The 109407-nt window shown below is 35.7% G+C and overlaps 9 protein-coding genes and 1 pseudogene across 9 annotated transcripts; 6 read left to right on the forward strand and 4 right to left on the reverse strand.

The window, feature by feature from the left end:
* Positions 1 to 2692: 2692 nt before the first annotated feature.
* Positions 2693 to 4997, forward strand: LOC110712231. The gene has a single exon (XM_021890694.1). It carries the CDS (start codon positions 2835 to 2837, stop codon positions 4899 to 4901), a length of 2067 nt encoding a protein of 688 aa, XP_021746386.1. The 5' UTR covers positions 2693 to 2834; the 3' UTR covers positions 4902 to 4997.
* A 9941-nt stretch (positions 4998 to 14938) lies between these two features.
* Positions 14939 to 34322, forward strand: LOC110712218 (protein SIEVE ELEMENT OCCLUSION B-like). Its single transcript, XM_021890678.1, has 6 exons — positions 14939 to 15154; positions 15973 to 16071; positions 30631 to 31082; positions 32195 to 32372; positions 32518 to 33009; positions 33549 to 34322. Exons 1-6 carry the CDS (start codon positions 14972 to 14974, stop codon positions 34029 to 34031), a joined length of 1887 nt encoding a protein of 628 aa, XP_021746370.1. The 5' UTR covers positions 14939 to 14971; the 3' UTR covers positions 34032 to 34322.
* A 251-nt stretch (positions 34323 to 34573) lies between these two features.
* Positions 34574 to 37314, forward strand: LOC110712219 (annotated as a pseudogene).
* A 377-nt stretch (positions 37315 to 37691) lies between these two features.
* LOC110712193 (salicylate carboxymethyltransferase-like) lies at positions 37692 to 42448 on the reverse strand. The gene is made up of 4 exons (XM_021890647.1): positions 42224 to 42448; positions 39359 to 39760; positions 38524 to 38778; positions 37692 to 38160 (listed from the first exon to the last, which is right to left on the reverse strand). Exons 1-4 carry the CDS (start codon positions 42308 to 42310, stop codon positions 37804 to 37806), a joined length of 1101 nt encoding a protein of 366 aa, XP_021746339.1. The 5' UTR covers positions 42311 to 42448; the 3' UTR covers positions 37692 to 37803.
* A 3489-nt stretch (positions 42449 to 45937) lies between these two features.
* On the reverse strand, positions 45938 to 48860 carry LOC110712199 (salicylate carboxymethyltransferase-like). Its single transcript, XM_021890658.1, has 4 exons — positions 48682 to 48860; positions 47976 to 48377; positions 47281 to 47535; positions 45938 to 46609 (listed from the first exon to the last, which is right to left on the reverse strand). The coding sequence occupies exons 1-4, from the start codon at positions 48766 to 48768 to the stop codon at positions 46259 to 46261; spliced, it is 1095 nt and encodes a 364-aa protein (XP_021746350.1). The 5' UTR covers positions 48769 to 48860; the 3' UTR covers positions 45938 to 46258.
* Positions 48861 to 57505: 8645 nt separating this feature from the next.
* LOC110712232 (phospholipase D Z-like) lies at positions 57506 to 63844 on the reverse strand. Its single transcript, XM_021890695.1, has 7 exons — positions 62968 to 63844; positions 61413 to 61617; positions 61115 to 61316; positions 60492 to 60685; positions 60157 to 60316; positions 59060 to 59224; positions 57506 to 58276 (listed from the first exon to the last, which is right to left on the reverse strand). The coding sequence occupies exons 1-7, from the start codon at positions 63149 to 63151 to the stop codon at positions 57815 to 57817; spliced, it is 1572 nt and encodes a 523-aa protein (XP_021746387.1). The 5' UTR covers positions 63152 to 63844; the 3' UTR covers positions 57506 to 57814.
* Positions 63845 to 65259: 1415 nt separating this feature from the next.
* On the reverse strand, positions 65260 to 71739 carry LOC110712272 (BTB/POZ domain-containing protein NPY1-like). The gene is made up of 4 exons (XM_021890737.1): positions 70816 to 71739; positions 67938 to 68007; positions 66276 to 67439; positions 65260 to 66073 (listed from the first exon to the last, which is right to left on the reverse strand). The coding sequence occupies exons 1-4, from the start codon at positions 70875 to 70877 to the stop codon at positions 65522 to 65524; spliced, it is 1848 nt and encodes a 615-aa protein (XP_021746429.1). The 5' UTR covers positions 70878 to 71739; the 3' UTR covers positions 65260 to 65521.
* Positions 71740 to 94217: 22478 nt separating this feature from the next.
* On the forward strand, positions 94218 to 98657 carry LOC110712139 (transmembrane 9 superfamily member 8). Its single transcript, XM_021890566.1, has 7 exons — positions 94218 to 94412; positions 96034 to 96198; positions 96304 to 96413; positions 96499 to 96607; positions 96725 to 96837; positions 96929 to 97079; positions 97218 to 98657. The coding sequence occupies exons 1-7, from the start codon at positions 94305 to 94307 to the stop codon at positions 98373 to 98375; spliced, it is 1914 nt and encodes a 637-aa protein (XP_021746258.1). The 5' UTR covers positions 94218 to 94304; the 3' UTR covers positions 98376 to 98657.
* Positions 98658 to 100906: 2249 nt separating this feature from the next.
* LOC110712189 (polygalacturonase inhibitor 2-like) lies at positions 100907 to 102267 on the forward strand. Its single transcript, XM_021890643.1, has one exon. It carries the CDS (start codon positions 100959 to 100961, stop codon positions 102102 to 102104), a length of 1146 nt encoding a protein of 381 aa, XP_021746335.1. The 5' UTR covers positions 100907 to 100958; the 3' UTR covers positions 102105 to 102267.
* LOC110712257 (transmembrane 9 superfamily member 10-like) lies at positions 102115 to 106054 on the forward strand. The gene is made up of 8 exons (XM_021890718.1): positions 102115 to 102132; positions 102850 to 103029; positions 103420 to 103581; positions 103685 to 103794; positions 103866 to 103986; positions 104058 to 104170; positions 104271 to 104403; positions 104741 to 106054. Exons 1-8 carry the CDS (start codon positions 102115 to 102117, stop codon positions 105884 to 105886), a joined length of 1983 nt encoding a protein of 660 aa, XP_021746410.1. The 3' UTR covers positions 105887 to 106054.
* Positions 106055 to 109407: the final 3353 nt, after the last annotated feature.

The following is a 109407-nucleotide window of genomic DNA, read 5'->3' on the forward strand; positions in this document are numbered from 1 at the left end:
ATTTATAGTAGCCAATTTTAGATAAACGCTGTAAAGTCATCCTTACAAAAACAGAGAGAATTATCCAAGGAGCAAAGGCAGTATTAATCATACATTTAATGCATGTTCTTTTCACCTTGTAAAAAAAAGTTTCAAAGTCTAATAACTATTACTAATAATAAGGTCTAATAAGTTCTACTCCTTTAAAGTTTTATTAAAATCTAATTAATTTTAATTAGTTCAATCGGGTATTTAATGTTAAATAAGTTCAATAAGATTCAATATGTTTAATAAAGTCAAATAATTCAGAGTAATTTCAGTTAAGTTCAAGTCCAATAAGTTGAAGAGGATATATCCTTAGTTGTATTTGTTAGATACAATCATATTTTCTTGTTGCGTACGAAATGAGTAATTCTTTAATGTTGTCATTTGTATAAAATTAGTACTATTTCCCTTCTCCTTTTCTTTATTACAATATAATCCTTATTTACTTATTTTGCACATGCAAATGGTCAAACAAAAAATTACTTATTAATGAAGCTAAGAATAAAACTTAGGTTCAAGTACATTCTCAAAAACAATAACTTGAAACACACAAAAACAAATTGCCTTTCTTTTGCAACATAAAGTTAAGGTTATCATCACTCAACAACTAGAGTAAAGTGGACTGTTCAATATGAGCAGCTTTCGCATAAACCTTTTTTGTTTATTTTACAGCAAATTAGTATTAGTTCTTGAAGTACGAAGTCAGCAATGAAACATTCTGTAATAACTTGCAGTAGTCATCTTTGCAAGGTATAACCGATAGAGGTGGACAGGTGGTTAAGGCCTTGTTTAGTTCACCTTATATTTACTTATTTCAGAAAAAATAAGTTTAGATCAGAAAAAATAAGTTCAGATCAGATCAGATCGGAAAAAATAAGTTTAAATCAGAAAAAATAAGTTCAGATAGATCGTTTTATGTGTAGTTTTTTATTGCTAAATATCTTTAATTTCGTAATGAAAAAAAATTATGAAATCACATGCTCCCTCCGTTTTTAAATACTTGCTCCATTTCTCCATGTGCGGAGTTTTAGGAGAAATTTGGAAAAATAATAAAATATGAAGGTAGTGGGGTAGGTGGAAGAATAAAAAAATTGTAAAAAAAAAAAGTAGTGGAGAGAATGGGAGGAGAGAGAATATGAAATTTATTAAATATGATTTATGGTGGGTCCACTACGTGAGAGAAATTAATTAAATATTGTAAAAGCTTTCCAAATAAGGAAATAGAGCAAGTATTTAAAAACGGCCGAAAATGAAAAGTGGAGTACGTATCTAAAAACGGAGGGGGTATTAATAAAATATACATTATTACGAATCTAACAAGACCCCACTTGATATATTTTTTCTGTGTAGATTATCGTATATTTAAGGTCAAAGTTTGGTCAAATCTGACATTCAGTTCAGATCAAATTAGAGCATATCAAATCAATTCAAATAAGCAAAAATAAGATAAACTAAACAAGCCCTAAGAATAATTATAAATGCAACACGATGAAATGGGGAAAAAAGAGTACAAGGTTACTCTTTTTTTTATGCAATGATTAAAGGATCATAGATTGGAGGAACGGTTTGTCTTTCCTTCATCCGCAAGAGTGGCCTGGGTTTGATCCTTACCCCACCCTTTCTATGATAGCCTGATAGGAGGGACACTTCCTTATCTTACCGCGTAAAAAAAAATTATGCAACGAATAATAGATTAATTAATTATCTAGGCTTTTTTTTTTTATAATTTTTCTTTTCTTTTTTAATGAAAAGAAATTAATATAAGCACTACTAGGAGCCTTCAGCCTTTCCTTAAAAAAAATATTAAAAAAGAAGGAGCCTTAAGCCTTAAGAGGTCCTTATTGATAGAGTACAAAACATATTATCGGGCCTCAACTGTCAGCTTAACTTTTTGGTTGCGTTGGTCCTATAACATGGTAACGAAACCAGCGTGACACAAAGGTCACGGGTTCGAATCTCATCCACCCCTCGTTAGTTAAACTTTTTTTTTTTTTACTATTCAAGTTATATACAAGTATTAACTTTGACTATAGTTTTTTACTAACATAATAAAAAAAAAAAAAATGTTGTTAGGTAGATAATAATTTAAGTATAAAGAATTATAATATAATTTTGTAAAATTTTAATTAATATTTATTTTATAAAAATAAGGTCAAATTAGTATATCGACATGTGTATAAAGTTTGACAATATTAATTATTTTGTAACAGAGGAATAATAAAAAAAAACAAAGTAACATACCATACTCATAGATATTGTAGATACGAATTGCCTTGTCTCTCATCTCTATTTTTTTTTGTCACATTGCCAATATTTAGGTTAAATATCTCTATTTTTTTTTTTTGACTATAAATTTTTGTAAATGTATAAGATATAATATAATCACGTCAGATCTTGTTGAATCTGCCTCACTATATTTTTTTTATAAATATATCAAGAAAAATTATACGTATGAAATTAAATGAAGATATATACGTTTTAAGACGTATTTTAAAGACCAGAATAGTGTATGGGGGTGTTTTAAAAAATAGCTAAGGAACTAAGGAGTTTAAGCTATTAATAATAGCTTAATTTAGGATTTCATTTCTACAAAGCACCCAAAAATACTATATACTACAACTTGATCAAGAACATCCTTTAAAGCATTCATCCCAGTATCCCACACACATAAAACGCTTTCACTCAATTAGTACCACGTATATTATACACAACAACTTGATCAGAACTTGTACTCTGAGTACTTAACAACTACATATAGAACGTACGTAGTATACACCTTAAGTGGTGACAACTTTGGCAAATCGAAGAAGATGAAGCAAACATGGACATGGCAAACGTTGGAAGTCCCGACGTTGATGCTTATAAGCTTGGTTATCCAAGCGCTGCTTGCATTACTTGCACCCCTAAGAAAAAACAGCGCAAATGGATATCTATTGGCTTTCCTTTGGCTGCTTTACTTGTCTGCTGATTCGGTCGCGCTCTTAGTCATTGGTTTGATCAGTCGTAGCCACCAAAGTGATGATAATCCGAGTGCAGACATCGTAGCATTTTGGGCACCCTTTCTTCTGCTGCATCTTGGCGGTCCAGACACAATCACTGCTCTGGCTTTCGAAGACAACGAGCTATGGCATCGCCACGCACTTCAACTGATCACCCAAACGATGGTCACCCTTTACGTCTTTGTCTTGTCTATGGTTAGAGGTAGACATAACCGTCTATGGCTTCCCATGGCCTTGATGTTCATTGACGGGTTTATCAAATATGTTGAGCGAACTTTTGCTTTATATTTTGCTAGTAGGGAAGGTATTCGAGCCTCTCTTGGGGAAGAACCAATATCTTCCTTCAATAGATGGGCTGATGAGTACTACTCTGCTGAAACTTCTAATATTCCGTCTAGATTTGAGGTTGTATACATTCGTAGCAACGTTGATGACACTAATGATGATTCCGATCTCAATAAGGCCAATGTTGAGGAGAATGTCAATCATGCTTACACCCTTTATAATAGCTTTAGAGGCATTCTAGCAGACGATGTCTCGACCTTAACGGATGAACACATGCTTGTTGAGATGCTCTTCCTCAAACAACATGTACTTAAAGGTATCGAGATCATACTAACTGAGCTCAATTTGTTTTATGATGTCTTGCATACGAAGGTGTTTTTGGCTAGCAAGAAACGAGGTTTTTTGCGCCTTGTTTGCTTCCTTTCATTAATTACGGCATCCTTATTGTTCTTTTTCGCTATTCGTAGTAATACAAAATACTACTCCTTGGATGTTGGGGTGTCCTTTACCCTGCTCGGGGGTGCCATAGTTCTAGACATAGTCTCCTTTCTTAGGTTCTTACATTCCGATTGGTTTGTTATCACGGTGACCAAGGTGACGGCAGCCAATCCATCTAGACTACTACCATTCCAAAATGTTTTGTCAGTGTTGCTTAAATGGTCAATTCGGTGGAAAGACCCTTATGCTAAAAGGTGGTGTCAATCCACCTCAAGCTACAATTTGTTGAATTGCAGCTTCAAGCGGAAAGCATTCAATTTCCTTGATTTTATCTATATAAAGCGGATCAAAGATTGCTTGATCGATTGGCTATATGTGGAAAGAAATCCAATTAAGCTTTCTTATCTTGAATTCATCTTCACAGAGCTACAACTGAAGGCCAAGCTAGTAAGAGGAGATAAAGAGGGTATGGAACAAGTATCTTCAGCTAGAGGTAATTTGGTATTGGAAGAGGATTTCTTCCTCGTTTCCGAGTACTTGCAACCTTGGACTATAGATGTTGAAGATTACAGTGAAAGCGTGCTAACGTGGCACCTAGCTACTGATATCTGCTACTGGATAGAGTCTAACACTACGTGTGAGCCACATCGTGAAGTTAGCAAGCAACTCTCTGACTACGTGGTTTATCTTATACTAAGACGCCAGGACTTGGTGCCCCAGCTGGTGAGCAAATCTGATGTTCATTTTAAAAGCACAGAAAAAGATATCATTCTTGCATATGATAAAGCAAGTAAAAATACTAGAGATCCAGTGAAAAGTTTTTGTGAATATGTGGTTTATCATAAATTAGATGATAGAATTGCAGCTCAAGTATCCAAGTCCAACGACAGCCAATCTGTGTTCGATGAGGCATGTTGCTTAGCTAAGCAACTGGTGATGTTTGGAGACAATAAATGGGAGATAATAAGCAAAGTTTGGGTGGAAATGTTGTGCTACGCTGCCATACGATCCTCGCCTAGATACAACTTTGCCAATTTGAGCAAAGGCGGAGAGCTCATAACATTGGTGTGGCTCTTCATGAGTCATCTTGGTTATCGTCTTCCTCTTCCTGAAAATCGAGGTCTACGCTCTGCTAAACTGATTATTGGCAAGTGAGATTGGTGCTCCAGCCACATATATTTGAAGCAAATTCTAGTGTCCGTGTTAATTGCGGCGGTTATTATCTATTGCTAAATAAAACTGTCATCTCTAGTACATAGGCTATATTGTTCCTTTGATTATATTGCAGTTTCTGATTCAATACTTGTTTATCCTATATATTAGGCTTGTAGCAACAATAATTTGTTAATTAGATTGTCGGGAGTGATATTTTATGAAAAATGCTATGCATAATCCCAAGGCCAATGTATAAGAATTTAAAAGATTTATATATGTGAAATATATTGATTGATACACTGATTGCGTGCGATTTTGTCATGTATCTATAACCCAAAATCCATCATGAAAACTCATCCACGAGAAACACCCCCACGAAACCACCACCCACCAAAACCCCATCCACGAAAAACCCTTCACGAAACCACCACCCACTAAAACCCCACCTAAGAAACCCCAACCCACAAAAGCCACCACCCACATGAAGAAGAGTGATTAAATTCGTGAGGAAGAAATGTTGTTAAATTTATCCGCGGTGGATTTAATAGTAGGTTTTATTAAATGCTGGGGTAAAATCTTTGACCACGGTTTAAGTTAACGATATATATTAAATGGTTTTAGCCTTAGTAAGGTCACAAATGTAATTTTCTAATAAATAAAGGGCTGCCATTGATGAGCTAAAGAAAAATTGACTACCATTGAAACTAAGCAAAAATAAAGACCTACCTGTGAAAATTTCCCAAATTATAATATAAAATACAATTATTTAATACTACGTATAATGAAAAAACCAAAGAGTGAAACATAATGTCACTGAAGCATAAGAAAAAGTTTAAGGCCAAGTAGTACAGTGGCAAAAGCTACGGAACACACAAAAAGTATTGTCCAAATTTGGATACTTTGCCTACATTTAGCTTGAAGTAAAGGTAATAATCACTCAATAAGTCAATAGCTATAATATAACTGACTCTACTTTTAACTTGATGAACAGCTTTCCTAAGCTTTGCAACTTTAAATTAAACTATTAGTTCTGAAGTACGTGGTAAGCAATGAATTGAATGAACCATGAAGTAATCAATAACTTGCCCAAGTTATATTTGCAAAAATGCTTTTCAAGAAGGAAATATTCACTTTCATAAATCCAATTTCAGGCGATATATTTTTGATTTTTTGAATAATTCCAACTTTAGATTATTTTCTAATAATTTCACTTTTGTTATCACTTTGTCTCTAATTGCCTCATTGGTCAATGATTTGTTGTAAAATGTACCATGACACGCGTGTAACCCTTACCAGCCACCGCGCCCCCTCCCTTTCTCTCACTACGCGCATAACCCTAGGCCATCCCTAGCCCCTTACCGCAAACCGGTTGACCACCCCCCTTAACCACCGAAAACCAGTCGGCCGCCCCTCCCAACCCCCTAAACCACCCATTCGACCCACCTCCTATCTCTTAAACCACTCCCTCCCTTCCCTCCCCCATTGCCGGTAAACAACCACTCCACTGACACATCTTATGATGATAATAATAGAGTTACAATATTTAAAAAGAGTTATTCACATTCATTAATTTTAATTTGTCAACTTATATATTTTATGTGTATATTTTAACACTAATACGATTGGCTATTTTAACATTAAAAAGTGTTATTCGGATTCATTAATTTTGATGTTCAATAATATTTGCAAAAATTAATAAATGATATTTTTTGAGGATAAATTGTAAACAAACACCCCACAAAATACCATATTTAGAAGTAACCACCCTTTCTTACAAAAATATACTTCGTAAAATACAACCCCTTAAGATCAAAAGTTTTATATTTTACCACCTCTTAAAAAATAGTTCTATTTGAAAAACTAAAAACATTGAATTTTGTGCCAAAACTACTCTATTAAAGTCGTGGGGGTCATTTTGGTCCTTTGAATGTGATTGGAGGTCACAATTTGAAAAAGTTATTGAAAATGGCTCATTTTGTATGTGACGCGTAAGAAGAGGTAATTATTAGCACACAAAGCAAGTAATTTCCGACAACTTTTTCCAATTCCGACCATAAATTGATTGCAAAGGACCAAAATGACCCGAAAGCTTAATAGATCAAGTTTTGACACAAAAAAACGATGTTTTTATTTTTAAAAATGGAACTTTTTGTTAAAATGTGGTGAAATCTAACACTTTTGATTTTAAGTGGGGGTATTTTATAACTTCCTATAAAAGGGTTAGTTAGTTCTAAATACAGTGTTTTCAGGGGTGGTATTTTATAATCTAGATTGTAAGCTTAAAGCATGTATACAATATCTATACGAAGTATTTTGTTATTGATCACTTCTTTACTTCCATATAATATGATAACTGTTTTTTTTTTTTTTTTTTTTTTTTGTTTTTGTTTTTTTAATAAGTAACTTCTCTTTTATGAAAAAAAAAAGAAAAAAAATTTACTCCTTCTGTATTTAAATAAGTGAAATGTTTCTCTTATACACGTATGTCAATGCAAAACTATGTAACGGATAATGTCTTTAATTATCAATAAGTAAAATTTATAAAAATTGAATATCAATAACTGCCCACAAAAATATATTTATTCTTATGTATAAATTACAAACATTAGTCAAAGTGAATTAGATAAATTCATAAATAGTACAAAAGTCAAATTGTATCCGCTAAATACCAAGGGAATACAATACAAAAGAATAAAAATAACATGAATCAATAATTTAAACAATACATATAGGTACATGACAAGGAAAATTAAATCTTAATTAGCCAAAGTACAGGACAACAAAATCCTTAATTAGTCACTGATTTTTGCTACTACTTCTCTAAATATATTATTGATTTATTGAGAGAAATTACTGATCATCGAAAAGAATAAACAAACATTTGGATATTATTATGGAATGTACCTTAATTAGATGACTCCAACTGAATCCACTCACCATTTTCATCACATGGGAAGTAGATAAGTTTGGGACATTCAGCTATATGAAGGTAACTCAAGTTCGGAAATGAAAGCCGAAAATCATGCCATGTCATATGAAGTTGATGCAAATGTCGAAGACGCAAGATCTTAACATGACGGAAGCAATGGTGTTCTGAAAACAGCATCTGGAGATTACCTCCTCTGATGTAGAGCTTTTCGAGGCTACGGTAACAGCTTCTCTTACTAATTAGGCCTAGCAGTCGCGAAACTGTGGTGTCAGGAGGAGCCTGGAGCTCTAGTTTCTGTAAGGTCTTAGGGAGTCCATGGGTGTACAAATGTATCTCGTTTTGCGTGTTTGAAACGAAGCTTTTCACCCAAGCGACTTTCAATTTCCTGAGCTCCTGCATCGAGTTAAGAGTCTGGAGATCTTCGTTTGTGGGAAACATCATTCTTCTAGTGCGAATAGTCAATTTGATGAGCTTTGTCAGGCGTTTTAAATCGTCGAATTCAGCAAAATGATGATTTGAATCTTTAGGCAGCGGCAGATTGTCATTAACAACTATGAACCCCAGGAGCAATCTTAGGTTGATCAATTGGGTGATTCCCTTGGGGATGTGATCCAACTGATAACACTCCGATAAGTCCAAGCATACCAGATTGATTAACCTCCCAATATTATTGGGAAGAGACTTCAAGTCTTGACATGATCTGAGATCCAATACCCTCAGTTCGCTTAGCTCGCAAACCGAGTGTGGCAGCTCCTGAATTCTCGATATCCCTTGAAGGCTCAGAAACCCAATATGTTTCTCCACCTTCAATAATTTATCGAATTCCTTCAAAAAGGTATCTTCCACCACAACATGACCCATGCCACGGTGAAAATTACCGAGGTGTACTGCCAAAAGCACCTCGTCTTCACTAGATACGTTACTTTCTATGGCCAATTTGGTCACGGCCTTGTCGTCGTTCAGCTTACATGTGCTGCTATTGAGATTGATTAATAACGAAGAGCTATATACATCTGGTGGTGGTAGTGATGCTAAGCTCTTGACGAAGTCTGCGCTTACAATAATTCTGCTGCTGCTGTAAGCGGCGCGCATCAAGTAGAAAGAGGGCTCTGCTGCAAGCGTAGCAAGAAATTGTTCTCCCATCAAAGGATCATCTATAACACCTATCCCCATCAACCAATTAACCAACACCCCTTTGCTTATACCAACATTATTCTTAGGGATGAAGTCATCAACAATGCACTGTTTCGCGAATGGGATGCAACATAATAACTGCTTTCTCTCTGCTTCAGAAAGCTCTTTAAACGCTTCCACAAAACAATTATTATCGACATCAAAAGGCAAAAATTGAGAAGAAGACGACAACTCATTGATAGTGCCACCATAGACATGCTGCTTTTGAGATTCGCGATTAAGACGGCGATCTTCCTTCATCTCGTCGAGCTCTTCAAGCAGCTCCTTGTAGCGTCCCTCATTTGTTTCATCAACAGAAATCAATTCTTGCACAATGCCTTTAAGTTTTTCAATGACTTTATCCCCACCCCTCTTATCCAAGGAGTAAGACGGTGGTACTAGGCTTTGTTTCGCAGCTTTTAATTCTTCCTTCAATCTCTTTATTTCTTCAACCGTGTTCATTGGATCCGTTTCTTTAAGCTTCTCAGGATTTTTATCCTTCAGCTTACTGCGTAAGGCTGATAGGCTTGAACCATATTCGACTAGGAACTTCAGACGACGAGTCGGTAGGTTTGGTGATGACTTCGACGATGAAGACATGGCCCGTTTTTTTTATTTTGGGTGTGTGTGCACAAATGCAAACAAAAAGACCATTAAAATGTTGCAGAATTCGAAATTGGAGCAACAAGCCTATTTAGTAGCATTGGTTGTGAAAATATATAATTTGACTGGCACCTAATTTTTGGCAAATTTATCAGAAATAAAAAAGGCGAAGGGAATAAAAGCAAGAGAGCAACGAATTTCTTTATTTTGATAAAGGAAACAAGAAAAACACAATTAACAATCTCTTTTATCTTTACATAAAGATAAAGATGTATGATGTCGTGGTTCTCGTCAAATAGTTGCCAAAAAGATGCTCCATAGCTTTGCACATACTCTCTTTGTGATTTAATTTGTTGTTCTACGGCTTCTACCTTCTTTTCAATTTAACACAAATTCTTCAAAAAGGTGCGTGTACGTTAATTTATTGTAAATCGGGTTAAATTTATCATAACAGTATTTAAAGTTACCCTTTATACTATAAAATTTATTATTATTCTAATAATAAATTTTATCTTACAAAAAAATTTATAATAAATTAGATTAATCATATTAGCCTTTATATTTAATTATGAATTTATAAAAATTTACACATTAAAATAAAAATTCAAACCAACGACAAATTCAAAGTTACCTTTTAAGTGGTTAAAGTTACCATACAAATAGTTAAAGTTACCCTCAAACTAACCGTCTTACCATAATATTAACGTACACTTGCCTTACACAAGACTTTTTGTCAATTTAATCCTTTCTTTTACATTAACTTAATCCTTTACACTTCCCTCAAAAAAAAAAAAAATTAATAATAAATAATTAAAAAAAAAAATCTTTACCACCGTTTTTCCTTTCAACCCTATATTAATTAACTAATACCCATTTTCAAACTCACTCTCTTACTTTATTCGACTTTTTCTTACACAAATGCACAATTTTATATTCTCTTTGTTGTTTTGTGTTACAATATTTACATACACTTCCCACAATTTATGAATCAAAAAATAAAGTGACTGTTTGTAAGAAAAAAAAAATGGCGTAATCTTCACGACACTGATAAAGTAACCTCTATTATACTGACAAATTAATCCCTTATTATACTTATGAGTAAACATTAAATAACATAGCAAACCCAACAACACTAATAGAGTAACTCCTACATTACTAACTAACCCTTGTAACATATATAAGACTAATTAAGGAACCTCATCGTCCCCATGGTGGTTGACTACACTATTATTTTAATGAATAAATTGATAAGCACCCAAAAAAAACATTTAATTGTGAAAAAATTAATAGGGAAAATAGCAATGCGTGGTTCCTACAACCAGGTGTACCATGCGCATGGTACACCTGTTTTAAAATGCAACTAAAAGAACATGAAACGCAAGCCTCAAAACAAGTAAAAAAGGCAGAAAGAACATTAGTTTATAAGATAAAGAACATTGCCTTATAACTGAAAGAACAAGAGAATGTATAAGTAATTTTCTTTAAACTAGGAAAATTAGTTATTAAATGATATTTATCCCGCTTTTATTGTCTTATCTTTTTACAAAAATTCAGTTTCTAAGAATAATTTTCTTTCTCTAAAATTATTTTTTCCCAAAACAATTCAAGATATATTTTTTGATAATTTCAAATTTGATTTCCAAAATTTTATTATCCAAAATACTACAGCATATTTCATTCCCTCTGTTTAAAATTTTTTCTAAAAGCATCATTCATATTTTTTTCACCAAATTTTAAAAATATTTGTGTTTGAAAGAACATGTGTAACCACCTGAGTAACCATGAATATATAATATACTTGTATTTTTGTGTAATTATGGTCATTTGCCATTATTGTTTTCTTTACATATTTTATAATGTTCTTTATTAGAATGCATGATATACTTTACATTTGTTTGTAACATACAATAAATTATTAATACTATTTTTATTCCATATGTCTACCTTTATATCATATAATAATCTTTATTAGATCTTTTAATAAAATATTGTAAATGTCCATGTTTTTTATTGTAATTGTAATGTACTTTCATTGTCATAAAGTGTTCATTGCTTATAATGAAAACTTTAAATTTAGTCCTTACGTCATACTAGTTAAATTTAAACGGGATAATTCATCAAACAATGTTATTATAGTTAGTTTCTTCATGTTCTTTATTAATATTGTGAATGTTCTTTGGATCTAAAAATCAATCATCAATAGATGATGTCCAAAAAGAATGTCGTCATCAATCTTCATGATCCTGAATTAAAAAATACACAATTATTAAATGTTAATTAATAAAGAAAAACATAGAACTAATAAATATTTAAGATCTAATAATTAAAAATGACTTTACAAACTAATTTTAAAATGACATATGCTATACCAAAAAATGTGCATCACTCAATACCTCAAAGAACATATGAACCAAAGAACATTAGGGATAAAATAAAGAACATAAGTGATGTAACAACAAAACATATATTTAAGGAGTAAAACATCTTAGAAATTAAAACCCAAAAGAACATAAGAGTTAAAACAAAGAACATGAACATAGAAGAACATATTATTCAAATAAAAAAAACATTATACTTTCTTTTTTGTTTTTTTTTTTTGTATTTTTTTTTTTACAATAGGAAATTATATTAATAAAATCAGAGTTTACAACATACGAAATAAAAACTAAAGCTTACTACTACATGGCTTTTAACATTTAAGCCTTTACAACTTTCGACACTAAAAACCAAAATATATAATTGGAGTTGGCCGGATAAGTTGCGAATCAAGACCTCTTTATAGGCCAAAGAGCGGATACCTACTTCAAAACATCAAGAGAGCAGAGAGAATCGAAATTGTTCGATCATGTCTAGTTCAACTTTACCTAGTGGGATCAACTTATCACCACGTAAGGCCTTCAAACCGATCACATGGACATGTGACCTTTCATTCATAAGCTGTTCTTGTTGACAAGAAAGCTTTGACAACGTCGAGGCTCGAGAAACCCCAAAACAAAGTTTGGGCGCCTGCTTCGGATAGAAAAATTCAAGAGTAATGATCTCAATGATCACTACAATGAAGGGAGCAGAATGACAACCATAATCATTCCACCATAACACACACTTCACCCTAGCCATGGTCAACTTCTTGTTCGTCCCCCACACAACGGCAATACATGTTAACTCTCCCCAGGCCAACACAACAACAAAACCAAATCCCTTGACAAAGGATCCAAACTCCCTCCGCACACAACCATCCAATAAATTATAGCCAAAACAACCACAAAAACAGGATAACAACCAAGAAAGGCTAAAATAAACCTACATAGCTTTGAAAAATAAAGCAAACTCTGAATAACAAGAACAAAATACATAATTAGGTAAGACGACCAAACCAGAGAGCCCTTTCGGAACCAAAATCCGAAACCATAATAGCAAAGAACCTCAAAACCATAACCTTAACTTCACCGTTTCCGTCACGAACCACTCCTGACGACGGCGTTAGGCCTGGCCCTCCAGCGCAAGGACCCATGAAACTCTAACCCTAACTTTACCGTTTTCGTCGCTGTTAAAATTACCAATGAACTTTATGATGGCGGCGTTAGGCTTAGTCCTTAGGCATCTTGTTTCGCCGGCGAAATCCTTTGACCGTAAACCTCCCTCTCAAAGGTGGGTAACACGGGGCTTCTCTAAATCGTCTTAGCCGCGGAAAGGGTCACAACAACACCTTCAAGACTGAAATTAAAAGGGGTTAAGAGAAGATAAGAGGGTGACGACTCAGAATCTGAGATCGTCTCAGAGCAGATCGAGAAGGGGAAAGAAGATGGGAGAAGAGAAGAAAGAGAAAAGGAGGAGGGCGGAGTCTTGAGTCTCGCCGGCGATCTTCACCGACTAGAAGAAAGGGAAGCAGAGGAGGGCGGAGACTCAACTCACTGGCTTAGAAGAAGCGAAAAAGGAGGAAACTCGCCGGAGAAACGGTTGCGCGCCGGATCTCCAGCGAGCACCTAGGTTTACGGGGAGGTGGTTCTTCTGTTTAGAGGAGAGAGAAGAGAGCGTTTTTAGAAGGGGCGATACTTTTTAAGATTCTAATTTAGAACATTATACCTTAAAGAACATATAATTTAGATTCAAAGAACATATTAATCAGATTTAAAGAGCATATTCCATTATAATTAACAAAATGAATATAGATCAAATAAATGATAAAAAGAACATTCATCATCATTAGAAGAACATCATCTTCAGCCTCAGAAAATAATACAAAAATATTTTTTTTTTAAAAAAAAAAAAACTCCTTTTATTAAAATATCCATAAATTATGAAATTTAATAATAAAAAATATAATCTCTTTTGATTATAAAAACCTACAACTTATGAAATTAAATAATTTAAAAGTGCATTATCATTATCATCAACATCATAACTATAATGATAAAATTTATATAATAAAAAAAAAGTAAAAAGTACCTTCCTGTCATTTGATTACAAAATCCTCAAATTCACCATCAACATAATCAAAATCTTCATTGTCATATGTATTATCAACAAATCTACAATTCGAATCATGTAGAAATTCAAATTACGCTACCAAGCCATTGTAATTTCTCTCTATAATTCTCTCTGTATTTCAAAATTGTAATTATATCTCACCAAAAATATAAAATCTAATTCTGAAAACTATTAATGTGGAAAATAACTAACAGATCCCATAAATTATGGAGAGAATTATTTTGATTTTTTTTTTTATCTATTAAAGTCAAAAAATACTGTTATTTTCAGCAGGCATGGTACATCCTGGTGTACTATGTAAATTTCAAAAAATAGTTAGCAAAGCTTGAATAGATATTTTCAAAAGTAGGCCGGGGATGATTTTTAATGTTAAGGAATCTAATAAAAGAAATAAATAAAACATGTTAGGACGTCCAAATGAATGAAAAAATAAATAAATAAATAAATAAATAAATAAATAATTATGTTATGAGATGGAGTGAGTTAATTTCAAAACATAAAGAGTCCTAGATTTCTCAACCATTAGAGTATAGCCCTTAAAAAAACAAAAATAAAAATAAAAAAGGAGGCCATAAAGAGTCCAAGCAGTAAAAGTACCAAATTAAAACCAATCGAGTTTCCTAGCATAAAATCAAAATCTTAAGACTATCTTTATTCAAAGTAGTAACAACTTACAAAGGAAGTCAAGTTCCTTCTCTTAAACTTCTTAACCCTGTAAGTTGATCAAAAGTTTTGACCCTAATACAAGTAAGGTAGTAGATTCATTTGACCTTTATTCCAATATCTAACCATCGGATGAAACTATATAAGCTATAGAACGAAGGAGATCCATAAATTCAGCAGCTTATATACTAAATTATACATTTAAACAAATGCAATGGCAAGTTCTAATAGGGGTATTCAACATTTGTTATCGGCTTCTAAAGACATGACATTATTGTTGAACCGACTTCGAGCCATACATGCCCCTGATGAGCGTGACATCGATTTGAAGCCTCTACTTCATATCTTTGAGGTCATTTTTCAACGCGCTGCACCCACCGTCCCTGGCTCTACTAAGGTATATACAGAATTCCCTATTAAGCAACCCATAAGTTATTGTATTAATGATTAATCAAATAATTATTGATTATCTAATAGGAAATTTTGTAAGAAACTACCTAATAAAACCTAGATGTTGTGAGAAACTATCAAATAGAAAAAATATTTTACGAAACTACCTACTAAAAGGTAAAATGTTGTAAAAAACTACCTCTACCGGATTTCCATCGTTTACCCACCTCAAAGCACCCTCGAAACCATCACTTTCATTCGCAAAACCAACACAATTCAAACTGCTTGAAATTGCCTCTATCACGCTGAAACCACCCTCCAACCCCAAAAACAACACCTCTAAACCCCAAAAGCCATGAGTATATACATCCGGGTGCACTGTACACCCATTATTATTTTGTTCTCATTTTGGTGCTTGTTTTTCATTTAATCATCAAATGTAGAGCAAAACTAACCTTGAGTGAGTTAGGTGTACGGTACACCCGGGTGCGTGTAACAAATTTCAAAAAGCCACCATCCCGAAACACAAAACTACCCTCACCAACTTAGAATATCATCTAACCACCTCGAAAATAACCTTACCACTTAGAAAACTAACCCCCGCGGTGGTTTTGGGGGTGTATTGAGCAGGTAAACGTCATAAATTTAGATCAACGGTGGAAATTTAGCCATAGGTAATGCAATATCTTACAACTTTTTACCTTTTATTAAGTACTTTTTTACAATTGTTTTTTTTTTTGTATTAGGTAATTTCTTATAAATGAGGTTTTATTAAGTAATTTTTCACAAAAAGTCTAATCTAATATTACTATTGAATTGTAACAGAAAGCTCACATGGATGCTCAAAATGATAAGGCATTTCAAGCCGAACATGGAGAACTAATAGAACAGCATGCGTTCACCATAAGAAAAATCTCAAACGAGGTAATTAAAATCCCAAAAGTTTGAAGCTAGAAACAAGAACATCTCATAAACTACCTACTATCTCCAATTTTTAAGTTGCTACACTTTATGATATAATCAGCATTTTTTAATTGCAACATTACTCTAACAAAATTACTCCACATTGGTTTATTACATCTCTGACCTCATATAGTCCCACGCTTATCACACTCACACTGAAGGAAATAATTGATAAATTGGAATAACGTATCTCGTTGTCGGATCGATTGAAGTGCCGTGACGAGTCATTGCGCTAAGTCAGATAAACCCCTACGATGCGGCTGGACTACGGGTTCTGACCGAGGGTTAACACCTCCTCCGTCGGCAAAGACACACTCCAATGGACGGAGTGAGAACCGTCTTTGTTGGTTGTGATCTTGGAACAATTTTAGACAAGATACAATAAAGAGGGAAAAAGTACACTGTACTATGGTATTTTAGAAACTAGATTAGTGTCCGTGCAATGCACGATAAAAAAAATCTTTTTTTCTTATAATTAATTTGTGTTATAATATAAAAATGAGGCAATTCATGTGGAATAAAAATTGCAACACATATAAGAAAGATGAAATAATAAGGTAAAAATTATTAAAACTACAATAAATTGAGAAAAAAAGATAATTTTTTTTATTAGTTGTATTGAAAATATTTAAAAATAGCATACATTATATTACATTAATTATGCATGTTATTCACAATAAAACTATACAATGTAATGTCGTATGACTTTTTATTAATGAAATAATTTAGTTCAAAAAAAAAAAAATATATATATATACAATGTACTTCTAAAAAATAAGCTAAGTAGATTATTTTTTTAAGAAAAAAAAAATATTGAGCTAACATCATATATTGTATTGGCGGGAATTTTTCTTAATGATAGCTTGACATATGTAAAAAATGATCGATGTAAACATGACCTTTTTTAGTAATAGTTAATAGATTTTTTGAAGGTCAAAAAAATTATAAGTTAGTAAACCTCTTACAATAACTCAAATATTATTATTTCATAAGATTTCAAATCAACACCATACAATTGTTGTTTTTTTCCACTATTGTACAACTATATAATGGTAATTTATTAAAGGTTAACATTGTATTTTTTGGCTCCGTTAATTAATACTCTCTACCATATTTTAACCAAATTATAGCTTATTCACCCTTAAATTAAAAGGACTCAAAATCTTGTGTACCTATTTTAACTCAATATAACAAGAATAAAAAGTAATACAATAATTATAAAGATAATATATAAAATTAGAAATGATCATAGTTGTATTATACAAATATTCCAAAAATAAAAGATTTTTGCTAAAAATAGAGGGAAAATTTTAGAGGGAAAAAACAGCACCGTCAGGAAGTAACACACTAACACTTGTCATTCTTGGTATCTGTTTTAGTGTTATGTTATGATAGTAGAAGACCCTTTTCTCACTTTCTTGAAAGGAAGAACTTGATTTTTGTTTAAAATTAATAAGAAATCAAGTGTTTTTTAACTGAAAAATTATTTGGCGATAAACTCTTAATTTTAACGGCTCGCATATTATTAATGAGCTTAAAACTGATAAAATCTTACTATTAAATGTGGTAACTAATTAGGGTAAAAATACCCTAGCCTCGTGGTCCAATCAAATAGTGACACGTGTCACCATAGGAGACGCCCAAAATGGGCCAACCAGTATAAGACACGGGCACGCCCATCATAAGGGGAAATGGCGGCCTTCAAGGGCCCTATTCCCAAGGCGCCGAAAAACGGCGCAGTCTAGTTACCAAGGCTTAATGACCCAAGGAAAGGCATATTTCCCAATGCCCTATAAATAGGGACATTTACCCCATTTTGGGGACATGTGCAATTATTACATCTTACCTAATTATTACATCAATTACTATTCTCTTACATCATATAAATCACCTGATCTCGGGATTCAAGAAGACTCACTTTACTTTCCGCATTTCACTCAACTTCGACACGTACTAACTTGATCATCGGAGGCGAAACTCCGAACAACCAGAGCTTCAGTTTGTTGTAGGTACAAGCGAACGAGGATCTAGTCTTGGTGACGTAACTCTCCCGTAGGCCATGGACACATCAGAAGACTCCAAAGAAACATTTAGTGTCGTCCGTTGGGAGAGTACCTCTAAGATGGCTTCTCAAGAACCTGTACTGTCTCCTAAGGACAAGCGTCCAAAAGCAGAGGTCCATTCGGACCATGATATTGAGTCTGAGGATTAATTAGAGGTCGAAGTACATACGGCCGAAAATAGTTCCCTCATCACGAAACGCATCCGTCAAAAGGAAAGAAAAGAATGGAATGTTAACCAAGCTGGTGTGAGTAAGTCAAACGGCATGCCTCAGGCTGAAGAGCCGACTGCTTACATCACCTGTTTCGAATTCTTGAAGTCCATGAACGGCTTTAAGGGAGAGATGAAAACTTTCATCAAAAGTCAGACGAATGGTCCTAGCAAGGGTCAGTCAGCCAAGAAGCCTTCTTACTTTGAAAAGGCCACAACAGTCAAATATAGGCAGCTCACTCCGCATCCTAAGTAGAAAGGGAGGGCCTGACCTTTAATTAACTAGACCAAATTTTTTCTCCAAGAGATGACGATGAGAAAGCCCATCCGGCTCTACTGGCAGCAATAAGACTTACACTGATGCTCGGCAGATCATCGAGCACAAGAGGAATAGCCAACTATCTGACACGGCATCAACGCCAACAATTCCAGACATCTTTAGGGATACCTCACTAAGGAATTCCTAATCGGCTCAGGAGCACCTGTCGGGCGGCCAGTCCGTCCACACAGGTCTCAATGTGATAGGCTCAGCGTCGTATGTGCCTCACCAAACATACGGGCCGTTTGCCCAACCTTATCAGCAACCTGCCCTATTCGGGGGTCGGCGGCATATCAAGTCCAACCCTTGGACTGGCAGCTCCGTCTGCTTAAACTTGGAGAACAACCCTCGACTTTCTCTAGGGACATTACCGAGGCGGCACAACCGGCCAAGGTTAAGAATGTTCTGGTTGGTGCCTATGATGGCACCACCAACCCAGAATACTACCTAATGGCATATACCAACCTGATATACTTATAGAGGTTAGATGATGCTGGATGGCGCAGATGCTTCCCAGCCACACTAAAAGGCATTGCACAATAGTGGTTCGCCAACCTACCGTCTGGGTGCATCAACAATTTCAAAACGTTTGCGTTCTTGTCACTACAAGAATCAGGTCAATTTTCGACGAATAGGTCCAACGGACACATTATTCCATCGGAAAAATCAGAAATTCCAACGAATTTTGTTTCCGTCGAAAATTTCCAACAGAAAATAATGAATTTATGTACCTTCCAAGTACCTTTTCCGACGAATTTTTATTCCGTCAGAAATTTCCGACAGAATTTCTGTTGGAATATAATTTAAAAAAAAAAAAAAAAGCTTTTTATAGAAAACCCTAACAATACCCCCTTGCTTTCCACCTCTTTTCTTTCCTTTCCCCCTTTTCTTTCTCTATCCCTTTCCCCTTCTCCTTCTCTGTCTTTCTCCTTCTCTCTCCGCTCCTTGTTCTCTTTCTCGCCTATTTCTTCTCTCCATTTCCTTCTCTAATCTTCTTTACCCCATCTTTCAAACTACCACCGCCAGCCACTAACCACCACAACAACAACACCAATACCGATATGAACAACGAACACCACCAACACAGACATCAACGGTGAAAAACGAAGTTTTTAGGACAAATTCCACCATGAATACTCTAGATCTAGAGTTTTCATGGTCGAAATTGGCCTCATAAACCCAATTTCAGGATTTTGGAGGTGGAATAAGGTATGTATCTCCCTTTTTTTTAAAATTTTGGTAGTTGTTTTTTTCGATTTTTTTTAAATATTTACGGTGGTTGAGGTGTTTTGGCGCCATGGTGGGTGGTTCACTTAGGATAGGTGATTTTAGATCAGGGTTTAGGTGGGCCGTGGTGGGTGGTTTTAGATCTAGGTTTAGTTTGGAGTAGGTCAGGGTTAAGGTTAGGTGGGGTGGGTTAAGGTGGTGGGGTCTTCGAATAGGGTTAAGAGGTAGGTCTGGATCGGTTAGGGTAAGTGGTTGGGTGGTTCAGATAAGGTGGGTGGAGGGGTGGTTCGATTAGAGTAGTGGTGGTGTTTCGGGCAGTTAGGTGGGGTGGGGTAGACAATGGGTTTTCGTGTGGTTAGAGGTGGTGAATGGTGATATGCCGTGACGGTGGTGGGGCGGCGTATTTTTTTTTTAATTTGATTATAGCCTTTTTGACGGAGTTTTTGTCTAAAATTTCCGGCAGAATTGTATCCGTCGGAAATTTCCGGCAGAATTGTGTCCGTCGGAAGTTTTCGACGGACTTTTCTCGGGCTGGCAAATCTCTTCCGACAACTTAATTCCGTTGAAAATTCCGCCTGAAAAGTGTTTCCGTCTAAAAAGGTCGTTTTATATTACCATAAAAAACCTATTCCGACAACCGGTTTCGACGGAAAACAGGGTGTTTTCTGACGGATTTTTTCTGTTGGAAATGGCCTATTTTCTATTAGTGTGTTTGCCTCAAACTTCTCAATGAACATACTGGCCAAAAAGACAAGTATTGACTTGGGGGCGATTGTTCAAGGAGATCGTGAACGGTTCCGTTTGGATTCAAGGGCTGCCTGACAAAGTTGTTTTCACACACTTCTTCAAGGGTTTGAAGGACAGGTCGGCCTTTAAGTTCGACCTCGTTCGGAAGAGAATCTTCACTCTTACAGACGCATTGAGGGAGGCTATAGCCTATATACAGGCAAATGAACTCTGCTCTTCCAGCAAGCAGTCGGACTCAAAGAGGTCTGACATAAGGGAGTCGGCAAGATCAACCGGCTTAGAAAAATGAGAAACTAAGAAGAGAAAAGAAGTATGGGCAGTTGGCAATTCTAGTCAGTCGTTCAATAAGAAGAAAACATAGGTTAAATCGTACGTCCTAAAGTACAAGTTAACAAAGACTGTTACTTCATCCTCATGGATATTAAAGATCGAGTGAGCTATGAAAATCCCTTGGCAATGAAAGGTCCGGGCCAAGTATCGTGACAAGAGCAAGTATTGTCATTTCCATGAGGATTAGGCCATGATACCAATAACTACTACAGTCTTAAACGGCTATTAGACAAATTAGCTGAGAAAGGATTAGAGAAGTCCTGTATTCTTAAGTCTAAGGTGACTCTGAAGACGGACCCCAAACAACCGTCCAAAAAAGGCAGCCAAAGCGGACAGCGGTTCGGACACAGATCCGGACATGATATGTACAATAGCTGGCGGCTTCGCTTCAGGCTGCCAAACAATCAAAGGCACTAATTAAGGATCAAGTTCGAAAAAAGGTCAACTCAGTTGACGAAGGCCAGACGTCTGCCGGCACATTTCCTGAGGTCGTCATCTCTGAAAAGGACCGGGGCAAGGTCCGTCGACCGTATGACGACCCCATTGTTACTAAATGCAAGGTAACCAACAAAAGATAGGTCGGATCCTTATTGACACTAGTAGTTTGTCTGATATAATCATTGGGCAATGTCTGTTAAATCTGAAGTTCAACCCAAGCAGCATGCATCAGGTCCCTCACCCCTTAGTTGGTTTTGAGGGTGGAGTCGTACACCTAGTCGACCGAATTGATCTACCCATTCGGATGGGAGAAAAGGGAAAGGGGCGGAATATGGTTGTTCGGTTCTTGGTGGTAGAATAGCAGACCGTCTATAATCTCATTTTAGGATGTCCGACTCTAAATGAATCTAAGGCCGTTATAATCCCCTCCCTCATGCTGTTGAGACTTGAAAAGATGATGGCAGCAGCGGCTTCTTAAATGGAGATCAGAAGGTGGCACGAGAGTGTTACCTCTCAGATGTCAAGCCTACAACAGTCGCCCAGGATATGGAGTCGATAGATCTTGACGACGTCAAGGAACAGAGTTTGTCCCACCAAAAGGCGACAAGAAGAGAAAGGCTAACCAGGTGGTAACTGTCAAGAAAGAAAAGCAATAGCAATCACTGACCTGGGAACGCTCAGATGACCTCCGTCCCCAGCCGGCTGGAGAGCACATTGACATCATTTTGGACGACACACGTCCAGAAAGAACTGTTAAGGTTGACGGTTGCTTTTGCCAAATTGGGAGCAGAGTTACATAATTTATTGAAGGAATTCAACGATGTTTTTGCTTTTGATGTGGAAGAGATGTCCGACATTAGTCTAGATCTAGTTGTCCACAAACTCGTCGTTGACCCAAAGAAAAAGCCTATCAGGCAAAAGAGGAGGACTCATGGCGAGGAAAGATGGCAGGCGGCATCCGCCGAGGTCAAGAAGTTATTAAATGTCGGGTTGATTCGATAATGTCACTACCCAGATTGGGTGGCTAATGTTGTCCTTGTCAAAAAGCCGAATGGGACCTGGCGTATGTGTGTTGACTATACAGATCTGAACAAGGCATGTCCGAAGGACAGTTACCCGCTTCTAAAGATGGACAGCCTGGTCGATTCTATAACCGGGTATGCCATGATGAGTTTTATGGATGTCTATTTAAGCTTTCACCAGATACCCTTATGGAAAAAAAAATCAAGAAAAGACGTCTTTCGTCAATGATCAGGGGTTATTCTGCTATATGGTAATGCCGTTTGCTTGACAAATGGGCTTGTTACATTCCAACGTATAATTAATACAATCATCATCAACCAAATTGGTAGGAATGTAGAGGCGTACACTGATAACATGATAGTCAAATCCAAGCTATAGCCGGATCACCTTGCTGACCTCCGAGAAACCTTCACCACACTCAGGCGGCACAAGGTCATGCCCTATCCCAAGAATTATGTCTTTGGTGTTGAGTCTGGGAAGTTTCTCAGATTTTTAATTGATCAAAGGAGGATAGAGGCGAACCTACAAAAGGTTAAGGCGGTCATTGATATGAAGTCATCTCGCCAGTTAGAGAAGTACAGAAGTTAACTGGTTGTCTGGCAGCATTGGGGAGATTTCTCATCCGGTCAGGTGACAAATGCCTCTATTTTTTCCAAGCAATCAGAAAGAAAACTATGTTCGAATGGGGAGATGATGCTGAGGCAGCTTTTCATAAATTGAAAGAGCATTTGCACTCCTTGCCAAGGCTTATTAGCCCTTTGCCTAAGGAGGCACTTTATATGTATTTGGTCGTCTCAGATCATGCTCTTAGTGTTGTTCCCTTGCTAAAAGAGACGGCAATCAGCTCCCAGTCTATTTCGTTAGTGTAGGCGTCATTCGAAGCGCGCCTAGTTAAGCATATGTTAATATGCTTAGCAATCATAGGAAATAGGAATTGACAATGTACAATTAGGGACAAGAAAAGTAGGGGAGCCGCCAACAAGTTCCTAAGAAACTTGTAAACAATTCACGGATCATTAAAAGGCAACCACGAATAAGGGACAACGATAGGCAACAACGATTAACCCGTGAAGGTTACACCCCATTCATAATCCATGAGATTACTAACTCCATATGGTTAGGAACCACGAAAGGAAGATCAGGGATGATGGACGAAGTGAATCATGGAGTCACATTCACTCGTTTTGGCCTCTACTCGGTTCTTATAGCGAAAAGTATTCCTACGATCTCAAATGCATACAAATAAAGATTCAATTTGCTCCAAACTAGATTAGGCTAAATTGGTTTAATATTAATGGACACATAATTCTAAAATATTGGTGATCACTTGATTAAACAACAAGATTAAAAAGGAACCTAAACCGATTGTCCAAATTATCTTATTAGGCGTTATATTCAATTACATATTCCCTTTAATTTAAACATGCAATATGGTGATCAACAATAACAATAAAATAAACAATAATATTGGAAGCAATTTTATCATAACATCGCTAGTCAAATAATCAAGCATATAATAATAAACCTAAACATGATACTAGCAATACTAAAATAAGAGTAAGTAATTAAATTAATTAATTACTCACGTTACGCGCGCTCTTTTAAACTGCTACATCATGAATAAAACGTTAGTAACTTCAATAAAAATAAAAATTTAATTGAAATTAAATTAAGTAAAAGTAGAGTTGATTTGGTCCAAACCCTCAATCGGTTCTACCTTTCACTCCTTGTTTTAAGTATGGAACTTCGGGTGTTGTATGGACACCTTTGAGTGCGTAGGGAAGGAATGTTGTAGTTAAGAGAATAGGGAAGGAAAGTATCTAGGCTAGAGCATAAGAGAGAAAGATAGAATTATTTAATTTGGCACCTGAAAATATGAAATCAGTTTCGTATTTATTGAGAAAATGCGAAGAGTGAGGTACGGAACCCTAAGAACAAGGCACCATAATTTAAAGGATTAAATTGTTGTGATATGGTAAATATCTGCCGTGGCACGCCAGATAATTCTATCATTTTTGAAGGTCAAAACGCGTGGAAAGATAAAATAAGGTCAAAAAAATTGTCGTTGTACAGCATTGTTAGCCATCTAACGGCAATGGCTACCGTGTCACGGTAGTTTTACCGTGGCACGGTACTTTCTATTTTTTTGCGTTTTTAAAACTTCGATAAATTTTTATCCGCAACTCGGAATAAGGCATATAATATATCGTTGAAAAGATATTCAATTCTACTTTCCAACCCAATTAGAATCAACTCAAAATATAATGCAGATTTTAATATTTGGCCATTTCAGTGCAAGGGTGTCGGTTTTGGGCCAAGTTTTAGCATTTTGCTCATATCTTCTTCGTTTTAAATCGAAATTGGGCTTATGATAATATGTTGAAAAGCTTATTTCAAGGCCTATCCAGCCAAATAATATTTGGATCAAAATTTTAGGACCAAGACTGTTTAGCTCAGTTTTTTTATGTGGACAAGAAAAAAGGAAAATAAGTTATGGTTTGGGAAAATGGGCTAAGAATTGGGTTGGTTCGTTTATGAAATGTATTGGATTCATATGGATTTAAGCACTCCAAAGATTAAATACTCAACCCGACCAAAAATGGCGGTGAAAGGTTGTTCATCATCGGGTTTGGTTTTGGGGAGACATTTTTAGATGTCTACAGTTAGCCACACCCTATGAAATGCAGAGCTCCGGTACTCGACGGTTGAAAATTGTGGCCTAGATCTATTCATAGCCGCTAAGAAGCTGAGACCCTACTTTTTGGAACATCCGGTGGTAGTCTACACAAACCAACCGCTTAAGCGGCTAATGACAACCTTAGAGTCATCCGGCTGAATGATCAAATGGGCTATCAAAATCCAAAGTTATGAAATCACCTTCGAACCAAGGAAGGCGGTGAAAGGTCAGACGTTGGCTAACTTCATCGTTGAGATGACACGTCAGGTAGAGCCAAAAAACATGGATCAGGTTTGGAACGTGTATGTAGACGAAATCTCAACTATGAACGTTTGTGGTGCAAGGATTATGTGTCTGTCTACTGAAGGGGATAAGTATGCATATGTACTACGGCTCAAGTTTCAAGCTTCAAATTATGAAGCTGAGTATGAGGCCCTATTAGCCGACATTCGCATGTGTAAGGCACCATGGGCAAGGAAAATTGACAACTACTCTAATTCGCAATTGGTTGTTAGCCAATACCATGGTGACGACTATGAAGCCACCCATATATCCGGTTATGATCAAATATTTTCAGGCGGTCAAAGATAAGGCTGGGACACTTGATGAGTTTCATCTAAGTCAAGTGCCCTAGTCAGGCGGATGCCTTTTCATAATTGGCATCATCCGCCTCCTGTGATACACCCTAGTCAGTCTTTTGGGAAGTGATGGAAAAACGAAGTATTTAAGAGGATCCCATTAATGTTCTAGATCGGAGCTCAACTTGGATGGATGGCATCCGAGCTTACCTGCTAGACCGAACTCTGCCGGATACATATCCAGGGATGGTCTCCATGAAAAATCATGCGGCCAAATTTGAAATCCACACAGGAGAGATAATCAAGAAGGGTTTCTTAAAGACGCTTTTGAAATGCATCACCCTAGAATGAGGGCATGAAATTCTGGAGGACTTACGTTCAGGTAACTGTGCCTCACATATAGGCGGCAAAACCCTAGAAGGTCCGGCCACCCGGCAAGGCTACTTTTGGCCTACCATGGAAGAAGATGCCATGGAAATGATGAAGAAGTCTGACTAGTGTCAAAGGTTTGGCAAGCTCATACACCGTCCGGCAACTGATCTAACGACAATTCATAGCCCAGTGCCATTCGCCAAACGGAGCATGCACATCTTGTGTTCGTATACGCCTGCGTTAGGCAAAAGGCGGTACATTCTAGTAGCTGTCAACTACTTCACCAAATGGGTTGAGGCAGAGGCGGTCATTTCTATGTCATTTCTTTCATTTGGAAGAACATCATAACCCAGTATGGGGTTCCTATGTCTATGGTATTTGACAATGGCCCTCAATTTGAGACGCCCACTCTCAAGAACTGGCTGGGGGAGCAAGGAATTTCCCACTGCTTTGCATCCGTCAGCTGGCCTCAAGCAAATGGTCAGGTTGAAGTTTTCAACAAAGTCATCTCAGACGGCATTAAAAAGAAAATTGAGAGAGTCGGCGGTCTGTGCGCTGAGGAATTGATTCATGTACTTTGGTCCATCAGAACAACGATAAAAGGAGCAACCGGTGAAACCCCATTCTTCATGGTATACGGCGCGGAGGTCGTCTTACCCATTGAGCTTTATGAGCCGACTCTTCGAGTCATATTGTATGATGAAGATGCCAATTGGGAAGCCATGAGGCTAGCATTGGACTTCCTACCAAAACGCCGGGCAAATGCCACCTTACGCCATGTAATCTTTCTTCTGATAATGACAAGAGCCTACAACAAACGAGTACACAAACAGCCCTTGAAAGTGGCGGACTTTGTGCTACGCAACATGGAGGCAACCAGTAGGGCCAATGAGCAAGGCAAGTTAACACCCAATTGGGAAGGTCCTTACCGAATTTATGAAGAAGTAAGAGGCGACACCTACCACCTGGAAACACCAGATGGCAGGTAGCTAGCCAAAACTTGGAATGTAGATAACTTGAAAAAGTATTATTTCTGAGCTATGTAAATATTGTAAATGAAAGGCTTAAGTAAAATAATGAAAATAGCTTTGTTGTTTCAATTTTGTACTTACCTTATTTGTATTACTATTAGATACGTCTCCTGATGGGAGAAGTACCATCTGTGATATGTACGTACAAATGGAAAATCTAATCCAACTGTCTACTTTGATAAAGTAAACCACATTTGATGACATCTATTCGGGTGACTTCGCTTATAGAGAGCATCTCCCATTCGGGTGGCACATTGCTTTATATTATAAACACGCTCCTCAAGGGACCTATCCAATTTTCCTATATAGAATAGTCGACGGACGTTTGTAATTGTCAAAACTACCCAACTGGTAAAAGGAGTCGTTTGTCCTATGGGATATCAGACGGCCTTCTACTGTTGGTATACTTAGCTTACGTAAATTAACTTGGTTTGATTTCATAATAATTGAACTAAGTCAAGTGGCACTCAAGTGAGCCAATTAGTATAGACAACGGGACCATACAACCTGCCCTAAGTGGCAGAGGCGGCCCAAAGTCGCCTGCACTTATTTTTTCTTTGACCAATTGGTCTTGCAAAAGCACTTTCAAAAGGCTAAGTCTAAAGACTTAGCAATCACAAGCAATCTTACAACCCTTAGTGGTTGTTTGTTTTATTAAATACGAGTCCGTCCTATGGATTGGATGCGGCAGATGGCCGTCTAATAACTAAAACATTTACCCTCTGCTTGATGGACGATTGTCCACTGGGTTTGGGGCAATCACCATAGCGATTGATTAACTTTGAAATTAGTCATACTCTTCAAGTATCAAAAATTTTGAAGTCAATCAACCCACTTTTCAAACCAATTGTACAGCCGTCCACGGGCAAGAACATCCCGGTATACAAGGACCGCATGTATGGATTGTGACAAAGATAGTTAAATTCATGCATAGCGAAAATTCCAAAAACTTGAATAAATACAAAACAGTGAAACAAAATCGACCACAGTCGGCGGATTCATAGATATTAACACCGATACTACGGTCGGCAAAAGTTGAAATTGTTAACCGGTATACCAACTGGCAGAAAGAAACTGTTAAACCCGACTCAGTGAAGTTACATAAATACACAACACGCAGGCCGGAGAAGTTAAATTTTAAGCCATCCCTTCAATGAAAGATAAAAAGCTTAATTTGTTGGAGGGGGGAGCTGCTCTTCATTGCCATCCGGCTTCTCACCTTCAATAGTCGAATGCTCTTCATCATGCTCAAGCTATTCATCCTTGGTCGAGTCTACATCCTCGGCCGCCTCCTCCATCCCTTGCGGCTGCTGCTGGGCGTCAAGCTCGTCTATGGCCACTACATACTGATATGACCGGGAGTAGTCGCCCTCCGAAAAAAGAGACTTGAAGGTCATGTTCATGCGTGTTTCCCAGTCCGCCTTCACTTGCTGATTTGGCGGTGGGTGGCAGGTAGGCTTTTTGCTGGAAAAGACGTGTTCTATAGGTTGTCTCAAAGAATAAGCCAAACTGTTAGTAAAAAAAAAAAAAAAACACAACAACAAAACATCAAGACTTGGGAAAATTGCTAAGTGTAGTTGCACATTTGGCCGTCTACCTCTAGGCTTCTAGGTATTAAGGCCACAAGCGGTCAAATAGGTGTCGTCTGCCAACCACTCAAACTTGGGAATGTAGCTATGGGGAATTATCTCCTTTTCTTTCTTCCCCTTTATAGTTCTTGTGGTGACTTTGAAGAAGCCAAGCGTAAGGATCTAGTCCCAGCCTTTGCCAGGGACAAGCGATAAAGTTGTCTTCTGCCATAGGAGATAGGGCTTCTAGTTCCAGGAGTTAAACTTTCGGTTCATCCAGGTGTCTAATATAGAAATAATAAAAAATACTTGTTCCGCCAGTCCTTCCACTTAGACTCCTTGCCAACGGACGCCATATACCCCTTGTGGGGGGTCAGGATATACCAACTGCCTGCCTTAGGCACTTTTCTGAGATAGTGCATGTGGGCGAATGCCTCGAAGCCTGGCTCCACGCTGAGCATTTCAAAGGTAGGAATATACCCCAGTATGTTTTATCCAAGTGGGGTGAGTTGCCAGATACCCATGCGATATCCATCAAGGATCTTCTCCAAAGTCGGGTGGAGGAAAATCGGAGGCCAGCTTGAATGACCGCTTCATAACAACCGAAGCACATATCATTAATAATATATGCACAATCTTTACAAGAATAATGAACTTTTAGTGAAATAATTATTCATATGAGATAAGTTGGTTCATTGACAGGAACACACTAATTTGAGTTAGTTATTAATCAAATGCGTGTTCATAGATTCGACTTATTTCACCCTAGAAACTCCCATATCAATTTTGATCTAAAATTAAAATAAAAGTAAAGATTAATTTGATTTTGGAATTTGTGATTGAATTTACCAACTTGTAAAAATTTCCTTCAACAATACTTGAATTAATTAAAAAACAATTCACTCAAAAGTCCAAAGGTTTGAGGGAAGGGACGGGATTTTCGACGGGAGTAAGAAAGACTAGAGAGAGAGAGAAAAAAAAAGGTGGGAAAAAGATGACATGGGTTGGAGGAGATAGACGTTGGATCTGCATTTGATCTGAGAATAAGAAAATAGGGAAGTTTGATGAATATGGAGGAAAGAGAAGGGGAAATATATGGGAAAGAAAAAGGAATTCGGGAAAAGAATGAAGCTTTTCATATTATTTACACTTTTGCCATTAATGAAGCATGTAATTAGAGCCATTAGATCTTTTTATTTGAACATTTGAGATTCCTTCTCATTCTTCTCATTATAAAGTCCTTCTCGTTTAACCCTAAGAAATGAGAAAATCACTAATCCATTGACACATCATCTTGGTTTAAAATTCAAATTCCTTCCTCTTTTCATTCTTAAGTTTCTCAAATTTTTACAATGACCTGTGTTAGGATATTATTAGCTTTCTCATTTTCTTATTTCTCATTCTAGCAATTGGGGAATGATGTTAGAATAAGAAATGAGAAAATGAGAAAACCACTGATCCATTCACACATTAAACAAACATTTATTACACTGATTTACTCATGAATTGTCGATAAATTTTCAACTTAATATTAGAAAAAGAAGTATATTAACTGCTTATGTGCAACCCTAAAGCTTCTATGTATATGTATAGTGTTACACTTAAAAAAAACAAAATGGGTAAATAGATCTTTACTTTGACTAATTATTTTAATTCGGCTTCAAAGATGAAACTTGCAATGATATATCAATCAGTTTTGCTCACATCAACTAATAAGGATTAGTCTAATATATATGGAGTAAACACCTTATTGCTAGTGGTGTCAATTCGGATGATCGGATCTGGTCTGATGAGGTCGGGTCGGGTTGGGTCAATTTTTAAAGTTGAGTCATGCTAAAATATTATGTGCACGCAAGTCCAAAACTGAATCAGATATTTTTCAAGTCGATTTCGGATCGGGTCAGGTTGGGTGTGGTTTTGACACCTCTACTTATTACAGATAGTTTGTAGGTGTTCCAGAAGTGGAGATGCACATACAACAACTCTTTCTATATTAACCATGGTCTCAGAATACACTTGGGAAGCAAAAGTGGCCCTCACTCTTACAGCCTTCACTGCGTATTATGGTGATTTCTGGTTAATTGCCCAACTCTATGCAGCAGACCCATCGGCAAAGCCTGTTGCAATCCTTAACCAACTTCCCGAGTCAATGGAGCACCCATTTTCCTACAAACCTAAATTTGAAGCAATTGACAATCTACTCAGAGCCATAGTAAATGTTAGCAAATTGGTCGCGGAATTCAAGGAAACCCTACGCGGTTTGCACAGCACTAAAGATACACCGGCATATAAAAGTGCTAATGCTGTGATCCCGAGAGCTGCTTACTGGATCATCAGGAGTATGGTAGCTTGTGCATCACAATTTGCAGGTCTAATAAGCATAAGTAATGAGTAAGTTATCTAGTCTATATATATATAAACCTCATGATTTACATATTCTTTAATCATTTATTAGAATTAACATACATAAAGGACCAACTCAACTAAAAGTTTAATCTAATGGTTGTACTACAGGAATATGTTATACTATCTTTGTTTTTGTTTTTCTAGCTTTTTTCTGCATCACTTTCCTAAAATGGAACTTTTAAATTAGTTGCATTACTTTCTCTTTTAGTTAATAAACTCTATCTATACCTCTCCTCTTATATGGGCTAATTTTTTTTTATTTCTCTATCTCACGCCCCTAGCATTAGAGCTCGTTGGGCTTAAAACGAATGGTGGATGAGATTCAAATCTATGACTTATGTGTCACTTTGGCTCTAATACCATGTTGAAAAATCATCTCAACCAAAAGATTAAGCTAATGGTTGAAGCCTAGGATCGATTTATATATTTTATAATGGCCCCTCTTATGAGAAATCAAAAGCTTAATCTGATGGTTGATGCCTAGGAATTTGTTATTATATACTCTATCAATTTCTACCTATAGATTGAGTTTGAGGAAACCTAACTCATATTATTACCTCTAACACAAGACATCTGAGTTCATAACATTAGCCATGATGTTGATGAGTCATCAATGAGAAATCTATTAAGAGAACTACTCCCTCCGTTTTTAAATACTTGTTTTATTTCTCCATGCACGGAGTTTTAGGAGAAATTGGAGAAAGTAATAAAATATGAAAGTAGTGGGGTAGGTAAAAAAATAAAAAAAAATTGTAAAAAGCAAAAGTAGTTGAGAGTATTGAAAGAGAGATAATATGAAATTAAAATATGATTATTTTGGGTCTACTAGTTGAGAGCAATGAATTAAATATTGTAAAAACTTTCCAAAGAAGGAAATGGAGCAAGTATTTAAAAACGGCCAAAAATATAAAGTGAAACAAGTATTTAAAAACGGAGGGAGTACTATTAACTGGACAAGATATAAGAAGTAATAGCAACATTTTGTTGTTTGAAAGCATACTTTACTATTTATTTGTTTTTATTTATTATTGCTTCCCATCTTAGAATGAAATATCACTAGCTGTTAACAAGCAAAAGTGATGATTGTATACGATCAGGTATATACCGTCAACAACAGAGGCTTGGGAGCTAGATAACCTACAAATGGACCTATACAAGTTGCTGATTAATCATACATTTGATACTCCCCAAGTTGACAACATGAAAATCCTCCAGCTTCTGACTTATTCCAAGGAATATCAATTGCTCCTTTGGGATTGTTCTGCAAAACAAAGGGTCGGTTCGCATGCGTAGACTCTTTACTTGTCTCTTACGTCGTCGTTGCCCAAACTTAACTTCGTTTACTTTAAAGATTGAGCAGTTTATAGCTACAAAAGTACAAATAGATTAACTTAAAACTGACCTCAAACATTTCGTGCAGAAAAGCATAGATGTATTGAGGAGAAGATTAGTTCTACTACTCATTTCAGATCTCGACTTATCCCTAGAAGAACTTTCGATTCTTGAACAAATGTACCAAGAATCAAGGCAACACCCAGCAAGGATGGAAAGTCAATATGAAATATTGTGGCTCCCGGTGATCGATAGCTCTGCCCCTTGGAATGATGAAAAAAAAAGACAGTTTGAAGCTCTACAATCAATGATGCCTTGGTACACTGTTCATCACCTTTCACTAATTGACCCTGTAGTTCTTAACTACATAAAGGAGGTGTGGCACTTCGACAAGAAGCCTATGCTTGTTGTCTTGGATCCTCAAGGCCGAATCACAAACCCCAATGCTCTTCACATGATGTGGATTTGGGGGTCTATGGCATTTCCTTTCACTAGAGCAAGAGAAGAAGCTCTTTGGAGAGAAGAGTATTGGAGGCTCGATTTATTAGCAGATGCCATTGAACCAATGATGTTCCAATGGGTATGACAATCCGATCCGTCCTTTTCTTAGACCCTCACTTTGTCATTGTTCATATATGTGCACGTTTTATAGTTCTATAATGTGACGTGCCAAGAAAACATCAATTTACAAACGGGGATGTTCCGGTTTCTCGTAGTGAGAAACAAAATTTGTTTCTTATATGGCATTTTTGTAAATGAACCAATAACTTTATTAAACTTTATTCAATTGTGGATCCCACAATAATAATAAAGTTGTTGATTTATTCACGAGAATGCCCCATAAGAAACAAATTTCGTTTCTCACTATAAGTAACAGGAAATTTCCCTTTACAAATATATGACATGACTAACTAGCATCAATTTACAATTGCATCATATATCAAACAGATAGATAAGTTAAATAAAAGTGTAACATATGGTTAGTCATCATGCAACCAGAAAAGATAGTTTTTAGTTTAATGCGACGATACCAAAAGCAAAACAATTGCTGTAAGAGCATGAAGTCTTTTTATTCTTTATCTTTTTTAATATTCAGCTCATGATTCTACTTTGTAACAGATACAGGAGGAAAAATTTATTTGCTTGTATGGAGGAGAAGACTTGGACTGGATACAGAAATTTACCGCCAAATTACATGATACTGCCAGAGCTGCTCCAATCGAACTTGAGATGTTGTATGTTGGTAGAAGCAACCCTAAGGAAAAAATTCGTAAGAATAATGACGTGATTGCTACTCAGGGCTTGGGCCATGTACTTCCTGATCTAACTTTAGTTTGGTACTTCTGGGAACGGCTAAAGAGCATGAGGGACTCCAAGATACAACTAGGAAAGACTGTACAGGATGACCCCATATTGCGAGAGGTAGAAACAATGATGAGCTTCGATGGATGCAGTCCAGGGTGGGCTTTGATTAGTAAAGGGCCATCAGATATGGTCAAAGCCAATGGTGATACCTTCGTGATGTGTTTGGATAAGTTCGACCAATGGAAAGAAGATGTCCCGGTGAAAGGCTTTGTGCAAGCAATTATCGATCATCTATAATATTATCCCCTTCATTTACTCCTTGATTTACACAATTAGGTTGATTGTCAAAGATTTCCCTAACTATTGTCTTTTTTTTTTTTTTTTGAGGGAACCCTAACTATTGTCTAATGTACCTAGACATATACTCTAATGTATCTAGTCATAGTCCAATGCTTACTTATGTACTATAAATACTTTTGTATACCTCTTCAATAAAATTAAGGTTTCCAACATTTTCTTTCTCATACTCTATGAGCTTGAAATGTTATTCTTTTCTTTACTCAGTTTAACAATTTCTTTTAAGGCATTACTCACTTCAACATCAAATCAACTCAACTAACATTACATATTTTTCTACAAAAATTTCCCATTCTTATACATTAAGAGTACTGTATTAACACGTACAAGTTGTACTTTTTTTTAACAATGTGAAAAAAGGAGACTAGCTCACAACCATTTCATGTATGCATACTTACGAAAGAATACATGTAACTGTATACATACTTACAAAAGAATATATATTTTTCTTCATTAAAGACGAGCACGTAAAAAACATACAAGTTGCAACATCGTGCCGTGACAAATACAAGTTGCAACATCGTGCCGTGACAAATACAAGGACTTTAGTTAATTAGTTTAATACAAGGCTTATTAAAAATTCATTTACTTTTAATAAAATGACTTAAAACTCCATTAATCTAATTTTGTCAAGTATTACTCTCTTCTTGAACTCAACAAACAGCAGTACATATGGCTGATTCCTCTCCTCTTCATCAAAAACCAAAATCAATGAAGTCTTACTAGCTTCCGACAACGACGTTATGACTATTACTAATGATAATGATGACCAAGAAGCTGAAGACTTTGTGCAAGCCATACAACTTGTGCAATCAGGCGTATTGCCTTGGGTGTTGCACACGGCAATGGAGCTCGATCTCATTGGCATCATTGCAAGATCAGGTCACCGGCTATCTGCGACCGATATTTCAGCTCAACTCGCAACCACTACGAAGAACCATGATGCCCCGTTGATGTTGGATCGTATGCTTCGACTCCTTGCTACTTATTCTATCATCAGTTGCTCGGTTGTGCGCTCCACAGACGTCAATGGTGAGTCGTCCGAGAGGCGGTATGGACTAGGGCGGCTTTCTAAGTTCTTTCTTCCCGATCAAGGTGGGGCGAGCCTTGGCCCGCTTCTCGCCTTGTTTATGGACAAGGTCGTACAAGCCACATGATTCGTCTTTTTTACCCTTTTATATACGTAGTATTACTGCCTCCAATTCTTTAAGATCGTTCTATCATTGCCCTCTTTTGTAAATCTGCTTGCAACCCCACTTGCACTCTCCTTCTCTTTTCACGATTACATATCTAAGTATCAAACCCACTTATACTCTATCTCTTTTTAGTAGTCACGTTTTTTTAGTCACATTTGTCAATGCACAAATTCAATCATTAATATTTTTATTTACTAATAATTAAACAAAAATTATAAAACATTTATTATAATTTAAAAATATATATCGTGACAAATCTATAAGATCTCATATGACGATATTTTTTGTCACGTATAAGTCACAAAAGACGGTCAAAATAAAGTGTGTGAATAGTGCTAAAATCACAACGTATCAACTAAGAAAACGGAAAGTGTGTGAATAGTGCCAAAATCACAACGTATCAACTAAGAAAACGGAGGTAATACACTAAGTCACTAATACTATATACTCCATATTAGTTACCCGTGTATTTTATAACGAATTGTACCTAATATTTTACATCGACCCTTACAACATCATCTTGGTTAAAAAGGTATCATTATCTTAAAATTCACGGAATTTAATGGTACTATGGTAGTAGAGGGATTGTCAATTGTGTATGTTGACTTTTTCGAGATCACAATTAAGAGCTCTGCAAAGCCGCCAAGCACGTTATCTAGCAAAATGCACATTGTGTTTTCTTGAATGGATTACTATATCTCATGATTTACATCACCATGTATTTTCCTATATTTTAATGTCAACACAAAAGAAACAAAATGAAGGAAAGTAATCTCGAATCTAACATATCACCATACTTTTACAGGACTAAGTTGAAAGATGCAATTTTAGAAGGAGGAATCCCCTTTAATATGGTTCATGGAGTTCATGCATTTGAATACCAATGTTTAGACCCGAGGTTTAACGAAGTTTTCAACAAAGCATTGTCCAACTGTCCAAACATCATCATCAAGAACATCCTTCAAAAATATAATGGTTTTGAAGGTGTCAAACTACTTGTCGACACGTTGGTGGTGGCTTTGGACACACTCTTCATGCTATTATATCTAAACATCCCTCCATAAGAGGCATCAATTTTGATCTGCCACACGTCATACTTAATGCCCCTTCTTACCATGGTATATCTATTTACATTTTGGCGACCTTCACAGTCTCCAATGCACATATTAACGTATGCTAATAATTATTTTATTGAAGGTGTGGAGCATGTTAGTGGAGACATGTTTGAAAGTGTTCCTAAAGGAGATGCCATTCTTATAAAGGTAAATTACGCATTTAATTTTCTTATAGTTATTTTTTTTTTCTTTTTGTTAATGTGGTCTAATACTCTAATACATGCAATGTAAACTTCGTCCCAATTCGATCAACTCCCATAGTTAGTTAACATTATGAAAGAAACTCTACTAAAAATGCTACATCATTTCACGTACAATCAACTCATGTTATACGTACCATTACATATACGACAGTGGGTTCTTCAAGATTGGAGCGATGAACAATGCTTAAAACTGTTGAAGAATTGCTACAAAGCGATACCAGACACCGGGAAGCTGATAATCCTGGAATCAATTGTCGAAGAAGAGGCTGAAACTACAGTGGTAGCAAAGGCAATTAGCCAAATGGATGTCTACATGATGATCAAGAATCCAGGAGGTAGGGAAAAGACGCACAATGAGTTTTTGGCTTTGGCTAAAGCAGCTGGTTTTGCAGGCATTAGAATTGATTGCCAAGTTGGTCAAATTTGGGTCATGGAATTTTATAAATGATGACTCTTTTATAAATCAAATTACGTATGGGAATTATATGAATAATTTATGTACCGAGTGTTACAATATTTGCTTCAGATTGTTAGTCGTTAGGCCACTTAATAATGTATAGGACTATTTTACTAGTAAGTAAGAGTTTAATTTATGATTAATTTGTTTTAGTGGAGTCATAAGAGTAATGGGTCTAAGTTGTTGGTGGTATAGCGTATGATCATGGGATAATGTTCCTACCTTTTAGCTTTAATTAATTTGTTTTATCTTTCCCCAATATTATTTTGAAAAAAACACCATTGATTACTTTTTAGTACAAATCGTTGTATGTAGTAGAAAATGAAATTTGTATAGTACATGGTACACCCATGGTACACCCGAAAGAACATTACCCATAAATAAAAGAACATAACGTATAAATAAAAGAACATAACTTATAAATAAAAGAACATTACATATAAATATATTCTTTGAATTTATAAAATAATGGGCATATAAAAAATTCTTAGTTATAGTAATTTATTATACATTACAAACGAACATAAAATACATCATGTTTTCTGAAAAGGAACATTACATATAAAATAAAGAACATTATATATAAATAAAATAACATTAAATTTATCTCGATGTCATTTTATTTATATGTATGTACTTTTGGGTGTACCATGCGCATAGTACACCCGCCTTTACCAATTGACGATTGAGTAGAAAATCCTTGATCGAAACAACAACAAATTAAGTTTCCTCCATGAATAATCAACCCTTTCGCGTCAGCCACAACGTGATGTTGATGAAAACACTCTTTTCCTTGGCCATCGAGACTCGAACAAGTTCAGTATACCGTAAGAACAACTCTTCAATGATGGATTCTCCAAAATGATTTATGAGTAAAGGCTCAGTCACAGATCTCATGCACTTGACAAAGTCATAATGAGATGAAGCCGCCTTAGAAGAATTTTCACAATTATCATCTGCTTCCCAGTTAACTTCGGAAATATGAATTTGATTTACAACAAATGATCCTTCTTTCTCCACCAAAAAGCGTAGCTCCGCCTCTGATGGCGTGTAATTAGGGATGTTAGATGTATTTAGCTTATCTTCATCTATGAAACCCTGTATAATTATTACTTTTACAAAAGTATAATGTATAATATTAATGTTCTAAATTTGGTTAACTTAATCCATGCTTGAATAAAGGAGAAAACTATATATTGTGTATTTTACTTCACTTTTTATGGACTTTAGTTCATGTTCACTTCACCTTATAATGAGAATATTCAGTAAAAATAATTTCAATTCAATTATAATAATTTCAATTCACCAAAAATAAGGTGAGGTAAACAGACCTCAAATAGCTTTTAATAGAAAGTTAATTACGAAAATTCAGCCATATACAAATTTTAGTGATGGATCATTAACCAATTTATAAAGTCCCACACATTTCGAATTGATTTTGATAGGGATAGTATTAAATACCTCAGAAACCATATCTTTAAGCGCAGTAGCAAGAAGATCAAACATATGACTTGATTCCTTACTATATAGTTCACTACTTTTTCTTCCCAATATAGTAAGCACCATTATACCTCCTTCAACTACTTCTTCGGACCGACATTGTAGAAACATTGAAAAGTCCTTTTGAAACTGCTTATAGTAAGCTTCAAGCACATTAGATGGGCTTGTCTTTGCTATGTAAATGTTCCCCTTGTTGTCCATTATATCTTCCGGTACCTTAAATATCATGACAAAATGGCATATGTACAATTATGACAATATAACTACGTATACAATTTACTATACAAATTAAATTTAACATAAGAGCATCCACGTTGATAGGCAACCCTAACGATCTCTTCATTTGTTTATTCTAATAAGGTTATGAACATCTCTATTTTATCAATATATCACAATAATCACTAAAGAGTATATGAATCAATCTTGAACTTCAACCATCAGCTTAACTTTTTGGTTCTGATGAATTTTTAACATAGTATCGGAATTAACGTGACACAAAAATCACAGGTTCAAATCTCATTTCCCCCCCCCCCCCCACACACACACACACTTTTAAATGGAATATTTTGCACTGCGCATGTAGGGTCCATGTTGCATCCACACTTCAACCCTAACAAACTCGTGATAAAGTATATAATTAAATCAATTTCGGGCTTCAACTATTAGCATAAATTCTTGTTTGAATTGGTCCTTTAACAATATAATCACACCTATTAATCTTAATTATCATACATTAATTGAAAACTAGTCTTAATCAAAAGACTAAAAATCTTACAAAGATAGACAGAGATATAACCTGAGATAGCCACTGGAGGCTATATGAAGAATGGACAAATTGTAAATGATTTTCAGGGAAAAGCCTGCCATAGAAAGTTCCAGGGACCCCATTTATATAACATCTACCAAAATCATCTCCTAAGTGTTGCTTAAGCATATCTTTAAAGCTTCCTAGTGACCTAAAGATGGTGTTGAAATCGTTCCCCGGGAGATCATTTAGGTAAATTTGATAGTCTTGGGGTCCTTTTCCTAGTTCTCGACGAGCTTTGTCAACGATGACTATGAGATCGAACACGACATTCAAGCTGTTTGCCGAGGAACACCCCATGTCTGCAATGCATAAGGTTGCTGGTTGATTCTTGCAATAGAACTCTTTCATAGCTTTCTCTTTTATGTGTTTTGTCAATGATAGCACTTGTTTCTGTTGCCAAAAAAAAAAAACAATCTTTCTGATAACTATTATTAGTTGATTAAAGTAAAATTTAGTGCATGTATGTATTTAAGTGCTCGCTCGAATTGAATCAATTAACCGTTTCCATTTCTAAATGGTTAGCATGAATGTTAGGGTAACACACACATGGTAACAAAATTAGCTTTTGCCTTAGACAATGTCATGGTTCGTTATGATATAACATTAAAATCATCATTAAGAATTTAATAACTCTATCGTAATTCGTAAACATATAATTATGATGGTATTAAAAAATAAAGGTAGTTAGGTAAGAAATAATAATTATATTTTTATTACAAAAAAGTAAGTTAGGTAAGAAAAAAAAACAATTATAAGAATACATATACAACTATACAGGTAAATATTATTGTCGATCGGTTGTGCCGATAAAGATGGTCTAAAATTTTGACCTAGTCAAAGGTGTTTTTGAGCTTTGCCATAAAAAGAAAGGTGTTTTTGAGTTTTGCCATAAATTGTTGTCGATCGGGTTTTTTTCATACATAATTTCCCTCTACCCACTTCTGTTGCATGCGTTTCAAAAATATAGTCTCAGTTTCTATTTTAAGTCCTTATTATTATTAAAACTTCCTCTATCCTTTTATTAGATGCATATTTCTAACATTTATTACTCACATAATAAAGAGAAATAGGCTTTTAATTTAGAGACGGAGGGAGTACATCTTTTTTATTTTCCTATATTACCTTTATTTTAATATATATTTTCAATATAATAATTTTCTATAATACTTTAACCTGTTAGGGTATTTATACATGTAAAGGACGAAACAGTATTTTGATTGTATTAGGTCTTATGTATATATATATATATATATATATATATATATATATATATATATATATATATATATATATATATATATTGACAAGGCTCTCTATGGAGGGTGAGCCGTATTTTCCCAAATACTCGTACATGGTATCAAGAGCTCTAGGGTTCTAAAAAGAAAAAGAAATTAAAATCAGTTTCTAGGACTCGATTATATACAAAAATTAATGGTCAAAGATGTGTCTTGATTATGTATAGTAAAACAGAGGTATTATTTTTCAAATGCAATAAAAATTTGGATTATAAGCTAAGATATACAAAATATTTTGCATCAAATATACAAATTTTCATCAAAATCACCTAATTTAAGGGATTGAGAGGAGTAGGGGAGCAGAAAATCTTGCATGAACCTGGTCCACAATAATAATATTATTGTGGACCTAAAGTTTATATACACGCAACTAACTCTATATTGAACATAGTGACTTTAATTTTAACATAGTAATCTTATTTTTAACATATTAACTTTTCTTAAAACTTGTGTGACCTTGATTGTTACTCCCTTCGTGTTTTAATAAGTGTTACAGTTTGACCAAACACGCATGCGGAGACACTACTTTGACCATTAATTTATCTAATTATATGTTAGTAAAATCATAGGAAATTATACATTATAACAAATCCAACAATATATTATATAATAACATTTGTTTTTTATATATTGGTAAATTAATCAAATCAAAACCATTATGTGAATAGTGAAAAAAGTCAAACTGTAACACTTATTAAAACACGGAGGGAGTATTGTGAACTTAAAGTACGATGCTATATTTAATAGTGACCTAATTTTAACATAGTGATATTTATTCTTTATTATTATTCGTATTGACCATTATTTTTTAAAAAAAAAAAATCATTAAAAAAATTAACCTCTTATACCTTTTATAATGTCACAATGACTTTTATTTCAACATAATAACCTTTATTTCTAATATAATGACCCTTTTTTTTTGTTAATAAAACAATCATAATGTCTCTGTTTTTATAATATAATGACCCTTACTATATTATAATGTTATCATGTGAATCTTTCTTTGGTTATACTTATTCATTTTATTTAAATTTAAAGGGAATAAATTCAATTACGTAACAAATATAGCAATGATGTATCAAAACTTGGAGCTAAAATTTCTCATTACTTTATTTTTTTTAGTACGTATTCCTTCTATCCTTTTTTTTTAAACTCCATTTAATTTTTTATAGTCTCCAATAGGTGTCTTAAAACGTATAAATCATCATTTCCATAAACGTAAAAATTATAAAAACGTGATACTAAAAAATATACAATGTAACGAATCTAACAAGACCCCCACATAACTATATTATCTCTTGTGTAATATATGATCAAAGTTTTGAAAGTTTAACCCAAACAATGGCAATGAGACAAAAAGAAAAGGACAGATGATGAGACGAATCTAGCATGATTATACGTGATTATATATTTGTTTTTCTGAAGTAAAATTACAAAAAGGTAGAAATTCAAGAGAGAATATGTATATAGTGCAAAATTCTGACCAAAAAATAGTTTACTCCGCAGTTAGTATAAAATATTAAAGAGCAGAAGAAGTAAATGTCATTAAAGAAAATACCTGAATATAGGATGTTTTTGCATAACTGGTTTCGTCAGTCCCTTCCTTCATGTGTATCACCTGCTTTATATCAATTGTCGTCACCATTTTCAAATAATGAGCAAGTAAGATACTTATGCAAAAAACAATGATCTTGTTATTGAGTTCTATAACGTCTATAATAGTACCATTTATAATAATGAAATTTGTGGGTACAAATGTGTTGTAAGAAAAACTATATATATATATCCAATCAAAATAAAACAAAACACGTATATATAAGACAATGTTTTGTAGTCCGTATGACACGCAAACTTCACGCATGTCACGCGAATTTCTCAATTTAATTTTTACTTTAATCTTTTACGCTTGTTAAACCATAAATACCTTTTTACGATTTATTCAAGCTAAGGCCTCAACCTCCAAGGAGCCGACACGTGATAATTCAGTGTTCAACGTCTAATTTCTATAGGTCAATAAATGTCTTATTCACCCTTAATTAATTATATGAAAATCACAAATGTCCAATTTAAAGAGAGTAGAAAATTAAATTGTCATTTCCTTACCTACTGTACACCTTTAATAAAATTGCATGTCAAATTGTCAATTGCCAATTTGAAGGAATAGCAGCTCTTAATAAACGTAATTAGGAAGTACATTTATTGGTGAAAAAACGTGAAACAAATTATTCCATAAAACAAAAACATCAGCATTAAATTCTAATAAAATCGTCATCAAAAATGAAAAAAATATGCAAATAAATAAGTCACACCACTTTCAGAGGGCCGAATGCAACATGGTCCTCAGTACATGACCCCAAAGATATGTGGCCTTAAATATCTGGGCCTTATATGATTGAACCGACTAATTCCATACCTTTTCAGTCACTTTTATCATTCATGTACGTAGAATGATGTTACGAGTATATTAATGCCCGTCAAAAAATGTTATATTAATGCCATACCTTAAATATCTGGGCCTTATATGATTGTACATTTGTACCAACTAATTCCATACCTTTTCAAAGTATTTTCTGAAATATATTAATGCCACAAAAGTGAGTAATGAAAGATTTATAAAAGCAACTATCACAAAAAAAAAAAAATGCTATTAAAAAATCATCAAATAAAAATGAATAAACTAAATAAGAGTTTTGGAGCAAAGTATGTAAAAAAATAACTTTGTGTTTAAAGGGAAGATTAAATCCCAAAATAAAATTAATTAAAATGCAAATCGCACGATCGAGTTCAAATTCAATAGTATGAATTCAAAGCTTCTTATGATCTCTAATAATATTTATAAAAAATAAAAATGTAATTAAAACCTTCAAGTGTACTCCCTCCTTTCTTACTTGTTTATCTCACTAATATTTTGATCAAACTTTAAAGGGTAATGATATATGTAGCCTTAGTGCTATATATAAGCATTTAATATATTTTTGTAAATGGAATTAAGTTGGAAATTCATGACAAAATCACACGTAGATCGGTATATTTAATGTTATTTTATCTTTAATATTTCCTCTTTAAGCTTCTTATACATAGCCCTAAGAGCTATGTTTATCATTTTCCAACTTTTAAAAGATTTGACCAATAATTATTGTTAATTCATAAGAGATAATATAGTCATGTAAAATCTTGTTGGATTTTTCTTATTATTGTACTTTATATTTATGTCAAGCTTTAATTTATATACTGTAAAACCTTTGACCAATAATTTAGGTTCATATAAAGGGGCATCAATTTATATCCTTCTTATTTTTTGGAATCATCATATTATTTGATATCCCTTTTACATAAACAGAATTAAGGATCACTAAATATTCCATTCTACACCTTTATTTGGATAGTATCAATGTATAGAATACAATTTATATATGATGATAGGTAATTAGATATAATAACTCGATTTATTAAAGGCATGATTTTTAAAATTGACATATTGTGACATTTGTAACATAAGTTTGGCCTGGCAATCTTTTGTCAAATATTAAAAGGCATTTAGACTTCAATTGTTAAGTTCACCATACACATAATTGTTGATTAGTTATTTTTTTGGAAAACAATATTATAGTATTACTTTTTTAATTTGCAAAAATCTTGCTAGTGACATGCCAGATTAAATAAATAATTTATATTTTATAGGTCATTGTTCGTTGATATTTAATTAGTTGAATCACATTTCTAAATAAATACTTCATGACATAAGCTTGGCATATATCGTTTTGTAATGTAATGATCGACCTATATTGTATACGGTCATAACCTTCTGTTAATAATAAACATGTTAAAGTCTTCAATGTAATTCAGATAAATTATTAATAGTCAAATTAAATTTGCATTGATAATCTAATGAAATTAAAATTGTTTAATGATAACATATAAAAATATAATCACAAAAGTCATAATCATAGATTCATAGCATTCAATATGATTACAAAACTCTTTATGGTTGTAGATGAATAAACAATAAAACTGCTTGTTATAGGTAATGTCCTATTAGCATATTACCTAAAACAAAAACAAGATTTAAACGTTAATCTTCGTTTTTTTTTTTTTTTTATATCAAACAAGGTTTTGAAGAAAATTTTATAGTTTCTTCCAAGTTTGCTTCACAAACACATATAATAGCCGATTTTGCATCCCTTGATTGAGATTGTCCAATCAAATGTATTATTCTAGGATTAATAAACAACCCAGATTTGCACAAACCCCGATTTTCGAAAACAAAAAAAATTCGCAGATGGTGTGTAGATCGGGGCATATGTTCATTCTCCGTCAATGCGTGAGTGAATTTAAGGGATAAAGATCATGAATTGGTGGTTAATTTCATCCATGGATGTAGAATCTTGAAATGAAGAACATTAAAAAACAATGAAAAACAATTTTTATATTTTAATTTAATCTTATTTTTGGATTTTATTAAAAAGTGATTTTAATAAAATAATTGTGAAAATAAAAAAATATTTTCAAAAAGTCAGAAATTATTTTTCAAAAAAAAATGAATTAAAAAAATTAAAAAAAAAAAAAAAAAAAAAAAAAAAAAAAAAAAGAGAGAGAGATATGACCAAGCATTTAAAATAAATGAAAAATCAACCAATAGGATTTAAGAATAGTGATGGTCATTTTAAGTTTGACATAGTAGAATTTTTAAAAATTATTATATTCAAATTTTTTTTTTATTTTGATCACTTAAGTCATAATTCTTAGAATATATCAAAGGTAGTATTCCCTCCATCCCTAAATTAGAAGCCTATTTCTTTATTATGTGAGTAATAAATATTAGAAATAGGCTTCTAATAAAGGGACAGAGGGAATACATTACTTGAAGTCATTGCTCTAAGGTCGATAATTCCTTTATGAAAATACTTCATCCGCTTCTTAAATAATGCAACACTTTGACTTTTTACACTGTTTATATTATAATTTTGACCACTATTATTTTTTGATGTACAATGATAATTAATGTCATAATTTTAACTATTATTGGGTTGATCTCAATATATTGAATTATCAAACTTTTTAATTGTTGCTAATATAGAATTATAAATCAAAGATATAGATTATATGATCAAAGTAAGTTTATAAAGTATAGATGTAAAAAGTCAAAGTGATTATTCTATTGAGAAACGAAGAAACAAGTGATTTACGAGCACTATATAGTGCTAATGACTTTTTTTTAACCAAAAGATCGATTATCTATTTCCATATCCTATTATGACATGGTAGTGGCATGGGTAGCGTAGTGGCATCTATCTATATAGTACCAAGAATAATAGCAAAAGCTTGAAACACAGTACAAGATGTATAAGATTCAAAACATATTTATAAACAATTTCACCATCTCATTAAATTTGTCGATAATAAAAAAATTAAACAGAAAACATTAGAAAATTCCAAGAATTACTTCCTGAAGTTTTTGGACCTCTAAAGAACACAACAAACAAAGAAGAACGTAACAAAGCTTAGATGAGCTTATTTTTTAGTACCATTTAAATTGTTGTAGAAAATCCTTGTTCAAATAAACAACAAGTAATTGAGTTTCCTTCATGAATAATCAACCCTTTCGCGTTAGCGACACCGTGACATTGATGAATACACTCTTTTCCTTAGCCACCGAGACTTGAACAAGTTCGGTATACCTTAAGAAAATTTCTTCAATGATAGTTTCTCCGAAATGAAGTATGAGAAAGGGTTCCGCCACTGATCTTACACATTTGACAAAGTCATAATGTACGGCCGTAGAAGAGTTTTTGTTAAGATCATTTGCTTCCCAACTTACTTCAGAAACATGATCTTCATTTAGAGTAAATGATCCTTCTTTCTCCACCAAAAATCTTAGCTCTGTTGCTGATGGAGTGTAAATAGGGATATTGAATTTATTAAGCTTCTCTTCCTCAATGAAACCCTACATAAGTTTACAAATTATAATTATACGAACTGTACTGTTTCCTTTCAACAAAAAATATTTCCTTCGTTCTTTTATGTTCTACTTAGTTACTGCAAATAAGTAATAATACTCATAATAATTACTACGAGTAATTTTCCACCATGTTATACCATCACTCACTTTTTTTCCTTTGTTAACCTTTTTTTATTTTTTATTTATTTTTAATCATCGCATCTTGGTTCTAATTTTGTGGTTCCCTATTCCTAATTTTAAAATGTTTGCACATATCTATATATTAAAATCTCGCTTACATCATTTACCTTGTGTAACTCTCTCTATCTACACCAAAATCAAACAATAATCAGTCTTTGGTAAGAACCATATATCATCATCATTGAGCGTGGTAGTTAAAACTGTAAAGGATAATGATAACTATATCATCTTTATCATTATTAGTTATTGTTTATAGTTTTGTGTTAATCCCTTGGTTTAGTCATTTAGGTTGATAGTCAAAGTTCTTCCTAACTCTTAACTAATTTATCCAGACAAATGTACCTAGTCATATTTTATTAATTTCTCATGCACATTAAGCTTTCCACCATTCTCTTTTTCATAACTCTATAAACATGTATCGAAGAAGGTGCACTAAGATGATAGAGAATTAGAGATTGATGGTATGTAGTATTTACCTCAATAACCATGTCATTAATCGCGGTAGCAAGAAGATCAAACATGTTACAAGACTCCTTACTATAAATTTCACTGCTTTTCCTTCCTAATATAGTAAGCACCATCATCCCTCCTTCTATTACTTCTTCGGATCGACACCTTAGAAACATTGAAAAATCCTTTTCAAATTGTTTATAGTAAGCTTCAAGCACATTAGATGGACTTGTTCTTGCTAAGAATATGTTCCCTTTGTTGTCCTCTATCTCATCTGGCACCTGATTCAATCATGTTCAAATTCTACAACTTTAATATTACAAAATAACAATAAATAATAATACTACACTTATTGTTGTGTATTTTATTGCACAAAGTTTAATTATCATATACAAGTACTTATTTTAACTCATTACTCATTATGTACTTTATAGTTTATAATTTGTATGATTCCAAGAAAGAGAGAAATGTCGTATGAATTATTAGCCCATTTTTGTCAACGGTTAGGAAAAGAATCTTTATCAAATCTTAACTCTAGCAATTTCTCCATCTATTGAGTTGCTTCCTTAGTACTTCCTCGTTTCACTTTAGTCGATATATGAAGTATTTATTTAGGCACGTTTTTCAATACATTCAATTATTAATCAATGAGCAGAAAATATACGAAGTAAAAGTATCTTACGTACGCTACGAAGAATCGAAGATAGCTTAGAGATTTTACCTGAGATAGCCAATGTAGGCTATATGAAGAATGGACAAATTGCAAGTGGTTAGTTGGAAAAAGCCTACCATAAAAAGAGCCAGGAACACCATTCACAAAACAATACCCAAAATCATTTCCTAATTGTTGTTTAAGCTTATCTTCAAAGCATCCCAATGACCTAAAGATGGCGTTAAAATCGTTCCTTGGGAGATCATTCAAGTAAACTTGATACTCTTGGGGGCCATTTTCGAGCCCTCGACGAGCCTTATCGATGGTTGCTAGGAGATCGGACACCACAGTCAAGCTATTAGCCATGGAACACCCCAAGTCTGCTATGCGTAAGGTTGCTGGTTGTTTCTTGCAATACAACTCTTTTATTGCTTTCTCTTTTATATGTTTCGTTAACGATATCACTTGTTTCTGTTGCAAAGAAATAAAAGAATATATTAATTTTCTATTGATAAGTATTAGCTGATAAAGTTATGAAATTAAATGTTTGTGTATTGTACAATACAAAGTATTAATGAATTAGTTGGTCTAAATATGTATTACTACTTATGTTTTATTTGATCATCTACTAGCTAATATGTATATAAAACATTTTTGTGTCTACCATTTACGAAGTATTTTTCTAAAAATAATTTGACAAGTAAACGTCGAAAAAAAAAAGGGAAAAGTACACGATTGGTAAATGGTAAGACGTAAAAATAGTTAACGACCTTACCTGCATATAGGATGCATTAGCGTAACTGGTATCATCTTGCCCATCTTTCATGTGAAGAACTTGCTCTATCTCGACTTCCATCACCATCTTACCACTCTCTTTCTTTCTTTCTTGTTTTGATATTGTATTTCTATACTTTTAGGCTCTTAAGCTTGTAGCTTGCTTAATTTTATGGGTTCACTATTTGTACAATTGCACTTATATAATAGTGTCAATATTGTATACGCTACATTATGACAACATTTTTAATACTCGTAGTAGTTAGCAACTTAGCATTAATGTTAAATTCAAATATTAAACTGGTTTTTGTCTGCTGCTTTGCATCTTCTTTTGGTAATAATATTCTCTATTTACCAAAAAAAAAAAATATTAAACTGGCCATACGTGTTGAAATACTTAATTTATTTGGGTTGACATTTAGCAATTTTTATTTAATATCAATTATAAAACATCTAGAAAATAAACTATTTTTGCGGAAATTGTAGTATATGTTTTATAAAACATCTGGAAAATAAAACATCTACAATTTCCGCAAAAATAGTTTATTTTCTAGATGTTTTATAAAATATATACTTCATATTAAATAAAAATCGCTAAATGTGAACAAAAATAAATTAAGTATTTCAACGTGTATGGCCAGTTTAATATTTGAATTTAACATTAATGCTAAGTTGCTAACTACTACAAGTACTAAAAATGTTGTCATAATTTAGCGTATACAATATTGATACTATTATATAAGTGCAATTGTACAAATAGTGAACCCATAAAATTATATAAGAGCAATTTAGTCATGTTCTTCAGCAGATTTATTATCCGCATATGAAGTATATGTTTTATAAAACATCCAGAAAATAAAACATCTACAATTTCCGCAAAAATAGTTTTTTTTCTAGATGTTTTATATAATATATACTTCATATTAAATAAAAATTGCTAAATGTGAACACAAATAAATTAAGTATTTCAACGCGTATGGCCAGTTTAATATTTGAATTTAACATTAATGCTAAGTTGCTAACTACTACGAGTACTAAAAATGTTGTCATAATTTAGCGTATACAATATTGACACCATTTTATAAGTGCAATTGTACAAATAGTGAACACATAAAATTATATAAGAGCAAATTGGTCATGTTCTTCAGCAGATTTATTATCCGCACATGAAGTATATGTTTTATAAAACATCTACAATTTCCGCAAAAATAGTTTTTTTTCTAGATGTTTTATATAATATATACTTCATATTAAATAAAAATTGCTAAATGTGAACACAAATAAATTAAGTATTTCAACGCGTATGGCCAGTTTAATATTTGAATTTAACATTAATGCTAAGTTGCTAACTACTACGAGTACTAAAAATGTTGTCATAATTTAGCGTATACAATATTGACACCATTTTATAAGTGCAATTGTACAAATAGTGAACACATAAAATTATATAAGAGCAAATTGGTCATGTTCTTCAGCAGATTTATTATCCGCACATGAAGTATATGTTTTATAAAACATCTACAATTTCCGCAAAAATAGTTTTTTTTCTAGATGTTTTATATAATATATACTTCATATTAAATAAAAATTGCTAAATGTGAACACAAATAAATTAAGTATTTCAACGCGTATGGCCAGTTTAATATTTGAATTTAACATTAATGCTAAGTTGCTAACTACTACGAGTACTAAAAATGTTGTCATAATTTAGCGTATACAATATTGACACCATTTTATAAGTGCAATTGTACAAATAGTGAACACATAAAATTATATAAGAGCAAATTGGTCATGTTCTTCAGCAGATTTATTATCCGCATATGAAGTAATGTTGTCATAAATTGTGAACACATAAAATGTTGTCATAAATTGCTCTCAACAAAAACCCTCAAAAACTCCGATGCGGATAATAAATCTGCTGAAGAACATGACCAAATTGCTCAATCAGATAAGAAACCAAAACGAAAGATTAATCATTTAATATTTAACAATCAAATTGATGAAGAAATGTCTGAAGCTGAAGCTGTGGGGGATGGAAACAATGCTGAAAATTGCAATGAAAGTCCAATCCCCAGGACCATTGATGGATCGCATTCCTTCAAAGATATGCTTCGAGGTGATTCTCGTAATCCAACAAGAACTCATGTTGTCCATGATTTAATTGACATTGATGTGGAGGATATCTTTGATGATGAAATGGCACCAGAGGGAATCCTTATGTATGATCGTTGTCCTGTGATTTAATTGACAAAGGAGGAAAAGAGGAGACTTAGGCAACCATGGATGAATTCCCTAATCATAAAACTCTTTAGTGGAAAACTAGGCCACATGGGGTTAATGAGAAGATTAAAGAAGAAATGGAATATTAAGGGGGAATTAGCTCTGACTAACATTGGATGAAGCTACTATATATATTGCCAGATTTTCAAATCAAGCATATTATAATTATGTGCTCACACAAGGTCCACGGATGCTTGATGATAATTACCTTACAATTCGTAAATGGGTACCCAACTTTGTGCCTGATGAATCCCCCATTAAAGTTCTCGAAGCCTGAGTTCGTATTCCTAATCTACCAGTGGAATATTTTGACATCAATTTTATTTCTCAACAAAATTGGGTCTAAGATTGGCAAAGTCTTGCGAGTTGACAAAACCACAGCACAAGTTGAGTGTGGACAATTCACTTCTTAGTGTAGAGATTGATCTCTCTAAATCACTCTTATCAAAATTCTGGCTATAGGGCAGGATTTGGAGAATACAATATGAAGGCATTAAAATGGTATGCTTTAAATGTGGTAAACTAGGCCATATTGCTGATAATTGTGATCCAAAAGTTACTGAGGAACAAGCAATGATGACATGGTTATTTATGACAATCCCCTGCATGAACAAAATCAGAAATCAGAGGAGGTGGAAGACTTGGGATCATGGATGCTTGTCAAAAAACCGACTCGTAAGAAGAACCTGAAAGTAACTAACAACTTAGAGGTGGCTGCCAACACCACTACTAGTGGACCAAAAGGCCCAGATAAGAGTGGTACTAGGCTAGAACAACCTAGGGTTGAAAAAGAAAATAATTTTCAAAAAAAAAATTGACTAGCGGCAATCAAGGAATTGGGTCAAGATTTTCAGCTTTGGAGATAGAAACTAATGACCAAGATGAGGAACAAAATAAGGAATTGGAAGATTTAGAAAATAATTCTCATGATAAGGAGGGATTTAGTTTCCCACCACTCAATTTAGGGGATAATTCTCAGAAAAATAAATCAAAAGATAATATTGTTCCCAAATTAAGAGTAAAAAATATCTCTTCTAGTCAACAAAATCCAAAACCGAAAAAATCTACTTCCAAAAGTTATCAAGAGAAGAATAAAAATCCAATTTCTCAAGATACTGAGAAGCCAAGCCAAGCTAGTCCGGAGCAAATTTCATCTGTTAGTCATGTTCCCAACACCGACCTTAACCGACCACTGAAAACTCTGTTCGTTGGACACCCAATGGAGCAGCCTTACCTGATGACCACAACCCCCATGACTCATGTTTTGTAGGTGAATCTAGACTCGTTCCTACCGCCAATCTCGAATCCCAAGGAGTTAATTGCTATGCTGAAATTTCCAGTTGAGTTGCAACGTTTGTTAACACTCATTAGCCAAGCTTATGTATCAACCCTTCCTTCAATCCCTGTTTCTATGGAAGAAAGTTTACCAAATTTGGCTCCGGATACTCTACTAATTACTTATATGGTGTGGAACGTACAAAGTGCATGAAGTTTGAACTTTATTAGTTCCTTGGAAGACCTAGTTCATACTCACAATCCTAATGTTTTGACTCTTGTAGGAACCCATATGGGTGGAGAACAAGCAGTAAAGATTGCAAACATCATTCGATATGATGGACATGAAAGAGTGGACGCTATGGGTTTTAGTGGAGGAATTTGGGTATACTGGAAGACAGATTTTGTTACAATTAGCCCTATTCTCAAGCATAATCAGCACATTACCATGAAAATTACTAGAGTTGGTGCAGTGCCATGGTATTTCTCTACAGTTTATGCAAGCCCTGATCCCATGAAAAGAAAAGAATTATGGGATGAACTAAGGAATTTTTCTAATCAGCATAATAAACCTTGGTTGATTGCGGGAGATTTTAATGACATAAGATTTCCCTCAGAAAGAAACACCTCATGTAAGGAGACGAATCGAAGGTCAGCTTTGTTCAACAATTGGGTTGAAGAGATGGATCTTATTGAGGTTGAGTTTTCAAGTGCTGCTCATACTTGGGCTCGTGGGCGTTCCTTGGAAACGAGATAAAGTGGTAGACTTGATAGAGCTTTGTGCAATGAGGAATGGGCTCTCCATTTTGAGAAGGCTTCTACGAAGCATTTGACTGCTATTCATTCCGACCACTACCCCATATTTATATATCTTAATGGCTTTGTCCCCTTGCAAGCATTACATAGGCCATTTCGATTTCAAGCAACGTGGATGTCTCATGAAAATTTCCGTGATTTTGTTGCGCAAAAGAGGGATAGCAGTAGCCCCTTGATGCCGGCTCTATCAAAACTCTCAACGTACCTTCAAGCATGGAATAGAGATACATTTGGCAACATTTTTGAGCAAAAAAGAACCCTTGTAGCACGAATAGGTGGCATTCAAAGAATCCTCTCCACTCGTCAAGATAGGGGATTATTAAGCTGGAAAGCAAACTTAGTCGTGAGCTTGATGATGTGTTATCTAGAGAAGAGACCTTATGGTACCAAAAGTCCCGGATTGATTGGTTAAAAGTTGGAGACAGAAATACGACCTTTTTCCATCTTAGCACCATTGTTCGTAGGTGGAAAAATCGTATTGCATGTTGCTATAAAAGGAAGTGATGGTGAATGGATTCAAGACAAAAACTTGATTAAAGAAAATATTGTGGGATACTTTTCAAAGTTATTCACAGAAGAAGGTGAGCCTAATCGGTTTAATGTGCCTCAAGATGTTTTCCCTGAGCTTTCTTTAGAAGATTGGAGACATCTTACCCGTTCTTATTCACGAGCTGAGATTAATATTGTGGTAAAATACATGGTTGCTCTTAAGGCGCCGGGCCTCGATGAATACCAAGCATTATTTTATCAAAAAAAAAAAAAAACTGGGACCTTGTAGCAAAAAATGTTTATGAAGCTATAATCTCGATTCTTGAAGGAAAGGGCATGCCTGAGAATTTCAACGCCACCTTTCTTGCTCTCATCCCGAAGTTGGAGAACCAGAACAAGAAAGGTGGTTTGCAACATTGCAAAGCCCTATAGGACAAAAACATAGTGATTATGCAAGAAGTCCTCCACACAATGAAAAGAAAACAAGGCAAGAAGGGGTATATGGCGATTAAAATTGACTTTGAAAAAGCCTATGATAGGCTTAGATGGTCATTTATCCGAGATACTCTAGTGCATGCAAATGAACCTTCCTATCACCATGATCGAGGTAATAATGGAATGTATCACTACTGCATCACTTCAAGTCTTATGGAATGGATAGCCTTCTAATAGCTTCAAGCCAAATTGAGGTGTTCGGCAAGGAGACCCTTTGTCCACTTACATTTTTGTGATGTGTATGGAACGCTTTTATCAAGTTATAAAGGCGGCTATTGTGAATGGATATTGGAAACCAATTCGGGCAAGCAGAGATGGCCCTCTTCTCTCAAATCTTTTTTTCGCAGATGATATTGTTCTTTTTGCGGAAGCTTCAGTGGATCAAGCAATTTTAATTCAAGCTTGCTTGGAACGATTTTGTCAAGCGTCTGGTCAAAAGGTGAGCTTGCCGAAATCTCATGTCTTCTTCTCCAATAATGTCGAACTTGAGCTGCAATATGAGATAGCAACAACCTTGGGAATGGAGGCAACCACGGACCTTGGCTTATATTTAGGCATGCCGACGCTTACAAGCAGGGTTACAAAGGACACTTACAGCCATCTTTGCGAAAAAATCGATAGAAGATTGGCAGGATAGAAGTCCAAATATTTGTCTCTAATTGCTGGTCGAATCACTTTGGCCAAATCCACTTTGTTTACCATGTCTCTATACTCAATGCAAACGGCCAAAATACCTTGTGCAACTTGTGATGAAATTGAAAAGAAGACATGGCGATTTATCTGGGGTGGTAATGAAGATAAGCGTAAAGTTCATCTCCTTGCTTGGGAGACTCTCCAAAAACCGAAAGAGTATGGAGGCATAGGCAAACATTTGGCAAAACAAGCTAATGCAGCTTTTCTCACAAAGCTAGGTTGGAGGGTGCTCACTAAACCTCATTCCTTGTGGTCAAGAGTGTGCGTGTCAAATATTGCAAAGGGAGGTGCGATATAGATATGTTTGAACCTAAAATAGGTATGTTAAACGTATGGAGTGGGATCACTGAAAACGCGAAGCTTCTTCAAGAGTGTATGCAAATAGCACTTGGGAATGGTCATAACACCCTCTTTTGGGACCATAAATGGGTGGGGGATAAGCTCCTAAGTGACTTGGCTACCCAACCAATTCCCCTTGAACTAGCTGGTACAACGGTTGCCGAAATGTGGGAGGAAAATAGTGGATGGAGATGGAATGTGTTTGCTCTGTTTCTTTCACATGACACCCTCAAAATCATTTAAAGTCATGAACTCAGAGTCGATCCAAGTATAGGAGACCTGGTATATTGGAAAGGTGACTCGAAGGGAAGGTCTACAATTAAATCTGCAAATCGAATTATGAGGCGTGAAACTGACATTCTTGATGAACATTGCTGGGATTTTTTTGGAAAGCTCCAGTGCAGCAAAGGGTGTGAGCCTTTCTTTGGTTAGCTTGTCATGATCGAGTGCTTAACAATCTGAATTTATTCAAGCTCAACCTCACTGACTCTCCAAGATGTTATATCTGTGGTGCTCAGGAAGAATCTACCCTTCACATTCTTCGTGAGTGCCCTTCTACAAAACTGGTATGGCGCAAACTTATACACCCCACACGCTTTTTCCAATTCTTTCAAGGTTCACTTAAAGAATGGCTTAAAGTAAATCTTGCTGGTTCAAAAAGTCACATGGCTGATGATTGGCCTACTATCTTTAGATTAGCTACTCGGTGGATATGGCGTTGGCGCAATTGCCATGTCTTTAATAGGAAGGAGGAAATACCAGTGGATATAGGTGTTTTTCTTCGTATAAGGGTCGAGGAAACAAAGCGCAGCCTCTCACAAAGCAATCATAATCCAGATCAAGCACCAAAACAACGAGTCACATCAAATATCTCTTGGTATCCCCCTGACATTGATGGGTATGTTCTTAATTGCGATGGAGCAGCTAAAGGGTGTCCTGGCCCCGCAGGAGGTGGAGATATCATTCGCAACTATGAGGGGAGATTTTCCTCTGGATTCATAGCCAATTTTGGCAGCTGCACATCCATTCGAGCTAAAATACTAGCACTTGTTAAGGGGATTCAACTTGCACAAAACTTACAAATTAAACAGCTAGAGTTGCAACTAGATAACCTGGCTTGTGTCCAAATTCTGAAGAAAGGCAAAGCTATTGGAGGGAAGAATGTTCATGAGATCAATGAGTGTTTGCGTATGCTTCGAAATGACAATTGGAGAGTAAAAGTGGCCCACATCTATAAGGAAATCGCGCGGTGGATTGGTTGGCCAACCGCGGAGTCTCTCAAAACACTAATTTTTGTATTGTCAATTTCATTCCTTTAGAACTTGATAGGATCTTAGAGGAGGATGCAAGGGGAGTGTCTAGGCCTCGTCGTCTTGTACCTCCGTAGTTTTGTTTTGCTTTTGTTTCTTTTTTAGTTTCCGTTGCTTTTCGTTTTTTTGTTTGTAATTTCTCTTTTCTTTGGAATTTTTCCTCCTTTGAATCAAATATAAAAAAATAAATAAATAAATAAATAAACATTTAGAACGTTTCTTGTGCTTGCCTTCAAAATTGAAAGAATTATTATACGAATTATACAAGTATATTTAATTTTGTCTGTCCTTATTAAAAAATTTCATGTTTAATTTGTTGGTTTGTATTCGGATCCTCCACTCAAATAATGATTTAATATATTCAGTTTTTTCTCCCAAATTACGTGATAGTTAAATCGAAACAAACACTTATTAAAAAACAAAGGGAGTATGATCTAATAATAAGGATGATTCTCACAAATCACAATTATGAAATTATAGTTACAATCTCTATCTCAAAGGCAACTTGAGGGTGAGAATTTCCTTATCGTTTTTCCCTCGGTTCCAAAAGGACCTTGCTTGCGTATTCAGACCAGGTTGACCAGAAGATAATATACTATAATTTCCTCTTAGAAAGAAAAATAATGTTAGTTAATCTCAGCGGTGGATCCACGTTAGGACTTAGTTAGGAATATGGGTCACTGGACAAGTTGACAGTGCTAACACCCTTTCGCAAAATAATATCGCATGCAACATGTATACTAATAATTTAGTCTAGTAAATTTTATTATAGAGAATATCGCATGCAACATGTATACTAATAATGTAAATAAATATGAATATTCATATGCATATGTTTTATACATAACTTTAAATAATAATATCTTAATAATGTAATACCAAAAATTATAAAATTTGATATTTGGAAAATTGACATTGAAATTAATCATATAAAAATGGCCCTAGTCGACTAATGTTTTTTATTAGAATTGAATCATTTAATAAAGTCAAAGTACCTTATGTGAATAGTGGCAAAAGTCACGATATGTCTTGACTTTGTTTAACCTGAACTGCATTCTTAAGAGGTTAAAAAAAAAGTCAGTATTTCATTATCTTGACTAATTGTTTTACCTGAACTGCGCTCTTAAGGAAAAAAAACATTTTAACTTCCTGCAATTGTTAAACAAGTAAACGAGCAACGAAGTCAAGGTACAATAATGCGCAACTTATCTTGCAAAATTGCTTCTGAAAAAGAATAGGAAAGAAAAGTAAGTACATTAACTGCTTCCTGTCTTTTTCGTTCTGCATCAAGACAGAACCCTTATCGAATGTGAGGAACTAAGCTCTAAGTAGCCAATCGATTAGGGTGGATTCTTAAGCTGATTGAATGTCAAAAACTTTGAGCATCCCTTTATCTGCCTCCTCAATTTTCTGTCCTCGTTCCTGCTGGGATAAACTTCACCAGCTTGAATACGAAGTAACTTCTTGCAGTGGTTTGACAGAAACAGCATATGGGGAGTTCCAATCAGCATCAAAGATTTGTTGAAGTTGGGAAACAATGACGGGGTTGTATGTGCCAAAACTGACACCGGCAGTTGCATAGAAATAATCCCATACGAGGTTGCTTGTCCCAATGTGAGCTCTCACATCGCTGACAGCATATTTCCCATGATTCACCCTCGTGTAACCAGGGTACAGGTTCCCTGTTCTAGTGCCATTGCTAATAGCTGGCCCTGTTGAATTGTAACCAGGCACCTCGTAGTATTTGATTTCCACTTTGCCCGAGCAGTGATTATATGGTGATGAATGGCACAAGACATTAGTGTATAGTAGAGCTTTCAAATATTGATCAGTGTTGTTAATGAAATGTGCCCATCGTGCCACAAGGAGCTGGACTGTTGCCCTCTTCGAGAATACAACCTATCCAATGGAATTAGGAAAACTAAGTACTTAACAAATAGACTAATGAAAAAGGGAGCAAAGTCTGCTTTAGGAGAATTTCATGTAAATGAGCTCAATTTCTAAAAGCATTAAGACCCAAAAGTAGTTGTAATGTTTTTTCAAGCTTATCCGTGTACCTATTTATTTCATGGTGACAGACCTCATCATTAGACCTTGTTACTCCTCCTGTACCTAGATAGTATGCCATGTTTGATAGGAAATACTTCTAAGAAATTTAGTTGATATTTTAATTACCAATCATTACCCAAAAGTTGAAAATATACATCTCCACCACCACTGTTTTGTTTGAAACTCTTTGTTATGGATATAGCTAAGAATATTATGAGAAAAATCAAAATTAAAGATAATAGTGGCCTTATTAAATAAAAACGTGGCCAATTATTTAGGCATGGAGGGAGTAGTGTATTTTCCATTAATTGCTCAGTACCCTTCCCCAAAGAGCCAAGATGAAAACCAAAAACTTCTTATATAGCTTTACACCTATTAGGAGGACACTCAAAATTGAGAAGCAACAATAATTCATAACCCTTCACCCAAAAAAAAATCTCTCAAGGGTTATGAAGGATAGCTAAAAACATGATACAGCAGCAGATGATGTTTTCCTAAGAATCCTACAGCTCTGATTTGAGGTAAGATATAAAGACGTGGTGGGTGTTATGAAATCAAAGTGAGTGTAAGACCCAGAGACAAAAGATAAACCATGAACTTCTACAATATTCAAGCATCAACGTGAGGAAATACCTCTGATATAGCAGATGAAACAGCAGACCAGTAAACAGTTTGTTCTGTATATTGAGACTGACCAAGCCAATCCATCGTACTGATCCTAACAACAGCTCCAGTTCCTACAGATTTTATGGTATCTAACCATGCTTGTTCATCTGTCTGGAATCTTCCAAAAGAGAGCTACAGCACAGAAAAATCAATCACCTAGAGATGAGATTCATGAGAAGCATTCAAATACAGCAGAAGAAAGTACAATAAATGACAATGGAGAAAGATAACAAAGGTAAAGATAATGATAGAAATTGGCTTCGTTCTTTTCACCTTAAAATATCTTATTTGAACTTGTCTAAAATTAAAATTTAGTTGTAAAATGAAAATGGTAACCCTTTCCCCTTATGTGAACTTAACCAATTGAACCTTCATTTCTGGATTATATTAGCCCTTGTCTAAACTTATTTTTCTGTATTCTTGAGTTGGAATTCATTAACTAAGGAGAAAATAAGTAAAACTAAAGAGAAGGTGCACCAGGTAAGGTAGTTACCCTCATTTCTAGGGAAATATATACTCAAGGGCCAAGGGGGAGGCCGGGTGGGCTGGTGGGGAACTATTACCCTTATTTGGAGGGTAGCCATTCCCCCATCCCTTCCTCCTCCCTTAATTACATCACGTCCACAAAACGTTCTTTTAATTTTCACTAATCTCCCTAATTATTTAACCTCAACTCAAGCATGCCCCAATACTTGTTTCTCAATGTGAAAAGCAAAGCCTAATTAAACTTCCATGTAAGTACTTAATTTTACTAGTTTCAACTTTTTTTAACGGGTAGTATGGACCCCACCAGAGTGGGGGAGAGGCAACTTCGTGTGTGTGAGCCTTAATCTCTCAAACCTCAGGCTAATAGATGGAGAGCACACCAGTGCTACCTCACCCCTTGCTCTTGGTTATTCCAGCTTAGCAAGAAAAAATAATTTCTATATTCCAAAGTTATCAGAGTCAGAGGAGTACAAAAAAAGGATGACTGAAATCCAGAATCTCTGATGACAGGCAAAAAACATTCGGAGCAAGTCTGCTTAACTAACAAGAAACAAAGAGTTTCAACTTGAACACCCTACCTCGGGAGGAGCAAAAGAGAGATAGCTAGAAGAATGCTGGGGCGTTGAACTGTTGCTGTATCCAGGAGTCTGAATAGGTAGCTGAAACATATATGGATCTGAGAGCAAAGGGTATCCAGATACATGCTTGGTATTAACATAATCATGAGGAAGAGGAGATCTGCAACATTAATATACTTGGATGTTAAATTCAACCCCTAAAAAGAAAGCATTGATAAAGCAAAGTTTGTACAAATCCTAAATGAACAAGAAGTGCATCAATCTGAAGCAAAGTATATAAAATTTGCATTTCTAACAATCTGTGTTAAACAGAAATTTTGTTTCCAAAACCATACTTGCATCTTTCTTCTTTAACAACAAAATGTGACCAGCAAGGGACTGTTCTATTAATCTGCCATTGTTGATCCCATGTTGTTGTCGTATGTGCTGATGGATTCAGTGAACCAAGCATCCACAAGTTGTTATAGTAAATCTCAACATTCTTGGCGATTTTCGGACAGTCAGCAATATAGATACCAGCTTCTTTAACCTATTAAGATTCAGATACAATGCAACAATAGCATGTCATATGTGACATATATGCAAAAGTTGGAACAGTTTGACAAGTCGGAAGGTTTAAATAAGCCAAACGATTTATAAAGAGAATACTATTATGAATTGGCATTTCGGAAGAGCATAATAGGAAGTACAATATACTTATGCTAGTATTGTATCTTGAGGAGGAAGAAAAGTGAGTGAGTCAGAGGAGTAATGCTATTAAATAAGAGAAAATTAGGACGAGATTGTTATGGAGAATATTGTGTGGAGTTTAGTAAGCTCTTGGGAGTGATCAAGCCTTTCGAATGCTTAAAATCTATCATCTATTTTCTGTAACTCCCTTAATATCAATCAAAATCTTTCTTTCTTTATTTCTTTATATTCAGCCACAGTTATGTTAATTCATACGAGTAACAAACACCTGTGTGAGCGATTTCCAGTCATTATTGGCAGATCCAATGTATACATCACGTTCATCTGATATCCAAACTTTAGCATGGACTATGCCAGACCCCCACCAATTGCCAAGCATTAGTGTAACATTCTCGACATTTGGTCTTCCTGCCGCAAGATCAGATGGCTCTTTGGTATAATCAGGATACACACCTGAGTGCTGCAAAAGCCTATAATGGATTACATATAGCAAGGTACCCAAAAAACAGTTCACTAAAAATGTAATTTGCATTGTTCTACAAGAACAAGGTAAATCAAATCTATACCTGACTTTGACATTGCGTTCAGCAGCATTTTCAATGGCTTTATATATACTTAAACCTTCTTTAGCACCAAATCTATCCATTTCTTCTTCTGAGTACCCATAATCCCCTGAAAGAGGATTATCTGGTCCAGCAACCAATTGCCAGTATTGTGCCATTATATCCAGCTTTTTAGTTGAATTACCAGCCAGCCACTGGAAGACATCAGCTGACAAGTGCATAAAATTTGTTGTTGTAAGCAAAATCAAAGGTCAAAAGTCAAAATTGATCTGGATTCTGGACATCCCTAGATCATTGCAAAATTAGAGACTGGATATGGGTGCTACACAGCTCACAATTACTTGTGCTTCATAAAGAGAAAGTGGAATACAATGTGCTACACTGAGCACTGATCATGCATTGCTAACAGTAAGCAATATACTTTATGAAATGCAGTAATCCATACCAAATGTCAATCAACTAAATCAAAGGAAAAATCATCAAGACGTTACTACTGCTCAAGCTCACCTCCAAAGCTTCACAATAACAACTAAACTTCGGAGAATCAAAAACGTGTACAGAGAGAACAAATAAACAAAATAGGATACTTCTATCTGGTAGTCAGCCTAAAAACAAAGTCCTAAAACATAACTGACAGCTGAAAATTCGATACTGAGCAACAGTGATACCCAATTCACTCACCCCCTTCCCTCCTCCGAAAAACAACAATAATTTGGAAATTGGTATGTAATACATGGTAAACTAGTGGACTAACCGAACAAAACAAGGTAGCAAATCACATTCCTGTACCCGTTTTATGTTACAGAACATACTGCGTTCCAACACTAAACACTGATAAGCACCCTTGCAAAAAAAGAGCATTTTTCCAAATTCACAAGCTAGCTGCGCTTGGCAATTAGTCCAAATCAACTTCATTACACACAAAACTCCAATAATAAGCTTAACACTGCCTAAAAAATGCTTTTTTGTCTAATTTCTTTGTTTTTGGTCCAATGCAAAAGGCTTAAGTTGATATAGGCAAATGCCTCCTCCATTGATCAGACTACTAATAAAATGTAGTTCGTATAAAGTATAAACCTTCATTTTTAAGTAATAAGATTGACATTTATCACATCAGCAATCAACTGGGCTTTTCCCTTTGGCAGCAACATACTTTTACACATTCTCATTGGTAACAAATTATATTCAGAAATCTCTTAATTAGCATTAGCTTTATACTTGTTCTCCAATCTAGCAATATGTGCAATAGTATATTGCTACCAAAGTGAAAAAAATTGCCAATGAGAATGTGCAAAACTAATGCTATAGGCATAATTTCCAAATCAACAAAGACAAAAACAGTGGGATTAATGTTATTTATGACAAAATCAGAAGAAACACAATAAACTAGACCAAGTAAAAGGTTTTGCTATCTATAGTCTCAATATTTCGGAATTCATGACAAAATCATGTGTCAATCAGTATTTCAAATTTTATACTTAGCCCTTAACGCTACATATATCATTATCCGGGGAGAACATTAACGCATTTAGAAATAATAGAATGATAAGATATATACCAGTAGAAAGAACACCAGGAACGAGAGATAGATGAGGCATGTCAGTGGGAATTGATTGAACCAGCCAAGCCTTACACTCTTCCTTCGCCATAGCAGTTGATGAGGAGAGATAAAATAGGGCAAACAAGAAAACCCCAACTGAAATTAACGCTGAAAACTTCATCTTTTTCAAAATTGAATTCATACCCACTTCAATTCAATGGGTTTTCTCTTCTGGGTTAAGCTCAGATTAACTGGAAGTCTGGAAATCGAGTTGAAAGCTTGAAAATTGGATTTTGATTGATAAGAGAGAGAATGGGGGAATTTTTTGGGAGAAAATCCAAATATAATTTGGATATTCGTTTGAAATTGATGACGAAGGTCCTGAGAAAATTCAATCTACTATTTGACGTGCAGTTGTAGATTCCAATTTTCCCGGGTTTTTATGAGTTGAATAAAAAGAAATGGAGTAAAAATAGGAGGAAAATGAACTAGGTTTTTTTTTTTTTTTTTTTTTTAAGGAAGATATGTATAAAGGATGGTGTTGTTGACAATGTTGAGCATGACCCTAAAGTTTACGGATCCACTTTGTTAGGCTTAACCCAATAATAAGCGTGGGTTAATAGATGATCAAGTGCTTATCCACGATGAGAGTGGAAGATTATTTGTGATTAAAAATTAGGAAAGTGAGAAAATAGGACGCTATGGATCGTGAATTCGTGATGAAGTCATTAGAATGACCAAAATCAAAGTTATGCTATGGAATAAAGAATTGCCACGTGAAACATGTATGAGAAATTAGTAAAAAAAAATAGTATGTCATTAGTAAAAGACAAACAAAAGCTTGGTGTTGCAATAACCATATTATTTTTGAGTTATATATATTTAATATGCTGTAAGATGGTGTAAAAAAGATGGAAAAAATAATATGTACATGATAAAGGAAGAAAAAATAATGACCAAAGTTTCTTGGTAACAGGGGAGGATACAGCTTGTACTAAGGGTATGCCTTTGTAGCCTTTTAACAATAAATTAAGTGTAGTTTGTTGGTTATCCAAGTGCTTTTAAGCTTTCTTGAAATTTAACTCTAGTCTAGAGTTCAAATCCCATCGTTACACAAACGCATTGAAACTTTAAAAGCACTCATTTTCAAGGCATACAATTATAAAAGAAGTTTTGGAGATAGGATTCAAAATCCGTTGATGAAAGCTTTCATAAAATAGCTCGTAATTTAGACATGTCATCACACTATTGCTCAAATGAATCATAAAAGAAAATATCTATAAATGTCAACCATTTTAATTGGTTAAACTCTTATGGTGATATTGAAAACATGAAAATAACTCTCTTCTAAAATATCGGCACATCGACATTGCAATCATTAGGAGCCACATGCCCACCACCATCTTACCAAAGAGCCATAACAAATTCCAAATCTTTTTCAAGTTAAGTGTAAAATCTCTTAGACCTAAAAAATTAACCTTGTGTTTACATTGTAAGGTTGGCCTAGACTTAGAACAAGGAATCTAGATACGGATTAATTTGCCTTGTGGAATGAAGACATGCAAGTCTATGACACAATCTACAATTGATTCATGTTCAACTAGGATTCTTTCCAACCAAATTAAAGTTATAATCACTATATAAAAATGCTACACATGCATTATTAAAGCTATGCATTATTACATTGTACCAAATCTAAAATTCTACAACATAAAAAAGAAAAACTTGTGGGACCACCATGTATCCTCATTCCTCTACATATATTGGTGTCCACATGTACATTAATCAAAACTCCTCTCTTTTAATCTCCGTAACTAGTGTGTACCCCGGGCGATGCCCTGAATTGCTAGTTTGTGTATTTCTTTAATTTAATAATTATGTTCGACTATTTATAGTTAGTGTGTGTAGTGGTTCGGGCATTGCCTCGAGTGTCACTTTTATTTTTACATCATATGCACTTATTCTAATTTACTTAATAAATGAAAGAAATATATAATATTATGTGAAATTTGAAACATTAATAAAAGATGGTTGAGATGATAAATGTATTACCTATATGTATTGGGGGTTATGTGTTCAAATTTTGTTCAAAGCATATTTTATTTTACTTAAATGAAGTAGCTAGCTTGCGTAGCGCATATACTTTGGACAGTAGCGTGGCATTATGACATGGCACATATACTTTGAAGAGTGTCACGTGACACCGTTCCTTTAAAAGGAACGCCTTTTAATATATAGTATAGATATGGCTAGCTTCTTATTAATCATACAAAACCCTAAAATCACTTCTTAGCCCATTTTTCTATGATTTAAGAGAAAATATTAGATTAAACAATAATTAATTAGGACCTAAGTTGGTCGAGTAGCATGAAGGACACTTACAAAAGGAACTGGTTACATTTTCTGCACTTAATTAGCGCCTTTTTGTTAGCAGATAAATCACATCAACTTCCCTAATTACTTAAACACTACACCCATAACCTACTAAGTACAACAACAGAAAAAAGAAGTTAATTCTACCACATTTTATACACTAATAGACCATCAAATCTAATAGCTCTCCTCGCTTCCTTTAAGAGACAGAATGCCTCCTGTGTCGTGAACTTGAACCAGACGACTTTGTATCACCAGGAACCAATGAAGTAGTTGGTGACTGAGAACTTCCGCTTGTCTCTGAGCTCTTGCTCTCCCCATTCCCCTTACCCATACCCCATAACTTATCGAATATCCTCCTTGATCGAGAAGGAACAAGCTGTGCCCCACTCCGGCTGTTTTTACTACTGTTTTTCTTGGCCATCATTTTCCCATTTCTTTGTACTTCTTCATTGTCCTCGATCTTCACTTTGTCAATCTGTTTCCTCAGCGATTTACAGCTTTCTAGGGTTCTCTGATCCCAATCTTCTTCTTCATTTGGTGTGGAAGATGAAGTGATGTTGGAAGTTCTGTTTAGGGATTGAGTTGTACTCGCTGACCTCATCTGCTCGAAGTACAAAACTTGGACTACAACTCGAAGAGGAAGCCGGTCGTTTTGAGCAGCATGAGTTGATGCATCCATGGTAAACTTCTTAACATCCATTAGCCCGCATATTTGCTTCTTCTCCGCTTTAGTCAAGTCTGGATGCTCCTGAAAACATCATGAACATAACAAATTATATCAGCTAAGATACTAACAATTTAACTTAACAAAACCTTTTAGTAAGACGTGATATAAAATAAGGACAAGCCCAAAGTTTGCTAGTGAACAAAATTGACATGATAACAGCAATATTGATATGATACAAGCCAATTGCAGTTAAAAAAAAATAAAAAATAAAAATTATACTTACCTTTAAGTACATATCAATAGCCCTGTACAATCCATCATGGATTGGTCTTGCAGACTCAGGTATCAATCTCGCCAGTTCAATGAAGCTTGAAGGGGCCAAACATGGATCTGAAGCAATTTCAGCAAGATAAGCATCAACCAGTCCACCAACATTTAACAAGGATCCACGGTCTAGAGCTAACTCTGACTCGCCCTTCTCATTGTTCTCGTAAATATTCAGTTCCCAACAGCTTTTTTCTTGCAGCACGAATCTTTTCACAATGCACAAAACCAGTTCGACATCATAAACTGTAGGTTGGGGAGGCCTTGCTGGGATTAAGAGGTCCTTTACTGTTGCCTGATCAAGTTTCAGGCTAATTTTTCTCACCAAGTCTTCCCTAGCGGCAACCTCTGCTTCAACTAGAACGGCAACTTTTAACAGCTTAAACAAGAAGCTACAAGAACAACCCAATGATCTATCAGGTGGTAACAAGCATATGATTGTTTCCACCAACGACTTGTTTCTTTGGATATGATCATCGGAAACCAAAGCATCAAGAGAATCTGGCAACCATCTGATGGCATACATCTTTAGAGCTTCTCCGATCACAGAACCATCCATTCTTCCCTTTGACTTTATAGCAATCAAAACTCGCTTATACAGATTGATATCTAATTCACATAAATCCTCAACCCACCAGTCTTTGGGAACTGATTCAACTGCCTCATGCTCGATGATTCTGTCTTGCATTGCTAATTTTCTGTTATGTGTGTAAGACCAAGTGATTTTCGAAGGGTCCACTGAGGTCTTGGATGCAATAGAGTCTATGCATCTCCCAATAATCTTCAAATCTTCAGACCATGGTAAAAGAGGTTTAGAGTTTTGAAGCACAATGATTGAATCTTTCCAAGTACGAAAGATACTGGAATTGAGAAAAACCTCTATCTTGTATATAAGATTTCCTCGATCAACATCTTCAGTCATCTCAAGGTACTCCGCAGCACAACGTGCAGCAACAACATTATAAGCATTGAGAGTAACAGTCATCCCATAGCAGAATTTGGCACATATATCAAAAGCTTTTGGCCCTCCAGGAAAGTCGGGCAAATGAATTTCATCGCTCTTTTCTTCATCTGCTCTCACTATAAGCTTTTGCAGGCGGCTGCTCTTTGATAGAAGAGGAAACTGTAGAAATCCATGGTGGAGCATAAAAATAATATACAGATGAGCTTGATTATATATAAGTCAAAAGTCCTATTTGGAAAAATAATTTCAATGAATAGAATGATGGAAAAGACTTTTCAGTATCCAATATAGTGGCTGGGAAATGACAAGGCTACGAACACTCATTTCAAGTTGAACATTCATCAGAATAGGCAAATTGGAAAGGAAGGGCATCCGTCCCCAATCATGAATTTATTCAAAAAACGAAGCATCATATAAAGCAACCTCTCAAACGCACACACACAAAGAAATGGAGTTGGCTTGGATGACTGATTACACAGTAGGGCGTTTTAAGTCCGAAATAAAGGAAAAGGTGTCTAATTAATCAATTTAATTCAAAGTTTTGAAAGCCTAAGAGAAATCATGGTTTTCTGAAACAGAACAAAGAGAAGAGCAAAAGAAAAAAGATCACACATGTATATGAACCCAAACTAATAAAGAATAATGTAGAGTTCATACCTTGTGAAGGTAAAACTTCACCTCACCCACAGTTACAGCAACATCAGTGGCAAGGTCAGAGGAGACATATCTGCAAAGATGGATAATGAATAAAAGTTAGCGCAGAAATTTCAATCTACTAAGAGTTTTAGACCACCACACTTTACACAAAGCCAATTAATAAAGAAATCCCATACTAACTTTTATTTCCCATCCAACTAAGTCACATTAGTTTGAGGCAAGAGTTGCAAGACTGCTAATTTAATGAAATATAGAAATCAAAATAACAAAATATTATTTGCGCTCAATTACTCCCTGTCCTAAAATGAACATCACACTTGAGATTGGCATGAAAAAAAGGAAAGGTTGTTAAGTACGGAATGTGGTGTATAGAGAACTTAGAGAAGTAAATAGGTAAAGTTCAGAATAGCAGAGAAATGGTAATAGTGAGTGTAAGAAAATTGTACAGTTGTTTTCGGGACCTCTATTGTAAATGTCCTAGTACTTAAAAAAAGAATTATTTAGTAGATAGTCCAAAATGAAAAATGTGAAGTTCATGTGGGTACCAAAAGAGTAATAATCAAGGCATTAATCCATAAACATTCAAATACACAACATTATAAGACTATGTGTATCGTCAAACACTTCCCAAAATAAAAAAAAAAAAGAAAAAGTACATCGACAAACAAATTACTGCACCCAAAAACTAAAGTTGCAGTCATACTTGGGCAATCCATCCAGAAGACAAAATACCAGGACATCCCAAAAACATTATTTGAGCAACAAAACAACCAACATTAAGTTTTGAACCAGCAAGGTTGTGGTTATCCATACCAAACGTCCCACCACCAATGACAAAACCATTTACCATACCCCATAATGTTCAAGAATCCGCAATGTATTGGCTGAAAGACAACTTTATGACAAGGGAAACTAGAAGGGACCGCCCCAGGGTATGTGAAAGCACCTAAATTTAAATCTCTTTACAAGTCTTACAAGAGTTGGTCACTAATTTTCGGACTTCCTCCATTCCTTATTGATGAGCCATAAGGTCAAACCTTGCCAACTTTGACCATCATTATCCAATATATCTAAAGTATTGGATTAAAATAAAATAATCAAAATAAATAAATAAATAAAAATTCGTAATCTAAATGATAAATCCGTAAGATGATTCTAGCAATTCGATTTCACATTAGAAACATTACGTATATGTTACAGTACAATCCTTAGGTTGGTGAAATTTGACCATTAAAGTGGAATTAGGCCCATAATATAGAAGGATAAAAATAAAAAGTTTGTAATCTAATTGATAAATCCGTAAGATGATTCTAGCAATTCGATTTCACATTAGAAACATTACGTATATGTTACAGTGCAATCCTTAGGTTGGTGAAATTTGACCATTAAAGTCAAATTAGGCCCATAATATAGAAGGATAGGTAGCACGTTATACAGTTACATCACATTACAACCATCTACAGGCACACCACCATCCCAAATGTGTGGAATGTAGAACCAGGCCACCTTCATCATTGTTGAGCACTCAGGCTCTCTGCTCTCATATACCCAACCTCAACATCCTCGAGAAAGTGCTAAAGAAAATCCAACTTACTATCATTAGAAAAACAGCTGGTTTACAAAAGTCGCACTCAAAAGAAAATCATCATACATAGTACTAAGCAACATTTCATCTTTTGGTGGAAAGGTGGAAGAAGCAAAGGTCTTAACAACTATTCTTTATCTTTGTGCCAAATTACACCGAGTTGAGATCTTCCATTCGCAACAACTGATGAAGATTATAGATATCTAGAATCAACACTCGCGATGCTACAAGCCACACAGACACACACACACACACAATATGAAAGAAATTAACTAAATCCCCACATTAAACCTGATCTAGTAGCAAAAACAACTAACAAATACAAGATCATATTAACAATCTCTGTTCCAATTTAATCGTTACATAGCTAGTTTGAATCACACTATCAACCCGAAACTAATATCAGGGTGGAGGGGGTCCATTTATGTCCATAAATGCAGCTTTCTTGAAGATAAAGAGTTACATAATCCACAAAAATCAAGAGTAATTATCAAAAAACAACAATTCTATGTCAGCAAATATAAAGAAGTGGGTCTGAAAAATCCAGCCAAATGACAATACAATTGCTTTTGTTTATGGACCACCCATCAACATTCAACACCAACATTCAAGAAAATGTATCAATGACTGGACCACTTCCACAAATTTCACTAAATAAACCAAAAACTAAACTCATGCCTTGATTCACCTGACTCTCTAAAACTCTTTTTCACTCACTTTACTGTCAAATTTTTTTATAATAAGAAAAAGAGTATAATCTGACATTTTACCAAAACAATTCACTAAAATTTCAATGAAAAAAAAAACTAATTTACTGAAATTTATCCCCACAAAATTTTATATACTGGCACTCTAACCAAAACAATTCTCCCCAACATGAAGTTTCTCTATCAGAAGAATATAACAATGCACAAGAAAACACCAACAGTTTATATACAAAAGTTACATATTAGGAAATTACTAGAAACATTGCTTTAATATGAAAACAAGAATTAAATCAACAAAATTGCAATTAACATTGTAATTACCCAAAGGAATGGTAGAAGACTTAGAACATTATTAGAAACATTGCTTTTATATGAAAAAAAACTAGACAGACCGGATATTTCTTCTAAACACGTAACCAAATGTTTTTCTAATAGTTTATCATCGATCCTCTACAGATGTAACAACCGTGTTACACGATATAACAATTGCGATACAAAATCAAACATCAATCATCTAACTTATGATGTTCTAAGATGTAACAAGAAAAATAAGGGGGGAAAAATGTTAGATGATACAAAAACTAACCTGATAGTGCTACCATCAAATTGAAAAGCATCAGGCTTTGAACCCAATTTCATGAACTTCATCTTCACAATCTCAAAAAAATGTCTGTTTTAGCTACCCTTAAAATCAATGAACAAATTTACCCAGAAAATTGTTCACATAAACCCTCTTTCACAAGCAAATCCCCTGCTTTTTTCCCCTGTTTTTTTCCCCTGTTTATTTCTCTCTCTTAACAAGGCTTAAGTTCAACTTCAACCCTTTTTCTTTTCCCCTGTCTTTTTTACTTTCTCTCTCTAAAAACTTCAACCCAGTAAACAAAAACAAAAAACCCAGCTCAATATCTCTCTTTAAAATTATCCAAACCCCAAAAAAAACCTATTCTTTTCTCACCCAAAAAAAGTAATTTATGAAATTAAATTAAATTTTTTGCTACTAACTTTTAACATATGGTGTAATAAATAACATGTCCCCTCAAAACCCATCTCACTATCAGAACCACAACACCACGTATTTAACTCTTAGCCGCCTTTACCATTAATCTTCTCTGCAAATTTCAGAACTTTGGAGAAAAATTTTCTTCTGACCCAGATTTCAAGATCAAATAAAAATCTGATCTTTTTTAGTAAATAAATATTTTTCTGTAATTATAATAATAATGGCTATGAAAATGAAAATTGATCAGTTGTAGTTTGGGTGATGCAAAAAATGGGGTGAATTTTTGTTTTAATTTTTCCCTCCTAAATACTTATATTTACACACGTTTTCCAGAAATGTAGAGAGAGAAAATGTATGGGGAAGAGGAGAGAGAAAGGAAGGAAGGAAGAGTAGGGGGAGAGGTACAGTGTGTGTATATTTACAGTGTGTTTCAGAGGAGAGAGAGAGAGAGATGGGCTTTTTTAGGGAGCTTTTCCTGCAGTTAAAGCACGCCAGTTGTGGTTGTACTATTTTGCCCTTTACTCCTTGATGCAATTTTGGTTGCAAAGAGTAATCCGTAATCTAGAGTCTATTAGACTCCGACTAACATAGTTATGACTTATGATTCGATACAAACTTGAGTTAAGTATTGGTGTGTTGCTTCATTTTGTGGTTTCGGAAATTAGAATTCTACTCCTTATTCTTTACTCCATAATGAAGCTGATCCGAGCACTTGTTGGTATTTTCACATCAATTTTGTTGTGGAGGGTATATGGTATTTCGAAGCATGTTAGTGTAGCTAATCCAAATACAAAGTAAACAATTTGACCTCTTTTACAATATACGCAAAATTCACTAAAAATAACAAAGAAAATAGTTTTAATTAAAGTACATTAAAAACATAAATTGTCTAAGATATGTACTAACATATGTGTCGATTAAGTTATTACATTTAGCAGAAAATTTATAAAGCGCGGAACAAGTGTTGTTACTTTTAAAAGGAACATGACCAAACAACAAACCTATAACAAAAAGGTTGTTCTAATTAAAATGGAACAATTAAGTACAAGGTGATTCAATCGCTTGTTAGTATGTTGATGCCAATTTAGTTTAACCCGTTGGTTTTGGATGTGAAGCTTATCAACATCCCATGTGTTGTTTGACCCGATTTAGGGAGCTGTCTTTCTTCTTTTTTTGACTTTAAATTTTAAGGAATATGAAGGAGTTCATATTTAATACGGAGTAAATTTTAGCGTTGTTAATTTAATATGTTTAATTGCATTATATTTGACTTATGACCTAATTAGCGTCTTGCGTTGACTTTGGGTATCTAGCATAATTTTGTAGTGCCATTATTTGTGAGGTCTTTATGCAAGAATAATTAGCGAAAAAGGAGACAGGTTTTTGGTGAGATGTATATGTGAAATTGTGAAATTGTGAAATAGGGCGTTGTTCTCTTTTACTAAAACACTTCAATATTCCATTCCATTAAATCTTGTCTTTATTTTTTGGTAAAAATAAATTAAAATAAAATAAAAACATTAGTCAGTAATCACTCTTCAATTCAATGACCACTTTTGATTTTCACATTTTAATAAACTTGAGTAATTTTTAGAGTTTTGTGTTGTCAAGATGGTAATATTATCAAATGCATTATGTAAGTTAGATGTTGATATGAATTATCTTAAATTAGTTATAGTATTAGTAATTGTAATAAAGAATTGAGATCGAATAAAGTCTACATTTTGTCGGCTCTATATACTTATAAGTGAAATATATGTACTACGTAGTTAAATACTTATATGGTTTAGACCGTTTAGCAAAAACAACCATGATATGCTGAGTTCACTTCCACCAACTAAATTAATGTTAAGCTAGTCGAAAATCTACTTGCAAAACTTTTTGTCTATACCAAATACTCACATGTTTTACTAGTTGAATCGAATAAACTTATTTTCATTAGCCGTTAAATTTTATAAATAAAGCTAACTAAAGTCAACCAAAAAGATAAATTACCAATAAAGGCCAAAAAACTTTGGTGTATGTAATGGAAAATTTCCTTAAACAAAAAATATACTCCTACTAGCACTAGTTTAGAGGTGGGAAACATTGATGTCATGAAACGTTATTTCTCATCAGAACACACACTTTTCTCTCTCTTGTAGCTAATGGCTATTCTGGGATTGAAAGGAGAGGACAATCGGCGAAAGCAGCTTTCTTCATCAAGTGTTGTAAATGTAAGTGTAAGTGTAAATGTAAATGTAAGGGTGATGCCATTAAATACGTTTAGCAAGTAACCCAACCAACCCTACTTTGAATTATTTCTACACTATACTACCCTTGATTAATTGAATTCTTTGTTTTATTTTTGGCTTTTTTTTTTTGGTTTGGCCTTTACGTTTTTTGCATGGTCCCAATGTAACATTAATTGGCCAAATTTGATGTAGAGGTCTCATTAATTAATTAGCTTTTAGGTTTGTACCGTTGCTAGTACACTATATCTAGGGGCTAGGGCACTAATGTAAATATGTAATGTGATGTCTTACCTTGCGCTAGCTGTGTAGATAAAGCATATTGGCTAACTAAAAACAAAGTCGATGATGGTTACTTGGTTAGATTGGGTCGGGTCGAATTCAAATGGATAAGTCAAATTATGGGTGTGAACAGGGTTAGTATAATTTATTGCAATTTAGGTTTTGTTCTTCAACTTAATTTTGTTGAACTTTTATTTAATTAGATTGAGTTCAAAGCATATTTTATGCTTCTATTCATTTATTTAAAATTATTCGAACTTGTCTTAATTTATGCAAACTTCTATTCATTTCTTATACCTAGATGCCAATCAACTAATATGAGATATTCTAGAGTTGGGGCTTGTTTACATTTACTGAACTGAGCTGAACTGAACTTGATTAGGGGATTTTTATCCACCAAGCGCCGTTTGACAAGTGGACCAACCAGGTTCCGCCACGCGTCCTCCACGGACCACTTAAGACACGCCACGTGTCCACCCATGCCAAATGGGACAACCGGCCATCAAGGCCCATTTCAGTCTAGAAGCCCGATCGGCCCTAGGTTTACCTTAAACCTAGAGAGTTGCACGCTTCCCAAGGCTATAAATACTCGATTAATCCTCATTAATCAAGGACCGAATACATTACGGAACACACTAATAACCGGCTGATCTCGCTAGCAAAGCAGATTACCTACATTAAATACTCTCACCTAGAGAGACCTTATTACTTTAATTTCTGTATTAATTACTCCTTAATCAGGTACTAACTTGACCGTTGGAGGCGGAGCTCTCAGGAGTCTCCGTTATTTTGCAGGTACAGGCGTCCGGTTCCAGTCTCGGAATTGTAGCTCTCCCGCAGGACATCAGAAAACCCCGAAACATTTGGCGCCGTCTGTGGGGAGAGTACTTCAGAGATGGCATCCAAGTCTGTACCGACCCCAGAAGAGAGGCGTCCCCTAGACGACCCTCAAGTTCAGTCGGACCATGATACCGAGAGTGAATTTGAAGTTGAAACTCATACAGCTCCAGACGGGACCCTAAGGGCCCGCCGTACCCGTCATACTGAAATAAGGGAACGGGAGTATCTTCAAACAGGAAGCGAGCCAGCAGGCGCACCGCTTGCTCGGCAACAGCCGACTGATGGGTCTGCTCCCATCACAAGGAACGAACTCATGACCTTCATGAGGGGATTCAAGGGAGAGATCCAAGAGTTGATCAACAAAAAACCGCCTGCTTCAGTCAAAGAGCAGGCGGCCAAAAAACCTTCCACTTCACTGAAGAGGAAGCCAGTTCAAGGGCGAGAGGCGACTCCCCATCCTAAATCTAAGAAGCGGGAGCCGTCTGCTCTTGATTTCACAAAACTCCGTTATCCTACGGGAAATAGGAAACCGGTTCGTCATATTCAGGCGGATGGGTCAAAGCAAACGTTCACAGATGCTCGGCACCTGCTAGAGCAGAAGAAGAGTGACCGATTATCAGAGTCGGCTTCTACTTCAAATTTTCAGGACAGTTTGCGAAATGCCTCGATGAGGCCAACTCAGTCGTACCATGAGAGTCAGTCAGGCGGCACCTCCCGACAGTCTGGCTTTCATAGTGCGCAGGCGGTACCAAATTTGCCATTTGTGCCGCAACAACAATATTTTATGCAGCCACCTCCATTTGGTGGACCTGCAGCAAAAAACGTCCAACCTATGGACTGGCAGCTACGGCTGCTTAGACTTGGTGAACAGCCGTCGGCCTTCTCCAAGGAAATTACTGAAGCCGCTCAGCCGGCCAAAGTAAAAAATGTTTTAGTAGGCGCCTATGATGGCACTACTAACCCGGAAGACCATCTGATGGCATTCACCAACCTGATGTACCTTCAAGGGTTGGATGATCCCACTTGGTGCAAGTGTTTCCCAGCAACTCTCAAGGGAATTGCACAGCAATGGTTCGGCAACCTGCCGACTGGTTGTGTAAACAGTTTCAGGACGCTTGCTTACTTATTTGCCTCCAACTTTGCAATGAACATCCCTGCGAAGAAAACGACCCTTGATTTGGGAACAATTCAGCAGGGTGAAAAGGAGGGGCTTCGTTCCTACATCAGGCGGTTCAACCTGATGAGAATACAGATTCAAGGGTTACCGGATGAGGTAGCTTATACTGACTTTTTTAGAGGTCTCAAAGACGGGTCTACCTTCAAATTTGATTTAGTTCGAAAAAGGGTGGCGACTCTTCAAGAGGCCTTGATTGAAGCAGAAGCCTATATACAGGCGACTGATCTGTGTACAATGAAACAGTCGGACGGGAAGAGGTTCGACAATAGAGAAGGACGACAGAAACAGTCGTCCAACAAAGATGAAAAAAGAAAAGGGGTCTGGGCGGCTGATTCCTCTAAACAGCCGGCCAAGAAGAAAAAGGAATTCAAACCATACTCCCCAAAGTATGTGTTTAACAAGGATAACCAGTTTATCCTAAAAGAAATAAAGGGACGGCTCTCAATTGAGAAACCGCTCCCCATGAAGGGTTCTGCGAGCAACCGGAACCAAGACAAAATCTGTGCTTATCATGATGACATTGGTCATCACACCAACGACTGCATTAGTCTCATGCGGTACCTAGACCGCTTGGCTGATCAAGGTGATCTTGACACTTATGTCAAGAAATCTACGGGGAATACTTCCTCAAAAAAGCAGTCGGCCAAAAAGAATCAACAGGCCGACAGTTCCGATACAGATGATGCAGTCGTCTACACCATTGCAGGCGGCTTCTCAGGAGGCGGCCCCACTATTAGGGGCAACAAAGATAATATAAGGCGGTTAGATGTAAATTCCGTTCACCAAGAACGACCGTCCAAATATACATTTCCTGAGATTGTCATCACTGAAGAGGATCTAGGAGGAATAAGGGGGCCGCATGACGACCCTCTCGTTATTGAATGTAAAGTGGCCAACCAGAGAGTTGGTCGAATCCTCATAGATACTGGGAGCTCTTCAGATCTCATCAGCAGCAAATGTCTGTCAAAACTGAAATATCAGACGGACTGCATACATCCGGCCTCCCACCCTTTAATAGGGTTTGGAGGAGGAGTCGTCCACCCACTGGGACGAGTTGATCTACCCGTCCGCCTGGGCGAAAAAGGGGAAGGACGACACATGGTAGTCCGATTCCTAGTTGTAGAGGAACTCTCTGCCTACAACATGATTCTGGGTCGCCCAACCCTGAATAGTGCCAAGGCTGTTATAATCCCGTCACTTATGCTGCTTAAGTTTGAAAGGGACAATGGAACAGTCGGCTCCCTAAGGGGAGATCAGAGGATGGCCCGAGAGTGCTATCTCTCGGATGTCAAACCCACTGCTAAGGCCACTGGGTCAAGTGGAGAAAAAACAGACCTTGACAATGTCAAGGAAAGTGCGCCTGTTCAAGAAACAGGCGACAGAAAAAGAAAGGCGTCCCAGACAGAGTCCGCCAGAAAGGCAAGAAAATAGCAATCATTGGCAGAGGACCGGCCGGATGAGTTCCGCCCTCAGCCGGCTGGTGAGCATACGGACCTGATATTAGACGACTCCCGCCCTGACCGAACAGTCAAAGTTGGGACGACTGCTCTGAGAAACCTTGGTGATGACTTTCGCAACCTGTTGAAAGAATACAAGGACATCTTTGCATTTGAAGTCCATGAAATGCCAGGCATTAGTCCTGATCTGGCAGTACACAAACTCGCTGTGGATCCGAAAAAGAAGCCGGTACGGCAAAAGAAGCGGAACCATGGTGAAGAAAGAGGTCAGGCGGCCGCCGCCGAAGTCAAAAAATTACTTGATGCAGGGTTCATTCGGCAATGTTACTTCCCAGATTGGGTTGCAAATGTGGTACTTGTTAAAAAGCCGAATGGCACCTGGCGAATGTGTGTAGACTACACAGACTTGAACAAGGCGTGCCCCAAAGACAGTTACCCTCTGCCCAAAATTGATAACCTGGTCGACTCAACAGCCGGCCATGCCTTGATGAGTTTTATGGACGCCTATTCTGGTTTTCATCAAATTCCTTTGTGGAAGAAAGATCAGGAGAAGACGGCCTTCGTCACTGATCAGGGATTATACTGTTATACGGTCATGCCGTTTGGTCTTAAGAATGCCCCGGCTACATTCCAACGAATGATAAACACAGTGTTCTTTGATCAGATTGGGAGAAACGTCGAGGCATACATTGATGATATGATTGTTAAGACTAAACTTCAGAAAGATCATCTGACGGACCTCCGAGAAACTTTCGCCACACTCAGGCGGCACCATGTCATGCTCAATCCCAAGAAATGTGTATTTGGAGTTGATTCTGGGAAATTTCTCGGATTCCTTATCAACCAAAGAGGAATAGAGGCGAACCCTGAGAAGGTACAGGCGGTCATTGACATGCAGTCGCCTCGTACCGTCCGAGAGGTTCAGAAGTTAACAGGTTGTCTGGCGGCCTTGGGAAGATTTCTAAGCCGATCAGGCGACAAATGCCTATACTTTTTCCAGGCAATTAAGAAAAAGGCAAGGTTTGAATGGGGGCCGGATGCTGAGGCCGCCTTCCAGAAATTAAAGGTTCACTTGCATTCCTGGCCAAGGCTGGTCAGCCCTTTGCCCAAAGAAAATCTCTACATGTACCTGGCCGTCTCTGATCATGCGTTAAGCGCGGTTCTCCTTGCTGAAAGGGACGGCTGTCAACTTCCGGTCTACTTTGTCAGTCACGTACTGAAAAATGCCGAGTTGAGGTATCCCCTAGTGGAGAAATTTGGTCTTGCACTCTTCATGGCTGTTAAAAAATTGAAGCCCTACTTTCTGGCACATGCAGTCGTCGTGTATACCGACCACCCGATCAAACGGCCCCTTACCACCATGGAGTCCTCCGGACGAATGATCAAATGGGCCATAGAAATGCAGAGTCTCGAAGTTACTTTCGAGCCTAGAAAAGCAGTGAAGGGGCAAGCCTTTGCTGACTTTATTGTGGAGATGACTCGTCCTCCTGACTCTCAAGTTCCAGACCAAGTCTGGAAGGTATATGTGGACGGAAGCTCTACTATTCAATTTTGTATTACGAGGGGCATGCCGTCTGTACCTTTACAGTCGGCTACTCTCCATTGAGTTTCACTCTTTATCTTTACAGGGGCACGCCGTCTGTTCCATTACAGTCGGCTACTCTCCCTCGAGTATTTTACTCACAATACTTAGCTAAAAAGTTTAGGGCCTGGCCGATCCTGTAACTAACAGGCGGCTACCCTTCTTTTACTTAGCACATACGTTCACCAAGAACGTACCAAGGCCACTGGCCGAATGATCAGACCAGGCGCCTAGTCAACTGATCTAACTTTTAAAAACTAATCCGACCTGTCCCAACATTATAGCAGGCGTCCGGCGGCATCCATTCGGATGAAATTCGTCGCAGAGAGCAGCTCCCTTTTGGGTGGAACATTGTTCTATAAACTAATTACACGGCACCTATACGACTGTCCCAAAGGGCAACCACGTAGCCGTTTTTGAGACAAGGATAACTCTATCACTAACCAAACCAGTGGTAGCAGTTGACATCTGAGTCAGATAACCGCCTGTATTACTTGGGATAAATGCAGGGGGTACCTATTGAGTTAATAGCCAACAAACATTGGCGAATCAAGGGGTCTAGCCGGCCTACGCCGCCTGGTACCTCTACTTCTCAAACAAAAGTGACGGCGACTGAGTAACTCCAAAGTTAACTCATAGTCACTCCTTCAAATTTGGTATGGAACCTAAAAAGTTTGAGTCGTCCGCCTGTTTAATACAAACAAGGGCACTCGAACCCCTATTCCTACTGGATAACCTATTGAGTAAATAGCCAACAAACATTGGTAAATCAAGGGGTCTAGCCGGCCTACGCCGCCTGATACCTTTACTACTCAATCAAGATTGTGACGAAGACTAAGTAACTTCTATGTTAACTTAATAGTCACTCAAACTTAGTACTGAGCCTAAAAGGTACGAGTCGTCCACTTGTTTTTAATAAACAAAGGCTCTCAACCAATACTCTTGCTAGGTTAACAAATAACAAATTAGAGGCCAACATTGGCAATAAAGGGAAACAACCGGTACCCGCCGCTTGTTTTCCTACTTAAATTCCTTGGCTACTTGGTAATTCTATTTACTTGGTCAAATTGAATAAAGAGTTCGAATACCGATTGATTAAATGGCCGACTGATCATCTATCCTGGAAACAGACAACCAGTCGTCCAGGGGCATAGGCGGCATACTTACTATTTGTACCTGTCTTAACGTTCGGCCATACACAACAGTCTGTCTAGTGAGCAAATTTCAAATACTTAGACAAATTTGAACAAAAACAAAAAATTTGATTAAAATGAGCCGGCCATAAAAGACCAGCAGAATATTCAAAACCCCGGCCCCCTGGCCGGGTAATTACAAAGCAAACGGCACGCAGGCCGTGAAAAGAAAAAATATACTTAAAGCTTAAGAAGGGGGCAGTTCAGTATCAGCAGCAGCCGCCTGGTCAGCACTCTTCTTGCTGGACTCGGCCTTCGCTGCATCATCTTTTGATGCCTTTCCCCCAAGTGGCACAAGCGCCACAACAGGCTCTTCCTCCTCCAACGCAACGTCCATCGCCTCTTCTTCAGCAGCCGCCAGGATCTGTTGATTATATATTTCCGAACACTGGCGGTACGTTCTTTCCCATGAGGCAAAGTCGGCACTGGGGAACAGTCGTTCCCAGGTCATGCGTTGGATTTGGGCGGAGTCTTCCACCATCTCCCGGACGAGCTCTTGTTTTTCTTGCTCGGCCTTGTCCGAGAGCTCTTGGGTAAGACTCTTCTCCTGGTTCACCAGGCGTTCTTTTACGTTAGCCAAAGATTTCTCCATGGCTTCGTAAGAGTGCATTTTCTGGCGAAGGGGTTTCAGCTCGGCTTTAAATTTGGTGACGGTCCCCTCCAGCTCGTCAACCTTCTTTTGGGCCGCCTCTAGCTGAGCCCGAACAGCGGCGGTCGCCTGCGCCTGATAATAAAGAAGATCAATGGTCAGTACTTCATTTTGGGCAATTTGAAACATTGCTTTATCACAGCTGGAGGCGGCCATAGCCTTTGCGGCCTTTACCTCTTTGTTTTTCCGATCAATCGGCTTGCGAAGGCTGTTGACTCGGAGCAGGGCCTAAGTACAAAGAAAAACAGGCGTCAGTTTCCAATCATAAGGGTTAACAGGCGTCCTGGAACTTCAAAAGGGTATACCTCAGCTAGGATCCCCGAAATTCCATCGAGGTCAAGGGTGCCGGCACCCTTGACCGCCTCCCTGTCAGAGGGAGGAACTACTTTAACCATTGACTTGGCTACCTCAACCAAGTCAAGTCCCTGGGGGCCGGCTGCATTAAGCAGAAGGAAAAACAAGTTAGACCTGATCAAGAAGGAATCAAGAGTGAGTTTTTACAAGCAAGTGTCCATACATCTAGGCGGCCCCGCCTGGGTTTTTGAAGAAGTGGCCGGCTGCTTCTCAGCCGCCACTGTTTTCCTGGAAGACCCAGGAGAGCTTGCAACAGTCGTTCTCCGGGCCTTGGGGTCCGGCTGTTGCGAGGAAGAAGCCCTTGGAGTGCCAGACTGAAAACAAAAAGAGTTAGTATATGCATAATACAACTTAAAGGGGAAGAGTTTTCAAAGCTTACCAAGGGTGCCTCCTTGCTGGGGGAGTCGGCGTACGACTGCTTCATTAGCGAAACCCGCAGCATGGCCGCCGCAGTCTTAGATGCTGTTATTTTACTCATGGCGTCGGCTGAAAGAAATAAACAGCAAAGTTAGTAAAAATCCCAAGTAAACAAGGTGTGAAAAAACAGAGTATTCGTCAGGCCGGCTACCTCTAGAGCACCGACTGCCGAGGCCACAGGCGGCCAAGAAGTACTCATCATAGAGCCACTTGAAGCTCGGGACGCAGTGTAGGGGTACTTGCTCTCGTACCCCTGAAGTAGAGTTCACCCTAGTCTCTACTTTGAAGAGTCCTTTGTCTAGGATCTCTCTTTTAGCCTTTGGGGGAACAGGCGGCATGCTGCGGCCGCCTGCAAGAAGAGGCGGATCCCTGTTCCACTTGTTAAAACGTTTGTTCAGCTCCGTGTCTGAACTCTCGATAATAAGGAAGGTGTTCCGCCAATCCTTCCATTTGTTTGCCTTACCTCTCGTCATGAGGTAACCCCTGTGGCTTGTTAGTTGATACCAGCCGGTACCTCCCGACTTAGGGGTCCGGCTGAGATAGTTCATGTGGGCGAAAGCCTCAAAACTTGGCTCCACCCCGTTCAGTTCGCACCCGGCCACATAGCCGAGTACGTTTACCCAAGAGTTGGGGGCTAACTGCCATAACCCCAGATCATACCCATCTAAAATCCGCTGAACAGCCGGATGTAATGGGAAGCGCAGACCAGCTTTGATGGTCGCCACATAGCAGCCAAAACAGCCGTCACCATAGCTGGTACCAGCCGGCCAGACGACAGTATCTTCTGGATCCGGCACAAACAGTAAATACTCCGGGCCCATTTTGTGGTTAGCAATAAAGCTCGCCACGTTGTCTCGCATGGTTGCGATCCGGCCCCGGGGCACCCTGCAGTAGTAGGGGGTGTTTTCCTCTCTGTAAGAGGCGGACGGCTCTGCCCAATTATCCCCCTTCTCCACTGCATGGGAACTTCTCGCCTCTTGTAGGCGGTTATGTTTTTCTTCTGAGTCAGAAGAACTATGGTCAGAAGAACTATGGTCAGAAGAGCTGGAATCGGACTCGTCCCCTGACGAGTCCGAAGAGGACGACGCCTCCCCTCTCCTAGAGGGGCCCGCCTCCTCTCCCTTAGAAGGAGCAGAAGGTAAATTAGACATGTCCACGGTTAGATGAGAAGGGAACACCTTGGTCCCTCTCTCAGAACTGTCAGCTTGACAGTCGCCTCGTTCCACATCTGGCGCCTGGTCAGATGTTTCGCTAAGGAGTACCCTTTGGGAGGAGCCGTCTGAGTTTGATATTCTAGCAGTCTTTTTTGTTCTGGCCATCACGTTCTGCATAGACACAGATTCAGTCGGACTTTGTATAAAGGGCAAAGATGGGTCCAGAAAAGGGCAGGCGGCACTCCTAGTCCTAGATTCAGCCGTCCCCGGTGACCGGCTGATCACTAACTTAGGGCGTGTCGTGTGCTTCCATGGTGCCATTTCAAAAAATAAAAAGAAAATTAAGAGTAAGAGAACTGAGTTACCTGAACGGATGACAGTTGATGAAGTCCTGAAAGTTCGGGTCAGTCGGCTTGTCAGAACAGGCGGTAGGCAGAAAAAGTCCGAAAATGTCAGATCAAGTTCAGGGGTCCGAATGTTCTCGCAAAAATTCTCAAATGTGAAAATGACCGAAGTCAGCACTTCCTTTTATAGGCAAAATGAGAAGGCGAAGGGTCGCTTCCGAATTCAAATTTGGGCGGGAGAGTCTCCCGGCCGTCTGCAAGGTGACACCTGTAACGGGCCGTCGCCTGTCACCGTGCGACGCCTGTCACAGGCGACACGTGACCAGTCGCGTGCCACCTGTGAGGGGCAAATGATTAGGGGATTTTTATCCACCAAGCGCCGTTTGACAAGTGGACCAACCAGGTTCCGCCACGCGTCCTCCACGGACCACTTAAGACACGCCACGTGTCCACCCATGCCAAATGGGACAACCGGCCATCAAGGCCCATTTCAGTCTAGAAGCCCGATCGGCCCTAGGTTTACCTTAAACCTAGAGAGTTGCACGCTTCCCAAGGCTATAAATACTCGATTAATCCTCATTAATCAAGGACCGAATACATTACGGAACACACTAATAACCGGCTGATCTCGCTAGCAAAGCAGATTACCTACATTAAATACTCTCACCTAGAGAGACCTTATTACTTTAATTTCTGTATTAATTACTCCTTAATCAGGTACTAACTTGACCGTTGGAGGCGGAGCTCTCAGGAGTCTCCGTTATTTTGCAGGTACAGGCGTCCGGTTCCAGTCTCGGAATTGTAGCTCTCCCGCAGGACATCAGAAAACCCCGAAACAGAACTGATTGGAGCTGAATTGAAGTTAACTAAATTGAATAGAGCTAAAATGAATATTTTATGAAATTAGAAGCTGAACTGAATTGAACTGAAATTAAGTTGAATTGAACAGACCCTTGATGTCTTTAAATTATATTCAAGTAGCACCAATTGGCAAGCTATGTTTCATCAAGGTTGGCAGTCGAAAGTCAGGAGATAGAACCTATTTGATTGTTAAATTGAAGGAAATGCTCTCCTCAAGAGCTAATTGCTTTTTCCATTGAATCAATCTAATGTGGAAATGTCATTAATGTGTGTTAAAATTCATTGGAAAAACTCGTGTTTTTTTATGTATTGTACGTTGTCTATCTCGTCCTAATGAGGTCCGGAAGAATGCTCATCCTTATGCCCCTTGATCTTAGTCTACTTTGGTCACAACTTGATTTGCGGAGCGATCAGACCAAGTGCGAGATTGGATTAAGATCAAGTGGGAAGTTTAGCCTTAGATTGTTAGATGTATAACGATTTTTTTTTTTTTTTTTTTTTTGGGTGTAAAGAGAGTTAAAAGGACAAATGATGCAAACGAGATTAAATCTCGAATCTTGAGTATCAACCCTCACGATGACTCTAACCAACTAATATAGCTAGTTAATCATCCATTATATATAGTTAACAACATCTTAAATGCATAAGTTGGACTCGGGTAGCTCTTCTTAACACTGATTTGAGTTTTTTTTTTTTTTTTTCCCCTCAAACTTTCACATTATTATGTAAATATATTAGTCGGTTTAAAAAAAAAATGTAAATATATTGGCCCATGAAATGTACCTATCATTATTATTATTATCATTATTATTATTATTATTATTATTATTATTATTTATAGATAATAGAAATTAAGGTGATGAATTAAATGTTGGATTAAAGAGATTAAAAACCATGTTTTTTGGTAGTTGATCAGTTTACTCCAAAACAAGGTTGTGACCTACAACATTTGCCTACAAGTGAGTTGTGGAGTAGACATTTTATATCTATTTTATAAAAAAAAAAATCAACTTACTCCACAAGTAGGTTGTGGCCAACAACGATTGCCCACAAATGGATTGTGGAGTAGCCTTTTGACATTCTTCTTTCATCTCTTCGATTCTCTTGTAACCTCCACTTAAAGTGGATGTTTCTTGTGATTTAATCGCCCTTTGATGTCTAGATTCATCCTCTTGAAACTCCATCCTAGCTTATAAATTTGGCTTCATTATCTTCTTCTTGAATGTACATCATACACAAAATTAGCTAAACACATTTGTTCTTTGGGCATAAGTTTACTTTGACTCCACCTCTTACTTTAAAGTGCCTTAGAGTGAGAGTGGTGTGTAACCGTAGGGAACGTATGTACCGGCGATACAATATGCATCCCGATTACGCCAGAATTCGTTTTCAAAGCCAGTGACGAAGTCACGCCACACCATCTTCCTTTTGATCAAACAATTACATTATTCATTCTATTATTCTATAGCCTTTGAAACACTTATTTTTACAACATTTATCAAGGCCTATTTTTTTTAAACTAAAATCTTATTTCTTGCTGATATTTACTCGTGTATAAATAACTTCAAAATAATAGAGAGCAATACTACTGCATTAGTGAGGTAAGGTATTTTTTGAAAGAAAAAAAAATTATCTAAAATTGTAACATGAAATTCGGCTATGGTATTTGAGTTATATCCTATAACTTGCCTTAAGATTGGAATTCATGCCGACTTAAAAAAACAAATATATGTTCTCTACGAGTCTATGACTATTACATAACCAACATCCACATTCGCTCCACAATAGTAATGTATACAAATCTAAATCCACACCTTCCTCGTCCACCCAAGTGAGTACCATATTAACACTTTTGTTTGTAAATTATTGCATTCTCTAATTGGAAGTTTGTTAGAGTTAGTCAAAACATTGTAAAATCAATACAATAACTCAAATCTCATGTATAACTAACACAGTCATGCAACTTTGCACATATGTCGATACACTAGTTTGACTTTATTTTTAATAAAATCAAATATTAATAAAAATTATTATATTATGAAACTTTAAATTAATACCTATCTAAAACATATTTTATGATAAAATGTATTCTTATTATGTTAGTAAAAAAATTATGATCAAATCTAATACATGAATAGTGAAAAAAATTCAACGTCTCAGCTATGCAAGATCTACTGACTACTGCTAATACATGACCATATTGTCCACAAATATCCATTTTAGCAAGTCTTGACCGTCCAAGACCCAACTCTATCAATGAGCAAAGATGAAAATCAAAGTGGGTTCACTGATTAATTTGGTCACATTGTATGATGAAAGTTGTCGATATTTGTTATAAAATTCCTTAAGCAATCTTAATTTAGTGATCACAGTAGTCAAATTCTTATTTGATCTCTCCTTGATGACGAAAGTTGCTTATTAACCATCAGTCTCTATACTACGCGTGATGGTTAGTGCCAGAGAATGAATAGATTGATCAACGACATAAATTCCCAAGCATTCTGTCTTTTTCTAATTTTTTATTTATTTATTTTTTTCATACGAAGTATTTTCAAAACATTCTTATTGGGTTTGATTGATATTTGTAGAGGAATGTCCCATTTATTTAATTTAATTTACTTTACCTTGAAAAAGATAAGTAGATTTTTATACGTAGTATGTTTTTGAAAGATATTTCGTCTAAAGCCATCATTTCAATACAGCATGAAAAAGATATGTAGATTTTTGTCACTTAATTAGCTTAATGAAAGATTTTTCGACTAAAGTCAACATTTCATTACAACAAAGCTGTGTAACTTGATCTTAATGACTCCACAAAATAATTAAAATAAAATAAAATAAAATTGTTCATAGATATAGAACAAGTTGTCTTTTAATAAGTGTAAGAGTTGACTTGAATATAAGTATAAATAAAAATAAGTTAAATCAAATATAGCTTAATGGTTCAATGTTACTCATTTCTCCCTCTTTATCTAAAATCAAATAAAACTCATCAACTCATGATGTAATCTTATTAGAAAATCAGATATCTAGAAATATTTGACTAAATATCTTTTTAAATGGTGTAGTTGAAAATAATGTTTCTTATAATATAAATAAGCAATCGAACTAATTCAGGTAGAATTTGATAATAAATACGATCATTGAAAATCATACACCGAATTAAATAAATAGTTAATTAATGAATAGCTACACCATAATCCACAATTCTTTATCACCATCATTAATCCCATTTTTAGATTAAATCCTTATAACAAATCTTTTATGCTAACTAACAATATAATGATGGTGTTGATGACCTTTTTGGCTAGAAAAAAAAAAGGGATTCTATGTGCATATTCATGAAATGATATGAACCCATGTGTGTGGCTCTAAGGAGGTAATTATTGTTATTTGGAAAAAATATATATATGAACCAATATTTTAGGCGTGCGCATGCAAAAACCCAAAAACCAATCATGATTATATATATCATCAAAAAATTATATGATATGATTAATATTTGCAATATATTCAAAATCAATGGGCTCCATTTTATATGATGACTTTGGTTGGCTAACTAATTGAGCCCCTTTTGGCTGCCTAACTTAGCCCTCAAATGTAGGGGACCATGTATATGTATATATGCACATCATATTTGCATAGTAGAGTAGCTTTTTTGCATGATCTCTTGTGTTTGCTAGCTTTTAGTTGGCTTCTACTCTCTTTTTCTCTATGCATGAAAGTTGGCAACTCTTTGCTATTATCTGTCCTATACTTGCAAGTGTTGCAACAAAGTTGCAAGTAGTCTATAGTGTTAAAGAAATGGACACGATTTAACCTCATTAAAGTTTCAATCGATTACTCTTCGATGGATCTCAAGTCACTCTATAGATCGATGCACTTAGAGAGAAGATAAGATGTTAGTTAGTTGATTTTATGGCCAATTACGAGTATCATTGAAGTGATCGATTTTCCTTTTGTACTTATTTTTAACGGACCAACTCAACCAAAAGTTTAAGTTGATGGTTGAGACACATGAATATGTTTTTATACTCTATCACTTATGGCTTGATTTTAGCAATGTGTAGTCCCCTTCTATTAGCTAGTTAGTTGTAAGAATGGGTTAAATAGGGATTTTAACCTAAATTTCTATTTCCAAATATAAGATGAAAAAAGAATAGATGAAAACATATTTTAATTTTATACACAGAGTATATCTTTCATCATTAACTGATAAGGAGGATCGATGTAATGACAAAGAATGTTTGAAGTACAAGTATTCCTATGAAAAGTTTTGTTTGAGACAAGAGTAGTGATTCTTATTTGAAGTGTCCTACTTACATTTACCTAGGTTGTATAAAAACTTGAAGAGGGAGGAGATTGAGCTAATTAAAAATGTTGAACAACAAGCTAGTTTTCAATGAAATAGAATCCACCCAAGTTATCATCACCAGCATGCAACTCAGTAATTACAACTTCCATTTCAAATTGTTTGTATTTAAAAAGTTTAACGTAATTTATTAAGTGAGATCAATTTATTTCACTACCATAATTCTCCATACGCTGATGAATTTTTATAGAAAACGAAATCACATAATGATCAATTACCCTATTATTTAGATTAAAAGAAATATAAATAAATGAAACTTTCTTTGGTTCTAATTTCCATGCTTAACTTTTAACACCCTAAAAAAATAATGACTTTGAAGTTAATGAGGTTCATAAATTGGACTATAATAAAACATAAGCAAACTTAACTTGGTTTATTTAGTTGTTATATTACGCAATCATATCATATTTTAACTACTCTAATTGTCAAATTAACATTTCGACGACCTAAAATCAACATATGTCGACATGAGAATACGACTTGTAGGTTTACACGAATTGCTATCTCAAACCACAAAATTTTATAGAACAATTTATAACCTATGATTAAGACATGTTCTAAATTAAGGTACATTTACAACTACATAATGTAAAGATGTAAGAGAGATTCTCTCCAGGTTTTATGTGCTTAAAGCCAGGACATAGTGAACTTTTTTACATGGCCACATCACATGGCCCTTTTGCTTCACCCTCAAATCTCTCTTCTTTATAGCCTTCGCTTTCTATCTCTTGTTAATTAATTTTAATTAAATTAATTAAGTTACTAATCAATCAATTAATTTGTTTTATTAATTAATTAAAGGGTGGTCTATAAATGCAAGTTGATCTGTCCCACTAAAAACATAACCCAAAAAAATAAAAATATTTGTAGAAAGCATGTCTCCAACATTGACAAACTTCTCTTCAAATAGGATGGCTTATCAAGGTTCATATTGGCCGGCATGCTTAATCACCTTTTGTTATCTTGTTTATTAGTTGTGATTTTTTTGTGATTCATGACACATTCAACTATACAATATACAGTAATTTTGTGGTAGTTAAAATTAACAACTTTTTGAATATATTATAAACGTGTTTCTCTATTTTTCTTTTAGAGATTCAATGAAAATTTTGTTATGGGGTCATATAAAGATTTATGATTTGATTGAAATTATAGTAGGGTATGCATGTAACACATTAGAAATTAGAAGTTCAACATAAATTATTATTTTATTTATATTTCTTTTTAGCAAAAATAACTTATGTTTAGCAAAATTCAATCGTGTTAAGCAAATAAAATAATGTCAAGTACAAATTTAGGATGCTTATTGGGTGACTTGTGGTATATGGGGGTAATTAACTAAGCTTCCTAAAGCTTAAGAGAGGCCAGATGCTTGGACCGCCTCATAGAGATTGTATATTTGGTACCTACACATAGGTTATGTATTGACAAATTTATGAAAAGATTGAAATTAATGTAGGTATCCAAATATATTACGCCATGTTATGTTGTTATTGATATGTTTGACATAAAATATAAAAGTATGAAGTATTAGAAAACATCCCATTTGAGATTTCAAAACTTGTGGTATTGAGTGATTGGTGAAAATGTAGGATAGCATAACATTCTTTAGGATTTGCATGTAAATATGTTGCTTGCCTAAATCTCTTAGGTAGGTAGAACTTCTCACAATAGCTCTATTTCTTTTTAATAGCCAAGCATCTTTTGATGCTTATTATATCCACTTATAAAACTTATAAGGAGTTGCGGTCTACTAGAAAGAAATGACTTACGTATAAAAGTCATATTGGTACATAAAGTGATAAGGAGAGTAGGGGTTTTGCCACTTTGGTGTGTTAGAATTTTGGCAACATTTTCTTGTATCAATATATACACTCTTTTCATTTCCAAATAAAGTTTAATTTGCCTTTTGCATATGTTCTTAAGAAGAAGATAGGTAGGTTTTGTTGATTAAAATCAAGGTAGTAAAATTTAGTTGATTAAAAGAAAAAAGAAATAAGATAGTGAAGTAACTTGTTAAAGGTTATTTCGGTAAAAAAATTGACTTTTTGAACCTTAATGGAATTCTTTTAGGCCTTGGATCTGGGCCTCATGTGGACTTGCAAAATGAACTCCAAGCCCCGGAGCGGAGCCTTCGACGTCTAAGTTGATGCCAAACAATGAATATTTGAAAGTGTTTAGGGGAGAGAGAAAGTAGGAGTGTGGTCCTCTTAGAAGTAAGAGTGAGACCTACACATTTAGGACTTAGGAAGTGGAAGTTAGGAGTACTTCGTCTTTCTGAAATCCATTTATTCATCATATCCTTCGTATTAATCAACCGGCATTTGGGCTCAAGACACTAACTCAGCCCACTACCAATAGCATAAAAATACATTGGGCTTTTTTCCAATGCCACAATCTAAAGACAACCAGTCTCACAAGAGTGTTTTTAAGACTTGGATGTAGGTTCCTTCAATTCACATGGTATATAAATAGTACTTCCTCTGTTTCTTAATTTTTGCTCCAATTTTTTATTAAAATGTCCCTCTTTCCTGTCACAAACAAGAATTTGGACTCACCATTATTCTCTCTCATCAACTTTACACAATAAAGAATTAATAAAGTGAAGGTTAGTGAACATACACTTAGGCCTTGTTTGGTTGACAAATAAATTCATGAGAATTTTGGTTTTTCTAAGAAATGAATTTATGCATGCTTGTTTAGTTGACAATAATGTAGGAATTGGAACTTCCTAGAAAGTTATATTTCCCACAAAATGGAGGAATTAACTTACTTAGTCACTCCTAGGTAAGTGGAACTTCACAACTTCCCATGGGAAGTGAAAATTCCTACATCCAACCAAACACTTTTTGGGAAATTCCTAGGATTACAATTTCATAGGAATTGAGATTTTATGGGAATTTCTACTTCCAACCTCCAACCAAACAAGGCCTTATAGGAAAAAAATGTCAAAAATAAAGGAACGGATGGAATACTTCATAACTCTTACTCTCGTCGTCGCATTTTTTCTTTCCATTCTACATTTCTACCCAATTCTAACAAGATATATATACTGAGATAAGAATCATAAGTTGTAATTTCATGAATCAAATTGCTAAGAATTGCATGAAAGATTCATATACACAAGGGTAATTTTTGCTTACACAGGTTTATATTTGCTAAGAATTTTCAAAAGTATAGTTGGAAGTGTTTTATTCGACCCAAATAAGATAAAATACTTAAAACGCACTTAAAACTATTGAGGGTTGTCTAGTTGAACACAATTTCTTTGAAGAAAGGAATAATGATATATAAGCATTCGGTGCCTACATCAAAACAATTTATTCCTTTAAAGAACATAGCAATCGGATAAATTTAATGGTATTCACTCGTATATAAACTCTTGATAAGCCCTTTCAAGAGATTTGGAGTTCGAATCCTAAGGTATTTGGGGGATGGATTCCTTTTTTACTCTCGAGTGCCTAGCCCGCAAACACTGGATCAAAAAAATCGAAAAAAGTACTCCGTAGATTTAATGAAAATGATTACCATTTCAAGCCTTATGGACTATTGGGCCCCTCACGGCCCAATTGAGCCAAACTGGCCTAATCAGCTTTTACAAGGCCTTTACATCATCTGTCATTAACTCATTAAGCAATTAAGCATGTAGTCATGTACTATAAAATACTTGTACTTCATAAGCAAGAAATGAAGAAAGTTATTCTACATATAAAATATTCTCAGTGCATCACCAGATTTCCACAGCTCAAAGTGTTAGTTAAGCCTTAATCGCAATTAATCAAATGAAGCACTTAATTATATGATCAAATGAAGAGAAGAAATGTGACTGGGGGTAACAGTAAGAGAATTAAATTAGTAGGAGTTGATTGAAAAACTAACGTAGGAGTTGAAATTGAATTTTATGTGCAAATGTACAACCCTGTTATAATTGAGATGAGAGAGACCAATCAAGTGGCACGCACTTGTAACAGACATACACATAAGTTGGAGAAACAGTGAAAGACAGTTATGGTGCATTATTTTCTAGCAAGAAGTCTAATGTTCATTAAGCTCTTTACAATGCATCTTGTCAATTTGCCATCCCTTCCACTGCCACATTATCAAAAACACACTCTATTTTGGACGTGCAAATTGAACTCGATTAATTTTAGAAAAACACGTCTAAACCTACTAAATTAGAACTGGGCTAGAAGGGGTTGTTCAAGATACGCTAAGTTTATTATGGCTTCAAAATTTGTTCATGAAATGTCTAAAGCCCATATTTATTAAAATATTCAAGTTATGTCCAATATAAAAGCTAGATTCAAGTCAGTTTTGATCACCTCCAACATATTACAGAGTATATTGCTCTCTTTTTCAAATGCATTTACATAGAGACTAGATGATATTATACGTGTCCCTCCAATGTATTATATTGCTCTCTTTCTCAAATACATTTATAGAGAGATTAGACGATATTGTGGAACTGTGGGCTTTGGAATTAATTCTGAAATCAAAATGTAACGGACTATTTATTAATATATTCTTCCCACCCATTTCATAATAAATTAGTTTATTATGTGGTTACTGGTTAGTACGAATTTATCAATTCAAGGGTGGGTTTAGTGCTGTGATTGTGTGAAACATAGACAACATTGTATGAACATGAATTGAGAAATCAATAATGAAGATAAACACAAAATGATTTGCTCAACAATCAACATACTCATGCAATATGGACTCATGCAATATGGACTCATGTAAATGTAAAAAGTTTGACCTCACCAGACTCATGCAAATGTAAAACAATCTAAAATTTGTTTTGTATAGGCATAGTAATTTAACATAACTCAAACTCTTTTTGACAAGTATAACTCAAACTTGAACTAGATATGACTTGACCTGACTTAACCTAATTCAACCCAGTCACCCAAGTTTGGCTTTATGGAAGGCTCTAAGCATGCATACATGACAGTTAAGGTGATCGGAGTAACCAAATACTTTCCCCAATTAATAGCCCCAAAGTATGTGTTAGTGTCATTGAATCGATAAATAAGTGATCTCCTTGCTAAAGTTGAGCATACATTTATAAAGGGAAAACGTTTTGTATCAAATAGAGTTAGCATAACAAATTCTTTCTTTTATTTTAATGGGATGAAAGGTCGATTCCGTAGGGTGAAATATCAAGATACCAAAAGTTGAACTTTGAGTAAAGTATAAACCTACAATTTCAATACTTGAAGGCTGAAGCCATGCTTGAACAAAGAAGAATTGGATGATAATTGATATTTTACCCATCAAAATTCGTTGAAACTTGAACTGTACAACCCAAAGTTATCAAAACGAAATTGCCATTAATTATTATATTAAGGTAGTGTTCTCTTCACTTGAATTAAACCTATATTATGTAATATCTTCTAATTAAACTAATATTAAAGTTTATTATTAGCCCTTATCTTGTACTAGAGTTATACTTTGTAGTTAGTTATTAGTTTCTGATTGATATGGTCAAGTTAGAACGGAATACTTTGTAATCTATTATGATCCGTGAAATGAATGAGGGGTTGTTTTTTTATTGCAAGTATTAAAGATTACATGATCATATCTAGTACATTAGCAATTTAGCACGAGTACATCCGAACTATTTATACATGAAAAAAGTTTAGATTTACTTGAATAAAAGAAAAATTTAGATTTAATGTCTATTAAAAACCTTAAAACTATTAAATGATTCAATCTCTAATTTGATGATAAGCTAATTATGAGTGAAGTCGCTATCCAATTTTTAATTCCTTTTCAAGTCTTCGCTAAACTAAACTCCAACATCATCATTATTATTATATAGAGGGGTATTATTGTAATTTCAGCACAAATAATATTAAAATATTAACCAATCAATAACATTAATTTCAAGACGTAATTAACAATTAAAGTCCATTATTAATCAATCAATTATAAATTTATAATTAATCCACCCCTCACCTCACGCCCCCACCTTCCTTCACCTCATTCACTCTCACAAACTAATTAAAAACAAACTAAAATTTTAATTAAAAATATAATTAAAAATTAAAAATTAAAATAAATCGAAGACTAAATAAAATAAATAAATTCAGTTTTCTGGATCTCACACACTCTCATCTCTCCACCCTTTCGCTCTCTCTCTCTCTCTCTAGAAACGCCATGGAAGCTCGACGAAGATCTGCGCTCATCTCAATCTTGTTCGTTCTTCTCATCCATGGCGCACATTGCTTCTACCTCCCTGGTGTCGCTCCTCAGGATTTCGACAAGGTTTTTCTCTCCTCTTTAAACCTCATTTTTTTCTGACAATTTGACAAATTTTTATTTGATTTTGTGAATTTTTTTAATTGAGGTGTTGTAATTTGATTCTAAAACGAAATGTGGTTGATTTTTAGGTTTAATTGCTCGTTTTTTTTTTGGTTTGATTGATTTTGTTGTTCGTTTCAGATCGACGCGTTTTCAATTCTTTCTTATTTTTGATGTTGATTTTGATATCTGATGATGTTGATTTTGTTGCTTTGTTATCAATTGGTTGAGTTTGTTGATTTTGTGATTGTTAATTTTGTCGGTGATTTTTGAGCGAAATTTGGTTTTTTTTGGCTAGATCTATTTGTGTCGGTGGAAATTAGTGTTGGAGATTGATTCGATGAGAGACGAGTGAAAAGTTATGGAAACTTGAATTATACGTAAATAGTCAATGCAGTGGTGTATGAGTTGAGAGATGAACAAAAAATCAATTTAATAAGTGAAAATGATGATGAATCTGCAGGATCAGGTTAAATTAGCTTTATTAGATGAAGTTAGTGCAGATCAGTTCCATTTTTAGATTAGGTGAAGTCAATGGGAGACAAGGAGGTGTTAGTTGATTCGATTTTCATGGTTCGAGTGTACTCAGAATGAGCTTTCCTGTGGAATTGGATTTTCTTGTGACGGATAAAATGTCCATTTACTAGGGAGGTTTTGTGAATTTAGGTATGGCGCGATTGAAGAATATTGGGTACTCAATCTTGTTTTGTAATAAAGCCATCCATGCGTTTTAGAGTGTACCTTTGATAGTTCTTTTTTTGGTATATATTGATTAAGTTAATGACCAGATTGACCACTCTACTGTTGGATTAATATTAATGTTTTCAAATTATAACATCAGATATATATTGGGAGGAATTAGTGATCAAAGATCAATCTTGAAAAGCATGAGTGCTTATTTGATGAAATGAAGAATAGTTGTTTTCTTCTATTTATATGAGAGGATAAGGGTATTTTTTTGGAGTATATGGGGTTAACAACCACTATTCGGGCAGTAGTATTTGTATTCAAGCAAAATTTTGGATGTATCTAAGAATAGGAAACAGGTAGAGTTTTGGATTTAACAAAGCAACCAAGATGTGAATTGCTTTAAATTTGTCAGCTAGTGTAGTGATCACGATTAGTAAGTAAGAAGCATGGTAAGTACCTTGGACAGCAGGGCAGTTGAAGAGATCTAGATGAACATGGTTATAAGGATAGAGGCTTAGGTCAAGAAGTTCAGTTGCTGTAGTGAGTTTATAATGATGCAAGGATGTCTTTAAGTGTCCCTTACAGGATGGCTGTGCAAAATATAATTGTTGCTCGCATTTTGTTTCCTCCACTATATTGTGATTGGATTGAAGGGCATTGTAGGTTAATCCTTGTAATATGAACTTCTGAAGATGTATTTTAATACCTATGAGTCTTTATTTGAAAATAAAGAAGAAAAGTGTGTGGAGTGGTGAAGCTGTTGGGTGTTGACTGTGATTTGTGTCATTCAACCATTGATAGAATTTATTTATTTAATGGACTTTATTATGACCACTTATCTATTGGATTTTGGTTGAACTTTGTGAATTTAGTTGATTTATATGTTTGTGTGCAGGGAGATCAATTGATGGTAAAGGTCAACAAGCTGACCTCAATCAAGACCCAGCTTCCTTACTCATATTATTCACTTCCTTATTGCCGCCCTCACACCATTGTTGACAGTGCGGAGAATCTTGGTGAAGTTCTTCGTGGTGACCGAATTGAAAATTCTCCATATGTGGTTAGTTTTTTTTTCCTACAACAACATTTCTTTTGGGTGTTGGGGAAACTGATCTTTGTAGTATCTTGGTGGATATTCACCGTTAGCTTTGTGGATATTTTGCAGTTCAAAATGCGGGAACATCAAATGTGTAATGTTGTTTGCCGGACAACACTTGATGCCAAAGCAGCCAAGGAATTTAAAGAGAAAATTAACGATGAATATCGGGTTAATATGTAAGAATCATCTTGCTCCCCATGCATAACCTTCTTGTTTGTGTTAACCTGTTTGCATCAATTTGATGGTTTTATGAACAAACAGGATCCTTGATAACCTTCCCTTGGTTATGCCAATAAGACGTGGAGACCAGGATTTAACTCCTGTTTACCAGCTTGGATATTATGTTGGGCTCAAGGGGCAATATGCTGGAGTGAGTTTTTATGTTCTTAGTATAATAAAGTATAGGTTTAGTTCCTTTCAAAAAAAAGTATAGGTTTAGTTATGAGTTTGTGATCCCTGTGCTTAACATTTTGAACTTTGACTGTAGACCAAGGATGAAAAGTTTTTTATCCACAATCATCTTTCATTTACTGTGCGATACCACAAAGATGCCCAAACTGAGTTATCAAGAATTGTAGGGTTTGAGGTCAAGCCTTTCAGGTATTTTTTCTTGTGGAATTCTCCTTTCTGGCAGCTTAATGACACCTTCTTTTGCAAGTATTTGATGTTCTATATTTTCTGGGTGACTCAGTGTCAAGCATGAATATGAAGGGGAATGGAATGACAATACTCGTCTAACATCATGCGATCCTCATGCAAATCGTTTGGTTATTAGCTCTAGTAACCCACAAGAAGTTGAAGATAAGCAAGAAATCGTATTTACTTATGATGTTCAATTTCAGGTAACTTTGAGGCATTTCGCCTTCTGCTGTAACTTGCTAACCATTCATAGCTTTGTGCACCTGTGTATGGATTGGGACAGTGTGGTCAGTCAGTCACTTAGTTTGCTTATCAGGATTTTCTTCTTTGTTTGTGTATAGGAAAGTGAGGTCAAGTGGGCATCTAGGTGGGATGCGTATCTCCTAATGAGTGATGACCAGATACATTGGTTTTCAATTGTCAACTCATTGATGATTGTCCTATTCCTCTCTGGAATGGTGGCAATGATCATGTTGCGTACACTATACCGTGACATCTCAAAGTACAATGAACTTGAGACCCAGGAAGAAGCCCAGGAGGAAACTGGTTGGAAACTAGTCCATGGGGATGTTTTTAGGCCTCCAGTTAATTCAGATTTGCTGTGTGTCTATGCTGGAACTGGTGTTCAGTGCCTTGGGATGATGGTTGTCACCATGATGTTTGCTGTACTTGGTTTCCTCTCACCTTCAAACCGTGGTGGGCTTATGACTGCCATGCTCTTTCTTTGGGTCTTCATGGGTATCTTTGCTGGTTATGCTTCTGCTCGACTTTACAAAATGTTTAAAGGAACAGAATGGAAGCGAATTGCTATTCGGACTGCATTCTTGTTTCCAGGATCCGTTGCCATTGTTTTCTTCATTTTAAACGCACTCATCTGGGGTGAGAAATCATCTGGTGCAGTTCCATTCGGGACAATGTTCGCCCTCATCTTTTTGTGGTTTGGTATCTCAGTCCCACTTGTTTTTGTCGGTAGTTATGTTGGATTCAGGAAGCAGGCAATCGAAGACCCCGTCAAAACTAACAAGATTCCAAGGCAAATTCCAGAGCAAGCCTGGTACATGAACCCCATCTTCTCTATCCTCATTGGAGGCATACTTCCATTTGGTGCTGTTTTCATCGAGCTCTTCTTCATCCTCACCTCTATCTGGCTAAATCAGTACTACTACATCTTTGGCTTCCTCTTCATCGTGTTCATGATTCTTATAGTAACCTGTGCTGAGATTACCGTTGTGCTATGCTACTTCCAGCTCTGCAGTGAGGACTACCTCTGGTGGTGGAGATCTTATTTGACATCAGGTTCTTCCGCCCTGTACCTATTCCTCTACGCAGCATTCTATTTCTTCACCAAGCTTGAAATCACAAAGCCAGTGTCTGGAATGTTATACTTTGGGTACATGCTCATTGCCTCATACGCATTCTTCGTGCTTACGGGAACTATTGGTTTCTACGCATGCTTCTGGTTTACCAGGCTTATCTACTCCTCTGTGAAGATTGACTAAGTACAATGATATACTCGCATTAAATTGGTGAATGGTGAGCAAATTTTCCCACCCTCACAAAGAAAGAGATAGCCACATTCTTCTCAGAATTAGCGATTCTTGTGTACGTTATTAGATCGTAAATGTCGGAAGAGGACTGTAATCACAACTATAGTATTATTGAAAGGCCAACTCTGATATACTCCGTAGACTGTGAAGGATCTTGTATTTTTCTCATTCGTTTTTTGTAATGACATAATCCTCAAATCTTTATTTTATTCATAACTGCTGTTTTTCCCCCCTCTTCGTTCGCTGTTACTTGTTAGAAAGGCATTTGTTGTATTGCAAATTCAAACAAAGCAAGACAATTCAAGACACATCTTTTACACAAAGAAATTTCTACTGTTATCAGATGATCAGATCGAGTTCCTTCCTAGCAGCACATCATGACTCTGCAAGCTGTTAGATTTACTACTCAAAGATTGTTTCGGCCTCAAAGAATTGCCACCAATTTATGCGACCTTGATATCAGTGGAACCATTATTTACTTCATACTTCATAATTATTTCTTCTAATTATTCTTTTATCTTATTTTTGCCTTTTGTCTTTGTTAAATTTGTCATTTAAGACTCAAGGTCTACAATTGAAGTGAAAATTAAGTGGCCATCAAGCTGAAAAGGGAAACAACAAAAACTTGATGCAAAGAAGATGAAACACAATATTGAAGCACCCTTAAGAAGTGATTTCACAACCCTGAACGCAACAATTCAATGAAACAATCCAAGAAACCTCAATGGCAACTCGATGAAATATGGATTGACATTAACATGCCCTTTAGAGTAATCGACATCATGTTTTCGGAATAATTAACACTTTAACAACATTGCAACCAGATGATCTTGAATGTTTCATGGCATGCTCTAGATGGACTAGATCATTAATATGGGTCAATAGTACCTAGTCTTTATATTCATCTTGATACCTTATTTTGAATGCGTACATACCTTGTGTTGAAATTTCTCGAGTATGATCTTGTTAGTCTCAACTCAATATATAATTTTTAAAATGTTCCTTGTTTTTCCTTTTACAAGTGGTAAATATTGCCAAAAATCCCAAAATTCATAACGTGTCCACGAAATAAAACGGGAGATTTGCCATGACAAGCATTGTCATGTTGGATTTACCCTTTGGACTCTTCAATATTGACAAGCCCATGCTGTCAGGTTGTTGAGTTTCTCGACATGGGTCACGTTCGGTCTTTGGGTCAACTCGAATTGTGGGTTAACATATATTAATGTTATTTTCTGGGCTAGTACTAAGTTTAAGTATACAAATATTTTTTCATGATTGCATTTCTGAGCTAGTATCCTGTGCTTTGGCGCCTTTAATATTTCATAAATCTACACATTTAATTAAGCTTTATGCATTGCACGGAGTATGATTTCGAATTTTCGATGATACGTAGCCTACACGAATAACATGATTACACGTTGCCTTTTCTTTAATTTCTATTAATAATAGAAATAATGATGAGATTAATATGGCTGAGTAGTGACATCGCTTCCTTATATCAATTTAGGGATTAAAGGCCTGTTCACTTCAGCTTAATTTCAGTTCAGATCAGTTCAGTTTAATTCAGTTTAGCTCTAATCAGTTCAGTTTAGTTCAACTCCTAATTTCCTTCTCTCATAAAATATTCGATTCAACTCCAATCAGTTCATTTTAGCTCAGTTCAGTAAATGTGAACAGACCCTAAATTTTATTAGGCTCATTTGAGATTTTCAGATAACGGAGGGATTTAATATCATGGGTTAAATATATGACAAGTATAATATGCCAATGGGAGTAAACTTTTTTTCTACAAAAGGAAAGGATTTGTTTGACAGTTGGTCAAGAATGTGAATGTATATGCTCTTAGAAATAATGCTACTTTCGTCTTTCGATAATATATATTAGTCATAAAAAAAAATTAAAGAGTTCGTTTTCTTAATACTTCCTCCATTTTTTTTTACTTGATCCGCTTTGACTTTTACACTATTCACCACTCCTCCTTTGACCATCTTTTGTGAATAATATATAAGTAAAAACATATTCATGTGAGATCTTTTTGAATTCGTCACAATAAATACTATCATTATATATAACTTTATAATTTTTACTTGTGGAGAATTAAAGTTATTGATCGTTAAAATGTTACATTGACAAGCGTGATAAAAGAAACAGATCAAGTAAAAAAGAACCGAGAATGTATAATTTTGGAAAAATATCTAAAAGGGTCATCTTTTAATTACTTTATTATATAAAAATGGTCAGAGGAAAACAAATCATCATGCAAAAGTATGGATACCTCAATTGTTTTATGATTTTTATTGCAATTTGCAGGTAAGTGACAAAGTTCCCTTCGAGGACATAAATAAAATTGATAGAATAGAAGCACGAAGAAATTTTAATTTTCTTGTTTATTTTATTGCAAATTATAACGCGTAAACGGCAGCAACAAGCATATTAGATTTGTATATAAAGACTTGACTTTGCTCATCTTACTTGCATCAACTCACTAAGCTAGTACTAGAGTATGCTTATAAGTGGGTACACATAATAAAAATGAGTCCCAACCATCTAATTCTGGCTACACTCCTCGTTGCTTTGTTCGTAGATCTCTCTTACTCTCAGCCTATACCCGATCTTTGCCGTCCCCACGACAAAAATGTCCTCCTCCGTATTAAGAAGCTCTTAGGCAACCCCTCCTCGCTTTCATCATGGGACCCCAACACTGATTGTGCTGGTTGGAATGGAGTTCGATGCAACATTGAAGGCCACGTCACCATGGTTCGATTTGAGGAAGACCAAGACATCCACGGCCCAATACCATCGTTTTTGGACCAACTTCCATCCCTCACTAAGCTCTACTTTGACACAGTTCCCAATCTTTCTGGCCCAATACCGTCGTACGTCGGTAAGCTCACTAACCTTACTGAACTTACTATCTCTAGAACCAATGTGTCCGGCCCAATTCCAGAATTTTTGGGCCAGCTTACGAAGCTGACCCTACTCTATATCCCATCGAATAAGTTTACTGGGCCGATCCCTAACTTTCTAGGTCAACTCAAGAAAATGGTTTTTCTCGACCTCTCTTCAAATCTACTCACCGGCCCAATTCCTATTTCCATAGCCCAACTAACAAATCTCACAACCCTTGATTTTAGCTCAAATAAGTTGTCTGGCCCAATACCCGATTTTATAGCCCAAAAACTCAAGAAATTAGCAATACTAGATCTCAAATTCAACTCTTTATCGGGCCCAATTCCATCATCTTTGGGCTTTATGCCTGGACTCCAATCACTTGGGCTTGTCGGTAACCAATTAAGTGGGCCAATCCCAAAATCATTGGGCCGTGGTAATTTACATTTTATTTACCTTAGTCAAAATAAGCTCACAGGGGATGCTGCTTTCTTGTTTGAAAAGACTAACACCAACATTCTTACTATAGAGGTAGGATACAACCTTTTGAGGTTTGACTTCACTAAAGTGGACTTGACTCCAAGCTTATTGGGCTTCAACATTAGCCACAATATGATATATGGATCTCTCCCTAAACGATTCGGCCTATTGCGGCCAGATTCTATCGATGTGAGTTATAATCAACTTTGTGGCCCAATACCGAACGGTCGACGTTACAAACGGGTTGACCCGATCATATTTGCCCATAATAAGTGCCTTTGTGGTGGCCCATTTCCTGGTTGCAAGTAACCATGTATCAATGTGTTGGAAAGTTGAAGTGATTTAAGGCTTTCTTCTTTAGTTGGTTATTTTTAACAAAGTTTGCAATTGTGTATGAATGTATGATTATCTAGTGTTGTAATAGAAAGTTTGTTCATTTATCTAATCGTAGTTCAAATGGCTAATTAAATGATGTTTGTTTTTCAATGTACTTTTTATTACGTGCTAAAACACTCACAACATTTTTGTTAGTCATTTTCCAACCAATCTTTTAATACGTAAACTTTTATTCCTTTATGTACAAGTACATGCTAAATCACCAACATAACCACCATATGCTGCAGAGTGGAGATAATTTCAATCCAAATTCGATAAAAACGGCACATGTACAATGATTTTTTGGAATAGATTGTTTCTCATGATGCATAGTAAATTTGTATACATCTTGACTCAGGACACAAAACATGATAAATTTATACTCGTAATAGACTAAGGTCATGTTCTATTCATCTTAGTTTTGCTGAATTGAAATTATTTTTACTGTTTTTTTGTTATATTTTTTCCTTAAAATTGTTGATTCTTATTAATTTAAAATTATTTTTTACTTAATTGTATTTAAACAAATGAGTAATCCCATTTAATATAACTACTCAAATTGTTAATGATTTAAAAATAGTTATCAAAGTCAATGGGTTCAATTAGTTGATTCATTTATCAATTTAACGTGTACTAAATCAAATCAAATCTTTATTTTTCCAAACTATAGTTGACTTAGATTCAAAGTACTATCACTAACTCTTCCTTTCTCACATTCAAAAACTCCATGAATGGTGGTGTAAGCACAATGAAATCAATCATGACATTGTTATTGTTTGTGTTGCTTATAATCCATATCGATTTCGGATGCTGCTTCTCTTTCTTGCGATTCAGTGATTCTCCTCAACTATTTAAACAGGTCCGATTTTACTTTTATTTTTATTTTTTTATCATTTAACTGACCTGTTTAGTTGATTAATATTCACTTAAATTTGTTTGTTTGATTGTATATGGCACTAAACATGAGCTGATTTGCAATATGATATTAAAACAGGTTCGATTTTAATTTATATTTTTTGTTGCATTGATTTGAAAGAGTTCTAGTAAGTAGTAACCAAAATAACACGAACTAAACTACACTCACAAGTCACAACCTAAGTAACACAGACTAAACTACTCCGGATTTTGTAGATCATTAGCATGCTGTTTTTCTTAATTGTGAGTAGGTCTTGTAGACTTATACTCTGTACCATGTTAACGAACTTTGAAATATCTGTAATTAATTGCCGGTATATTTTTCTGGTTTCAGGGAGATCCATTGATTGTAAAAGTTGATGAATTAACCTCTACTGATGCTCAGCTTCCTTATGCATACTATTCTGTTCCTTTTTGTCGTCCGAATCCTACGAATGACTCTGCAGGACATCTTGGTGTATATCTTAGCCAACAACTAAAAGACTCTCCTTATGTGGTTAGTAGTCTCAGTACAACTATTTCATTATTTAAGACTTATTTGGAAAAAGATAATCCTGAGTATAAAGTATAAACCCCGGTTGTTTTTCGAAATTCTGCAGTTCAGGATGCAGGAGCCACAGATGTGCAGAGTAGTCTGTTGTATCACTCTTGATGAGTTATCAGCAAAGTCATTCCAAGAGAAAATTTACGAGCTTTATCATGCTAACATGTATGCCACCAAATTGAATTGCTTATTAGTCTTTTGTTGATTGCATTCATCTAATTTGTTTGCTGTGTCAGGGTTCTGGATGGACTTCCTGTTGCTCTTCGTTATAAACTTCTAACTGAGGAAGCTGATAATGATTATTATCAGATTGGATACAATTTAGGGCTCATGGGGCGATATGCTGGTACCGTTGATGTGAGTATAGCCTTACCTCATATTGGCATGTCTGCGCGTAATGAATCTTACCTTACCTCTTTTGTACACAGGACGAAAGTATTAGGTACTTCATTTACAATCATCTGGCTTTTACTGTCAAGTATCATAAAGATGCTGCTACTGACTTTGTAAAGATTGTGGGATTTGAGGTCAAACCTTCTAGGTAAGTCCACACAGGCTCCTCTAGTCCTCCCCTCTCCCGCCTTCCCTACCAAAAATCACTGACCTTATCGATGTCATGATGCTCATCCTTTTCGTTACAGTGTTAATCATGAAAAGGATAAGTTAGCAACTTGCAACATTCCTATGGAGGACTTGGAGGAGACATATTCGTCTGGTCCTCAACTAGTTCAAGAAAACGAAACAATTGTGTTTACTTATGATGTCATTTTCCAGGTAAATCATGGTAGTCACACTTAAAATTTTCTTTTCGAGAATGCTTTTTGCATTATGTCCTTATTCTCTCTGTGAATCTATACAAAAATAATACTCCAATTGTAAACTTTTTGTGTCAAAACATTGCAAAATTAACCAACATACATCAATTAATAAGAAAACATTTTGTAGTTTAAACTTGTAGGTGATTCAAGAAAATGTTTATAGCATTCAATATGTATACATATACATAATCAGAAATAAAATTATAGTCAGAAGATGACAAAAAGGTCCAACAGGACTACTATATGTGCATGCTAAGTTTTCTTTTCATCATAATTTTGTGTACATGTTTCAGGAAAGCAACGTTACATGGGCGTCTAGATGGAATACTTATCATCAAACGCAGGCTGATGAAAAACAGTTCTATGTAACTATCAATTATTTAGTGACACTTTTTTTAATTTTAGGAGTAGTAGCCATACTAATAATGCGTACATACCATGACATCTCGAAGTACAATGAATCTGCTATACTGGAGGAAACAGGATGGAAACTAGTACACGCAGATGTTTTCAGGCGACCAATTTACTCTGATTTACTCTGCATCTTGGTTGGAACTGGAGTTCAGTGCTTTGGAACAATGATCACTGCTGTTTCTATCCTTTCTGTCCCTGGATTCATCTTGCCTTCAGATTGGGATGAGGTTTGGAGAGTCATTCTCTTCCTTTGGGTGTTGATGGGCTATTTTTCCGGCTATTCATCAGCTCGTCTTTACAAAATGTTTGAAGGCACACAATGGAGAAAGATTGCTGCTAAGACCGCGTTCATGCTGCCTGGACCAGTAGCTATCATTCTGTTCACCTTAAATTTTATCACCTATAGACAGAATTCATCAAGTGCACTTCCACCTGAAGCAATGTTTGTTCTAATGCTCTTGTGGTTTGGAGTTTCGATACCCCTTGTTTTCATTGGAAGCTACTTTGGGTTCAGGACTGAAGCAATCAAAGCTCCAGTTAGAACTAGTAAAATTCCTCGAGAAATTCCTAAACAACCATTCTATAAACAACCAATCACTTCCCTCATTGTAGGAGGACTTTTACCATTTTCGGCTATCTTCTATGAGCTTTCGAAAATTATAAGCACTATTTGGTTGTATCAGATTTACCACATTCAGAGCTTCCAGTTCTTAGGCGTTCTTACTCTTTTGGCTACGTGTGGTGGGACTACCATCGTGCTATGCTACTTTCATCTCTGTCGCGAGGACTACAGGTGGTGGTGGACTTCATACTTAACATCGGGTGTTTCAGGAGTTTACCTCTACCTGTATGCTGCTTATTTTCTTGCAGGAAAATTGTATGTAACAAAACCAGTTCCAGCGCTTCTCTTTCTCGGTCACATGCTCATTGGTTCGTTTGCATTTTTTGTACTAACAGGAACTGTTGGTTTCTATGCATGTTTCTGTTTTACTAAACTCATATACTCATCATTGAAGATAGATTGATTTGTAAGGCCAGATCCACGGTACATTCGTTTTACAGATTTAAGATGTTGTGTTGATCAATGCAAGCATACATATGTCATTGCAGACTCTTGGTGGTCTTGGCTTACTCTAGTTAAGCACTTGAGCTTAATTTGTCATAGCTGAATTCTCTGTTCCAACTTCCGAGTACTGTAAATTTGTAAGTCCCCCTTTTGTCTTGGTGTCTCACTTTTAGGTGAAGAACTGAAGATTACTCCTCTTTTCATACTTGTATTAACACTCAGCTCGCGCAAAACCAGTTTCTGTAGATGAGCTGCTAGGCATGCTACTCCAGGAGTGGGAAAGCATTCGAAGAAAGCTGCTACAAGTAAGCCCAATAATATTAACTACGGTAAGAACAACTTTTACTGCAGAAACAACCACTGATATTTTCCCTTAATCGTTTGCTCCACTTCTTAAGAGTCCTTCCTCACTCAATCATTTGCTCCATCATCTTCACCCACTGATATTTTCCCTCTCTTCTGGTTCAACCCCACTTAGCTTTAGCTCTCCTATCTATGGCAGGAATGCATGATCACATTCCTCAGTCAGTGCATTGGCCCTCCGGCATCAAGTACTTATCCTATCCACCACCTCGACCGCATCTCAAACATCTGAAACAGTCCACCACCATGACAAATCATGCCCACACACAATCCTTGACACAACAATTACAAAAATTTACCTCTCATTCCATGAAAATTCATGCGCTCAGATAATCCTTGATACAACAATTGCTACTCATTTGTGCCCACACACAATCCTTGACACAACAATTACACCAATCCTTGATACAACAATTTCTACATTCCATGAAATTAAACATTATGCCCTCACACAATCCTTGATACAGCAATTGCTACTCATTCGTGCCCACACACAATCCATGGTACAACAATTGCTACTCATTCGTGCCCACACAATCCTTGATAAAACAATTTCTACTCATTCCATGACCATTTGTGCCAACAAAACTTTTGATGCAACAATGACTACTCTTCCATGACACAATTTTTGATGCAACAATTACTACTTATTCCATAAAGAATCGTATCCACACACTATCATTTTTATCATCAAACTAAGCAACTAGTATGGAGTAAACCCGATACCCAAATTAACCCGAACCGAAGTTGACCGGAAACCCGACCCGATCCGACCCGAAGTGACCCGACCCGATCTTAACCCAAATCGATTGACCCGAATAGACCCGAAACGAACCCGAAGCGACCCGAACTATACCCGAAATGACCCGAATAAAAAATACGAAGTAACTAATACTCAAAATGACCTAATTGATTTATGGCTTAGTTACTTTTACCCAAATAAACACTTATCGAAAGTAACCTTAACCAAATCGACTTGTACCTTAATTGGTTAAGAATGACACTCTTACGTGGTCTTACACTCTTACATGACATGAGTAATGTGCGTGTATTTAGTACTCGTAAATTCGTAATTATAAAGAGTTCCACTTGATTAGGAACACTTGTTATTGTTATTGTTATTGTTACTGTTACTCTTCTTTTTTAAAATGTTATATTTAAATCCTTTTCACTTTTTACGTAGGGTGTAATCTCTTCACGTTATTTGACCTGAACTTATCAAAACTTATTAGATCTGATTGAACTTATTAGAACTTATTGGATCTTATTATACCTTATTACTAGACTTGATTAGAACTTATTAGATCTTATTTTGACTTATTGGAACTTATTAAATTTATTAGTCCTTATTAAACTTATTGGACCTTATAGGCTTATAGTAACTTATCTGTACTAATCTGAACTTATTTGAAGTTATTAGACCTTAAACTTATTTTTATAAGGTGAAGTCGTGAAGAGAACAAGCCCTTGAACTAATTTGAATTTTTTACTAATTAATCAATGATAGTGATTATATATGAAACAATAATATTGTAATAACTCTCGGCAATAATAACAATGATGTTGACACTTAGATTTATATTTCTTATTAAAAACAATGGTAACTATAAAAATACCAATAATAAATTTAACTATTTGAGCTTGATGCCTTAACCCAAAGTTTCGACCCAAATATGACCCGACCATAACTTGACTCGAAAATTGTACTCGAAGATTGACCCGACCCGAATTGACCCAACTCAAACTCAACTTGACCTGAATTTGACCCGATTCGAAGTTGACCCGACTGAACTTGACCTGACATTTGGACTCAAAGACTGACCCGACCCGAAATGACCCGACCCTAACTCGACCCGAAGTGTTGACCCGATACCCAACCCGACCCGAATAATCATTGACTAGAAACTGACCTGAAACCCGAATTGACCCGACTCGTCCCAAACCCAACCCGAATATTGATTGACCTGAAATTAACCCGATCCGAATTGACCTGACCTGTACCCGACCCGAACGGCCCGTTTACCAAGTCTAATCCTAATTAAGTTTGTACCATCATTTTCAAATCCTAATTGGTTCAACACCATTATGATTTGGTCCTTTATTATGGTTGATTGTTTTCAATTTGTAGCTTAGCTTATTCGTGAGATCCATTAACGATTTACAAGTCTATAAACTTGTTGGTGGCTCCTTCGATTTTTCGTTTTCGATCAAAGTCATATACAATCTCATGTGTTTTACACAATTACAAGTGCATTGTATGTTACATTTCGTGAATGTGATTTGACTCCTACTGTAACACTACAAAAACAATGCGGTAATCCTATAATAACCATATATTCTAAATTAAAGATAACCTATCATAACCATATATCCTAAATTAAAGATAACTTTACCATATATCCTAAATTAAAGATAACTTGACCATATATCCTAAATTAAAGATAACTTGACCATATATCCTAAAGATAACCTATCATAACCATTTAATTTAAAGATGTTTATCATAATCATATATATAAAAGATATATTCACTAAATAATATCTTAACATAAATAATCCTAAGTATATCATTCTCATGATAATATCAATATGGAAGATATATACACATATATTCTTACGATATTAGTTTGATCTCATATCTCTAATAATTATTATTCTAAATCAGGAAAAGAAACATTTATATATACTTTTGTAATAGTTGAAATTCTAAAACAAATTTATAATATATATCCCTCTGTTCAAAGAACAATTCGACTCGACTCACTTTGCATTTGCACGATCTCCAATAAACATGTTTGACCATTAATAATTTCGGCTATGTATAAGTAAAATTTTTAAAAAGTTGATATTTGAAAAATTTATTATTAGGGGAATCTAATAAGATCAAATTTGTTAATGATTGTATAAATCTTAAAATGTGGTCAAAGTTATTTTATTTTGACCACATAAATAGTAAGTAAGTCGAACTTTCAGAAATGGGGGTAGTATTATATATTCGTATTTATATTTTATATATCATATATTGCATATTACATATTACTTATATATTACATATTGACACATGTAAGTATGTTATGCGGATTTACAAAAAAGAAAATTCTAATTTACATATATTTT

The sequence above is a fragment of the Chenopodium quinoa genome, unplaced genomic scaffold (assembly GCF_001683475.1).
Source record: "Chenopodium quinoa cultivar QQ74 unplaced genomic scaffold, ASM168347v1, whole genome shotgun sequence".
Lineage (NCBI taxonomy): Eukaryota > Viridiplantae > Streptophyta > Magnoliopsida > Caryophyllales > Amaranthaceae > Chenopodium > Chenopodium quinoa.

Bases quoted from the DNA above. Each gene is read 5' to 3' on its own strand.
- LOC110712139 (XM_021890566.1), top strand. From the start codon at position 94,305: ATGGAAGCTCGACGAAGATCTGCGCTCATCTCAATCTTGTTCGTTCTT. The intron at 96,199-96,303 runs GTTAGTTTTTTT...GATATTTTGCAG, and splicing joins TTGAAAATTCTCCATATGTG to TTCAAAATGCGGGAACATCA. The intron at 97,080-97,217 runs GTAACTTTGAGG...GTTTGTGTATAG, and splicing joins CTTATGATGTTCAATTTCAG to GAAAGTGAGGTCAAGTGGGC.
- LOC110712218 (XM_021890678.1), top strand. From the start codon at position 14,972: ATGGCAAGTTCTAATAGGGGTATTCAACATTTGTTATCGGCTTCTAAA. The intron at 32,373-32,517 runs GTCGGTTCGCAT...CATTTCGTGCAG, and splicing joins ATTGTTCTGCAAAACAAAGG to AAAAGCATAGATGTATTGAG. The intron at 33,010-33,548 runs GTATGACAATCC...ACTTTGTAACAG, and splicing joins AACCAATGATGTTCCAATGG to ATACAGGAGGAAAAATTTAT.
- LOC110712257 (XM_021890718.1), top strand. The intron at 103,030-103,419 runs GTCCGATTTTAC...TTCTGGTTTCAG, and splicing joins CTCCTCAACTATTTAAACAG to GGAGATCCATTGATTGTAAA. The intron at 104,404-104,740 runs GTAAATCATGGT...TACATGTTTCAG, and splicing joins CTTATGATGTCATTTTCCAG to GAAAGCAACGTTACATGGGC.
- LOC110712272 (XM_021890737.1), bottom strand. From the start codon at position 70,877: ATGAAGTTCATGAAATTGGGTTCAAAGCCTGATGCTTTTCAATTTGAT. The intron at 67,440-67,937 runs GTATGAACTCTA...GGATTTCTACAG, and splicing joins TGAAGTTTTACCTTCACAAG to TTTCCTCTTCTATCAAAGAG. The intron at 66,074-66,275 runs GTAAGTATAATT...TGATGTTTTCAG, and splicing joins CTATTGATATGTACTTAAAG to GAGCATCCAGACTTGACTAA.
- LOC110712231 (XM_021890694.1), top strand. From the start codon at position 2,835: ATGAAGCAAACATGGACATGGCAAACGTTGGAAGTCCCGACGTTGATG.
- LOC110712232 (XM_021890695.1), bottom strand. From the start codon at position 63,151: ATGAATTCAATTTTGAAAAAGATGAAGTTTTCAGCGTTAATTTCAGTT. The intron at 61,618-62,967 runs GTATATATCTTA...TGCACTTGTCAG, and splicing joins TCCTGGTGTTCTTTCTACTG to CTGATGTCTTCCAGTGGCTG. The intron at 58,277-59,059 runs GTATTTCCTCAC...TCCATTGGATAG, and splicing joins TTTCATCTGCTATATCAGAG to GTTGTATTCTCGAAGAGGGC.
- LOC110712189 (XM_021890643.1), top strand. From the start codon at position 100,959: ATGAGTCCCAACCATCTAATTCTGGCTACACTCCTCGTTGCTTTGTTC.
- LOC110712199 (XM_021890658.1), bottom strand. From the start codon at position 48,768: ATGGTGATGGAAGTCGAGATAGAGCAAGTTCTTCACATGAAAGATGGG. The intron at 48,378-48,681 runs GTAAGGTCGTTA...TCTTTGCAACAG, and splicing joins CTAATGCATCCTATATGCAG to AAACAAGTGATATCGTTAAC. The intron at 47,536-47,975 runs GTAAAATCTCTA...TGATTGAATCAG, and splicing joins GCCTACATTGGCTATCTCAG to GTGCCAGATGAGATAGAGGA.
- LOC110712193 (XM_021890647.1), bottom strand. From the start codon at position 42,310: ATGGTGACGACAATTGATATAAAGCAGGTGATACACATGAAGGAAGGG. The intron at 39,761-42,223 runs GTATTTTCTTTA...TTTTGGCAACAG, and splicing joins CAAAAACATCCTATATTCAG to AAACAAGTGCTATCATTGAC. The intron at 38,779-39,358 runs GTTATATCTCTG...ATGATATTTAAG, and splicing joins GCCTCCAGTGGCTATCTCAG to GTACCGGAAGATATAATGGA.